At 44.3% G+C, this 144,179-nt stretch overlaps 4 protein-coding genes across 9 annotated transcripts; 3 read left to right on the forward strand and 1 right to left on the reverse strand.

Moving 5' to 3' along the window:
* Positions 1-3,524: 3,524 nt before the first annotated feature.
* Positions 3,525-30,845, forward strand: TGM4 (transglutaminase 4). The gene is made up of 14 exons (XM_083577999.1): positions 3,525-4,273; positions 9,323-9,502; positions 10,273-10,379; positions 11,695-11,824; positions 14,343-14,461; positions 17,022-17,129; positions 18,449-18,623; positions 20,088-20,226; positions 20,546-20,649; positions 21,919-22,170; positions 23,392-23,694; positions 25,875-26,044; positions 27,479-27,615; positions 30,012-30,845. Exons 1-14 carry the CDS (start codon positions 4,258-4,260, stop codon positions 30,151-30,153), a joined length of 2,082 nt encoding a protein of 693 aa, XP_083434125.1. The 5' UTR covers positions 3,525-4,257; the 3' UTR covers positions 30,154-30,845.
* Positions 30,846-35,309: 4,464 nt separating this feature from the next.
* Positions 35,310-86,919, reverse strand: ZDHHC3 (zDHHC palmitoyltransferase 3). 6 transcript variants are annotated; one of them, XM_083578233.1, is made up of 8 exons: positions 86,643-86,844; positions 68,843-68,986; positions 61,414-61,743; positions 58,458-58,582; positions 57,024-57,120; positions 54,621-54,702; positions 46,918-47,048; positions 35,310-36,618 (listed from the first exon to the last, which is right to left on the reverse strand). In XM_083578233.1, exons 3-8 carry the CDS (start codon positions 61,717-61,719, stop codon positions 36,379-36,381), a joined length of 981 nt encoding a protein of 326 aa, XP_083434359.1. In that variant the 5' UTR covers positions 61,720-61,743; positions 68,843-68,986; positions 86,643-86,844; the 3' UTR covers positions 35,310-36,378. The 6 variants fall into 6 exon arrangements, with proteins under 6 accessions (XP_083434359.1, XP_083434358.1, XP_083434360.1 ...); XM_083578236.1 differs by lacking the exon at positions 35,310-36,618 and adding an exon at positions 37,409-39,065 and having other exon boundaries at positions 86,643-86,841; XM_083578232.1 differs by lacking the exon at positions 68,843-68,986 and having other exon boundaries at positions 86,643-86,843.
* A 1,926-nt stretch (positions 86,920-88,845) lies between these two features.
* On the forward strand, positions 88,846-108,922 carry EXOSC7 (exosome component 7). The gene is made up of 8 exons (XM_083578266.1): positions 88,846-89,064; positions 91,342-91,443; positions 92,689-92,783; positions 97,811-97,976; positions 98,280-98,350; positions 104,852-104,972; positions 106,691-106,846; positions 108,692-108,922. Exons 1-8 carry the CDS (start codon positions 89,008-89,010, stop codon positions 108,794-108,796), a joined length of 873 nt encoding a protein of 290 aa, XP_083434392.1. The 5' UTR covers positions 88,846-89,007; the 3' UTR covers positions 108,797-108,922.
* A 13,187-nt stretch (positions 108,923-122,109) lies between these two features.
* On the forward strand, positions 122,110-132,174 carry CLEC3B (C-type lectin domain family 3 member B). Its single transcript, XM_083578343.1, has 3 exons — positions 122,110-122,321; positions 127,130-127,228; positions 131,102-132,174. Exons 1-3 carry the CDS (start codon positions 122,225-122,227, stop codon positions 131,500-131,502), a joined length of 597 nt encoding a protein of 198 aa, XP_083434469.1. The 5' UTR covers positions 122,110-122,224; the 3' UTR covers positions 131,503-132,174.
* Positions 132,175-144,179: the final 12,005 nt, after the last annotated feature.

Below are 144,179 nucleotides of genomic sequence, written 5' to 3' on the forward strand. Positions count from 1 at the left end.
CGCAGAAGGGGTTCACCCGACTGGGGACAAGGTACGGGCCATTTGTGATGCCCCAGCACCCAAGAACAAGACTGAACTTCAGGCCTTCTTGGGACTATTGAACTTTTACCATTCCTTCCTTCCCCACAAGGCGGCGGTAGCGGAGCCCCTACACAGACTCCTGGACAAGCGGGCCCCTTGGGTGTGGGGCCAGCGCCAGGAGGCCGCATTCCAGGCAGTCAAGGACTTGCTGGTCTCAAACTCGGTCTTGGCACACTTCGACGAGAGGCTGCCAGTGGTGCTAGCATGCGACGCCTCGCCCTATGGCATTGGCGCTGTCCTGGGACACCAACTCCCGGATGGAAGAGAGGTACCGGTGGCATACTTTTCCCAGACACTCAACGCAACCGAGCGGAACTACTCGCAAATCGACAAGGAGGGTCTGGCAGTCGTGAAGGGAGTAAAAAAATTCCATGATTTCTTGTACGGGCGGCCCTTCACCGTGGTGACTGACCACAAGCCGTTGCTTGGCTTGTTTGCCCCCGAAAAGCAGACCCCCCAAGTGCTGTCTCCTCGCGTCCTCAGGTGGTCAATTTTCCTTGCCAGCTACCAGTATGCACTGATTCACCGCCCTGGGAAGGCGATGGGCCATGCAGATGCCCTCAGCAGGTTACCACTACCGGAAACAGGCCCTGACCCAGCACCTGCACAAGAGGTTATGAGCCTGGAGCTGCTTCCTGACCGCCCCATTCAGGCACAAGAAGTTGCACACCATTCCAAGAAAGATAGGGTCATCTCCCGGGTCCTGGACTGGGTGTGGAGGGGATGGCCCAGCAGCAGCCCCGGGCCAGAATTCGCCGGTTACACAACCCGCAGACATGAACTGTCGGCCCACAAGGGGTGCCTGTTATGGGGAAGCAGGGTCGTTGTTCCCCAGCCCCTCCGCAAAAGGGTCCTCACAGCCCTACACGAGACACACCCAGGGGTAGTAAGAATGAAGGCCCTTGCCAGGAGTTATGTGTGGTGGCCGGGGATCGACGGAGAGATAGAGGCCTGGGTCAAACACTGCCAGGCCTGCCAAGAATCCCGCCCAGATCCCCCAAGGGCCCCAGTCCAGTCCTGGGAGTCCGCCCGAGCACCATGGTCACGCCTGCATGTGGACTTCGCTGGCCCCTTTCAGGGGAAAACATTCTTCATAGTGGTGGACTCCTACACCAAATGGCTGGAAGTCGCACTGGTACCGTCCACTTCTACGTCCGCAGCCATCCGGGTACTACGCAGGCTGTTTGCAACCCACGGGCTCCCTGACACTCTCGTCTCAGACAACGGGACTGCATTTACGTCAGGAGAATTCCAAACCTTCACAGCGCAGAACGCCATCCGCCACATCCGTTCGGCGCCATTCCACCCTGCCACCAATGGCCAAGCAGAACGCATGGTGCGGACCACCAAGGACACCCTTCGCCGCATGACGCAAGGGGATTGGGAGTACCGCCTTGCCACATTCCTTCTAGCACAGCACAGCACCCCCAGCTCAACGACTGGCCGGAGCCCCGCTGAACTACTAATGGGTCGGCGCCTTGCAATCAGATTGGACCGCCTTCACCCCGATAGAGCTCAGGATGAGCTAGTGGTGGGGAAAGGCAGGAACCCCCGGACCTTCGAGGCCCAGGACCCAGTGTACGCAAAGAATTTTGGGGCAGGCCCTGCATGGGTACCCGCCACAGTCACCAGGGTCACTGGCCCCGTGTCGTACGAGGTGCTAACAGATGGGGGGCAATGCTGGCGCCGCCACTGTGACCAGATACGGCGACGATTCCCAGGAGAAAACCAGGAGGAAGAGGACAGGTCAGGGAACAGTGGGGCAGTGAGGCCCATAGAGCAGCAGGGGCAAGCAGGAGAGGCAGAATCAGTAAATACAGAGGGGACCCGTGAGGCCGAAAGGACACCGGAACCAGAACCACGACAGAGCGAGCCGGTTGCGCCAGACCAAACAGCCCTATCACAGCCAGCATCCTTGGAACACGAGCCAGAACCTGAACCCCGGACTAGGGAACACCCCAGGCCGCAACGCACACGTAGGCCGCCGGCGTACCTCAAGGACTATGAATGCGACCTCCCGGGCAGGACTGGAACTTAGAGGGGAGGGGTGTTATGTACTGAGTTGAATAGGATCCAAACTGCAGCAGTCTGATTGGTCCTAGAACAATAGGATTCAAAAGGCAGCAGTCTGATTGGTCCTAGAACAATAGGATTCAGAATGCAGCAGTCTGATTGGTCCTAGAACAATGCAGCAGTATGATTGGTTGGCAGGAACCACCCAATCATGCTCCAGATAGAAGTGAATCCACAACCTGGTTGGCTTACAGTAGAATTCCGGAATTAGCCAATCATGTGCAGCCCATTGTGTAAATAATGTATATAAAGCAGATACTTTGAGGGGACTTTCATTCATTCCTCCTCACCACTATGAGCTGAATAAAGAGCCTGAAATCACTTTGCGACTCTGAGTATATTTCACAAATGTTGTGCTTCCATGGAGACTAATGGTTACATCTGTTTGATTTTGTTCTCAGGGGCAAATGGGGGCCACATACCAGTGGTGGGTGAGCCCCAAAGACCAAAGCACACAAATGAGACAATAACTTGGCCATGCCAGAAGAGTTTGCAGCGTTTCCTCACTGAGCTAAGAAAGGGGCTGCCTGTTTTCAGCACACAGCGGAGAAACTAGCTGCTGCTGCTGCTGCTGCTTCCTCTTCTTCTTCTTCTCTGGCGATCACTCGTAGCCGAGTAAGATTGTCTTCCATAAACACAGTTTTCACAGTGAGTCCGTAAGTGACTGCGGGGGCCAATTCTGGATCCACACGGCCTTCCACAGTGGGGACATTGGTTTCTGGGCGGGAGTTGATCACAGTGAGTGTTTGCCAAGCGTGCCTTCCTCTTAGCACGTTTCTCCCTTTCATCTTGAGTTTGAGTGTCTTCAAAGCCCACGACACCTCTGGTAAAGGCTGCTCTCCAACTGGAGCGCTCAAAGAGTGAGACACGACTAAACAACAACAGGGTTCGAAATTCGCCAAGTACATTTTGAATCTTGCTTTCAGCCACTTGCGACCAAGTGAAGATCGCCAGGCGCTGGGATTGTGCCCGACGTCTCCACCATCTGGAGGCGCATGCCTGGACATCCTTGGATCTTGACTGCTTCCACACACTAGCAACACATCCTTTCGAATTCTATCTGTGATACTTTATCTACACAATCAGAATGAATTTCAGGAACCCAAAAGTCGTATTGAAAAATACAACTTTCAAACCATCTGGCCCAAACATGGCAACTAGGCATTTCATTTCGGCAACTGTAACCCTGGTTTAAGGAGCCATTTGGAGCCTAGATGATATATCTGAGCTTCTAACACTGCTATAAACCTCCATAACTCTCTTCCAAAGAAAACCACATAAAACTCAGGTAATCACTGCAGCCCTTGTGTTTCTTACCGGTCTGAGAAGTGGGTCAAGCTTAACAACACCATGATTTTACCACCCCAATGTATTTTGCTTGGGTTGAGCAGGAAATTTGAACTACTCAGGGAAGAAGAAATTAATTTTTATTCCCACCACCTCCTGGTTTTAAAGTATCTATGTGTGGGGCATTTGTCTGTTTGGCTGTAAGTCACTTTGGGTTGCCCTGGGCAAGACAAAGCAACTAACAAAAAGGAATAAAATATTCTATATTTGAAAATGCCAACCTTAAATAAATATCTGTGCAGGTTTCCTCTGCTTTCAGCCTCAACTGGCTACAGATGAGGATGATAGAGTTTTAGCAAGTCCTTGATTCTGACGCCACTAAAATCCATGACCAGAGCAGTTGATTAAACCAATAACTCAACCAAACCTTTGACTTAATGGGAGAAACGACGTTCTCTTAAGGAGTAAAGCTCTTCTGATGGCCATTTTGATACAGTCCATTTTATCCAAATTGGGAATGAAAAGACAAGGCATGTGAGTGACGTTCACTTGATTTCAGATAAGCCACCTGTCACAGCCTTAATTGGCACATGTCTTTTCGGCTACTTAGGATAGTTTTGTGCTGGTTGCAAACTTTGAAAGTTGTTCTTGCACTTCAGTTTCCTCTTTCCTAGCCCCACCTCCTTGCAATGTGCATTCTAACACCTCAAAGAACCTGATAAATAGGAGGCAGCTTCCTTCAGCCTAGTCAGAAAAACGTGGGACCGGCCGCTCCTGCCTGTGCAAATCTTATAGAAGCAGAGCCCAGGAGAAACCATGAGCAAAGCAGCTGGTAAGTACATAAAGGATGTTTAGTTCTCCTCGAATTGATTTCTTCCTCTTTACTTCTAGCCCTGGGTAACACAACCTGCAATGAAATGATTTTATGAGTTTACTGCTGAGGATTTATGGGCACATCAGCTCCTGAGATTTAGAGCCAACAGCTATAATTGTTTAATAAATATTGGAATGCTGCTCTTTGATCTTCAGATAACATGGGTATAATGCCCTTTAAGTTTGTGTCCCTGTGCTATATACTCTAAAAGAACTAACAGACCGGTTAAAAAGCCTGTGCAGTTCATGCAGTGCTTCCCCCCCCCTAAAAAAAAATGTTTAAGGGTACTCTCCTTTTCCTACTCATGTTGAAATACTGCCCCTCAATGAGGCCAAACTTAGATTCACAAAATGTTTAGGGGTATGTGTACCCCCACATTCCCCCAGAAAAAAGCACTGGGTTCATGTATATTAAAGGTAAAGGGACCCCTGACCATTAGGTCCAGTTGTGACCGACTCTGGGGTTGCGGCGCTCATCTCACTTTATTGGCCGAGGGAGCTGGTGTACAGCTTCCGGGTCATGTGGCCAGCATGACGAAGCCACTTCTGGCGAACCAGAGCAGCGCACGGAAACGCCGTTTACCTTCCCGCCAGAGCGGTACCTATTTACCTACTTGCACTTTGACGTGCTTTTGAACTGCTAGGTGGGCAGGAGCAGGGACCGAGCTCACCCCGTTGCAGGGATTCGAACCGCTGACCTTCTGATCAGCAAGTCCTAGGCTCTGTGGTTTAACCCACAACACCACCCGTGTCCCTTCATGTATATTACTATGTAGTAAAGGTCTTATTTTCTTTTTTTAAAAAAATATTTTTATTAGCCATTTCAACATAACAAATTATCAAAACATATCATATACATTATTTTCCACTCCCCCCTTCAAACCCTTCCTCCCCCCAAAAGACTTCCCTCAGCGCCTCTCTCTGATTTCTCAGCACATATTATTCTCTGCATGTTATGAAATTATACATATCCTTACATTATCTATCTGCCATGTTATCAACCAATAAATTTGTGTATGCTTATTCAAAACCTGCCAAGGAATCCAATTCATTTTGTTGTCTTTTTAGATAATTTGTAGAAAGCTCCCATTCTTCCTTAAAGTCACAGTTGTCCTTGTCCCACAATTTGTATGTCAATTTAGCCAGCTCTGTCAATTTTTCTGGCCACTGTTCTTTCGTTGGGATTTCCTTGTTCTTCCATCCTTGTGCTATCAAGGAAACAGGGTAAAGGTCCTATTTTCTTATCAGCATTACTAATAGTTTTTTAATGGTTTTATGAGCATGCATGCCAAGTAAAAAGCAAAAAAGCGAACAGGAATCATTTAATTAAAAGCACAAAAAGCACAGTTGCTCTTTGAAACTGCAATAGTGCTTTCCTGTACATACTTTCAACTACTGTTGTGTTTTATTGCAAAAATAAAATCAGGGGTTTTTGGAGGGGGGAATTAGGGGGGAAACGCAGAAAACACTATAATTGTCACAATGACATTGCGTAGATTTTCTGTAAAAGGTTTAGGAGCCGGTTGTGGCAATTCCAGAGAAAAGGGCTAGAGTAGAAGTAACCTGTCTTTCACATATGCACGTCAAAAGATGAAGAGAGGCTCAAAAGCACACCTGAAATCTGCCCATGGAGAATGCAGGCTAAGTGTCCATTGACGTAGAAAACAATTCCCCGGTGTTGACAGTGTACGCAGTTTTTGAGGAGCGCATCATGCATGACTAGCCATAGAGAATAAATTCCTCTTGTACACATTTTCCCCACGCCAAATTATTACCCCTTGTTTCCTGTTCTTGTTTGCTTAACAGAGAAGAAAGCCTTTACTAATTCCCTTTTTATTTCCTTTAAAAGGAACTTCTCCACTTTGTAATGAGCAAACAATTGCGGTAGGCATTTGATTAGAGGATATTTCTGGGGCACCTTTATTATTTCCTGCTTTCCTTCAGCTGTGGTGATATTACCGTATTGGCCTGAATATAAGCCTTAGTTTTCTTTTCTTTTTCAAAAATGTCAACCGTGAAACGTTAAAGTGCAACTTAAATTCACAACCTTACAAAAATGGGCTTTTACGATATCGCTGCTGAAACAGACCTAGGGTAAAACGGAAGGGTGTGAGTGCCTGCAGAATTTTAAGGGAGTGGCTTATATTCGGGTATTGTCTTTTTTCTCCCCCCCCCCTTGAATTTTAAAGGTACAGCTTATATTTGGGTGTGGCTTATATTCGGGCCAGTACGGTATAAAGGTGATATCAGACATAAGCTAATCAACTTCCTTCTATATATAAAGAAAAGAGAGAGGGGGCACCAAATTGGCAGCCCAATCTTTGCCACATTTGCTACACTGGCATAAGTGGAAATAGTATCTCTTCCAGCAGAGACAACCGAAATCTGGGGTGTTCTGGGTCAATTTTTTCTCCAACGGTGTGAAGAAGAGAGGAGGATTCTCGGTAGAAAATGGCAGAGGATGAACTCTTTCAGAACAGGAGCCAAAGTGGTTCTTTACAGATGTTGTTGGACTACAACTCCCATCATCCCTGACAATTGGCCTTGCTGGTTGTGGCTGATGGAATTAATAATAATAATAATAATAATAATAATAATAATAATAATAAATTTATTATGCATACCCCGCCCATCTGGCTGGGTTTCCCCAGCCACTCTGGGCGGCTTCCAATAGACTATTCAAATACAATAATCTATTAAACATTAAAAGCTTCCCTAAACAGGCTGCCTTCAGATGTTTTCTAAAAGTCTGGTAGTTGTTTTTCTCTTTGACATCTGGTGGGAGGGTGTTCCACAGAACGGGCGCCATTACCGAGAAGGCCCTTTGCCTGGTTCCCTGTAACCTCGCTTCTCACAGCGAGGGAACCGCCAGAAGGCCCTCGGCGCTGGATCTCAGTGTCCGGGCTGAACAGTGGGGGTGGAGACGCTCCTTCAGGTATACTGGGCTGAGGCCATTTAGGGCTTTAAGGTCAGTGCTAACACTTTGAATTGTGCTCAGAAACGTACTGGGAGCCGATGTAGGTCTTTCAGGACCAGAGTTATGTGGTCTCGGCGGCCGCTCCCAGGCACCAGTCTAGCTGCCACATTCTGGATTAGTTGTAGTTTTCGAGTCACCTTCAAAGGTAGCCCCACGTGGAGCACATTGCAGTAGTCCAAGCAGGAGATAACTAGAGCATGCAACACTCTGGTGAGACAATCTGTGTATCAGATGGAGCTGATGGAAGTTGTAGTCTAACTCTTATCTGGCAGGTGTCTTTTGCCTATCCGTGAAATAGGCTAGAGCTACCTGTTGCTCAGGGACACAGATGGTGCTGTGGGTTAAACTACAGAGCCTAGGACTTGCCGATCAGAAGGTCAGCAGTTCGAATCCCCACGATGGGGTGCATCAAAGTGCAAGTAGATAAATAGGTACCGCTCCGGCAGGAAGGTAAACAGTGTTTCCGTGCGCTGCTCTGGTTCACCAGAAGCGGCTTAGTTATGCTGGCCACATGACTCGGAAGCTGTCTGCAGACAAATGTCGGCTCCCTCATCCTATAGAGCGAGATGAGCACCGCAACCCCAGAGTTGGTCATGACTGGACCTAATGGTCAGGGGTCCCTTTACCTTTACCTGTTGCTCATTTGCTGAGATGTGTGGGCCCATCCATTTTCTTTCAAATGGCCAAGAACATTGTATTGCTAAGAGCTCCTGGACTAAAATTGTCTACCAAAAACTTCACTCTTGTGGTTTATCACCACAACAGCTACTCACGCTGGGTTTTAGTAAAGTAAGCAATTTAATTAGACAGCGCCTATATGATATCGAGTGACAGAACAATCTGCCCACAATAAGGGAACTTTGCCCGTGGTATGATTTTTTTCCACCTAGTCATCTTGACTCTCTGGTACCCTATTCCGGGGCAATTAGAATAAGTTCCATTATTTGACTATTGATCCAAACCCCCAAAATGTATTTTATATAATTGACTTGTTACCTTTATCTTCTGTATACCACATTTTGTTTGTTTTATTGCTATGGCTGGTGGCTGATGCAAATGAAGATTCATTCATTCATTGCATTGCATTGCATTGCTAAAACCTACTCCTGTTGGTTTCTGCTGCTAAAGACAGCGAGTCAGTCTCTGCCCATAAAAATAGAAAGCATGCTTAAACTTTCTGCTTGTGTTACTAAATGTCATCGTAAGCGGAATGAAAGATTTATATTCTGTCTTGCATTGAGTGACACAAGCAAATCATACGTTCTGTCCGTCGATCCACTATGTTAAAGTAGAACATTGCCTTTAAACTTCAGAAACCACCAAGCTGAATGAGACGCCAGCCTCCCCTAATACGCAGGCAAACATGAAAACCATTGCCCTAAATGGCCTCGGCCCAGTATACCCGAAGGAGCGTCTCCACCCATCGTTCAGGCTGAGGTCCACCTCTGAGGGCCTTCTGGCGGTACCCTCACTGAGAGAAGTGAGGTTACAGGGAACCAGGCAGAGGGCCTTCTCGGTAGTGGCACCCGCCCTGTGGAACGCCCTCCCATCAGATGTCAAGGAGATAAACAACTATCCGACTTTTAGAAGACACCTGAAGGCAGCCCTGCACAGGGAATTTTTAATGTCTGGTGTTTTATGATATTTTAAATATTTTGTTGGAAGCCGCCCAGAGTGGCTGGGGTGACCCAGCCAGAGTAGCAGGGTATAAATTATTATTATTATTATTATTATTATTATTATTATTATTATTATTATATTGCTGTTAAGTTGTGGGTGAGCATATCAGACGACACAGCGATTCTTCAAACAGCTCTTGTTTATTCACAGGTCAGGACAGAACTGAACTGAAGGGTTCAGTCAGCCTGCTTATATAGAGCTCCAGTACAACGTAACTGTAACAACTTTCTAAAACTATCCAATCTCTGAACGTCACTTTCGATCCCTTATTTGCATAACTATCTACAGTATCCCCCTGCTGGCCCAGGGTGAGAACTTCAGTACATAACAATTCTTTGCCATCCTTTCCAGGTGATCCGCTGAAGGTTACTGGAATCGATTTCCTCCGAGAGCAGAATACCCGCCTCCATCACACCGGCGACTACAACAACGGCAGCCTGATTGTGAGACGTGGGCAGCCTTTTGAGTTGAAGCTGACTTTAAGCAGGGAGCTGAACAACAATGACAAAGTCACACTGCAGCTCACAATTGGTAAGCGAGCAAAACATGGCTTGATTCCTCCCAGGTTGTCTAGGAATACAGCAGAGTAATTCAGACATTTGTCCTTCAGAGATGCCACAATCTGCTATCAGGGTCAGGCAGACACGGTGGGCAAGTTCAATAAAATTTGAAAGTATTTGTTTGGTTTTCTGAATGGCTTCCAATGCGGATATTTTTATATGTGTTGAGAAAAGAAATGGAACTCAAGCGGGGAACCAGAGCTGGAGATCCATGTTGTCGTTTATTATTCCACTGATTTCCCAGGTAATCTCTTCCAGGTAGACTACCATAGAATCATAGATTGGAAGGGATCCCAAGGGTCTTCTAGTCCAATGCGGGAATCTCTTCCAGGAACTGATCACATTGAGATTTGCTTGGCTTTAGCAATGTAACAACATCAAAATCTTTGAAGCCACGCTACTTCTTGAGTACAGAAAGAACAACACACGCTGCTAAGCTTTTAATTTTTCTAAGGATTAGAAACAGGAACGCTTTGTTTAATTGAGGGTTTTGTGATTCTACATCAGATGCCAAATTGTGTGGTAAAGAGATTGTGAATACAATGTACTGCTTACCTCCTGGGACTGTTGCATTAGAGGAAACACGCAAGCCACTTAGCAAAATTATTTTGCATCCTTCTCTGCGCAGTAGAAAATGCTTCAGAGATGGAGCCTGAAAACAAAGGCTATTGTCATATTCGCTGCTGACACTTTTGGGGGGAATTTATTGATGTTGTTCTTTGTGAATTTGTCTCCTTCCAGGTGAAAAACCAATGCAGTCCAATGGGACTCTTCTATCCATGAATGCAAGATCAGGACAGACAGATCAATCCTGGAATGCCAAGATTTGTCAAACAAATGGGAAGGAGGTACATATGTTTGGGATAGCCTAGACTGAAATGGCTATTTACATTTTATGGCCACCACACAGAAAGTGGTTTAAATTGCTCTTCAGGGTGAGCACGCCGGGCACTCCTGTCTTCCACTGCCTCCCGCAGCTTGGTCAAACTCATGTTGGTAGCTTCAAGAACACTGTCCAACCATCTCGTCCTCTGTCGTCCCCTTCTCCTTGTGCCCTCCATCTTTCCCAACATCAGGGTCTTTTCCAGGGAGTCTTCTCTTCTCATGAGGTGGCCAAAGTATTGAAGCCTCAGCTTCAGGATCTGTCCTTCCAGTGAGCACTCAGGCTGCTAAAACAGCTGGTCCAATTGATTGTGGGAAGTAATAGTTCTTTGCTCTTCCTCCCCGAAGGAGCTGTTCAAAGCAGCTTACAAATATAAATGCAACCATAAAAAACAGCTAATGTTAACCCGTTTACTGTTGCTATTCTAAATTACTGTAAACCACTTCATTTCTTAACTGTTACCACAGGGGTGGTGTTGCATATACTCAGTTGTTGTTTTTCTTAGAAAACGTTCAGGGGTACTCTCATTTTGACTCAATAAAATCACCATTTTATAGTTCAAATCGGGGAAAATAAATACAATAGATGGACAAAATTGCAAAGAACATGCGTTACCTCATATTACACAGCTGACAGCTCACAGTAACTTCTCCCGATTCTCTGCTTGCTGTTGGTGTCCATCGCCAGATGTCATCCTTTCAAAAATAGTCATCTTCCTACTCATATCGAAATACTGCCCCTCAGAGAGGCCAAACTTTCATCAGTAAAACACCACACATCCACATCCCACACTGCTTCACACATTAAACGCTCGCTTCTGTCTGAGACTCAGGAAACAAGAAATGACAAGAAATGAGGCCGCCATCAGGGGTAGCAACAGAACTGACAGTTCACTGTGGTAGAGAAGAATCTAGTCACAAAATGTTTAGGGGTACATGTACCCCTGTGTCCTTCCAGAAAAAATGTACTGCATATTCTGTAGTAGACTTCTTATCAGTCTCTTTAACCAGAATATTTTTGTAAACCGCTTTGAGGTGTTTTTGTTTTTTGTTTTTTTGTTTTACAATCAATTGGTGCGTTAATTTTATGAAATAAATAAATTGGGCAGATGGTTTTAATGTTAGTTTTGCTTGTTCCATGTTTTCTGGAAGCTGGTTGTTTAATAACTAAGACACTAGACCATCTGGACTAGGGTGTGTTCGCATTTAAATGGAATAATGGGGATACCTAATTATCATGTGTACTATTATAGCCCTATGATGTTCTTGTGTTTTTCTTAGTGCCGCATAGTTGTAACCAGTCCAGCAGATGCAATTATTGGAAAGTATCTTCTAAATGTGATCACGGGACCTAGTGTTTATACTCCTGATAAAAAATGTGTCTACGTTTTGTTCAATCCCTGGTGCGAAGGTAATTAATGTGACCTAATGAGATTTAATTCATATTGCTATAATATAAGGTTAACTTTAAAAAATGTTTCTCTTGTTTAGCTCTTTTCCTCATAAATGCAATGAAAGCTGGTTTTGCAGTGATGCTATGAGGTGTATGATATTTTTTAATGAGGTCATCAGGTTATGAAACTTCCTTCTGTTGCTGCTCATAGTATAATTATTGCAACCCGGTTTAAACGTAAGCAGGGGTACATTTCAACACACTGAAAAATTGCCCATAAAACCCTGCCTGTGGGACATTTAAAACACATGATGTCTCTCATGGAATCTTGGGAGTTGTAGTTTTCCCCTCACAGAGCCACCATTCCTAAAACCATTAAGAAAGTACATTTCCCAGCATCCATCTGCTTTGAATGCTGTGGAGACAAGAGTTTTATTTGGCGTTCTCTTGGGATGAGTGGATAACAACCGCTCTGTTCCAATAATTTGTTTGAAAATATTGTGCTTGTGAATGAACAGAGCCAGTAGTAGGGGGCGGGTATAAATGGCATAGTTGCTACTGGGGATCCGATCTGTTTTATTGGCTGTCTGCTTTGCAGCCAAATGTACCTCAGGTTAAACTGCCACAAAAGGGTCATGCTTTCAGCATGCACAACAGTTGGCAGAATTAGTTCTGAAAAGCAGCAATATTTTCCCCTTTCTGGTGTGCATGCTCCCATTCATCCACTCTCAAACTCAGTGCTGTTTTTCTAGAAAAAGAGGTGCCATAATTCACCATGAACGCCTCCCTTGTTATAATGGCAATGGCGCCCACCTGAGAGGGTCCGGAACTGAGTTCCGGAGAGTTCCGGCTGGGGGGAAAAAGCCCTGGTGAAACTAAGGCTCAGCCCTTACCCAGATGGGAGCTGTTTCTGGAGAAAAGCAATGTCCTTTGTGTGCACACAGGAGTGAGTTAGGCAGCCTCTCCCCAAGTCATGGATGGAGTGAATCCAGCAGAGGCAGATTCTTTTTCCCTTTTCTTTTTTGGTAAATATTTTTATTGAAAGTTTTCAACGTGAGGTACAATAAAAGCCAAACAAATCTTTTAAAAAGGGAAAAGATACAGAAAAGCCAAAACAAGAGAAAGAAAGATAAAAAACCAAAAAATAAAGAGGCAAGGGATAAAAGAGAGAGAGAGAGAGAGAAAGGAAGGAAGGAAGGAAGGAAGGAAGGAAGGAAGGAAGGAAGGAAGGAAGGAAGGAACTACAGTGGATGCTCAGGTTGCAAAAGTGATCCATGTGGGATGCATGTCCGCAACCCACAGTGTCCGCAACCCACAGCGGCAGGTGTGCTCACACGCAGGTTGCGATTCAGCGCATCTGCGCATGCACAAAGTGCAATTTGGTCTTCTGTGCATGCGCGACCACCGAAACCCGGAAGTAACCCGTTCCGGTACTTCCGGGTTTCGGTGCTCCGCAACCCAAAAAAACCTGAAGCGTCTGTAACCCAAGGTATGACTGTAACTAACTAACTAACTAACTAACTAACTAACAACTAACTAACTAACTAACTAACTAACTAACTAACTAACAACTAACTCTCTATCACAATATAATTTATCCATATACAGAAAAGTAGACCTTTCCCAGCTCTCACCTGGGAACTTTTGTTTCTTCCTCCAGCCTCCCACCCTGGGAGATCCCTTTTTCTCTGTCTCCCACACCGAGCCCCTCATCATTCCTCCTGTCATTTCTCTGTGTATGTCTTCATCAGTCCAATACAGAGGACTTCTAAAAGTTAAAAATAGAACCAGCTAAGTTAAGTGCAAAAAAAGAGGGGAAAGTAAAGAAAAAAGAGTCAGATTCTATATCTGATTCAAGAAGAGATTTATTCACTGAGCCTCTTGGGCTTGCCGATCAGAAGGTCAGCGGTTCAGATCCCCGCGACGGGGTGAGCTCCCGTTGCTCTATCCCAGCTCCTGCCAACCTAGCAGTTCGAAAGCACGCCAGTGCAAGTAGATGAATAGGTACTGCTGCGATGGGAAAGTAAATGGCGTTTCCGTGTGCTCTGGTTTCCGTCATGGTGTCCCGTTGCGCCAGAAGCAGTTTAGTCACACTGGCCACATGACCTGGAAAGCTGTCTGTGGACAAACGCCGGCTCCCTTGGCCTGAAAGCAAGATGAGAGCTGCAACCCCAGAGTCGCCTTTGCCTGGACTTAACTGTCCAGGGGTCCTTTATCTTTGTTATTCAATGCTTTTCTTCTAGAAAAACGTGTTGGTACTTCATACTGTTGAGTATCCCCCCAAAAAAGCACTGAACATACTTTATAATGAGAAAAAGAAATATATATAGCGGGCCATTTTGTTAATGTGGATGGGATCCATAGCTGGGACTGGAAAGCCAGAACGCAAATTGATAGTTTTGAGCCCATCAGTGTTCTTATCTGTCTATCCATCCGTTTCTTACTATCTGAAAGCCGCAAGTATGTCGTTTGCCCAGTTTCTCCCCAGTTAGACTTCCTGAAAATTTTTTTTAACACACACACATATTTTCTTTAGCGGATTCTGTCTTCATGCCTGGTGAAGCTGAAAGAGCCGAGTACGTGCTCAATGACACCGGCTATCTCTACGTTGGATCAACAAAAATGATACGTGGAAGACCATGGAATTTTGGGCAGGTAAAGACTTGCATGTTTCTCTTTCTGTCTGGATGGAAGCAGGTTGCAATTTCTGTGTGAGGTTCCAGCAACCACAAACAGCAGCCTTGGAATCCTGTTTAGGCTTGGGGTTGTTTGTTTTTTGAGATGGGAGGAGAGGAATTTCAGGAGTGGGGGCATGGGGAGGGGGGAAAGGACATCTTCACTTGTTGCAGTTGTGTTATGTACTGAAGTTCTCACCCTGGGCCAGCAGGGGGATACTGTAGATAGTTTTCACTCAGGTCCACATATGCAAATAAGGGATTGAAAGTGATGTTCAGTGATTGGATAGTTACAGAAAGTGTTACAGTTGCGTTGTAGTGGAGCTCTATATAAGCAGGCTGGCTGAACCCTTCAGTTCTGTTCTGTTCTGGCCTGTGAATAAACAAGAGCTGTTTGAAGAATCGCTGTGTCGTCTGATATGTTCACCCACAACTTAACAAGTTGCCCAATGATTCCTCAAATAAAATATAATATCTAAATTACAACAGTCGCGAGCAGAGGATCCTGGCGCCAGCAACAAACCGCTATGTAACAGCGCATGTACGGCGTTGCACGCGTGCACCATGATAACGCTGCACATGCGCTGTACATAGCGGTTTGCTGCCGGCGCCGCTCGAGCGCCGTACGAACAGCGGTGGGATCCCTCTGTTGCCACTACAGCTGCATGTAGAGGAACCTCCATTCGCGGCTGTAGCGGCGACGGAGGGATTCCGGCACCGTCCATACGGCGCTGGAGCAGCAGCGCTGGCAAACCGCTATGTGCAGCACATGTGCGGCGTCGCTACATATGCTGCATGCGTCGTACGTAGCAATGCCGCACATGCGCCCTATGTAGCGACGCCCCACCCCGGGTGTCACGACGCCTTCGTTTGCCCCTGTTTTTAGGGTAGCCCCACGTTACTTCCAGGCACTCAAAAACCTAAGTCCTCTATTAGAGAAGCCTGCAGCAACAAAACAGCATTTTGGAGTGCTCTTGCTCAGTGTTGCAGACACTGAGGAGCCATGCCTCACTTCAGGATATTTCATTCCAACCCCACCAACCCATTTTCTGTTTTTCCTCCCAACATTTGATCAGCATCCCCTGACCCCCTGCACAACTTAAAATTTTGTACGCAGCCCAGGGAAATTACGCCTCAGCATTGTTGATAGAACAGCAACTATCATCATCATCATCATCATCATCATCATCATTATTACAGTGGTACCTCAGGTTAAGAACTTAATTCGTTCAGGAGGTCCGTTCTTAACCTGAAACTGTTCTTAACCTGAGGTACCACTTTAGCTAATGGGGCCTCCCACTGCCGCCGCATTGCAATTTCTTTTCTCATTCTGAGGTAAAGTTCTTAACCTGAGGTACTATTTCTGGGTTAGCGGAGTCTGTAACCTGAAGCATCTGTAACCTGAGGTACCACTGTATTATTATTATTATTATTATTATTATTATTATTATTATTATTATATTATGCCCTGCCAATGGGGATAATAGAGGATGTGTTGAGGGTAAACAATAGGCTTTGGCCTCTGACACTCACCAGTGTCTGCTTTTGTACCACATCTACACAATACCGTGTCAGTTGGATGGGGGACCACATGTTGAGATTCCTGAATTGCAGGGGGTTGGACTAGATGACCCTTAGGATCCCTTTGCAACTCTGCAACTCTGAAAACTTGCATTTAAACAGATTGTATTCCTACCAGTAGAGGGCAGTAGCATATTGACATACACCCAACAATTCTCAGCAGGCTTTTCGAAAGCCTTTAGAGACGGAATTTGTGTGATGCACTGCTGTATTTTGTGCATGGAAAGAAAAGACCCCTTTCTACATTCAGAGTTGTTGTGTGTCTCAAATGCTTTATGTAGGCATCTGTTGGCATCCATCTGCCTTAAGAGACAATGGAGGAGTACACCTTTGTGTAGGGCTGCCGTATGTCTGGGTTTTCCCAGGAATCTGGCTGCAAAATGCTGTCCGGGCAGATTTTCGGTGAATCTGCAAAATGCCCGGGCAATTATTATTTTTTAATGCTTAAAAAATCCAAGAAGAGCCCTCGGCCCCCAATGGCAACCTACTTTTGGGGGGTGAAGTCAAACCATTGGAGAGTTATAGCACCTGGTGTGGCTATAGAGACCGATACGGGAGAGACATGTTTCGTTGCAGCTGGGGCAGATGAAAGCATCTGGTTTAACAGCTACAGATGCAACATGGCATTTCTTCTCTCTGTACTCCTCCCAGCAGTCATTTCACCTGTGGTCACTGCTGTGGATGCATGACATGTCTGTCTCCAGACACTGCTGTTCTCTGTCAAGGCCGCCGATTAAATATCGTTCGGCAATGATTTAAGAGACAGTCCCATTTTTCCTTCTGCGTGTCAACACCGCACATTTCGCAAGCATTGAATTCATTTGAAGTTTGCATATGACGTATTGACATCTCAGCAGCAGTTTTATGCTGTGTTAATTGAAGGAAAGGGTGTTTGTTAGTTTGTTTTTCCTGCGGTGCGCAGCTTAAATGTAAGACTTTGCTTTCTGTCTCAAAAACAGTTTGAGGAAGATGTTCTGGACTGTTGCATGTACCTTCTGGACAAAAGCCAGCTCAAACCAAAGGCGAAGAAAGATCCTGTGATCATCTCCAGGGCCATGTCAGCATTGGTAAGTCCTGAAATGTATCTTTTAACTCAAGATTGGATTCTTTGGGGTTAGGACAAGAAATCTTACCCAGTAGCTTCAGATCATGCCCTGTACACCTGTCGTGGCCATAGCATAATACAGCGATAGGGAGTGTGTGGCAGTGGCATAGCGTGGGGGGTGCAGGGGGGGCCGGCCGCACCGGGCGCAACATCTGGGGGTTAGGGTTGGGGGCGCAAATCCACGGGCTAGGGGGCGCAAATCCACAGGTTAGGGGGCGCAAATTACTTGCCTTGCCCCGGGTGCTGACAACCCACGCTACGCCACTGGTGTGTGGCCTTCCAGAGCCATAGCTCAGTGGTAGAAATTTAATTAATTAATAATAATAAATGTATATGTCGCCCATCTGACTGGTTTGCCCCAGCCACTCTGCACGGCTTGCTTTCCCCCTCTTTTTTCTTTATTGGAAATATTTGTTATTGGTTTTCACAAGAACAAATTTAAAATAATAAAAAGAAAAAAACTCTTAACATATCCATATATGAGATTCTCTGAATCTCGTGACTTCCCCCATCCCCCTGCATGGGTCCTTAAAATATTTTTTTAAAGCTAAATATCATTACGTTCTCCACAGTTTTCATCTCTCTAAATTATCCATGTCTTTCGTTTCTTTGCAAGTCATTTTTAAAGTCCAGCTAATGTTTTTATTTGTTTACAATGGTCTCCTAAGTAAGTTATGAATTTTCCCAGTTCTTTTTTAAAGTCGTTATCTTCTTGATTCCTGAGTCTCCCAGTCAGTTTTGCCATTTCAGCATAGTCCAGCAGTTTGGCTTGCCATTCTTCCCTAGCTGGGACTGCTGGTTCTTTCCATCTTTGGACTAGTAGTATCCTTGCAGCTGTTGTCACATATATAAACAGTTTTTTCTGGTCTTTTGAAATGTCAGAACATGTAATTCCTAGTAGAAAAGCTTCTGGTTTTTTGACAAATGTTATTTTAAACATTTTCCCCCCAATTCATTGTATATCACTTCCACTGCGCGGCTTCCAGCAAATTAAAACACAACATCAAACGTTAAAAACTTCAGATGTCTTCTAAAAGTCAGATAGTTTATTTCCTTGGCATCTGATGGGAGGGCGTTCCACAAGGCGGGTGCCATCACCAAGAAGGCCCTCTACCTGGTTCCCTGTAACCTCACTTCTCGCAGGGAGGGAACCGCCAGAAGACCCTCGGAGCTGGACCTCAGTGTCCGGGCTGAACGATGGGGGTGGAGACGCTCCTTCAGGTAAACAAAGCCATTTAGGGGTTTTGCTGTATGGTTCTGCTATCTTTGTTTGTTTTTTAGGTTAACTCCGAGGATGATCGTGGAGTGGTGTTTGCAAGCTGGTCAGGGAAATATACTGGTGGTACAGCACCTCTAGCCTGGACAGGAAGTGTCCCTATTTTGCAGCAGTATTACAGAACGAAAAAAAGTGTCTTGTATGGTCAGTGCTGGGTTTTCTCTGGAGTGCTTACCACAGGTGAGGCATGCATCTTGGAGGGAATTCAATAACAAAATCCTCCATCTTTGCGAGCAGCCTGCTTTTGATGGATAGAATACAATAAGCTGGGAAATAAGAGTGGGGCTGTTTCCCTCAAACCAAGCTTGCAGGCTCCCCACTAATATCTTGGGGTGTCGCACTAGGTCAGGGGTCGACCACCTTTTGGACCCCAGTGGGCACATTTCAAATTTTGAGGAAGTGCTATGGGCGCCATTCACAAAATGGCTGCCATGTTGTGCCACAAAATGGCTGCTGTGAGGGGAACTGCATGTAGTGTACCATTACTACTGTTCCATTACCCCAAGGACTATCTCATGCTTTCTGTGAGGAGTCAGCTATGTCCCACTGGTCCTGATTGCAGAGGTCAAAGGGGATCATTGCCTTGTACCAGGAAAAGTATACAAGGTAGCCACATTGCTATCTCTCTTGCACACAGACTCACTTGCTGCACATGCGCAGGTCAGAGACACGCAAGCGTCTCTGCTTCTCACTCAAATACACACACATCTCTCCCTGTCCTTCCCTTCATGGTGGTGCCTGCTGCCAGCTCTACCTGCTGCCAGCTCCACAGACCCGGTGGGCAACAAGCAAGGAAATAAGATGGGCCACTAAACAAGCAGGGAAGCCACTCTTGCCAAATCCCTCCCCAGTGCCCAATAGCAGCAAGGAAGACCTTTGTGGGTGCCATGGTGTCTGCAGACATCAGGTTGGAGATTCCCCAACTAGATGGACATTTGGTCTGATCCTACAGGGCTTTCCTTATATTTTTAAGTTTGAAGATTTTCTAAAACTGTTGTACAACTGCACCATTGAGGTCATGGCGCCATTTGCCCTCCTATTCCAGCCCGACCTGATATCTCCTTCTGGGAACAGAGCTCATTCTTATCCCTTGGAATATTCCCCCTGATTAAATTCTGAACTCTTGATACCGCATAGAGAAATGTTCCCTGAAACCAAGATGAGGGATTCTTTGGAATGCAGATAGAGAGAATTGATAAGAATAATGATCTGTTGTGACCTTGACAGAAGCGTACAATAGATGAGCTTTCTTGTGTTTTGGCTCATCTTCCTCTTTTTTTCTCTCTTTTTTTACTCCCCCCTTTTTTCTTTTTCTTTTTTCTCATCTTTCTTCTTCTTTTCTTTTTCTTTTTTCTTTCCCATAATGGCTTATGTTTTATGCCATGTACCTTGATATTTTTTGTAGTTTTTTAGCTTTTTTCATTATTATTATTATTGAGGAATTTTCCTCTGTAATTTTGGATGTCTATATTTATATGTATTTGTTTAAAGGAAAAAAAACATATTTAATAAAATGTATTTGTTTAAAGGAAAAAAAACGTATTTAATTAAAAAAAATTTAAAAAATCTGAACTCTAATGGGTGTTGAGTGTGGCTGAAGGGAGCCAACTGAATCTGGAGCCGACATCCTTCTCTGTATTTCAGTTATGCGCAGCCTGGGGATTCCAGCCAGGAGCGTGACCAATTTTGCTTCAGCTCACGACACAGAGGAAAATCTTAAAGTTGACATTTACTTGAATGAAAACGGAGGAAAAATGGAGAATCTAACAACAGACTCAATTTGGTAATCATCGCTACAGATTACTAACTCTTTTTGAAATTCCCACTCGTAGGGAAAAAATAGTTGCAAGGCGGAAGTTGAGAGCCTAACCCTTATAGCATTTAATATGATCCTCTCCACCCAATCCTTGGTCTAGTTTCATATATTGAGATGCCTAGAAATTCATCACCTAGCATTCTCTGCAGATTACACTGAGTTGTTAAATCGATGGCCAGTTACTATTTATGCCTTCCTATACCGTCTAATTCTAATGTCTGTTTGATCATGGAAGTACAGCTGATGATAATTTTTGATTTTAATTCTGAAACCTGACTGAATACAGGAACTTCCACGTATGGAACGATGTCTGGATGAAAAGGCCGGACTTACCAAAGGGCTTTGATGGCTGGCAGGCGATTGATGCCACCCCTCAGGAAAAGAGCCAAGGTAAGACTTGGCTGAAATTTGCAGGCATGGATGTCTTTTGTGCAGATGAAGCCTGCCAAATTTCAGACAGACAGGTGCTGTGTGTGTGGTGTGCATGCGCATGCAAGGGAACTCTTCAAAGTTTGGAAGTAAAGAGATTTGTTCAGTGTTTTTATTTGAAAATACCACGTATGATAGTATATCCTGGTTGAAAATTAAAGCTGTCAGTCCCCAGACCAAACCCCCTTCTTGCCCATCTTCGCCTTCTGGTATTTTCATTATACGGAGAGCTTGGGATATGTAACAATTTTAAAGAAACAGTCTTGAGTTCTCTGGACTGCTGCAGTTTCAAGGCAGCCCTGAAGTTTAGCTAGCAGATTTAGTGAGTTGCAGATGCCTTGAAGTGCATTTGATTCATCTTGGAATAAGCCCTGGTCTCTTGTGACAGAGCATTCCACCAAGTTGGGGCCAGTGCTGAAAAGGCCCTGGCCCTAATTGAAAGCAATCTGACCTCCTTGAGGCTCGGGACCTCCAAAGTGTTGTTATTTATGGACTTTAAGGTCCTCCGCGGGGCATACCAGGAGAGGCGGTCCCATAGGTACGAGGGTCCTAGGCCGCATAGGGCTTTAAAGGTCAAAACCAGCACCTTAAACCTGACCCTGTACTCCACCGGCAGCCAGTGCAGTTGGTAAAGCACTGGATGAATGTGATCCCATGGCAAGGACCCCGTGAGGAGCCTCGCCGCTGCATTCTGCACCCACTGGAATTTCTGGGACAGCTTCAAGGGCAGCCCCGCGTAGAGCGAATTACAGTAGTCAAGCCTGGAGGTGACCATCGCATTGATCACTGAATTTCTCCAAAGTCACCCAGTTTGTCTCAGAATTTGGGATTTCTCAGAATTGAATTCACAACCCAATACACCATATGATTCCATGCATGAAGTTTTGTTTAGTCACGTGAATTATGAAAATGTGGTACAGTGGTGTGTCCCAACAACATATTCTAATATCCACCTTTTCTACCATGCTGAGACCCAGCTCAGTATAATCTTAGAACAGACAACTTCTATGGACTTCCTGACATGATCCAAGTATTTTCATAGATGCAAAACTGCAGGTGACAAAGACCTGCAAATGACAGTGAAGGTTAATTGAAAACATAGCACACCAGGAGCTGCAATTTTAGATTAGTTATTGCTATTATTTAGCTGTCATTGAATTCTGGGAATTCTGGGTGAACATACAAATAGTAAAACAGCTGATGTAGGTTGTGTATGTGTGTTTTTTACAGGGATTTACCAGTGTGGCCCTACTCCAGTAAATGCAATCAGAAAGGGAGAAGTCTACCTTCCCTATGACTCCAAGTTTGTGTTTGCTGAAGTGAATGCAGACAGAGTCTTTTGGCTTGTAAAGAATGTGGATGGCAAGGAAACATACACCAAACTGCGTGAAGAAACCAAAGTAATAGGGAAGAGTATCAGCACCAAAGCTGTTGGGAAGGACACTCGTGAAGACATCACAGGCCAATACAAATTTCCTGAAGGTGACCAAAACACAAAGTATTTTCTGTCAGGGGAGTAAATGATTATTTTCCACACAGACTAGTAATTTCAGATGGAGGCTTCTTGGGTAATAATAATAATAATAATAATTTATACCCTGCCCATCCGGCTGGGTTTCCCCAGCCACTCTGGGCGGCTCCCAACAGAATATTAAAAACACGATAAAACATCAAACATCAATAACTTCCCAATACAGGGCTGCCTTCAGATGTCTTCTAAAAGTCAGATAGTTGTTTATTTCCTTGACATCTGATGGGAGGGCGTTCCACAGGGAGGGTGCCACTACTGAGAAGGCCCTCTGCCTGATTCCCTGTAACCTCGCTTCTCGCAATGAGGGAACCACTAGAAGGCCCTCGGAGCTGGACCTCAGTGTCCGGGCTGAACAATGGGGGTGGAGATGCTCCTTCAGGTATACTGGGCCGAGGCCGTTTAGGTCTTTAAAGGTGAGCCACCGGCACTTTGAATTGTGCTCGGAAACATACTGGGAGCCAATGTAGGTCTTTCAGGACTGGAGTAATGTGGTCTCGGCAGCCGCTCCCAGTCACCAGTCTAGCTGCCGCATTCTGGATTAATTGCAGTTTCCGGGTCACCTTCAAAGGTAGCCCCACGTAGAGCGCATTGCAGTAGTCCAAGCAGGAGATAACCAGAGCATGCACCACTCTGGCGAGACTGTTTGCGGGCAGGTAGGGTCTCAGCCTGCGTACCAGATGGAGCTAGTAGACAGCTGCCCTGGACGCAGAATTGACCTGCGCCACCATGGACAGTTGAGTCCAAAATAACTCCCAGGCTGGGCACCTGGTCCTTCAGGAGTACAGTTACCCCATTCAGGACTAAGGAGTCCTCCATACCTGCCAGCCCATGTTCCCCCAAAACAGTACTTCTGTCTTGTCAGGATATATCTCTCAGCCATGCTTGTCAGGTAACTAATTTGGGTTTGCCATCCTCTACACTTCACAGAAACTTGGCTAACAGGTAGTGTTTGAAGTGCCCTTAGTCAGAAATTATACACACTCATAAAATATTTTGGATAGAGATTCAGACGGCATGTCTTCATCTTGAGGGAGTGAGCATGGCCTGCCATGCTCTTTATATTTGACCAAAACAAAGGGTATTTTTGCTCTGGCCATGCCATGCAGCTGACAATGAAAAATGTTTCCAATGACGCCAGGGTCAATTGTTTCCCCGCTTTCCTGTTTTTGCAGAGAGTCCCGAGGAAAGGAAAGCTGTGGAGACGGCTTGCTCCTATCTGCAGTCTAACAATCTGGGAATCTGTGAAGTGACACCTGCCCCCGAACCCCTCAAGGCTAACTTGAAACTTGGAATGGAAGGAGAAAAAGAATTGTGGCCGGGGCAGCCGATTGAGTTGAATCTTATTATAACCAACGAGTCTGCAGGTGCCTGGACAGTCAATGTTGCAGCATCGTGCCAGTTAGAATCATATACTGGGAAAGTCGAGGCCAGCCTTGCCACCATCAAACAGACTATCCAAACAAAAGACAAGGCAGGTGTGTATACCTGAAAACGGCTGTTCTAAACCACATGCTTTTTGATGCCATGACCGCTGCCCACTTCTCTACAGGAGAGCCTCTCCCTGCTAAAAACACAGCTGTTTTGAGCAATGTACAGAGCTCCTTTTGCAGAGTTAGAACATTGAGAACTGCCTTATGCCAAGTCAGACCATTGGTATATCTATCTCAAAAGGGATGCAGGTGGCGCTGTGGTCTAAACCACTGAGCCTCTTGGGCTTGCCGATCAAAAGGTTGGCAGTTTGAATCCCCACGACGGAGTGAGCTCCTGTTGCTCTGTCCCAGCTCCTGCCAACCTAGCAGTTCGAAAGCACACCAGTGCAAGTAGATAAATAGGTACCGCTGTGGCGGTAAAGTAAACGGCGTTTTCGTATGCTCTGGTTTCCATCACGGCGTTCTGTTGTACCAGAAGCCATTTAGTCACGCTGGCCACATGACCCGGAAAGCTGTCTGTGGACAAACGCTGGCTCCCTCAGCCTGAAAGTGAGATGAGCGCCACAACCCCAGAGTCACCTTTGGCTAGACTTAACCGTCCAGGCGTCCTTTACCTTTTATATTTAGCTCAGTAATTTCTACACCAGGGGTCAGGAAACTTTTTCAGCAGGGGGCCAGTCCACTGTTCCTCAGACCTGTGGGGGGCCGGACTATATTTTTTTTGGGGGGGGGGAATGAATGAATTCCTATGCCCCACAAATAACCCAGAGATGCATTTTAAATAAAAGGACACATTCTAAAGGACACATGTAAAAACACGCTGATTCCCGGACTGTTGGCGGGCCAGATTTAGAAGGTGATCGGGCCGGATCCAGGCCCCGGGCCTTAGTTTGCCTACCCATCGTCTACACTGACTTGCAGTGGTCCTGCAGGGTTACTGGCAGGGTTCTGTAGATGCCAGAGAATAAGCCTGGGACCTTCTACAGGCAAGGCTCTACCACTGTAGTGATATCCCTTCTCTCTCCAGGTCTTTCACTCTCTCACTGGTTTATTTGTAGTGTTTTCCAGTTGGAAGCGGGAGGCACTGAGGAATAGGGTTGCCACCTTTCGGCAAAATAAGGGACAGGTTGGGGTGTGTCGGGGATTGGGAAGCTAAAGATTACCGTATTTTTCACTCTATAGGACGCACTTTTTCCCCTCCAAAAATGAAGAGGAAATGTGTGTGTGTCCTATGGAGCGAATGCAGGCTCCTTGGCTTCAGCGAAAGCTACGCGAAGCCTCCAAAGCGCAGAGGGAGAGTTCCCCCCGCGCTCCATGGCTTCGCGTTGCTTTCTCTGAAGCCTGGAGAGCAAGAGGGATCGGTGCGCACTGACCCTCTCGCTCTCCAGGCTTCAGGGATAGCCGCCTGAAGCCTTCGGAGCGCAGCGGGAACTCGCACTGCGCTCCGAAGGCTTCGGGTTCCTTTTGCTGAAGCCGGGAGAGCAAGACTCTCCCGGCTTCAGCAGAGAGGAAGAGCTGCACAGCGCCCCTTCAACGAAGCGGGAGGAGAAATGGAAGGGGCTCTGTTTCTCCTGCCGCTTCGCTGAAGGGGCGCTGAGCAGAGACGGGGAGATATTTTTTTTCTTGTTTCCCCTCTCTAAAACAAGGTGCGTCCTATGGTCGGGTGTGTCCTATAGAGCGAAAAATACAGTACTTTACCTGGTAAATAAATGACTTCAAAGCGACCCATTACAATCATCAAACGGAAGCTATCAGTACCTGCAAACAATCCAGCAACAATACTGAAAGGCAATTCTCCCCACCTGCTGAATTTCTGCCTGCCAGGAGGAGGATAAATGTAGAAACCCAGTCAAAACAAAAAAGAAAAGAAGGTGGGGACAGATAGCAACAAATTCTTAGCTTTGAAGGGGCTGAGGCTGCTGCTCCAGGAAACATTTCTTCTTAGAGCCATTGGTAAGAGTTTGGCCCAACTCAGAAGAGCCTGCTGGCAAGCCTGGAGCATCAATCAGCCAGCTTTGGAGGGTGGGCTCAACACAAAGGAGGAAACTCTAATGCTGATTTTATTTTTTCACAACTCTGAAAATGGGTTTGACCCTTCTGGTCCCTTCCATCTCTAAAAATGCTATAACTGTGTCTTGATAACACCATCCCATATGCAAGGTCCGCGGGCTTCCTCCTTCTGCATTGTTTCTCTTCCTAGCTCTCTCTTCTTTCTGTTGGTGCAGTTAATTCCATCCCTCTGAAAATAGCAGCTGATGCTTACCTGAAAGCACTGATGTCAATAGAGGATGAACTTCTGGTCAATGTCAACATTATTGCTGAGGTTCAAGAAACGAACGAGAAGCTCACGGAAGAGCTGTCTTTAACCTTCAAGTACCCACCTCTGAAAGTGGAGGTAAGAAGTTAAAATAATATTAGCTCGGGGCAGGGTGGTCAGTTTAATGTAAAACCCGAGAGCAGATGAGCTGGAAAGAGAAATAAATAAAATAAATAGGGGCTCCACTGAATTATATATATTAGTTAGCAGCGTAAACACTGCTGCCTTAGGGCTCCACTTACCTCATCTGTTCAGATGGGGCAGGAATTGGGCTCAGAGGAAGTGTGTTGTGGCCCCAAGACCCATAATAATTCCAAGTTTTACTTTTGGAGTGACGGTGGCTCAGTGCACCCAGTCAGTCTAGGTCCCAGAACTGGCCACTAGGAACTGACTTCTGCTAGGTTATAGTTCTCTCCAAACCAGTGGAACTCCCTTTCATAGCAGACCTTGCATCTACACATTGTCAGAACAAGGAAATCACACACTTAAAGTACTTACCCAGCCATCTAGGAGGGTGACTGGAGGGGAAAGAGAGGCAAGTGTTATAAGAAAAACTGCTCCCTTTCCCTTATGGGGTATTCCGGAGCCTGTATAGAGTCCTTAAGTGGCTTTCCTATTGGTAGGAGAAAACAGAGGCCAACCAGAGTATATTGAGAAGCAAAGCGGCTAGTAAGCCTCTTTTTTATTAAAGGAACTGTTGCAACAGGGTCCCCACTCACCACACGCAGGAGGGAGAACCCCAAACAATGGTGCGCAAGCCCTTATATAGACTTTTGAAATTGCCCACCCTGTAGCCCAAGACCACCACCCCAAAACATCATACATACATCACAGAAGGAGGCGGTCTACAGCAGAAAGACATCACAGGAGGTGGTCTACAGCAGAAATCCTGCCTGCCAGGATACCTGATAATGGTCACTGATTGTATTACCTGGCCAGTCTGGCCATGATTTTGTGATGGTTAATACTTTAGTTCCTGAATCCAGGTCACAGGCTCACCCTATTCATACACAAATGCACTCTTAAGATGGGATTTGCAAGCAAAAAGACAAATGGGAAAGCTTTCCCTATTTGCCTCCCTTACTGCAGAGGAATATTTGAGGTCATTGAGAGAGTCAAAATGGCTTCAGGATTGTTCTCCCATACTATTTCAGACACACATATTTAAATAATAATAATAATAATAATAATAATAATAATAATAATAATAAATTATTTATATCCTGCCCTCCGCAGCCGAAGCCGGGCTCAGAGCAGCTAACAACAGTAAAATGATACAACATTCTAAAATCATTTCATTCTAAAATCAGTTCAAATCAACTCCCCACGATGACCAACCCTAACCCAGCTCCCTCTTCCCGCAGTGTTGTGCCGGCAGCAGCTGTTTGTGGATGGTGAACATTCACAATCCTAACCTTCCTATTGTTTTTATATGAACATGGATTGCATGCACTTGACATTTCCTTTCGTCATCTAGAATCCGTTCTTCAGCGGCCCTTCTTTCTTTTGCAGATGGCAGACACTGCAAAGATCAACCAGGATTTTACCTGTGCGTTTATTTTCAAGAACACATTGTGCATTCCCTTGGAAAACTGCAAACTGCACGTGGAAGGCCTTGGCATCTTTACGATGGAAACGTTTGATCAGGGGTAAGGTGCATGCAGCTAAAAGGGGGCTACATGCTGTGCACTGTTTTGCTGGCACTGTCTCTCTGACCTCCTCCCCTGGACCTTAAAGGAGAAGTTCAGTCTAGAACTTCAAATTGTAAGAGTTCTCCCCCCCCCTTCTATTGCAGTAATCACTCACAGGATTACTCAAATTCATGGAGGACAAGGCTATCAAGATGATGATGCCTATGTTCTGTCTCCATCAGAGACAGTATGCCTCTCGGTACCAATTTCTGGGAATTGCAGAAGGGGAGGATGCTGTCGTCCTCAGGTCCTGCTTGCATCTTCCCACAGGCATCCGGATGGTCCCTGTGAGAACAGGAGGTTGGACCATTAAGAGCCAAAGAACCGCCATGTTGGATTTGTCTAGCATCACCTCTCCAAGACTAGCCAGACTGTTGGTTATTTGTTTGAGCCGCATACAGCCATTAAAAAGGGATGCAGGTGGCACTGTGGTCTAAACCAGGGATGTCCAACTCCCAATAGACTGCAATCTACTCACAGTATTAAAAAAACTGGCAGTGATCTACCAGAGTTGTTGAGGTGGTTCAGCTTTTTTTGGAAAGGCAAAGCTGTTGATCTTGTTTTGGAAAGGCAAAGTTGTTGAGCTTCTTTTAGGAAGCCAGAATTGTGGAGGTTTTTTTGGGAAGCCATAACTGCTGAGCTTTTTTGGGAAAGCCGAATTGTTGAGTATTTTTTGGGGGGGGAGGGGAACACTGAGGGGCAGAGATCTACCAGGAACACCCCGCAATCTGCCAGTAGATCACGATCTACCTGTTGGACATGCCTGGTCTAAACCACTGAGCCTCTTGGGCTTGCCGATCAGGTCAGCAGTTCAAATCCACAGAACAGGGTGAGCTCCCATTGCTCTGTCCCAGCTCCTGTCAACCTAGCAGTTAGGTACTGCTGTGGTGCGAAGGTAAACGGCGTTTCCGTGTGCTCTGGTTTCCATCACTGTGTTCCGTTGCACCAGAAGTGGTTTAGTCATGCTGGCCACATAACACGGAAAGCTGTCTGTGGACAAACGCCGGCTCCCACGGCCTGAAGCAAGATGAGCGCTACAACCCCATAGTCGCCTTTGCCTGGACTTAACCATCCTGGGGTCCTTTACCTTTTATGAACCAGATGGACCATTAAGAACTTAAGAAGTGCCATGTTGGACTTGTCTAGCATCATTTCTCCAAGACTAGTCCGACTGTTGGTTATTTGTTTATTGAGTTGTGTACAGCCCTTCAGTATGAATATTCCTGAGGCAGTTGGCAAATAACATAATTCTAAAAATCTATAAAACACCACAAACAGATAAAATGGCAAGTAAGGTAAAGGGACCCCTGACCATTAGGTCCAGCCGTGACCGACTCTGGGGTTGCGGCGCTCATCTCGCTTTATTGGCCGAGCGAGCCGGCGTACAGCTTCCGGGTCATGTGGCCAGCATGACTAAGCCACTTTTGGCGAACCAGAGCAGCGTGCGGAAATGCCATTTACCTTCCCGCCGGAGCGGTACATATTTATCTACTTGCACTTGGACGTGCTTTTGAACTGCTAGGTTGGCAGGAGCAGGACCGAGAAACGGGAGCTCACCCCGTCGCAGGGATTCGAACCGCCGACCTTCTGATTGGCAAGTCCTAGGCTCTGTGGTTTAACCCACAGCGCCACCTGCGTCCCAAAATGGCAAGTAAAAAGCAGCAAAGGTTTATTTAAAAGAAGCTTTTAAATAAAAAGGCCTTTGCCTAGCGCGCGCACACACACACACACACACACACACACACAGGCGTATTAGTCTCCCGAAGGAGTTTCCCAGCTGCAGCTCCTCACCCAAGAAGGTGGTCTTCCCCAATTAAAGCTGCCCCATCTCTAAAAGTGAGGGCACCCAGAGATGGGCCTCCAAAGGAGACTGCAGGAAGGGTGATATAGGAGTTGGCATTCTTTAAGGTGCCCGTTCCCAAGCCCTGTATAACTTTAAAGTAAATGATGGACCTGACGCAGAGAGACATCTCTGCAACATCTCTCATTCATCGTCTCCTGGACTGGAAGATACCCAGTTTGACAGATCCAAATATCTCACACAATTCACGCGCACCATGTTGTGGTTGCCACGTAGCTCGCAAACATGACATGGAGCCCTCAATCAGTTTTCCCCACCTCATTACCACCCAAGCCCAGTGTTGCCTTGTAAAGTACGGCAATTCATGAAGCCACTTCCAGGCATTTTCTTCTTCATTCCTCTCCTGATTCGAGGAGAGCACCAAAACGGCAATCCTACTTCTGTAGGAGCTCCTTCGCGTGGGCTTTTGATTGTGGATACACTCCCCCAAGGAATCTAGCACACAAAGAGCTATGATATGTGACTTTGTCATTTTATTTTTTATCCTTTGTAGGGACATAGCGCCGGGTGGCATCTTTAAATCAAAAATTGTGTGCGCACCAAGGAGGGCCGGGCTGAAGAAGATTGTGGCCAAACTGAACTCCACCCAGCTGAAAGGAATAACTGCGGAAAAGATTATTTCAATCACAGAGTAGCTGTCATTCCAAAACGGTGTCAGTGGCGGTGTGTGCAATGAAAGAGCCTTGTTGACGCTGCCTGAAGTCTTGATTATGTGCCCAAAGATAGGAGAGTGAGAGACATAAATGCGATATTAAGGGACTTTAAAGTGGCTTAAGCTGTTTTGATTCTAGCTAATGGGAATTTAATAGAGATTATTCAAATCTGTTCTTGCATGTGTGGCGATTTAGCAGCTTATGGTAACTAAAAGCATGATCTGTGAACTCTGGAGTGGGTTAGAGCTGCCTCTGTTTTCCTTTTGCCTGCACTTTTGAGCTTTGTGTAACATCAGCATCCTTTTTACTTCTTACTTCTTTTGGTGTATGTGGCTACTTCTGCCATTTTCTTACTTCACATCGTTTGTAGGCCCAACTGCAGTACATTACGAACGTGAAAGCAAACTAGTGCGGCTATAAACTGAGCCCCAAAATACAGAGGGGGAAGAAAGATCATCACAACCACCAGCAAGTAAAGACAAAACAGCAGGTGTGAGATGAAAATATTGATTCTTTAATAAGTACTGTTACACAGTCGAAGTCAGAAAACGAGGTACAAAGAGCAAAAAATAGAACACGTGAGACGTGAGATTTGTAAATGTACACACTCTTTAGTTGCATAGAATAGGCTAGTGCACAGTCTGCTTGTGAAAATAAAAGAATATTTTCTTGCATGCTGGCTCCCAGCCCATCATTTATTTAAAGCCTTTGAAACGAAGTCACCTTTAGCTTCCAGAACAGATGCATTTCTTATTTAAGACGTACTTCTGCTTTCAAGCAAACACTGGGGTCATTGGTTGCACAATATTGCAGCACATGATGAGTTTAATGCACAAGAGCACTTTCAATGCAGCCGAGGTGCCACTTGTGCAAATACTTAAGATACTTCGCTTAAGGCAGGATATTCTGCTGGCTTCAACTGAGCTATTCACAGTAGGTGGAAATACACCTAGAAATGTAAACACTGGATCTCAGATCAAGAAGCTTATTTGGTGTGAAGTACCTTCTTGGGCTCACGCCTAAAAGTCTCTCCGATAAATGAACAGAACAGTGTCCAAATTCATTTGGGTTCGGAAAGGGGGAAGGCAAGATTAGAAGCTTTGGTCAATTAACCTTGGTATTCTGTAAAACAGTAAAGCTTTATAAAATGGCCTGGGGACCTGAGTAAGGCACTTTTATTCAGTGTAAGGGAGATAGCTCCTGCTAAAATATTGAATCCCAAATTGCATTTATTCCTCAATTTTTCCTGTTTTTAATTTTTAAAAATAAGGATGGAAGGGGAAGAATTGAAATCCATCGCTAGAGGGTATGTGACCATAGTAGCCAACTCCCATGGGCCGAGGTCCCTTCAACCCCCACCCCCAATAAAATATTTGAGGGGCTGAGTCCCTCCACAGTTGCTGGGCATTGCCATTCAAATGGTGTGCATGCCGTGAGTCTTGTGATGTGCAGGGTGGGGCTTACCTGGGGCCCCCAATACAGTCATACCTTGGAAGTCAAACAGAACCTGTTCCACAAGCCCGTTCGACTTCCAAAACCAATGCACAGCTTCTGATTGGCTGCAGGAAGCTCCTGCAGCCAATCGGAAGTCCTGTCGGATGTTCGGCTTCCAAAAATAGTCCGCAAACTGGAACAGTCACTTCCGGGTTTGCGGCGTTCGGGAGCCAAAATGTCCGAATACCAAGGCATTCGAAAACCAAGGTTACGACTGTATTTTATCCAAGTTGGCACCCCTGTGCCAACAGGACAGGGAGGGAAAGCAGAATCCCTCCGTCAAAAACTAATAAATGTCACAAGACCTCAGTGGCTTGGATTTTACCTTCTATTCAGAGAACAAAACCCAGCTCCCTTCACAGAAATGGGCTCTCTTGCTTTCCCCTTCAATCCCCTGGCAACCACGGGAAGGAGAAATTGTGTGCAGTTCCACTCATGGAGCCCCCGCTTTGGAGCCCAAGCCACTGGGAGTCTGCCTCTTGCTTCGTTTACCTTACGCAGGCAGCGTCAAAGCAGAAATCTGCCAATCGTTAGACAGTTCTCACTTTAGGCCCTTAGCACTGCAATAGTAGTGTCAGAGCTACCCTAGGTCCCAGCTCACAAAGGACCAACGCTGCTTCGTTGTTAAGTATAAAAGTCTTTATTGAAGTTCAGATTCACTTCCAGAGCCGCAGCGCGCAGCCCCACGTCTAAAGTGTCAGACCACTGATGCTCCGTCTGAGTCTCCTCCCCCTTGACACCAATTTAAGATTCTAGCCTTGCTCCACCTTCTCCGCTGCTCCTTCCTCCTCTGGGTCCGCCTGCCCGCCGGGGTCCCGCCCTTTCTAGCCTCTTCTCCCGCTGATTCCCCTGAGCCTTCTCCCTCCCTCCGGCGGGCTTTAGGAGCTGGTTCCCCATCCGGGTCTCCTGCTGTTCCGCACGCCTGCACATTTGAACTTGGCGCGCGCGCCCAGCCAGCAGCTTTCCTCCTGACCGTTCCACTGCTGCTGTCACTGCTTCCCCCTTCGGGGGGGCTAGCTGCAACTGACCTCCCCTCCGTTGGAGGCGTGGTCAGCCCTGACTCCCTCTCTGGAGGAGACGCTGCCCCTGACACATGTGACTCCTCCCTCCCACTACGCTCTGGTGGGGAAACTGGTCCCGATCCTCCACTGCTGCTTTGGGGTTCCCCTCTGGCTCCTTGTTTCTGGTGCGTCCCCCCTGGGACCCCCCTTGCCCTGACCATCGGCGCCCCCTTCTGGGAATCTTCTGATTCGCTGGAGAAGCTCATGGAATCTCTCGGGCCACTGTCATACTCCCCTACGCTGCCCTCGGATTCTTCCCCTTCGCTCTCCCAATCCTCTCTCCCCAGTGCTCCTGCTCCTGATTCCCTGACAAGTAGCTATTACGATTTAACACTAGTACTTTGGAATGCAAAAAAAGAAGAAAACCACCCCAATCTTGCCAGCAAAGGCACGACATAGGTCCATTTCGAAAAGGCATGTTTTCCCACACGAATGGCGAACTAAAGAATTTGAGCAATTAGCATTTCCTGAACTGTTCATGGGCAGGAATTCATATTAAAGGCCACAACATTAACTCTATTTTCCTATTTATTCTCCACGCTCAGGACTATTTATTAGGGCAATAAAATTAGATTTTTTGTTAGGCATTTTGCTAATAGGTGCTCTACTGATATCAGTGGAGAGGCTCCTTACAGAAAAATATGGATTACTGAACGGATTGCGATGGTCCCTCTAAGACAACCGGCAAATATGAGCTAGGATCACTGTTGAGTAGCAAGTTGCTATGTTCCCATATTTATTTGACACTTTAGCCGTCAAACATGGGCAGGTACGAATACATAGCCTGTCCACAGTGTCAATGAATTCCTTGTCTTATTCCAATTCAAGAGACTTGTTTTTTTAATGCAACTCCCAGACACAAAGCCAGAAGGTGAGTTGAAAATTTTGCCATGTAGCAGGAGAGGTTGCCAAGAATCATCATTGCAGATCTATCCATTCTATTTGGCCGTTGCTTTTATGCTTATTAAATCCTGCCAGAAAAGAATTCCACACACTTAATAGGCACATAACAATCACGACTGTCTGTGTTTCTTTTCTTTATTGAGTCCTCAGGTTTGAATTAGGGACTCACATATTATGTATTGTGGAATTCTAAATATTTTGACAGCTGCCATTTTGATATATATATATTTATCAATTTCCATTTATAAAACTACAGTGCATCTCTTCCTCCAATTATATAGCTCCATTATCCCTTCTAAAATGATATACTGCTTTAGAATCAAGCAGGTATTTAACTGAAGGCTGGCAAGTTGTAACTTGGACAGTGTGCGGAGGGAGTGAAGGTATAACTGCTCCTATATTTTCCTTCCCCTTTGTTTGCCTAACTCTCTCAACTGCAACGGAGAAAGAGCCATAGCTCAGCGGCAGAACACATGCCTGGCATGCAGGTTCAATCCCCGGCCCGGCTAGTTTAAAAAGGACCAGGTGATAAGCAAGACCTCTGCCTGAAATCTTGGGAGAGTCCTTGCCAGTCAGATTTGACAATATGTGCTAAATGGACCAGTGGTTTGACAGCATCACAGACCCCTGCTCATGTCCTGTAAGGGGTGGGGGGAAGAGTACTGGCAAAAAGGACCGGGGAGGAATGAGCATGAGTTTAAAAAGGTACGCATACATACGCTCCCAGTTACGAGATAGCCCTAGCTTAACTTCATTCCCCCTAGTCCCAAAATGGTGGGAATCTCTGAGAGCTTTTCAGTTCCCTTTTTGACACCTGAAAATTAGCTTCCCGTTTTAAAATTAGCTATATTTCGATTATATTTTGTTATCTATAAAGCTTTAAGTCCTAATACATTGCTACCTTGATTCTCAAACTTAATCCGTTCAACTCCTGAAACCAAGGCGCGGCTTCCGATTGGCTGCACTCAATCGAAAGCTGCGTCGGATGTTTGGCTTCTGAAAAATGTTCGCAAACCCGAACACTTACCTCCAGGTTTGCGGCATTCAGCAGCCAATTTGTTCAGGAGCCAAGCCGTTCGAGAACCAAGGTACCACTGTAATAGGCTAGGATCCAAAGAGCTACTCCAGGATAGATTGTTTTTTTCTTTAAATGTCACACAGCTCCTTTGATCAGGACGTTCTCCTCCTCATAAGCTGCTTTAGAAACTCCCTTCAGTTTCAAAAAAGTGTTTTGCTATGCCCTAATAGGCAGTGGGAGCTGACACTTAAAAGCAACACAAAACCCCAAAGCACAGAGAAAAGAACACAGGTTGTTGTTGTTTTAGATCCTAGCTATACTGAGCTCATCCATCATAGAGCTCTCCCTGTTCCCTCTGTTTTTACAAAAAGACAACAGATAAGGTGCTAAATGGGCTCTCCCAACTGATAAGCAACATAAAACGCAAAAATCCCCTTGGTAAATTATTATTTTTTATAGCACCTGGTATTAAAAGGGAAGATCGAAGAAGCCATTGGTCTCTTTCTTTGCTTCCAGAAACATTCTTGTTCTTAGAAACATTGCATTACATGTATCTTCTCTTACATGGGGGTCCAGATTCAATAACACTGCAGCACTGGTTGTTCCCAAACCACTCACTAGGCCCCATAGCCGCAAAGTAACCCTTCTCCGTTTACTAAAAACAGAGAAGCTCAGTATCCTCAACACTGAAAGTTAACCCTTTTGAGATACACGAGAATATTCACTCAAGGCTCTGCCATTCAAAGCGATCAGCCAAGTTGCTATGATAAACCAGCCTCACGAACACACTGTACAAAAAGATGTGACTGGCCTTCAAGCTTCTACACCAGGCCAGAACCACAATTGCAACAGTTCTCTTTCTCTCTGTGCTGCAAATTACTCTTTGAAATAAATGTAGATCAATGGGGCATCTGTAAGTACAGTGGACCCTCCGGATACGAGGGTCTCTCCGTACCCCGAAAAGTCCACATCTAGAGGTGCCGCTTCTGTGCATGCGGTGAAACCTGGAAGTATACACTTCCGGTTTTGCTGCGCTCGCAACCCGAAAGTTACGTTACCCGAAGGTAACGTAACCCAAGGGTCCACTGTAAATGGTCTAATGCCAGATTCCAAACCACAAAAGCCCAACACCCAAAATGTAGTTTTTACATACTACGTATCTACAGCTTAGCTGTATTAATGCTGGGTTTTTTTATGTGTGTGGGTAGGCTGTTACACCTAATCTTTATAGTTATTTTGCCACAAAAAATGTGGCAAAACCCAACCGTTTATAGCACATTAATACTTCCTGAGGAATCCACTTACATATGTTCAATGGTGTGAGCAGGAACAATGTGGTTTCATTGGTCTCCAAGAGTCCAATACTGGGCTTGGATTTTTGTCCTTGAATCCATTTTCTTGGCCGGTCTTTCATGAGAGCTCACCACCAGATCTGATGGGTAAGTAAGAGTTAAGCTAAGTTTTCGTTATTGCATATTTTTAGGTATGGTCAACTTTGGACAACCCATTAATGTTGTTGTTTTGTTTTTTGAGTTACGGAAGATTGGTTAAAATCCTCATCGCCATCAGTAGGTCACCATCGCGGGAATATAGCTGTACCGCTTCTTGTCAGGTGAGGTCCTTGGCTAAAGGAACAGGGAAGCCTCGTTGCTTTCATGCGTCACAATCTCTTAAAAAGCTACGGCTCAAGTGCTCGAGCTATAGAAGCATACGGAGATCTGCAAGGACACCTTATTCGTCTAGCACACCCACAACAACCTCTTGAGGAGAAAGCTGCTCGAAAGCTTCCTGGACCGCCATCTCAGATGGAGCCACTGTTGCTGTGCCGGCTGGAGGAGCCTTCTTGCAACTCAGGTCTGAAAAAGGATTGAACCACCTGGGTGAAAGATCACCCCCGAAAGCCAGTTTCATCCCTTCCCAGCCGCTGACTTTTTCCCACGTCGGCTCCTGTTTTTTAAGCCGCTCTATGCCCTGCAGAAGACAAAAGTTTGGGGTTTATTCATCACCGGCAGTTAAAAACCACAGAACTTGGGAAACTGCTAACTAATCACCTGCTAATAACAGCATAAATAGAATTTTCTAGTTAGGGCTGTGAAGATTCCTGAAGATTTTTTCCCCCTTACAGTGACCAGGCATAAATAAAAAGGGAAGGAGCAGCTGAAAGGAGCTTGATAAATAAACTATTGTGAGATATTTATCTCTACTGAGAGAAAAACAGTGTATTATACACTAACAGGGCATGACACCCCAAAATAATTTTTGTAAGATTTTTTTTTTCTTGAATGTTGCCAAGGGCCGCCAAAAAAGGCCTCAGGTCCAATGCAGGAAGGAACTATCTTATGAAAGAAAAAATACCCCCTCCTTCTTTCCTAACCGTTAAAAAGCATGCAATTGCTAAAGGCATCTTTCATCCGAATAAATTGCTCTACTTCAAGCACACAGTGAGATCGGCTTATCCACTTTGTGCATTCCTATAGCAACAGAGACACTTCTACACCCAACTGTTGAGCAGCCAAACAGATTTTGTTACAGAAATATCTGCTTACTCATTGAGCCAAGTCGGTGGAAACTAATTTAAATGAGTAGTCGGTGTACGATTGATTTCAAACATTTTTTTAAAAAAAGACATGATTTAAACCCAAATTCTGGTACTCAACTTTCTTCCTCCTTGCACCTCCTTGGGTGCAAGTGGTTATTCAAAGATGTTTAACAACAACAGCAGCAGCAGCAGCAACAACAACAACATAAAAAGGCACAGGAACAGTGTTCAGAAAAGGTTTATTGCATTTGTTTCCCATATGGAAGCATTGACAGAATTGAAAAGATGCAGCATTTACATAGGTTTGAAACGAGACAGATCTTAGCCTCCTTCACTGATTCCCACCCCGGCTTTGATTCAGTCAAAAGAATTAATTCAGGAGCATAGCTTATTTGCAGTTCTACCATCTTATAGTGCTGGGTTTTGTTTTGTTTTTTTGCAATTACTATGATGGCTCTAATCAGTAGTTTTTTGGATCCAAAATATACAATAAAATCCCTGTCGAGATACCAAAAAAATAATAATTCTACAGACTCAAGTCGTTTCGGGTGTAATCTAGTTAATTCTACTCGCTTCTGTTTTATACAGAATGCCCTCGACTCAAGTCCCCGTTTCCCAGATCTTACTGCATACAGAGTTTGCCGTCCACAAAGCTGTGACAGAAGGCATGCATGATCCTTTAACACTTGACATCTCCCCAATGTAAAATATATAATATGTATAAATATAAAGGAGAACAGACATTTACAGAGATATAAAAAAGGTGGCAATATTTCTTTTAAAAAAAGACAACGCATCTACGGAAACATTCTGTGCTTAGGTTCTCATTTGGACCGGCAAGCCTACATACATATGAACACTGTTGAATAAGCATCCCTCCTTTTATTTTCCAAAACAAAGACAGACATCATCTTGCTATTCTATACATTGAAATAAAGATTTCTCCCTCCTCCAACTGTAAGGCATCAAAACCCACACACGCCGACAAAAACCTTCCGCCGTTTAACCCAGGAACAAGGGAGAGGATGGAACCAAACAGCGTAAAAAAAAATGAAAAAAGGGGGGAGGAGATGGAATCCTTTCTGTAGCTTTCCAAAGTACGGTAATGTCGGCAATACGTTTGAGACATTAAAAGCTAGGCAATTTTGTTATTAACGGACCCTTTGACAGGCTCGGGCTTTTGTTCTTCCATCTTTCGGTTCTTAGCGAGGCTTAAAAGCTCAGGGTGGGGGTGGAAGGGAATATCGCAACACGAAGAGACCCCCATAGTTCACCGAAAGCGTCAGCTGCCATCCCAAAGTCCATAATTTGTTACGCAACGAGATGGCACTGTTGGCACGGACTGTCACTCGGGTGCCAGTCAGAGTGTGTAAAGACTGGAGGTGGGCGCCAAGAAAAGAGACACCCTCCCTTTTTCCATTAGTTATGTCATACAGAAAGCAGACAGGAAACCAAAACAGACCCATCAAGTTAACAGGTTAAAAAAGAAAAGAAAAAAAGCTTTAGCCACCAGAGACAAAGAATGACTGAAAAGTTCTCTTTTTTTAGTTGTTTTTAGACTACAGGGCGCTTTTTTTTTTGTCTTTTCTCTGCCATCGTCAGCCATTTAATAGGCGTTTTTTTTTTCTTTAAAAAAATCCGTTTGAAACATTCATGTAGAATAACAGTAGTGCTGTAAATGTGGTTTTTGTGTTTTAGTGGAAATGCTGTTCATGGATTCTTAGACCACATACTGATAGGGGTCTGCTTTTCCTTGATCGGGAGTGGCAAATGGGCTAAGCCAAACTATAGAGAACGGGTGGCCAAATACTGCTTTCATGTTCATCCATTTTGTTTTTTTAGCCCATCTTCTCTCTTCTTTTTTCAACTGTTCTATTCCCTGAAAACAGAAACATGACATTTTCAGTCAGGAACTTAACTCGGTAGTTCTGGTTTCGGGGAAAAAGGCTCCCTCTCGGCTACCCTTTTATCAAATGGCTGTAGCAGGAAAATAACCAATTCCCTGAACACTCCCCACTTTGTGAGTTTGCAAAAGGATAGGAAAAGAAAGAAACCCAAACCAGCAGCAAATTTATGAACAAAGAGGAAGTCATATAACGTGTTATGAAAGTTTTAGGAACTCTCCAAATAAAAGCATTGGATACGGGAGTCAAAAGGCTTTGTGCAAATGGTTAATCCCTCCATCAACTTCCAAGTTCTCCACAAGGAAGTTCAAGAAATGCCCACTGAATCTTCTGACTAGCAAGCTACAGGCTGTGTCAGCAGGGAAAAAGAGTTGCAGGACAAAGACGGTGCATATATCAAAGTGAAAAAAGGTACCCCATTAGTTTAGGAATGGTTAGGGGGAGAGCAAACTGAGACGCTTCCGATAACACGCCACTTGTTTGCTGACCACTTGCGTGTTAGCGTTTGCAATCACGACTCCAAATCTGAAATAACACCAGCACGAAGTGTAGAGTTGAACATTGGGAAATGAATCGGTTTTCCAAAATACAGCGCTACCTTGGTTCTCAAACGCTTTGGTACTCAAACAACTTGGAACCCAAGCACTGCAAACCCGGAAGTAAGTGCTCTAGTTTGTGAACTTTTTTGGGAAGCCAAACGTGCTCTGTTTTGAGTGTTATGCTTCTGATTTGAGTGCCACGCTTCCAATTTGAGTGCCACGCTGAGGTCTGTTTTTGCTATTTATTTTGTGTTTTTGTGGCTTTTTTCATTTTTTCAGTTCAGCTACTGATTGATGGATTGTGTGACTGCGGTACGTTGTTTATTGCTTTCATTTTATGGACCAATGGTCTTGTTAGATAGTAAAATTCATGTTAAATTGCTGTTTTAGGGGTTGTTTCAAAAAGTCTGGAACGGATTAATCCATTTTGCATTACTTTCTATGGGAAAGCACGCCTTGGTTTTGGAACGCTTTGGTTTTGGAACGGACTTCCGGAACGGATTATGTTTGAGAACCAAGGTATCATTGTATGCCGTGTCAAAGATTTGAGGCCTGTTTTTCACACTGACATTTAGAAAGGTAGGAAGGACAGAGTGCAATGAAATGAGAAACTCTAGGGAAAATCAAGTCACAGAGCCAAAGGAAGCCGGGGGCGGGGGGCGGGGAGGCACTCACAATACCAGGCCAAACACAGATGAACTACAGTTGTCACATTTCTCAAAATGGGGACCTGGAAATATATTGAAATCTTGGGTACAGCCAGAAGGGATCATGTGATAACAGGTGTTAATTAAGCAGAAAACCTGTCATGGTGGTTAAGTGTACACACTATGGCAAAGAAAATATTCCTATATTTCTAAATATTTCTACGCGCGCACACACACAAAATGACCGTGCCTAAAAATAGCCATGCAAGCTAAGGAGAGATAAGGTGATCCTTGATTTAAATGCTCAGCAGTGAATGGCTCTCATCTGAGCAATGAGCAATTTCAAGCCACTTGAAGAGAAACTAAAACAGTATCAAATTCATCATAGACACACCAGAATTGCCTAGAAAGTCCCCCCCCCCAGTCAAATGCATTTCCAGAAGCAGCCATTCCTCAAAAAAGGGGGGTGGGGGTGGAGATAAGTTAAAAAGGAAGTTGGAGGGGAGAGTCGGGAAGCCCAAAAATTGCTTTATAGCCACTATAAAAAATGATCCAACAGAACATAAAACTCCAATTTAGGCAGGCATCAACAGATGGGTGCTTCCGGAACGCTTCAAAAACTTATTTGCTCAGGCTTTTCCAGGTCATTAATGCCTGAACCCTGTAGTTTATATTCATATTTTACTGAAAGGTTTTTATAGATGTTTTATGATTTGCGGGAGAGATTAGTACTTGCTGGGGTCTTTTTGTGGGGTCTTTCCTGGAGTCAAAGGCAGTACAGAAAATTATAGGTAAAGTAAAGGTAAAGGTACCCCTGCCCGTACGGGCCAGTCGTGTCCGACTCTAGGGTTGTGCACCCATCTCACTTAAGAGGCCAGGGGCCAGCGCTGTCCGGAGACACTTCCGGGTCACGTGGCCAGCGTGACGAAGCTGCCTCTGGCGAGCCAGCACCAGCGCAGCACACAGAAACGCCGTTTACCTTCCCGCCAGTAAGCGGTCCCTATTTATCTACTTGCACCCGGGGGTGCTTTCGAACTGCTAGGTGGGCAGGAGCTGGGACCGAACGACGGGAGCTCACCCCGCCGCGGGGATTCGAACCACCGACCTTTCGATCGGCAAGTCCTAGGCACTGTGGTTTTACCCACAGCGCCACCCGCGTCCCTACAGAAAATTATACTAATCAATAAATACATCAGAATTGGTATGAATACGAAAAGAGCTGCAAATGTGTTTCTTTAATAAAACAGAAATCTTGCTAAACTGAAGGAAATGGGCGGGTGGGGAGAAACAGCTCTGGCAAAATGCGGAAATCGCTAAGGCATAGAGAGAAGAGATGTGAGGAGCAAATTGCTGGAGGCACAGACGCAGCTAAATATTTCTTTAAGAAACATCATAGGCGAGGAGTCAGGGAGATGGCAGGACCTCTGGATAATATATAAAAGGGTCATCTGAAGGAGGACCTGGCGACAGCAGAGAGGTGGATTATTTTCATCTGCTTACACCGCAGAAGATGTCAGAGATGCCAACATCTGACACATCCGAGAACTCAAACCGAGAAAGGCAACGTGTTTCAACTAACGATTGCTGGCTCTGGGTGACATTCATATGCAAATGTAAAATTGCTCATCTAAATATTCTACTTACAAAATCAACCTCATCACCAACAAATATAACACTTTTTTTTTAAAGGGAGAGATTCGGAGGCAATTTGGGGTAACGACAGACTCATCAGCCTAATTTCTGAGCCAGGTAAGATAAAATTATGAAGCATATCGAAGAATAAGCTTCGCTGAGAATGAAGTAGCACGGCTTCTGGAAAGACAACTTCTGCCTTAACAATATTTTGAGAATCCTTTGAGTCTCAACAGGTGTGTGAGCCAGTAGATACTGAATGCATTCAGTTGTAACAGCAAAACATGATTTACTGTTATGAACAGCTATAACCTTGGGCCTGCACACACCCTCCTCTTCTTTGGCATTCAAACAGACGAGGGATTCAGAAACTTCTGCCTAGTAAACTGTGGTTTACGCAAAGCAGGATTAGACCACAGTTTGAAATCCTGGCTTTGCCTTGATGCTTGTGAAGGTAAAGTACTGTTTGCTATCTTGCCCGGAAGCATAACTTGAGCTTTTAACGAAGTTTGGAAGGATGGTGGAATCTAAAGCAGAATGGAGAAGTTCTGGAGCATCTCTCCAAACTGGATGATGAGCAACAAAAGGGCAAAACAATATTCAAGCACCGTATTTTTCGCTCTATAAGACGCACCAGACCACAAGACTCACCTAGTTTTTGGAGGAGGAAAACAAGAAAAAAAATATTCTGAATCTCAGAAGCCAGAACAGCAAGAGGGATCGCTGCGCAGTGAAAGCAGCAATCCCTCTTGCTGTTCTGGCTTCTGGGATAGCCGCGCAGCCTGCATTCGCTCCGTAAGACGCACACACATTCCCATTACTTTTTAGGAGGGAAAAAGTGAGTCTTATAGAGCAAAAAATACGGTAAGTGCAAAGTGATGCTTGGGGCAAAAAGTCTAACTTCATATTTACATTGGTGGGATCTGAATTTACATGCAACTACCCAGAAAAGAGATTTTGTAGTTCTGGAGGACTGTGCATAGAAAACAACAGCTTAGCATGTAGTAAAATACAGTTGTACCTTGGTTCTTGAATGGAATCCGTTTCGGAAATCTGTTTGACTTCCGAAAATGTTCGAAAACCAAGGCGTGGCTTCTGATTGGCTGCGGGAGCTTCCTGCACGCAATCGGAAGCCGCGTCGGACGTTTGGCTTCCAAAAAAAGTTCGCAAACCGGAACACCCAATTCCAGTTAGCGGCATTCGGGAGCCAAAACGTTTGAGTCACAAGGTGTTCAAAAACCAAGGTATGACTGTGTATGTGTGTGTGTGTGTGTGTGTGTTGACAGCAATTTGTCAAGATTTACGTTAAGCCATTCTAAAGCTGACCACATATATGAGCATCTATATTCAAAATGCAAGTTGTAACTTTTCTAGATGCAATTGGCTTAGGGGCTGAGAACCTTATGGACTGCCTTCTGCATGAACCTTTCCATGTTTGAAGATCTCTCTCCAATGTGCTTCTCTGTGTCATTCCCTCTACACACACACACACACACACACACACACACACACACACAAGGCAAGGCCTTCTCTGCTATGGCATCATGGTTTTGGAATGCCAATCTAACGTCTCTTTGGCACCAGTGAACAACTTTGCTCAAGTCATTTAATACCTTTTAGAACTGTGAAGCTCTTAGCCTTCTGCTTGCTGCCGTCAGTAAGTAATTTGCCATTTTTATACAGAATCATTTTGTTGTGTTTTAACTCCTGCCCGCTGCTGCTGGACTTTTGCATGCTGTTCTGTTATCAAGCTTCTGGCACCTACTGAAGACTTTTATATTCCAGCAGACATTTTAACTGAAGTTTAATTTTGCAGTTTTAACGGATTTTTACCTTTTTTTACTGTATCCTTGTAAACCACTTAGAGCCAATGGTAGTCAAGTGGTATATAAATAGTCTGAATAAATAAGAGCATCCAATTAAAACTTCGTAGCGACAACAAATGTGACATTGGAAGCAGTGACTACCATATTTTGGGCTGCATAAGACGCACCTAGTTTTTAGAGGAGGAAAACAAGAAAAAAAATATTCTGAACAAAACAGTGGATGTATGATTTTTGTGGTTCATGCTGTGGCCACAGACATGTGATTTGACGATGAGTTTGGGGTAGCCCAATGCAAAAATCCTGAGGATCCATGTGGATCCGTGCTTTGTAACCACGTTTTAAGTGGGGAGGGAAGGAAAAGCACTCAAGGGACAAGGAGCACGCGTGGGGTGTGTGGAGAAGGCGCTTTTCAGCGAGCTGAGCGGGGAGGAGGGAGGGAAAGAGCACAATTGCTTTAAAGGAGCCAACCGGACAGGAGCCGCTTACACCCGTGTAAGCGGCTCTTCTCCCGCTTTGCTGCTTCAAAGCGAGCCACGGAGGAGGGAAGGAAGGGGAACCACGGATCCTCTGCTCACGACTGCAGTAGGATCCCCCCGCCATCCGTAGGCATTCGCTCCATCAGACGCATAGACATTTTCCCTTACTTTTTAGGAGGAAAAAAGTGCGTCTTATGGAGCGAAAAATACGGTAGGTAAATAACCTGTACAGTTGTACCTTGGAAGTTGAACAGAATCCATTCCGGAAGTCCGTTCGACTTCCAAAACGTTTGGAAACCAAAGCGTGGCTTCTGATTGGCTGCAGGAGGCTCCTGCAGCCAATCAGAAGCCATGGGAGCCCCATCGGACATTCAGCTTCCAAAAATAGTTCACAAACCGGAACAGTCACTTTTGGGTTTGTGGCGTTCGAGAGCCAAAACGTTCAAGAACCAAGCTGTCCGAAAACCAAGGTTTGACTGTATAGAACAGTTTCTTCTTCGGAGGTAATTCATTTTTAACCCTTTCTGTTTTGGCATTCCATTTACTTTCAGCTCCCAAGAAAACACGGGTAAGAGCAATGTGGTTAATCTGAAAGCGGGCATAGAATTCTTGAAAGGTTTATGCTTAAGCAAATCCCTGTGCAGCCTGGGGCTGCGGTCGTAAGCATGTTTACTAGGGAGCAAGCCCCACATAACAAAGTGTGAAATATGCACCTCAGTAAGGCTGCTTAGGACTGCACAACATGGCACTTAAGTTTAGGCAGCTGAACTTAGACATGTTCACCTGGTAGGATGTGGGTGTGGCGGGGAGATTAAGTAGTGGCACTAAAGGGGCTGAGTCCTTGGATGCACTTTCAGGTATATATGACCTCATTGGTTCAAAGCCGTTTACTCCAGGAACGAAGTATTTCCTTCCCACACATAGCAATGGATAGTTAAATATTTGTTCATCATCTATAGGAAATGCCCTTTGCAGAAGTTGCTTTTTTAAAGATACTACTAAGTTGCCAAGCACACCTGCATGACAACCTTTTTATATAAGGTAAAGGACCCCTGGACGGTTAAGTCCAGTCAAAAGCGACTACGGGGTTGCAGCGCTCATCTCGCTTTCAGGCCGAGGGAGCCGGCGTTTGTCCACAGACAGCTTTCCAGGTCATGTGGCCAGCAGGACTAAACCGCTACTGGCGTAACGGGACACCGTGGCAGAAACCAGAGTGCACGAAACACCGTTTACCTTCCCGCCGCAGCGGTACCTATTTATCTACTTGCACTGGCATGCTTTGGGATTGCTAGGTTGGCAGGAGCTGGGACAGAGCAACGGGAGCTCACCCCGTTGTGTGGGTTCAAACTGCTGACCTTCCGATCGGCAAGCCCAAGAGGCTCAGTGGTTAGACCACAGCGCCACCTGTGTTGATAATGGATATCAACAAAGGAAACAAACAGGCCTTTCCCTCTGATTTATGAGGGAAACAACCAGAGGACAAAAATGACTGTGTTGGGTCAGAGTGGCATCTATTTACAGCTGTCAATTCACTCAAAAAAGAACATCCTACTATCTAGGGAGGAGCCAAGGAAGAGGGGCAAATAACCACGCGCAAACCCCCCCCCCCCGGCAGCTGTGTCAGAACACAGACACATCCGTCTTGCGACACAGAAGTTGTGAAAGGATGCCGAGTCTACAGGTTTCCTTCAGGTGTGTCAAGCTACAACATAATAGTTCCTCACAATTCTCCTTTGAAAGGGGCAGAAGGCAGAGACCCAAGACATCCACTTTAATGAAACACTATGGTCCAACGCAGATGGCACTGTGGGTTAAACCACAGAGCCTAAGACATGCCAATCAGAAGGTCGGCGGTTCGAATCCCCATGACAGGGTGAGCTCTCATAGCTTGGTCCCTGCTCCTGCCAACCCAGCCGTTCAAAAGCACATCAAAGTGCAAGTAGATAAATAGGTACCGCTCCGGCAGGAAGGTAAACGGCATTTCCATGCACTGCTCTGGTTCGCCAGAAGCGGCTTAGTCATGCTGGCCACATGACCTGGAAGCTGTATGCCGGCTCCCTCAGCCAATAAAGCAAGATGAGCACCGCAACCCCAGAGTTGGCCACGACTGGACCTAATGGTCAGGGGTCCCTTTACCTTTACCTTATGGTCCAACTAAATATAGTCTTAACAATTTGCATGTTTCCCACCTAATTGGATGGTGAAGATTGTTATTTTAGGATACAGCTCCTCTACAGGCTGCTTGTGAATAAAAACGGCTTTCTACCATGTATCTCATATTGTCTTTTCATGTCAAGGTGTGAACAATAATAAGAGACAATAGGTTGTATCCAACAAAGTTCTGCTTAGTGTAGACCCACTGGTATAGTTAAGTCATGTATATTAATGTCAATGAGTTTACTCTGAGTAGAACTGACTTTTGCTACAACCCAGTGAAAACTGGGAACTTGGAATTACAGAAGCCGTTAAGATACCAGACTGTTGTGTGAGATTCTAGTCTATTTGGTGGAGTGAAAGAAAACTGCAAGGCGATTCCGATTACCATTCATAAAATACTTTTACACCTGCCTGCCTGCCTGCCTGGGGAACAAGCTCATGAAAGTGAGAAAAGCATTTTTCTTAAAAGCGGCATTCATCCAGTAGAATAAAGCAAATTCACGCGCTGTACGGAATTGGGGATGGGAGCAAGAGATCAGGACGCACTCACCGTTTCATCAGTGCAGATGGAGTGTACCTGCGTTCCAAACATTACAGACGTGAAGATTAGAAAGAGGAGAGCCTCAAAACACAAGAGGATAAGAAGGATCACAGTCGTCGGTGGAGAGAAAGAACTGCACTCTGCAAAGACAAAGTGTGATACGGTATTCCAGGCAAAAGCAGGAGCCAATGGATGTTGTTATACTACAGGCAACTCTCCCTGTTTAGGCGCATCCGAATGACAGTGCTGGACCCGTAAGTAGCCTTTATGACATCATAAAGATGTCATGAAAAGGGACAGAACAGGCCAGGGCAGATTTAGGTGCATGGGGGTCTGCAACGGAATCCTCGTGCGAAATGGGAATTATCTGTACAATTGTACCTTGGTTTTCAAATTTAATCCGTTCTGGGAGTCCGTTCAACTCCCGGAACAGTTCGAAAACCAAGGTGCAGATTCTGATTGGCTGCAAAACTGTGCTGCAGCCAATTGGAAGCCGCACCCAACATTCGGCTTTTGAAAATTGGAACAATCACTTCCGGTTTTCTATCGTTCGGGAGCTAAAACGTTCGAGTTCAAAGGTGTTCGGCTTCCGAGGTTCCACTGAACTCAGAGTGACTTACAAGTAAGAAATAATGCAATACAAATAATAATAATAATAATAATAATAATAATAATAATAATAATTTATTATTTATACCCCGCCCATCTGGCTGAGTTTCCCCAGCCACTCTGGGCGGCTCCAGCCAACAGACTAGAGAAATATATTTTTAAACCCATCATAAAAGCCTGCAAAAAAATAGTTAAGAACAGAATTGAGTCTTAAAAGCCTGTGCAAATAATAGTTTTAGGAATAATCAAAGTCATTGGCATTTTAGTCAAGTGTAGAATTGGAAATTCAGCTTTGTCAAAACCTCAGCTTTCAGTTTCTTAAAAATAAATGCTTCTGGCTCTTTTTTTCTGATTGTTTGAATGCACAAAGCATGGTGAAATCTCAGTTGCAAAAGTTTTTTCTGTTTTTTGGGGGTAGGGGGATATGAGCAGAAAGCTGGCAGCCAGAGACATCGTTTCAGCATGTAGCTCTTTGCAGGAGCTTAAGCAAAACAAATATAGAGCGCACAATTTATACACTTCCTAGAAGGTTCTTGTATAAATTGTATAGAATTTGGGTTGCACTTAAGCTTTAAGCATTGTGCACTGGTTTTCAAATGTTTTTCGGAAGCCGAACATCCAATGTGGCTGTTGGCTATTGTTTCCAGGGTGCCTACACCAATCAGAAGCTGCGCCTTGGTTTTCGAACATTTCAGAAGTAAAACAGACTTCCAGAACGGATTAAGTTTGGTGTTTTATTTTTGCTATTTATTTTGCATTTTTCGGTTCATTTGTTTTTGTGACTGTGTGGAACCCAGTTCAGCTACGGAGTGATAGATTGTGTGACTGCGGAAATGGATAAAAGCCCCCCATCCAAACAATGACTATTGTCAGTTCAGGTAAGAAAAAAATTAATTTTAATTTTTATAATCTACAGTACTGTCTTATTTATTTTATAGTACAGTTCATTGATTGTTACTGTCATTTTATGGATCAATGGTCTAATTAGATAGTAAAATTCATGTTAAACTGCTGTTTTAGTGGTTGTTTTTTAAACTCTGGAACGGATTAATCTGTTTTGCATTACTTTCTATGGGAAAGCACGCCTTGGTTTTGGAACACTTTGGTTTTGGAACGCACTTCCTGAACAGATTAAGTTTGAGAACCAAGGTATCACTGTATCTCTCCAGAGCTTTTACCTAGCCCTGAGCTCTTGTGCATTCTGACAGCTGGAGATGACTAATATACATGGTTGTCTTTAATACATTCATCATCATCTATGTAACCCACCCTGCAACCTTAGGGTGAAGGGCAGGAAATTAATCTCAAAAATAAACAAAATCCAAAGTGTAACAGATGCTCTGCTTTAAATTTATTTTTATGTAGACGAGAGGGAGAAAATTAATATAAAACAAGTAAGTCACAGTATATAGATTAAACTGTTTAGAGGAATTTTTCAGAGCCTTAGAAAATAGGCTCCTTCTCACTCAGCCTAGCTAGCTTCATACAAGGAGAAATTATTTCTTATTGTGGGGGTTCACTGAAACATGAAATACTCTATATTTCTTTTACACATGCCTGTGAGGGCTGCACCATGCAGATGGTCTCCAATGGGACAGTTTTACCCAAATTTGAGTAGGATGGGAAACAGCTTTTTAAAAATGTGTCACTTCAGAGCCTTGGCTTAAGAGCAAAACGAAGGATGCTGAACACGAACTGTTAATAGTCCCTGACCTCTGAGAGTCCAGCGAACTTATACGGGACCTAAAAGGGCTGATTCATGCACAAAACCACAGTAGGAAGAGACCATTCTGCATGTCTGGATCATAGCTGTCAACTTACAGATTTGAAAATAAGGGACCAGCAGCCTCGAAAATAAGGGACCAGCAGCCAAAATAAGGGATACTGGCTTAGCTTATGCAGAAATCCGGCACTGATGGAGCCATGCTGCTTTTGCTGCCACTGACTGTGTTTTGCAGGGGGTTGGACTAGATGATCTTAAGGGTCTCCAACTCCGACCAAAGAAGAGGGGCAGACAAAACTGATGAACGACGTCGAGATGGCAAAGCTTACAGGCAGAATTAGAAACCAGGAAGAGGACCTCTTTAATAAAGAAGGGGGAAAGATTATAATTTAGTTGAAAAGCTATTGTAAAGAGTTACATACATTGGTAGGATTGACAGAAAACTTGTAGTAAAAATTTGAACTGTGGATGGACAAATGATTTATAAAAATAGAGTTATGAAAGGGATGCAGAGGGGGAAATCACTACATTAAGATGCTGCACTGGTTGGAGGGGATGCTAGGCAGCACGTCGGGGCTGCCGTCGTCCTGGCGCAAGGAGTTCCATCGGCCCTTCCCCGCCCAAGGGGGGGGGGAGGGAGAGAGACTCTCGCCCACGCCACCCGCGAGCCCGGCATGAGGCGGTTGCGGCGCCGCCGAAGCGCCGCCCTTCTGCGTCCCTCCCCATCCCCTCCTCTTCCTCCTCCCTCAGGCCGCCTCCTCAGCCGCTGGCACCTCCGGCTTCCCCTGGCAGTGCAGCGGAAGTCTCGCAAGAGAGGGGCTGCCCGCCCGCCCGCCGCCACCTGTCTCCTCACAACACGCCCCTGAGGGGGAAAAGGGAGAGACAGAGACGCGGCAGCTCGTGCACGCGCTCTCTCGTGTGGTGGAGGACACTGAGCCGCTGCTTCCCTCCCGAGCCGGGCGAGCATGAAACCCGGGAAATTTAAGGGACATCATCAATAAGGGACAGCAGGGGGACACGGCGCTGGGATAAGGGAGTTTCCCGCCAAATAAGGGACGGTTGACAGCTATGGTCTGGATACCATCCTGATTTGGGTGGACATAGCAACGCTATCCTTTGGACTGGACTGCCCAGTGAAGGCGATACTAATACCACCGACAGAACAAGAGCAAGTATTGGGCGCAGTTGGAGGAAAATCAGTGTAACTACATCATGGCTCTGCAACTATTAAGCTGGAACATTAATGGACTTAACTCCCCTTGAAAGAGGAAAAGGGTCTTTCATTTATTAAAAAAGGAACAACTGGACTTGATCTGCCTACAGGAAACACATGTGATAAGGCTACATAGGAAAGTATTGATTAATAAAAGATTGGGCCAAGAGTTTATCTCATCGGATAAAGTTAAAAAAAGAGGAGTAGTAATCTACGCAAAGGAGAGCCTATCACCGAAATTCATATTTAAAGATGATCAAGGAAGATTTGTGGCAATTGAAATTCAAACACAAGGAGAGAAGTTTTTGATAGTAGGCGTTTATGCACCAAATGAGGGAAAATCAGACTTTTAAAAAAAGTTGCATGAGACTTTGATGGACTATTTGGATTATAATATGATCATGATGGGGGATATGAATGGAGTGGTATCTACAAATATGGACAAGGCACAGAGACAGGTAGTTACTAAGGATGGTAGACTACCAAAAACATTTTTCGAGATGACTGACAACTTGGATTTAGTTGACATTTGGAGAACAAAGAATCCCTTGGGTAGAGAGGGAACTTTTTTCTCTGAAGCCAAAATGACATGGACAAGAATTGACCAAATTTGGGTAACTAGAGGACTGGCTCCAAAGACAAGAAAAGTAGAAATTTGCCCTAAGACTTGCTCTGACCATAATGCTGTGAAGATGGAGATGAAATTAACACCAACTGGTTCCTTCAGATGGAGAATGAATGACACCTTGTTTAGGGATGAGGAAGTGACCAAGAAGGCCCAAAAAACCTTGAGAGACTATTTCGAGATAAATATGAATACCATGGTTGAAAAAAGAGTAATCTGGGACGCAAGTAAAGCGGTTATGAGAGGGTTTCTGATCCAACAGAATGCAATAAAGAAGAGAACTCAAAATGAGAAAAAAGATAAAATTTTGGAGAAAATAAAGGAAGGTGAGAAGAAACTGAGAGCGAAACTGAAGTCGCAAGAGATTTTGAGAGAAATAAAGTTATATCAAGTACAGTATATGAAAATGATGAACCAGGAAATAGAATGGAAAATTAAACAGATGAGACAAAAGACATTTGAGTCAGCCAACAAATGTGGGAAATTACTGGCCTGACAAATGAAAAAAAGACAAAAACTTAACACCATTATAAATTTGGAAGTTGAAGGAAAGAATATACAGAATCCAGTGGAGATTAGAAATTGTTTCCAGAGGTATTTCAAACAACTATATACACAAGGGCCACAGAAAGAAATTGACATTGACCGATTTTTGAAAATAAATGGACTACAAAAAATCTCTCAAGAAAACAAGCTAATGTTGAATTACAAAATAACTGAACAGGAGGTAGAGGGTGCCATTCAAAATATGCAATTGGGTAAATCTCCAGGGCCGGATGGCTTAACTTCAAGATACTATAGATCCTTAAAAAATTGGATAATACAACCACTAAAGGAAGTTTGTAATGAAATTTTGGAAGGGAAAAAAGCACCAGAGTCGTGGAAGGAAGCTTATATTACACTTATACCGAAAAGTGAGTCTGAGAAGACGCAGCTTAAGAACTACCGCCCCATATCTCTACTTAATGTGGATTACAAAATTTTTGCAGATATTTTGGCTAAAAGATTAAAAAAAGTACTAATGGAAGAGATACATAAAGATCAAGCAGGCTTTCTCCCGGGTAGACACTTGTCTGATAACACGAGAAATATAATTAATATCCTAGAAAAATTACAAGTGAACATCAATACTAAGGCAGTTTTGATATTTGTGGACGCGGAGAAAGCTTTTGACAACATTTCCTGGAGTTTTATGAAAAAGAATCTACAAGGAACAAAAGGCCAAACTAATTGTTAATAATGTGGTGACGGAGGAATTTAAGATAGAGAAAGGGACACGACAAGGTTGCCCAATTTCCCCATTGCTTTTTATATCGGTCCTGGAGGTTCTTTTAAATATGATTAGAAGGGACCAACTGGTTAAGGGTATACAGGTCGGAGCTAAACAGTACAAATTGAAAGCATTTGCAGATGATCTAGTATTGACATTACAGGAGCCAGAATCTAGTACTAAAAGAGTACTGGAATTGATTCAAGAATTTGGTCAGGTTGCAGGATTTAAGTTGAATAAGTTAAAGACCAAGGTTCTAGAGAAAAATCTAACAGTGATTGAGAGAGAGAGGTTTCAGAAGGAGACAGGTCTAACATTGGTTAAGAAAGTGAAATACCTGGGGGTTAATATGACAGCCAAGAATGTGAATTTATTTAAAGACAACTATGAAAAGTGTTGGATGGAAGTCAAAAAAGATTTAGAAATATGGTCAAATTTGAAGCTTTCATTGCTAGGCCGCATTGCTGTGATAAAAATGAATGTATTGCCAAGAATGTTGTTTTTGTTTCAAACACTGCAAATTTTGGACAAAATGGACTGTTTCAAGAAGTGGCAGAGAGATATTTCTAGATTTGTCTGGCAGGGCAAGAAGCCTAGAATAAAATTCAAAATACTAACTGATGCAAAAGAAAGAGGTGGATTTGCCCTGCTGGATCTTAAACTTTACTATGAATCAGCAGCATTTTGCTGGTTGAAAGAATGGCTGCTTCTTGAGAACACAGACATTTTGGACTTAGAAGGTTTCAATAATGTATTTGGGTGGCATGCATATTTGTGGTATGATAAGGTGAAGCACATAAAGCATTTAAAAACCATATTGTCAGGAAAGCATTGTTCAATGTCTGGACAAGATACAAAGACTTACTTGAAAATAAAACCCCAAGGTGGTTATCACCGATGGAAGCGAAGGCCCAGAAAAAGCTCAATATGGAGGCCAAATGGCCGAAATATTGGGAGATTTTGGAACAAGAAGGAGACAAATTGAAATTGCAGAGCTTTGAGAAACTAAAAGACAAAGTGCGAGATTGGCTTCATTATTTTCAAATAAGGGAGGCTTACAATTTGGACAAGAAAATTGGCTTCCAGGTGGAAAAATCAAAATTGGAAACAGAACTGTTAGACCCCAAAACTAAGATGTTATCAAGGATGTATAACTTGCTGTTGAAATGGAATACTCAGGATGAAACGGTGAAATCTGCTATGATAAAATGGGCACAAGATGTCGGACATAACATTATGTTGGCTGACTGGGAACAGTTATGGACCACAGGTATGAAATTTACGGCATGTAATGCCTTAAGAGAGAATATTATGAAAATGATATACAGGTGGTACATGACACCAGTCAAGCTTGCAAAAATCTATCATTTGCCCGATAATAAATGTTGGAAATGTAAAGAAAATGAAGGTACATTCTTTCACCTTTGGTGGACGTGCCCAAGGATTAAGGCTTTCTGGGAGATGATCTACAATGAAATGAAAAAGGTATTTAAATATACCTTCCTGAAGAAACCAGAGGCCTTTCTCGTGGGCATGGTCGGCCAATTGGTGCCAAAGAAGGATAGAACTCTCTTTATGTATGCAACAACAGCAGCAAGAATACTCATCGCAAAGTATTGGAAGACACAAGATTTACCCACCCGGGAAGAATGGCAGATGAAGCTGATGGACTATATGGAACTGGCGGAAATGACTGGCAGAATCCGAGACCAGGGAGAAGAGTCGGTAGAAGAAGATTGGAAGAAATTTAAAGATTATCTACAGAAATATTGTAAAATTAAGGAATGTTAGAAGGATGTTGGAATGAAGTTATGTGGTTTTAGCAGTAATGCTACAAAGGGGTATGTAAAAATGGATTGCTAACAGTGAGAATGTAAAGTTACAATATATTAAGATAAACTATTAAGATAAAGGAAAAAATCGTAAGGATTTGCTGAAACAACTATTGAACTAGAATACAAAAAAGGGAGGTGTGAGGAGGTCAGGGAAACAAGCAAATGAAAGATAAGACATGGAAGGATTGACTTGTTTTTAATTGGTTTTATTTCTTTGTATTTTGTATTTTTTTTAATTCTTTTTTGTTTTGTTATTTTTTTCATTTTTGTGATTTGTTTGAAACTCTAATAAATATTATTTTAAACATGGATACCATCCTGATTTGGCAAAACCTGCACAAAGCAACTTTGTGGATCGGGGGCACGAAGCAATTCGCTAGCTCGAAAAGAATCGGATCCAGTTCACGAGAAAGCATGGCATTTGTCAATATACTCACTTGTCCAGTCTTCTTCGAAGCAATACAGGAAGTGAAATCCAACCATGATCAGGGCATGCAGGGAAATAAGTGCTATATACATCTGAAACACAATAGGATTTTGAACTATGAAGACACACAGACTTCAAGGCGCATTTTTGAATGCCCCAAATTTGTTTGCCGGTTTCAAGCTGAAGCCGAAATCAAAGACATGGCATTCAGGACAGAAAAATATATTCAAGCTCACATGCTTATAGAGATCGCCTTATCCTCAACCTCATCTCCTAAATTACTTCAGCCAAAGAATTAATAGGCCTAGCTATATCAAGTGGAAAAATACCTTGAGTAAACTGACTGAACAAGAGGTCTATTCTTCTCTAACAATACTGAATTATGAGATAACGGAAAGGGTAAGAGGGGATCTATTCTTCCATGCAATGATAGCAGGGTGTTTTTCCCCCAAAGCCAGGTCAAACCCTTTTGAAATATGATGGTTTATCAAGCAAAATAATCTATAGAAGATAGACTTGATTTAAATCATTATTACTTTTTACAGAAAGTGTCATTCTTGCTGGTATAATCTTAATATTTACAACCAGATGAAGGTTTCATTTTTGGAATAATATTTTTTCAGAGTAGTTTTTACGGTTTATTTCCTTGACATCTCATGGAAGGGCGTTCCACAGGGTGGGCGCCACCACTGAAAAGGCCCTCTGCCTAGTTCCCTGTAACCTCACTTCTCGCAGGGAAGGAACCGTCAGAAGGCCCTCAGAGCTGGACCTCAGTGTCTGGGCTGAACAATGGGGATGGAGACGCTCCTTCAGGTATACTGGGCTGAGGCCATTTAGGGCTTTAAAGGTCAACACCAACACTTATTGTGCTTGGAAATGCACTGGGAGCCAATGTAGGTCTTTCAGGACCAGTGTTATATGGTCTCGGCGGCCACTCCCAGCCACCAGTCTAGCTGCCACATTCTGGGTTAGTTGTAGTTTCTGGGTCACCTTCAAAGGTAGCCCCACGTAGAGTGGATTGTAAAGAAGAGCAGGCCAAAATCAGGGTTCGATATTAGCAGGGTACCAGGAGTATTTTGCGCCTAAAGATTCTCCATTTGCAAGCACCTCAAAAAGTCGGGGTGCCATTTTTTGCACCTGGCTGACACTCAAGGATTACTGAAATGTATGTGATTTGAAGCCTTGAAGTACGCGTTAAGATTAGACAATACAGTGGTACCTCAGGTTACATACGCTTCAGGTTACAGACTCCGCTAACCCAGAAATAGTGCTTCAGGTTAAGAACTTTGCTTCAGGATGAGAACAGAAATCGTGCTCCGTGGTGCTTCAGGTTAAGAACAGTTTCAGGTTAAGAACGGACCTCCGGAACGAATTAAGTACTTAACCCGAGGTACCACTGTATGTTAAGGAGTTTAACAATAAAGAGTAAAGTGTTTTGAAAACTCAAGTACGGTACCAATATTTTTATTGTAAACACCAAATTAAACGTGTGTCAAATTTTCTGCTAAAAATGTGGTATTAACAATGTGTCACTTATGTGAATTGAATATTAGTTCATGCTCATCAAAAAAATAAATAAAAAGTGTTGCCCACACACACCCCGGTGGCAACTAGACATTTTTGGGCACCCACAACCCAGGTCCCAAAAGCCATTTTGCTCCTAGCTTTTCCATCCCGGGTTCTAACATTGGCCAAAATTCCTCCACAACGATGTGAGAGACTGATAAAGACATACAGAAAACCATTACTTCAAATTATTGCTGCTAAATGTGGTTCTACAAGCTATTTAATCATAAGGTGTACTTAAGTTTTTTAATTCAGGTAGGTGGCCGTGTTGGTCTGACGCAGTTGAAATAAATAAACAAAAACTTAATAAAATTAAAAAATTAAAAAATTGTCCAGTAGCACCTTAGAGACTGGCTAAGTTTGTTCTGGGTATAAGCTTTCGTGTGCATGCACACTTCTTCAAATACACAAACAAACATGCACACTTCTGAAGATACAGAACAAACATTCCTGCTAAGGAATGGATAATTGTTATTATTATGTCCTGATATGTAAAATCACAGAATTCAAAGAGGGTATACCTTCTTTTTCACGTGTGTGTGTGTGTGTGTGTGTGTGTACACATATATATGTACATAAATATACATCTATCTATGTGTGTTGCCCACCACTGTGAAATCTGATCCAATCCAAGATGGGATGCTTTAAATAGGTAATAATGGATACCTTTGCCAGCTTGCTTTTATCCTTTTAAACTACTTTGCCCTGGACATTTTGCAGTGCTAACAATCCATTACTTTCCCACAAGAATTGCAGTGTAATTATACTGATAACCACAGAAGTCCCACTTGACATTTCAAGGCCCCTTTATGAATTCCAGGAAAAATCCACACAATGAACTACTTACTGTAAACAGTACAAAGTACTTCTGGTTGTTCTCTCCCACACAATTGTTAACCCATGGGCAGTGGTGATCCATTTTCCGTATACACCTCTTGCAAACACTAAAAGAGAAATGCACACCGTAAATCGAATGCACACGGAAAATCCTTGTGGACTTGTAAAAGGGTAAATGAGTATTGGGAAATGATCCATAATGAAGGAAGAAAAAAATGTTTAAAAGTACTTTCCCCAAAAAAACCAGAGTCCTTTCTGTCGGGGATAATTCAGACTGAAATTCCCAGGTGTCAAAAATGGTTATTTATGTATGCTACTACTGTGGCCCGTGTTTTGTTAGCCCAAAAATAGAAAACGAGCTAACTAAAGAATGGCAAATTAAGCTGACAGAATATGCACAACTCGCAGACTTAACATATAGAATAACATACGTTTAAAGAAGATCGGAAAACGTTTACTGAATATATGGGAAATAATTGTGTACTGCTGAAAACGATGGCAGCATTAAGATAAATTCAACAGTGTAAACAAGTTTTGATGCATGCAATAATGGAATACTGAATGGTATAGTTTTTGTAAAATATGCAGGGATTTATGATGTGTAAAATGAACCATGGAAAGAGAAGAAGGGAAGTCACTGATATCTTAAGGATGTAAAAATGAGTGCTTTACAGTGGTACCTCAGGTTACATATGCTTCAGGTTACATACGCTTCAGGTTACAGACTCCGCTAACCCAGAAATAGTGCTTCAGGTTAAGAACCTTGCTTCAGGATGAGAACAGAAATCGGGCTCCGGCGGCACAGCAGCAGCAGGATGCCCCATTAGCTAAAGTGGTGCTTCAGGTTAAGAACAGTTTCAGGTTAAGTACGGACCTCCGGAATGAATTAAGTACTTAACCCGAGGTACCACTGTAAATTGTAAAACTTAATAAAATTATACAGTCGTACCTTGGTTTTCAAACAGCTTAGTTCTCAAACGTTTGGCTCCCGAATGTCGCAAACCCAGAAGTCACTGTTCTGGTTTGTGAACTATTTTCGGAAGCCGGATGTCCGAGGGGGCTTCCACGGCTTCTGATTGGCTGCAGGAGCTTCCTGCAGCCAATCAGAAGCCGTGCTTTGGCTTGTGAACATTTTGGAAGTCAAACTGACTTCCAGAACGGATTCCGTTCGACTTCCAAGGTACGACTGTATATAAATCAAAGTGGAATTCCATCCGCTTCAAAGACCCATGTTTTCTCCCGATACCAGATCGTAATAGAACTATTTCCACTTGGCCAAAAGCTTGAGGTCACAAGAGCCGAAATGCTGCCAAGGTGCAAATGAAACATGGAAATGTGTTTGCATCACAATAATGGTATAACCCGCCCTAAATTGGATTACTGCAGATGTAATGCATCAAGCCATCATCATAAGTAAACCATAAACGAAAGAATGTGCCCGTACCTGCAGTGATGTGCTCTGTCGGGTTTGATGCTACAGCATTTTGGACACTTGTAAACTACTTGCCCCGGCTTCAGCTGCAAACTTTCTATGAACTCTTTTGTGGCGTTACCTTTTGGCACTGCACCCTGCAAACGAAAATATAAGGGTTTCGGAGTGCTTTCAGTCACTATCAGAGGGAAAAAACTCAATAGGCCCCATCACAGAACTGCTGAATATACAGGGTAAGTTAAACTTCGCTCTCCTAGGTACATTAACAGAGGTTTGTTGAAATAATATTCAACACCAGTGCAAACATTTTGAGAAGCTAAAAAACACGGGCCCTTCACTCTCCCCTCCAGGGTTGGCATAGCCAGCCTAGAACTCTTCCATTAACTATAGTTTCCCATTACAGTGGTACCTTGGTTCTCAAACGCCTTGGTACTCAAACAACTTGGAACCCATACACTGCAAACCCGAAAGTACCATATTTTTCGCACCATAAGACGCACCGGACAATAGGACGCACCTTGTTTTAGAGGGGGGAGAACAAGAAAAAAAAATTCTCGCCCTCTCTGCCCAGCACCCCTTCAGCGAAGCGGCAGGCGGCGCTGCACAGAGAGGGGGAGAATTTCCCCCCTCTTGTTTTCCCCCTCTAAAACAAGGTGCCGTTTAAGGTGCGTTCAGACGCCTTCAGGCGGCTACCTTGGAAGCCTGGAGAGCGAGAGGGGTCGGTGCGCACGGACCCCTCTCACTCTCCAGGGTTCAGGTTCCTTTTGACCTGCTCTTTGGGGCTGGCGGGGGGAAGCCCACCACCAGCCCCAAAGAGCAGGTCGGGGAGCAGCGGAAAGGCACGCGACTAGAGAGGCTGCTGCCATAGCCGCATGTCACCTCTCCGGCCGGGAGAGGGTCTCGGGGGGCTTCCTTAGCACCGTGCGCACTCTCCCGGCTGGAGAGGTGGCACGCGGCTATAGAGGCTCCTGCCATAGCTGCGTGTCACCTCTCCAGCCGGGAGAGGGTCGCTGGGGGCTTCTCTAGCCCCGCGCACGCTCTCCCAGATGGAGAGATGGCGCGCGGCTAAAGAGGCTGCTGCAATAGCTGCGTGTCACCTTTCTAGCTGGGAGAGGGTAAGCGGGGCTTCTTTAGCCCCAAGCGCGCTCTCCTGGCTGGAGAGGTGGCGCGCGGCTATAGAGGCTCCTGCCATAGCCCCGCGTCACCTCTCCAGCCAGCAGAGGGTCGCGGGGCTATGCTGTCTTCGCTCCATAGGACGCACACACATTCCCCCTTCATTTTTGAAGGGGAAAAAGTGCGTCCTATGGTGCGAAAAATACGGTAAGTTTTCCAGTTTGTGAACATTTTTCGGAAGCCGAACGTGCTCCGTTTTGAGTGTTACGCTTCCAATCTGAGTGCCACGCTTCCGATTTGGGTGTTACACTGAGGTCTGTCTGTTTTTGCTATTTATTTTGCGTTTTTGTTTTTGCAGCTCTTTTTTGTTTTGTTTTTGTGACTGTGTGGAACCCAGTTCAGCTACTGATTGACGGATTGTGTGACTGTGGTACGTTGTTTATTGCTTTCATTTTATGGATCCATGGTCTCATTAGATAGTCAAATTCCTGTTAAATTCATGTTTTAGGGGTTGTTTTTAAAAATCTGGAACGGATTAATCAATTTTGCATTACTTTCTATGGGAAAGTGCGCCTTGGTTTTGGAATGTTTTGCTTTTGGAACGGACTTCAGGAAGGAATTAAGTTTGAGAACCAAGGTACCACTGTATGTCCAAACTGGGTAACTCTGGTTAACGACTTCAGAGCAAGGCAGGAAACTAAGACAATTTCAAACCATGGCTTCTTATTCTGACTTATTCTGAAGCCATGAATCACAGTTTCCCTGTTCAAGTGTAATGGGAAGCTGTCGTTAATGGAAGTCCTGTTCATTTGAAATGTGAAACAATACAGGGTTAGAGGGAAGACCATGGATTTGTATGCGTCTTTCGACGTCGGCTAGAACTCCAAATAAAAGTTTAGGAAAATGAAAACAGACCCACCCATTTTGCTAGACTGGGAGATTCCCATTGATGTCATCTATTACAAATTTGCAAGCTGAATAGATAACATTTGGGCAATAATCCAGATAAGAACATAAGTCAAGACTTACACGCAAAGGGGAAAGCTGCTTTCTCATCGAAATTTCAATCTCGCAGCCCTCTAAAGAGCTGAAAGCTTGAAAAAGTACTTTAGACAGGACCACAGTTAAAATACACTTGGATAAAACTTGGGTGTCCTTCAATAGCCACTAGCCAGTGCTAACACGAAACGCTTTTATTCAGAATAGATTTTAGTCGTGGTGGAATTTTCCCAAAGAAACAGGAATGCAAGATAGGCTTTCCCCAGCTTTTCATGCCACGACATGTCAGCAACATTGCACATACTACTGAGAGAGCAAAGGACAGATTTCTTCTCCATCCTCCTTCATATCTTATTCAAATGATGCCTTATTGCCCCTCCATAGCTTCTCTTAATCATGACTCCAGTATTATGATCTGCCCCACCCCCACAAAAATGCATATAAAGGGACAATGCTTCAAATAAATCAAGTTCTTCCCCCTCATGGGGACAGGTTGATAGAAACCCAGACACTGTATCAATACAGTGGAACCTTGGTTCTCGAATTTAATCCGTTCGACTCCCGAAACCGTTCAAAAACCAAGGCGCGGCTTCCAATCGGCTGCAGAAGCTTCCTGCACTCAAGCGGAAGCCGCGTCGGATGTTCAGCTTCCGAGAAACGTTCAAAAACCAGAACACTTACTTCCGGGTTTTCGGTGTTGATTTGTTCGTCAACTAAGCCGTTCGAGAACCAACGTTCCACCGTATCGTGTTTGCGTGTGTTCAACAGGTTCTAGAATATTTAGCCCCTAAATCACCCTCAAAAGAACAAGAGAACTAGCCAGCAGCTGGTTAATATATTCCAAGAGGAAACTTACTGGATCTGTTACCATAGCTCTCATGTGCGAAGCCAGAGCCAGGAACGCCAATGTGTTGAAAATGATGGCGTTGATCACGCTGTAAATATAGTCTCTGGAGGGAAGCAGCATCACGAGGATGACCACAAAGTCGGCATAGAAGACCAGGAACCAAGTGACGACCGCACAGGCAATACCACAGCCATCCCGGATAAACCACATTGTTCCCGAGGAACCGCGGCTGGGAGGTGGAACGCACTGGTCTGGTTGAAGGTATTCCGGTTTCCTCTCAATATCTCTGCATCGGTGGATTGGAGTAATCATCATAGGCTATAATGTCCATTCTTGGATCTGGAAAAAAAGATTTAAAATAAATAACGGTCCTTTGTCTAATGAACTTCGTCAAAGGGGATCGCCTCTAGGTCATGCAGTTCTCGTGAGGGAACTCTATTAAAGGGAGATTCATTGGGGGGCTCGTTTAAAAAAACAAAAAGGTGGTGTGGTGATTTATTGAATTTATTTAATATACCACCCTATAACCGGGGGTCTTAGGGTGGCTCACAGAATAAAATCAAGGTATAAAACCACAAAATACCTAATAAAAATAAAAACAACAACCCAATGTTATGTACATAACACTTCACAACCAAACACGATTTGGTATGATGCATTAACATTAAAATTAATATGAATAAATTTGGGTTTTTATATATAGCCCATTTTGGACTGATTCTTTTTTTAAGTTTAAAATATCACTATTGCATAGGGATATAAAGGAAAATTGTTAATGAAACTTGAGTTCGTCTAGGAAAGCTACAAGCACCTACTATTCTACCACACATGCTAGAAGGACTTGTAATTTCCAAACCACAAATGGCTCATTTTCATCGTAGAGGCTGATGGCGACAAGTTTTATTTTACAGTATAGATACAATTAAGATGAATTCTCAGGCTGTTTGGATACACAAGTGGAATCCATATAGAAATGTTCCATGTTGTGTTACACACAGAGACACAAAACTATATCCACATACACAATCAGTTCCTGAGAACGTTCTAAAAATTCAAATGAGGAATTCTATTCCTTAATATGGGTTATATGTAATTAATGACAATCTCATTGCAAAACCGTGAGTTGATTATTCTAATTATCACTGTTCAGACTGAGCAAACACATAAATGGAAATTGCTCAAGGTCCACAAATTAAAAACTCGTTGAACAGAGCATGGGCTACATTATGCACAAGTAAGTATTCTGCATTTACTACCATTTAGAGAAGGCCGGGAGGGGATGGTTACCAAGAGAATATTTATTTTTAGCTGGAATAGGTTGGGTTTTTGTGTTTTGTTTTTAATCAATTTCCAACAAAATATGACTAGGACACTCCTGAAAACAAATCTAGTGCATGAGGAAGAAAGTTGCTGAATTACTGAAATACCTATTTCTGCATTATTTTGGCATCTTAACTATGACAAAAGAAATTACATTCTGTGAAGAGACTCTTCTGTGCTACAGCTTCACACTAGTTTTCAATGCATTAATCATATTCAAGACTTAAATTGTGAAAAGCCCTAGAAATCCAGTAACCTCCCTTCTACCCACCACTTTAAATATTCAATGGATTTTTTAAAAACCTGTAATTTCCAATTGCCAATGGGGAAAACATTTAAATACAGCAATTCTTTCTTCTTTGGCAATCACTCGTAGCTGAGGAAGATTGTCTTCCATAAAAATGGTTTTAACAATGAGTCTGCAAGTGACTATGGAGGCCAATTCTGGATCCACATGTCCTTCCACAGTGAAGACTTAGGTTTCTGGGCGGGAATTGATCATGGTGAGGGTTTGCCAAGCATGCCTTCCTCTTAGCGCGTTTCTCCCTTGCACCCTGAATTCAAGTGTCTTCAAAGCCCACGACGCCTTTGGTAAAAGCTGTTCTCCAATTGGAGCGCTCGCAGGCAAGTGTTTCCCAATTGTTGGCGTTTATACTACATTTTTAAAAATTTGCCTTGAGACAGTCTTTAAACCTCTTTTGTTGACCACCAGCATTATGCTTTCCATTTTAAACTTCGGAATAGAGTAGTTGCTTTGGAAGGCGATCATCAGGCATCCGCACACAACATGACCAGTCCAACAAAGCTGATGTTGAAGAATCATTGCTTCGACACTGGTGATCTTTGCTTCTTTACGAGATTCCCGACAGCTTCGCTCACAAGGGTCATAGGAACGTGCAAGCCCACTCACTATAACCAGGTGATGATCCAGCGAGTGAGACTCAGCAATTAAACAAGTTTATCACTGACTTATGTATGGAAGCGAGAGCTGGACCATAAAGAGGGCTGATTGCCGAAGAATTGATGCTTTTGAATTATGGTGCTGGAGGAGACTCTTGAGAGTTCCATGGCCTGCAAGAGGATCAGTTCTTAAGGAAATCAGCCCTGAGTGCTCACTGGAACGAAAGATCCTGAAGCTGAGGCTCCGATACTTTGGCCACCTCATGAGAAGAGAAGACTCCCTGGAAAAGACCCTGATGTTGGGAAAGATGGAGGGCACAAGGAGAAGGGGACGACAGAGGATGAGGTGGTTGGACAGTGTTCTCGAAGCTACCAGCATGAGTTTGACCAAACTGCGGGAGGCAGTGGAAGACAGGAGTGCCTGGCGTGCTCTGGTCCATGGGGTCACGAAGAGTCGGACACAACTAAACAACAACAACAAATCACTGACTTCCATTCGGAATCTGGGATACAGATGGTATTGTTGCTAACGGCTTTACAGACTTGCATTGCCCCCCCTCCCCACTCCCAATACTCAGCAAATGCCCGAATGCTGAAAATTAAAGATCAAAACACTCCACCTTTGCAGCTTTGCAACCCCCCGCAGATGGCAATGCTTCGTCTGCAGTGATAACCACAGCGATGGCAGCTTCCTATTCTTGAAGCCAACCAGAACTACATTTGCCTCCATCCCAGAGTGGATAAAAATGAATGACTTTTTTATTATAATAAAAAAATTAAAAATCGGATTATTTTTTATTCAAATCAGGTTTTTAAAAATAAAGTGCTTTTGGAGGAAAAATCTTTCTAAAGATTTTCTATTTAAATTACATTATTCATGAAGATTATTTGGGGCAGTTTTTCTAACAAGAAGATATTATCACAGATGCTTGTTTTTGCAGTTCTCAAAAGTGTGAATTTGTGTCTGCAGAGATAACATGCCTTTTCTTCACAGGAAAAATGTTATAAAGTAAACATACAGAGTGGAGGAAAAACCTTAATCCCATTGTTCCTTTGCAAGTTTATATACACAGAATCTATTTTAGTTAAATAAATTGTTTAAATTGTCATTAAGGAAATGATTCTTTTTCTCCTTCCCATAAAGTACAGCAGAAAAGTTGCCCAAATATAAACAGTTAACTTAATAAACCTCGCAATAATTTCATAATTATCGGTCTATGTATTTCTAATAGTACAACCAAATCAGTATTTTTTGATATAACTGCAAAACCTACTCTGAAAATTTATTATTCCAAAAAATGAAACCTTCATCTGGCTGTAAATATTAATATTATACAAGCAAGACTGAGCCTTTCTGTAAAAAAATGATTTAAATCAAGTCTTACCGACTAGTGATTTAAATAAATCTGATTTAAATCAAATCCATCCTGCTCCATCCTCTCAGCAATAGCCACCAAGCCTCCGGGAATCGAGGAGGACTCCCTGGTCCTGAATGGGGTAACTGTGTCCCTGAAGGACCAGGTGCCCAGCCTGGGAGTCATTTTGGACTCACAGCTGTCCATGGAGGCACAGGTCAAATCTGTGCCCAGGGCAGCTGTTTACCAGCTCCATCTGGTATGTAGGCTGAGACCCTACCTGCCTGCGGACTGCCTCGCCAGAGTGGTGCATGATCTGGATATCTCCCGCTTGAACTATTGTAATGCGCTCTACGTGGGGCTACCTTTGAAGGTGACTCGGAAACTGCAATTAATCCAGAATGCAGCAGCTAGACTGGTGACTGAGAGTGGCCACTGAGACCAGTCCTGAAAGATCTTCATTGGCTCCCAGTACGTTTCCGAGCACAATTCAAAGTGTTGGTGCTGACCTTGAAAGCCCTAAATGGCCTCGGTCCAGTATACCTGAAGGAGCATCATGTCCAGCGCTGAGGGCCTTCTGGCAGTTCCCTCACTGCAAGAAGCAAGGTTACAGGGAACCAGGCAGAGGGCCTTCTTGGTAGTGGCATCTGCCCTGTAGAATGCCCTCCCAGCAGATGTCAAGGCAATAAACAACTATTTTACTTTTAAAAGACAACTGAAGGCGGCCCTGTTTAGGGAAGTTTTTAATGTCTGATGCTGCATTGTTTTTAATATTTGGTTGGAAGCCGCCCAGAGTGGCTGGGGAAACCCAGCCAGATGGGCGGGGCATAAATTATAAATTATTATTATTATTATTATTATTATTACTACTACTACTACTACTACTACTACTACTAATACTACTCTAAATTAGCCTTCCCCAACCTTGGCTCCTCTGGGTGTTGCTTGACCAAAACACCCATAACCCCCTACCACTGACCATGTTGGCTGTGAGTTGCACTTCAAGAACATATGGGAAAGCGAAGGTTGGGGAAAGGCGTCTCCAGTCTCTTGTCTGGAGACTCCAAAGTTATAAACCTAACAATCAGGAAATCATCTGCAAAGCCAATGAAGGGAGCTGGGGTTCTTTCCCCAAAACCTGTTTGACCAGATTCAACACTGGGGAAAAATGCCGTAGGTGTCAGTAAGCGAAGTGCCTTCAAACCACTGTTTCAAACTCTTGCCTGATTTTAACCTTACAGCGCCGTAGTTGTCCTCCAATTCAGTTATGGATTATCAACCATCTCACATTATGGTCTCAAAATACAAGGGTGACCTTCTGGGAGCACCAATTCTTATAGCAAGAAGTGAGAAGCACTTTGTGGTTTGAGCAAATCACTAGAACTCATTCCTGTTCCTCCACCTATAATAATACTGCAGTATTAGTTATGTAACACCTTACACAGAGCTGTTGTAAGAATGAGTAACATCAAGATAATGCAGTTTGAAGGGCAGAGCCACCTATAATCAAATAATACAGTCATGAAGAGCAAAGACTTATTTAAGCGGAAGAGAAAAGAAAATCAGCAGAGGTCTTGGCAGAAGAACGAACAGTCTCCATTGAAAGCAGTGCCTGTCTCTAGGCAGCAAACATTTTAATGACTTTTCAAAAGCTACCGGATTTTTCGCTCTACAAGATGCACCAGACCACAAGACGCACCTAGTTTTTGGTGGAGGAAAACAAGAAAAAAAATATTCTGAATCCCAGATGCCAGAACAGCAAGAGGGATGGCTGCGCAGCAAAAGCAGTGATCCCTCTTGCTGTTCTGGCTTCTGGGACAGCTGCACAGCCTGCATTCGCTCCATAAGACGCACACACATTTCCCCTTACTTTTTAGGAAGGAAAAAGTGAGTCTTATAGAGCAAAAAATACAGTAAATGGACACGAAAGTCAGGGTACTTATTGACCGCAGCCGAAAGTGCCTTAAAAGTGACTGAAATTATTGGGATAATAACCGTCCCTTTCCATCCGACAAATCATTATGACGCACCTACAACATCCCCGACTGAAAAAGTTGACAGTGAAATCTCCATGCCTAATTTTCTCACGAGGAAACAGTGACGATCGAGACAGAATTCCAGGCCTTGCTGACAAATTACAAACCAACAAATCAACAGTACCAGATGATATTCTCGCAAGAGTTCTTAAAAGAACTCAAATGTGAAATTGCTCATTTTCTAACAAAAATATGTAATTCGCCCCTAAAGACTGGCAAGGACCAAAAACCAATGGCGGACACCAACTTTTAGAAGTGGATCCCAGGAAATTACAGGCATTAGCTTGATGTTAGTTCCAGGAAAACTGGTGGAAAGCATTATTAAAGATATAATCAGCAAGCATATAGAAAACGTCTTGCAGGAGAAGAAACATTATGGCTTACACAGAGTTAGGTCTTGTCCTTTCAGAGTACAATGGTACCTCTGGTTGCGAACGGGATCCGTTTCGGAGGTCCGGCCGTATCCCGAAGTTTTCGCAAGCGGAGGACCGCTTCTGCGCAAGCACCAGCGGCGAAACACTTCTGGGTTTGCCGCTTTCGTAACCCAAAGTTTACGTTACCAGAGGGTAACGTAACCCGAGGTTGCACTGTACTTTGAGAGCATCAATAAGCACATCAATAGGGGTGATGCAGTAACTGGTTAAAGAATTGGAAGTCTCAAGAGTAGGGGAAAAAATGGCAGTTCTCTCAAAGGAGGGGTGTGAGAATTGGGGTTCCCAAGGGTCTGTATTGGGGCTGGTGCTTTTTAAACTTCTTTTTAAATGATTGGCATTTGGGGGTCAGGAAAGGGATGTTCTGGGTGGTTTAATCCAAAAAGGATCTCTCCAAACTGGATGAATGGGCGTTAAAATCAGAAATGCAGTTCAATGTAAGAGAGTGCAAAGTGATGTTCGCTAGGGCAAATAACACGACTTCACCTAGATGCTTCCGGCATATGAAGTTGCCAGGGAAAGTATCTTGGAGTCGTGGCAGATTGCTTGATGAAGATGTCGACCAAGTGAATGGCAGCCGTGAAAAGATTCCAAGTTAGGGATCATTAGATTGAAAGTAAAACTGCCAATATTCACGGTGTGACTGCGCTGTGAATATTGTGTTCAGCTCCAGTTGCCGCATCTCAAAATGGCGGTTGTAAAAGCTGGAAAGTTTCAGAAAAGGGTCGCCCAAACGTCACCTGACATTCAGAAGACGTCTTAAGGCAGCCCTGCTCAGGGAAGTTTTTAAGATGCAACGCTGTATTGTTTTTAACACTCGATTGGGAGCTGCCCAGAGTGGCTGGGGAAACTCAGCCAGATGGGTGGGGTATGTATGTATGTATGTATGTATGTATGTATGTATGTATGTATAAATAAATAAATAAATAAATAAATAAATAATTTATACCCCGCCCATCTGGCTGGGCTGCCCCAGCCACTCTGGGCGGCTTCCAACAAAATATTAAAATACCGTAATACATCAAACATTTGTAGCACTTACATCCTGCTTGTGGAATACTGGGATTCCTGTATATTTTTCACCGTATCTCCTCGCAAACATGAAGGTTAGGCGTTAGGAATTCAAATACAACCACCAGGTTAAAAAAAACAACCACCTGTGTGGAATGCCAGAAGAAAGACAAACATTCCTAGTCAACGTATAAACCTTGCTTTTTCAATTACACTAAGTAAAAGCAAATTAATTCAAGGCTCAGTAGGTAATGGCTGCAAGTCTGGAACCTACTCTCATGTCTTAAAAAAAACAAAACATTTTAATATCGCTAAAAGCCACTACCAATTAACCACAAACATCCAGCCTCCAAAATATAGTACAAAACCGAATGCAAAGGGTTACCTAGCAACCAGGATACAGGGCCAACTAGGGCCTTTGGCTGTGGGATGGGGAGAAGGGGGCATCAAACTTGTAGGCCTGATAAGGATAATATCACCAAGGAGCCTTTGATCCTCCGCATCTTGGCTGGGGAAAAGCTGGCCATTCCTGAGAAGATATAAAAATGATCTAAATGTTCTCCAAGGTTTTTGCTTTCCTGCAACTGTTAGCCTTCAATAGCCCCTTTGTTGACATAACATAGGTGCCCACACACAGATGCCCAAATAGTTGGCCGGCTTGGAACTGAAGCCAATTTGCTTTTAAATAGTCAGTTTTGCCAGTAGCATGCATGCTTAAACTTTCTGAGACTGACTGCATGCTTTCAGGAATCCAGAATCTCTGCATTGCCAAATTTGGTGATTCAGCCAAGAGTAACAAGTTCACAAATAGCAACAGGTGCTTGCAAAGGGTATTAGTTAACATAGCAAATATATCAATAAACTCTCCTTTAATATCCAACAGAGGGTAATATCTCTCTCTCTTTTGTTTTATTTATTTAGGGTTTTTGCTATTTTGGGTGCTGCCTTCGTTTCTATTGTAGTCACTTCCTTTTCCCAGAAAGCCAGGTATAGGAAAATCACAGAACCCGTCGTCTGATAAGCAGTGCCACAGAATAAGTCTTCAGTTGGCTATACTGTTAAGAGATTTTTTTAAAAGATTAACTGCAGTGGGAAAGGAGGTGATTTTAGTTGGGATCGTGGCTGGGAAGGGACCTGGTGTGCTACAGGGCCAATGAAAATTGGGAAATCGACACATCTAGGTTTTAAAAAATTTAAACCTCCTGATGTGGCTACTAACCATGCAGCTAATGTAACAAGTAACTTGACCCCTACTTAATTCCATCTTCAAGAATGAACGCACAAAAGCACCTTATATTAAACTACTGCTCTACCACCCAACCCAATATTGTCTACTCTTAGTTAGTGGCAGCTCTCCAAGGTATCATTAAAGCTATGGTTTTCCCAGTAGTGATGCATGGAAGTGAGAGCTGGACCATAAAGAAGGCCGATCGCAGAAGAATGGATGCTTTTGAATTATGGTGCTGGAGGAGACTCTTGAGAGTCCCATGGACTGCAAGAAGATCAAACACATCCATTCTGAAGGAAATCAGCCCTGAGTGCTCAATGGAAGGACAGATCCTGAAGCTGAGGCTCCAATATTTTGGCCACCTCATGAGAAGAGAAGACTCCCTGGAAAAGACCCTGATGTTGGGAAGATGGAGGGCACAAGGAGAAGGGGACGACAGAGGACGAAACTGCGGGAGGCAGTGGAAGACAGGAGTGCCTGGCGTGCTCCGGTCCATGGGGTCACGAAGAGTCGGACACGACTAAACAACTAAACAACAACAACTCCAAGGTATCAGGGCCAATCCCATTGCCAGCTCAAGCCCTGAAGATGCAGACGTCTCCTCCTCTTTGATTTTCCATATTCCCAAAGATGCTCACCTACTTTCCCAATCACTGCTTTGTAGCTTGAGCCCTCCCCAAGCAGTCTAGATATTTATAGCTTAATTAACAGTGTCCTGTTTCTTCGCTTCATTTTAGAACAGACTCAGTGGGTAAACGTCAGCTTGTCTATAGGAAAATCTGTTTTATTTTTCTGCTGCGAAAACACACAGGGTGGCCCATGCAAATAATAATAATAATAATAATAATAATAATAATAATAATAATAATTCCTTCCATCTGCTTTTTAAGAACGGCTAGTTGAAATTTGCTTTTACTGACTCCAAGATCAATGTTGTGTTAAGAGACATAAGCTCCCCATTTTCATGTACACTGTTTTCCCCCTCTGTGCTAGTTAGCCTTTTATTTTATTTTTAAATGGCTTTTTATACGTTCAGTATTTAAATTTTTTATGTACAATATAAAATAATAATCTGCTTGGAATTAAGAACTGCCTCATATGGCACAGAAAAAGATGGGATTCCTATACCTCCACTACGAAATGATCGTGTCTTTTCTGTAAAATTTAAAGAACATTTTGTCTGAAAATAAATTTACTCAAGAGGCCTCGAGCAAACACGACTCCCACGTACAAGATTGTTCAGATCCTTTTAAAAAACTCAAAACAAATTGCAGAAAATCTATCGCATAAATACAGGGACTAATTTTTGCTGTAAAATGCGTAGCAGCCCAGAACAGGGTGCTTGGTATAAACTGTGCTCACTTATATGGTACAGTGGTACCTTGGTTCTCAAAATTAATCCCTTGCGGAAATCCGTTCCAAAAGCAAAGCGTTCCAAAACCAAGGCACGCTTTCCCATAGAAACTAATGCAAAACGGATTAATCCGTTCCAGTCTTTTAAAAACAACCCCTAAAGCATGAATTTAACGTGAATTTTGCTATCTAATGAGACCATGGATCCATAAAATGAAAGCAATAAACAATGTACTGCAGTCACACAATCCATCCATCAGTAGCTGAACTGGGTTCCACACATTCACAAAAACAAAACGAAAAGAGCCGCAAAAACAAAAAAAGCAAAATAAATTGCAAGAACACACAGACCCCAGCGTAACACTCAAAATGGAAGTGTAACACTCAAAACGGAACATGTTCAGCTTCTGAAAAAAGTTTGGAAACCGGAAGACTTACTTCTGGGTTTGCAGTGTTTGGGTTCCAAGTTGTTTGAGTACCAAGGCGTTTGAGAACCAAGGTACCACCGTACTTGAATTCATACTGGATGCAATATGTAGCCTTGACCTGGGATCAGATGCTGAGTCCTCGGAGCACAAGCCAGACATCAAACATGTCAAAAACACGTCTTGCGTGCTGAGGATCCACTTGATGGGTCATCCGGGTCAATGCGTAAGATGCCTGCTTGTGAGTAAGCAATCCCTGGTATGCCTTAACTGCCAGGAGCTGTGACTTAGGCAGTAAGAATATACAGTCGTACCTTGGATCCCGAATGCCTTGGAACTCATACATTTTGTCTCCCAAATGCCGCAAACCCAGAAGTGAGTGTTCCGGTTTTCAAACCTTCTTTTGGAAGCCAAACATCCAACGCAGCTTCCGCGGCTCCTGATTGGCTGCAGGAGCTTCCTGCAGCCAATCAGAAGCCACACTTTGGTTTCCGAACGTTTTGAAAGTCGAACCGACTTCCGGAACGGATTCCGTTCGACTTCCAAGGTACGACTGTATAAAGCAGGGTTTATTATGCCTGGGCCAGATCAGTCCCATGGAGATCCCACCATGGGCCGGATTGCACGTGCATGTTTTTCGGCGTCTGCGTTTGCGCAGGTGTGATTTTCAGTGTCTGTGCATGCACAGATGCAATTTTCGGCACTGCAGAAGCAAATCCCCATGCTGCGCTACGCCGGTTTAGCGCTGTGCCCGAGCGGGAAACTCGGTTCAGGGGCGGCTCATGGGCCAGTCAAATGATCTCCACGAACCGCTTCTGGCCCATGGGCCTTAGGTTCCAGACCCCTGGTATAACGCCTCCCTCTTCAACAAAAACCAACAAATGAATAGAACCTACCCACGTGACACTGACACAAAACCTTGCGCATACGCTATGTAGAAGAATGAAAGTTTACTTCTCCACCTCTCTTCTCCCCCAACTTTATACTGCCTATAACATTGGTGACTCACATCGAACATGAATGATCTGTAGAAAGAACTCTATGAACTTCTTTAACAAAAAACAAATTTTAAAAAATAAAGACTCCCTCTTGAACTTTCCGGTTGCTAGAAACAACGTAAGTCTTTCGCTCCTTGGTGAAATATTAGATTGTTTCCCGATCACGTTCTGTTTTTAAAAAAATATTTTTTATTCGTTTTCAGTTACAATAGTGCAATAAAAGCCTCATTACAACAACGCCAAATTATACTACCATTAATAATGCCAATCACTCAAAAACCAAATTATACAATTTAGGTGGTAGAATTGATGGTTTGGCGATTTACTCTATTTCTGCGTTCCAAAATCTTATAAATTTCCATTACACTTCCAGTCAGAATCACAAACCCTTATACCGCAGCTGCAATTTTAACGACTTCCATTCGCATTAACACCTTAAATAATTTATAGTCCTAGAGGTGAAGTATTCAAACTCTCTCTTTGTTGTTCTTGTGTGTGGCAATTATTCTGTCCTTGATGTTTCTCCCTGTCCTTGTAAAATATTCTGTCTATCTTTGGTCAGATGTTGCTGTTCTCCATAATGCCTTGGGCCCTCCTTCCGATAATATCTGGGAACTAAAGTAATCCTCTGTGCTTGTCCTTGGATTTGTTGCTCCTACAGTATTTTTCGCTCTATAGGACGCACCGGCCCATAGGACGCACCTAGTTTTCAGGGGGGGAAATCAAGGAAAAAATATGACCCCTGTGCGCTACTCCAAGACCTTCTCCAGCCTGTGCGCTACTTCAAGACCTTCTCCCTGCTTTTGCGGGAGGTGGCGGAATTCCCCCACCTCCCGCGCGCGACTCCTGCGGGCTTTTCAACCAGGAGGGAGAAGGGACTGAAATGGCCAGTCGGTCCCTTGTCCCTCCTCGGGGAAAAGCCCCCAAGAGCTGTGCGCTCTTTAAAGGCTGTGCGGCTCTTGCGGGCTTTTCTGCGAGGTGGGGGAATTCGCCCACCTCATAGAAAAGCCCGCAGAAGCCGCGCAGCCTTTAAAGAGCGCACGGCTTCTGGGTGCTTTTGCGGGAGGTGGGGGAATTCCCCCATCTCCCGCTAAAGCCCATAGGAGGGAGAAGGGACTGACTCGGCCAGTCAGTCCCTTCTCCCTCATTGGGGAAAAGCCCCCAAGAGCGGTGCGCTCTTTAAAGGCTCTGCGGCTCTTGCGGGCTTTTCTATGAGGTGGGGGAATTCCCCCACCTCATAGAAAAGCCCGCAGAAGCCATGCACCCTTTAAAGAGCGTGCGGCTCTTGCAGGCTTTTCGACCCAGCTTGTAGGGCTGGAGATGGGGGGAAGTGTCACTTTCCCCTACCGCCAGCCTCAAAGCCGGGTCGGAGAGTAGCGGGAAGGCATCGCGCACCTTCCCGCTGCCCCCCATCCTCTGGGGCGGGCGATGGGGGGAAGCGCTGCTTTCCCCACCGCCAGCCTCAAAGAGCAGACTCTCCTGGCTTCCGCGAAAGCAACGCGAAGCCTCCGGAGCGCAGGCTTCGGAGGCTTCGCGTTGCTATCGCTGAAGCCAAGGAGCCTGCATTCCCCCCATAGGACGCACACACATTTCCCCTTCATTTTTGGAGGGGAAAAAGTGCGTCCTATAGGGCGAAAAATACGGTATATTGCATACTGAATCCCACTCTCCTGGGCAAGTGTTTTGGTAAAAAGCTTTATCCTCTAGGACTCTAGGTCCTGAGGGCGCCGTCGGAGCATAACCTTGCGAATAAGCCCAAATAAAACCTTGCGAATAAGCCAAAAGAAGATAACTAGCCTGCAAACAATTTCTCTAGCCTACCAAGGGATTAGCAGCCTGTGTTTCTATGCTGAATATGGAGAAAGGGAACCTATCTTCCTCCTCTAAAGTCAACATGAAAAAGTCTTCTACCAAGTGGATTAGTGGCGAAGCAACAGAGCAATATTCTGCAAATCTGCTCCATTTCTGGGCCGGCTGCAGAGGAAAGGGCTTTACGTCTAACATGGCTAATACAGATTTCATCTCTCTTTTGCCAACCTGCTTGTCTTCGTGGGATTTCCAGGTGCCTACGGCTGGCAGGTGAACGATGAGGCTGCCAGGATACTCCCTTCACCTCCAAATTGTGCAAAACGGAATGGGAAACCACCATAAAATGAGATGCAAGTGTAGCAGCAGCTCATTACTTGTTGGTACAACTAATTATTCCAACCACTTAAGAGAGAGAGAGAGAGAGAGAGCCCAGCAGAGCAAACATCCCCATAAATATACCTCATGTTGAGGCAGGTGCCTTCATTTACATTTAAGAAACGCCCCAAACTCTGTGATCTACCAAGAGTTTGTGAAACGTGTCAATAGCTCAAATGCAACCCTACCGTATCTGAACATCTAGTCTAGCATCAAGTTTCTCACAGCGGCCAGTCAGAGAATAGACAACTTTCCTTTGTATTCAAGCTCCAACAACTAGTACAGTGGTACCTTGGTTCTCAGACTTAATCCGTTCCGGAAGTCCATTCCAAAACCAAAGCGTTCCAAAACCAAGGCCCACTTTCCCATAGAAAGTAATGCAAAATGGATCAATCCATTCCTGACTTTTAAAAACAACCCCTAAAACAGCAATTTAATATGAATTTTACTATCTGACGAGGCCATGGATCCATAAAATGAAATCAACAATCAATGTACTGTACTATAAAATAAATAAGAGTGTTGTAGATGATAAAAATTAAAATTCATTTTTTTTCTTACCTGCACTGAAGAGTAATTGTTTGGATGGGGGGCTTTTATCCGTTTCCACAGTCACACAATCAATCAATCAAACAATAGCTGAATTGGGTTCCACACAGACACAAAAACAAATGAAGCAAAAAAGCCTCAAAAACGCAAAATAAATAGCAAAAAAAAGCAGCGCCAAACTCAATCGGTTCTGAAAGTCCATTTGACTTCCGAAATGTTCGAAAACCAAGGCGCAGCTTATGACTGGCGCAGGAGCCCCGGGAACAATAGCCGACAGCTGCATCGAACGTTCAGCTTCCAAAAAACGTTCAAAAACTTCCGGGTTTTCAGCGTTTGGGAACCAAGCCATTTGAGTACCAAGGTACCACTGTATTCAGAAACATGTTCCATTTATGGCTAATAGCCGCTGGTCTTATTGGCTGGTCTTATTGGCAAAAAATCCCTGACTGGGATATGTGATCTCCAGAGGAGGAGCGTGCAGCCACTTTACTCTTCCTCAATCCTTTTTGTCCCTGTTCAGCACCCAGCTAAGCCAAGGTTTGGTTTAGCATGGCTTCAAAACTCAGGCTCAAGCTTCTCCAACCCAACTGCAAGCTGCAGCCAAAGACAAACCTTCGGTTGGTGATTTAAATCATGCAATAAAATGACTGCGATTTCGCTCAGTCCACACTCTGCTCTATGCCATATTCATGGAATCGCTCATTTTATCTGAGCTTTTATAATACCGGTTTCTTCCAAATGTCCTGAGGATATTCAATCTTCCTGACTTCAACTTGCTTTAAACGAATCCTCTGATATATTTTTTCTACAAATGACTCCTTTAGAAATTCAATGTTACCCTGTCGGACTTTCTAGGCAAGCTTCCACTTCCATTGTAGTTGAATTTGACAGTGTGGCCCCTGTTTCCAAACAGAGTGACATTGGTTGCATCTTGCACTAGATTCTAGCATCACTCGGTATTAAATCCTGGACTGGCTCCAGGGCATACAGCAGATCGTATACATATTTACTCCCTTTGTTCAATTGGAATTACTTCCTGTTAAGTATGCAGAAGCTAGCAGAGTTTCCCAAACTTGGGTCTCCAGCTGTTGTTGGACTACAACTCCCATCATCCAGGAACAGTGGTCAAGGATGATGGGAACTATAGTCAAAAAAACTGCTGGAGAACTAAGTTTCGGCAACCCTGGAGCATTCTATTTTGTCCCCTTGACTTGAATTATTTTTTAAGCGAAGGGAGTAGATTAAGTCAGACTACTATAGAATTCAGAAAACTGGTCTCAGACATTCAAATAATCTATACAATCAACATGTGCGTAGTCTTGGAAGTAACATTAAACCACTCCAGTATATTTACAAAAGGCAAATCAAAAGTATTTAAAAAGTAATGAGAGTCTAAGACACCACCTATAATAAACAAAATCAATAGTCATAATTTATGTCTGTAAAAGTTCTTCTATAATCATGCATTTGATGCAACACTTGTTGCCTGAGAAAACTCACACAAGCAAGATGCTACAGTTTATTTTTTTCTATTTCCCCACATGAATACTGCTGTGCTATCTGAACAGATCTGATTATCTTCATAAATCAGACAGACTAGAGCCAACATTTGTGCATACAGTGGTACCTCGGGTTACATACGCTTCAGGTTACATACGCTTCAGGTTACAGACTCCACTAACCCAGAAATAGTGCTTCAGCTTAAGAACTTTGCTTCAGGATGAGAACAGAAATCGTGCTCCGACGGCGCGGCGGCAGCAGGAGGCCCCATTAGCTAAAGTGGTGCTTCAGGTTAAGAACAGTTTCAGGTTAAGTATGGACCTCTGGAACGAATTAAGTACTTAACCCGAGGTAAAGGTAAAGGTACCCCTGCCCGTACGGGCCAGTCGTATCCGACTCTGGGGTTGCGTGCTCATCTCGCTCTAGAGGCCGTGAGCCGGCGCCGTCCGAAGACACTTCCAGGTCACGTGGCCAGCGTGACAAAGCTGCTCTGGTGAGCCAGCACCAGCGCAGCACACGGAAACGCCGTTTACCTTCCCGCTATAAAGCGGTCCCTATTTATCTACTTGCACTTAAGAGTGCTTTCGAACTGCTAGGTGGGCAGGAGCTGGGACCGAACGACGGGAGCTCACCCCGCCACGGGGATTCGAACCGCCGACCATACGATTGGCAAGTCCTAGGCGCTGAGGTTTTACCCACAGCGCCACCCGCGTCCCTGTTAACCTGAGGTACCACTGTATAAATCTCCTCTCAAGCCAATACTCTATAGAGGCAGAATATAACTTCGTGATTGTTGTTAGGTAGCAACAAGCTTGGGGTAAAAAGTAAAAAATAAAACACGTATACAGTATTTCTGAAGGAAGCATGCAAACAGAAGCACCATATTTAAAAGTAACAACCCTTAAGAAGAAAAAAAGATTTTTAAATCTATGGACTTCAGAGTCAAGCGTTATTCTATTTAGCCTCCAAGTTTAATTGTCTAATCTACAGACTGGGGGCAGGAAATATGGCTATGATGTGACAAGCTGTAGAAAACTGATTTCCACTGCACAAGTACTACTTCTACTCATTTCCACAAATAAAACTTTGAAGGAAGTGGAGAGATTAACAGCATAAGGATGAGGACCAATTTTCTTTAAAAAACAAAACAAAACCCTGCCACCCAAATACATTGGTTTCTGCACTGTATAACATACAGCTTAATGCTAAGGTCTTCTGTACCACAACGATTCTGGTATTTCAGGCACATACAGACAGTTGTGCAGCTAGATGCATGAGTGCAGCATTTTTATAGGACAGGGTTTGAGTTGTATTACTTCAAAAGACTCAGTTACACACAACAACGCAAAAAGCATCAGAAAACAAGACTCATGATGCCTCTGAAATGCCTGTAAATGATTCAGTCATGTCCTAGAAGCACACAAAGCAGTAACAGAATAATCGCCAGCAGCAGCAAGTTGCAGAACGTACCCATTTTTTAAAAAGAGGTTTGGAAAGCTGTAGTTCTTGAGTAGGAGGGTAGAATTAAATATTAGCCCTTGGGATCACCAATGCAAACTGTTATCTCCTAGGTTAATAACCTACACCCTGTAGTTGGGGTTAAGTATTAAATGAAAGGTTTTGGAATTATGTATTTTTCACACAGAGTGGCAGGAAAACTGCCATGCGGGCAAGACTGCTATGTATTCCAGGTGTGCCGTTGGAGAATCAGTATACAGTGGTACCTCGGGTTACATATGCTTCAGGTTACATACGCTTCAGGTTATAGACTCCACTAACCACGAAATAGTGCTTCAGGTTAAGAACTTTGCTTCAGGATGAGAACAGAAATTGTGCTCTGGCGGCGCGGCAGCAGCAGGAGGCCCCATTAGCTAAAGTGGTGCTTCAGGTTAAGAACATCGGGTTAAGAACTTAATTCGTTCCGGAGGTCCGTTCTTAACCTGAAACTGTTCTTAACCTAAGGTTCCACTTTAGCTAATGGGGCCTCCCGCTGCACGATTTCTGTTCTCATCCTGAAGCAAAGTTCTTAACCCAAGGTAATATTTCTGAATTAGCAGAGTCTGTAACTTGAAGCGTCTGTAACCCGAGGTACCACTGTACAGTGGACGCTCAGGTTGTGAACGTGATCCATGTGGGATGCACGTTTGCAACCCGCAGCCACACATCTGTGCACACACAGGTTGCAATTTGGCACTTCTGCGCATGCGCAAAGCGCAATTTAGTGCTTCTGTGCATGCGTGACAGCCGAAACCCGGAAGTAACCCGTTCTGGTACTTCCAGGTTTCGGTGGGTGCGTAACCCAAAAAAACGCAACCTGAAACGGCTGTAACCCAAGGCATGACTGTATATGTAAACTCAACTGTCACGAAGAAGAAGAAGATTTATACATACATACATACATACATACATACATACATACATACCCCGCCTATCTGGCTGGGTTTCCCCAGCCACTCTGGGCGGCTCCCAACCGAATATTAAAAACACAATAAAACATCAAACATTAAAAGCTTCCCTAAGCAGGGCTGCCTTCAGATGTCTTCTAAAAGTCAGGTAGTCCTTTATTTCCTTGACATCTGATGGAAGGGCGTTCCACAGGGCGGGTGCCACTACCAAGAAGGCCCTCTGCCTGGTTCCCTGTAACCTCACATCTCGCAGGAAGGGAACCGCTAGAAGGCCCTCGGTGCTGGACCTCAGTGTCCGGGCTGAACAATGGCTGTGATGCTCCTTCAGCTATACAGGGCCAAAGTTGTTTAGGGCTTTAAAGGTCAGCACCAACACTTTGAACTGTGCTTGGAAATGTACTGGGAGCCAATATAGGTCTTTCAGGACCGGTGTTATATGGTCTCGGCGGCCACTCCCAGTCACCAGTCTGGCTGCCACATTCTGGATTAGTTGCAGTTTCAAAGGTAGCCCCACGTAGAGCACATTGCAGTAGTCCAAGCAGGAGATAACCAGAGATGCACCACTCTGGCGAGACAAAAACTAGATCAAAATGAGCAGTTTAAGAACACAGGAGTATGATCTATTCTCCCTGTGCTCCTGGATTTATCAGAAAGAGAAAACCCTCTTTTCTAAACTATTGCCATTGGAAACAGATGCAGCAGGGTATAACATCTAGCCACTGGTATATCTCTTAACCAGTCATAGCAAAACAAGGTAATAAAGCCTTCATTGTCCAGAGTTGCGGAGAAGACCAGAGATAAGTTATCTCCTGTAATTAAATCTCCTCTATTCACCGGCCATCTGAGGGTGCAGCAAGAATCACAAAGGTGCTCTCTATCCTGGCTCCTTGACTTCTCAACTCTTCTGCAGAATCTGCTAACCAGGGTTTGACACATCTGTGTGATTTAAGGCAATGTCCAAAATATTGATCAAGTGTTCTTACACCATGTCCACATACAGTCGTACCTTGGATCCCGAACGCCTTGCAAGTCAAATGTTTTGGCTCCCGAACGCCGCAAACTGTTCCGGTTTGCGAACATTCTTTGGAACCCAAACGTCTGAAAGGGCCTCCGATTGGTTGCAGGAGCTTTCCTCAGCCAATCAGAAGCCGCACTTTGCTTTCCGAACATTTTGGAAGTCGAACGGACTTCCGTAACAGATTCCGTTCGACTTCCAAGGTCCGGCTGTATGTAGATTTCCATTGGTACAAAATGCATTGTATTGCTGAATCTTCCTTTATCATCAATTGCCTTTTTATCTTTGTTCAACTGCACACCCCACTCCTTCCCTAGTTCTTTGCTAATCCTCCCCTAAAAATCATATATTGCTTTGTAGCTTTTACTGAATCTGCTTACTGATCAGTGTTAGAAACTCAGATATATAAGCTAATCCACCAAATGGCACCTTAAACCTAGGTTCCAGCTGCCACAATGGAATGTCTAGGCACTGCCATAATAATAATAATAATAATAGTAATAATAGTTTTCATTTCTATATTGCTTTATATTTTAAAGGGGAAAAACTTCAAAAGTGGTTTACAACACATTTAAACAACCCAGAATAAACCAAACTCAAGCTTCAAGGAAAATATTCAGATCCTTCTCTAAGTGACATTTTGCTTTCCCCGTGTTTATTCACCTACTTACCATATTTTCCGCTCTATGGGATGCACTTTTCCCCCTCCAAAAATGAAGGGGAAATGTGTGTGCGTCCTATGGGGTGAATCCAGGCTTCAGGAAGCTATCCGCAAGCCTTCGGAGCGCTGCTCTGGCGGCGCGGTGGCAGCAGGAGGCCCCATTAGCTAAAGTGGTGCTTCAAGTTAAGAACAGTTTCAGGTTAAGTACGGACCTCCAGAACGAATTAAGTACTTAACCCGAGGTACCACTATACTTCAGAAACCTACTGGTTTATGACTACACGAGGGATCACAAGCAACGTCCTGTTTCATCCGATTGCCGTAACTGGGCTGAAAAGGCCGTAAACACATTCCCGCAAGCAGAAATTGCTTTAACGGAGTGAAATTAAAGATAATGGGGATACAAAATACCGCCTAGCTACTTCTATGCAAACACAGTGTACAGCCAAATGAAAAGCAATTTACTCGTCGTACTCATCTCATTTAACGCTTACTCTAGCCTTAAGATACTAAAATCTATTAATTCATACGCTGTGGTTTCGCACAGTAACTATCCTGTGAAACTGCTCTGTGAAGCCATTGTACAGCCAAAGAACAAGTACCAAAGGAGCCTGAGGGTTTGTCAAGACAGCGGTCTTTCCCCTGGCCAACTCTGCGCCACAACACGAAAACTGGTGTATCTGTGTATTTGTGCAATACTATAGGGGTCATTTAGAACTTCGCCAGCATGCAATGCCTGGAACAAAATGAGCTCTCAATCTTATTTTCCACTGTTTTAAATCCCATACGTTTGTTCGTTCCATTTGCATCCTAGATCCTACCTCTCCTGCTGAGAATTCGAGGCAGCCTCACAACATCCCTGTGAAGTAGGACAGGCCAAGAGATCTAGTGAGCTTGGCCTCTCCAGTTGTGGCCTCTTCCGCTAACTACACAGCACATAAAACTTCCTTCAAATACGGTTATTGTGGCTTACAGATGTGAAGAGCACTGAGGGAAGTGATATGTTACCTTAGACAACATGTCTTGGGACATAAAATTTGCTTATAACAGGCAAATCAAGGGAAATTTATGGCTCGAAATATGTTAAATTCTGCATAGCTTCTCTTCTGTTCCCAAACATGCTTCAAATCTATCCATGATCAAGTTATGAAACCGTTTACTGATGGAGCTCCCAGAACCAGTTGACAGAAGGTTTTTTGGAACTACAGTGGTACCTCGCAAGACGAATGCCTCGTAAGACGAAAAACTCGCAAGACGAAAAACTCGCAAGACGAAAGAGTTTTTCGTTTTTAGAGTTGCTTCGCAAGACGAATTTCCCTATGGGCTTGCTTCGCAAGACGAAAACATCTTGCAAGTTTGTTTCCTTTTTCTTAAAACCGTTAATACCCAGGGTGCATTGCTTGAAGAGGTGCAGTTCCGTGCTTCGCAAGACGAAAAATTCGCAAGACGAAAAATTCGCAAGACAAAAAAACTCGCAGAACGAATTAATTTCATCTTGCGAGGCACCACTGTACTAGTTCAGCAGAATTTGCAAAGGCTTATGGTATCACAATTCAGGGCAGACATGCTTTTACTGTACTTTAATTTGCGTGTGATCAAGTTACACTGAGCCAGATTATGCAGATGCAATGCTTCTGCTATCCCTGTTTTGGATCACTTCTCTCTCTTTGCATTAACCAATTAACTTAAAACAGGAGTACACCTTAGAGGAGAATGACAAAAACAGAACGTGTGTATAAAATACTGTAGTTTCTTTAACAGCACAAACCTAGGCAGGCCTCCTGAAATGCAAATTCAAGTGCAATGAGAGTTGCTCCCAGGTTAAGAATGTGTTATCACAGGACTGCAACCTTAGATAAGATATAAGATTCATGTAAAAGAGCAAACAGATGATCAGAATAAAGTTATTTACTACCCTACACAAAGGCAAATCTTAAGTCCTGTAACTAAAGGCTACCCAAAGTCTAGCTAGCATGAACAGGCTGTAACAAAGAATAAAACAGCTTTGTACAAGTAAGAAAAGTTACAGATATACATTGCTAAACTTAATGGAAAAATAAGCATTTCACCACTTAAAATGTACTCCTATTGCAAATTTATGCAATTGCCTCCTTTTGAAAAACATTGCAGTAAACTAATTTACGTAGCTTAAAAATCACAAATTAATCCGAGAGATGAAACAATCTAAAATAAGTGCTTCCTGAAACTTTCTATTTGTTTTAACTCTTCAGGCCAAAGAAGGCCACCTTTTGTTGGAATACTGAAGAATGCTAGCAGAAAATAATTCAAGGCTGCACTACAGAGTCCATTTAACAAATAACTGTTGGTTACAGTGACAAACTCCTACATTCCTCTTAGAATTTAGGTTACTGATCAATTAACCATTTACAAATCAAGATCTGAATACTGACCCTAGCATTATAAAAGAAAAGCACTGCTCAGCACTGCAAACATTGCTTGAGTTATTGAAGCCTTCCAGCCATCTCAACCACCAATTTAACAACGAAGGAAAAAACCTACACAGGAGAAATCTTGTATCAGGTCCACACATTCATTTACTAGGCAAACCTTGAGGACACAAAAACCTCACCATCCAGAATATATTTAACAAAATTACCCTTCAAGCAACATGTTGCTGTCCGATTATCAGGAAAATATGCCGTGTTTAACTTTTATCTTCTGGAATTTACTGCAGCAGGAAAATCAGACCCGACCATTATAAGTATTTGCCCAGGTCCTCAAAAATAAGAGAGTAACTTCATGGGCTTAGTACATGAAGAGAAAGCTTCTTCTTTCCAGAGACTGAGTAATGTTGCAACACTCCTCTACGCAATAAGGGCGTGTCGAGATTGGAGCTCTTGTCTCATAGAAATGTCCTTTTTGTCCCACAGAATTTGTCACGTGTGTATGCACACATGCAATTCCTCTGCCAGTAAGTTCAGGCTTAGCTTTTTTCAGTTCCAGCATCACCGCAATACTTAATGTTGATCATTAAAGGTAAAGGTACCTCTGCCCGTACGGGCCAGTCGTGTCCGACTCTAGGGTTGTGCGCCCATCTCACTTAAGAGGCCGGGGGCCAGCGCTGTCCGGAGACACTTCCGGATCACGTGGCCAGCGTGACAAAGCTGCTCTGGTGAGCCAGCGCAGTGCACGGAAACGCCGTTTACCTTCCCGCTATAAAGCGGTACCTATTTATCTACTTGCACTTAGGGGTGCTTTCGAACTGCTAGGTGTGCAGGAGCTGGGACCGAAAGACGGGAGCTCACCCCGCCGCGGGGATTCGAACCGCCGACCATATGATCGGCAAGTCCTAGGCACTGAGGTTTTACCCACAGCGCCACCCGCGTCCCCAATGTTGATCATTACACTTCCCCATTTGAGAGCACGCCGAATTTAAAGGGCTAATAACATAGTTTATTATGTTTTCTTCCTTCCCTTTGAACAAGGATCTCAGGGTGGCACATATGAGTCCATCCCTTATCCCCACAGTTACCCTGCAAGACAGGCTGAGAGATAACCACCAGTCCAACATCACTCAAGAGAACTTCATAGATAGAAAGTCCAAACCAAAGAAGAGTGCATAACCAAGATGATGGACTAGGCCGAAATGGCAAAGATGACCGTGAGGATCAGGCACCAAGAGGACAAGAAATTCAGTCAAGAGCGGGAAAGGTTTACAGAATATCTTAAGGACCGCTGTGTATACCGTACTTAAAAACGTTAGGAGGATTGTTATAGCACTTGTAATATGACTGAAGGCAAAAAGGGAGATAATATGAATTGGAAAAATGTACTTAGATGCAAAAAAATTGGGGGAAATTGGAAACCAGGGGTGGGGATAGAAGTCAGAGATATAAGTAATCCCAGAAGTGTAGAAATTGAAAATTATGTGAACGTATAAGAATATTGTTTTAAAAATGAAAATAAAATATTAAAAAAATAGAACTTCATAGATATGCAGATATTTGACCCGAGTGTTAGAAAAGCAAGGAGCCAAATGGTTTCTGGGACCTGGGTTGTAGGTGCCAAAACTGAATGTCTAGTCGCCACCGAGGGCAGGAGAATTGGCAACACTTTTTATTTATTATTTTAATAAGCAGGAACTACTATGCAATTCACATAAGTGACACATTGTTAATACGACGTTTTTTCAGAAATTGTTAATACATGTTTAATTTGGTGTTTATAATAAAAATATTGGTACCATCCCTGAGTTTTCAAAACACTCTTTATTGTTAAACTCCTCAATATATTGTTTATCCTTAACTTGGAAGCTTCAAAGCACATACCGTACATTTCAGTAATTCTTGAGTGTCAGCCAAGCGCAAAAACGGCACCCAGACTTTTGGAGGTGCTGCAAATGGAGAATCTTTAGGTGCAAAATGTGCCTTGATAATTTCGAACCCTGTTTGACCCAAACTCTTTCCAAATTCCAGTGCTTCACCAACTAACACAACACAGATAGATGGTAGATTTGTATGGTAGTGTATAGTTCCACCAGGATCACCAAGCAGGTGAACGTGAACTTCTGCTAACAGAAATTAGCTAAGGAAACAGAGTAGTTCTGTATTTTTCCTAAGAATATAACTCTTGTGTTTTATTCCGTTTTTGTATGTGTTGGAAGCTGCCCAGACTGGCGGGGGCAACCCAGCCCAACGGGTGGGGTATAAATAATAAAATTATCCTTACTGGTATTATTATTGCAAGCAATGTAGCCCAGCAAACGCAGCCCAGCAGCCTGCGGTTCAAGTGTTTCATCCAACCCCTTTCCCCGTTAAACTTCATCCAAAACAAGTACAATCCAACCGGTTAGCTCAGGTGGTTTAAGAGCACAGGGCTGAGAACGCCAATGTCATGGGTTCGATCCCCTGTATGGGCCTCCTGCATTACAGGGGGTTGAGATAGATGACCCTCAGGTCCCTTCAGGGGAAACCCAGCCAGATGGGCAGGATATAAGTAATAAATTATTATTATCAGTGCTTTTTTTTCTTAAAAAATGTTTAGGGGTATACTCTCCTTTTCCTACTCATATTGAAATACTTCCCCTCAATGAGGCCAAACTTAGATTCACAAAATGTTCAGGGCCCCTGCTTTTTTCCTAAAAAATGTTTAGGGGTACTCTCATTTTGACTCAAGAAAATCACCATTTTATAGTTCAAATCGGGAAAAACAAATACAGCCAACGGACAAAAGTACAAAGATTCACAAAATGTTTAGGGGTATGCGTCCCCCTGAGCCCCCCAGAAAAAAAGAACTGGTGATAATGATTAACTTTACCATTCTACACATGGGGCTGGGGGGGGCATATTGATTCAAAAAGTTCTTATTAGGTAGATTCACATTAAAATCCTACGCCCTTTTAAAATGTGGGGGTTTTGGGGGGGTTATTGGGTTGTTGTTATTTTTATTATGTATTTTGTGGTTTTGTACAGCATATACTTGGCACAGTAGCCCCCAGGACTGCCTGCAAAGTACATACGCCGAGAGAGGCCTTGTATGGGGAGCATATCTCAATACGGGGAGCATATTTCCATTTTCAGGGTCGTGGGTTCGAGTCTCACATCGGCCAAAAGATCCCTGCCTTTGCAAGGGGTTGGGCTAGATGGCCCGCGAGGTCCCTTCGTGTGACACTCGACTCACCTTGCAGGAAGCGGCATCCCAGGACCTGCCCGCGGCTTCCTGAGCCACATTCACACGTGCACGCGCGACACGCGCACCCACACCTCGCGTGCATTTGCTTTGCTGCAGAGCAGCCCACGGTTGCCAACCGCCCCGGATCCTGCCAATACTTTCCCCCTCCCCACCCCGCCCCGGGAATCCCCCTCCCTCGCCCCCGGGGGCTCCAGACTCGCCTCCCTTCGACCTACCAGGGCTGGGGATGAAGCAACACGCCGCCGCCGCCGCCGCTCGCGCCTCCCGGGTCCACCTTCCAGCGCCCAGCCAGACGTTCCATCCGCCCCGCCAGCGGCGGAAGGCAGCTCGCGACGCCCCGGCAAGCGCGCGCCTCTACACCTTCCTCTCCCACCAACGCGCTACATTCACGCTCCCGGGGGCGGGCGGGGGAGGAGGAGAAGGAACCAGGAAGTGAGCAGCGCAGAGGCCACGCCCTCTCCCCATCCGCTTCCTCCTCTTGCCAGAGAGGCCACGCCCTCCCCATCCGATTCCCCCTCTTCCCTAGAGGCCACGCCCTCTCCCCATCCGACTCCTCCTCTTCCCTAGAGGCCACGCCCTCTCCCCACCCGCTTCCTCCTCTTGCCAGAGAGGCCACGCCCTCCCCCCGTCCGATTCCTCCTCTTGCCAGAGAGGCGGCTTCCCTTCGCTGCCCGGCGTTGTGCGTGGGTCAAACGTTCCGGGCTGCTCCGAGCGCCGCCCTTTTTTTAGTTCCCGCCCTTCGCCCGAAGATCACCACAGGGGAAAAAGACACAAAATACGGAATAAAAGCAAAAGCCAGCGAGAAACTCTCGCACAACCCAGGAACACATTGAAAAGGCCGCAAAATTTTAATATCCTGTTGGAAGCCGCCCAGAGTGGCTGGGGAGGCCCAGTCAGATGGGTGGGGTATAAGTATTTATTATTATTATTATTATTATTATTATTATTATTATTATCACTTAGCCCAAGTTCTAGTTACAAAGAAACGTTTTGTTGCTTCATTGTTATTTCTAAATTGGTATACCGCCCTTTGCCAGAAGAGCCCAGGGCGGTTCACCATAGAAAAATAACAATGTCAACACAAAATACATAATAAAAATATAAACCAATAATAATAGTAAAAGTAATAATCCAATAATAATAATGAACCAATCATCATCCAATAATAAACCTCACAAAACAAAAATAAACCAATCATCATCTAATAATTAACCACACAAAACAAAAATAAACCAATAATAATAATGAACCAATAATAAACCGTACAAATAACATTTAAAAAGGCCACAGAATGCTTAATCAGCTAAAAGGCCTGGGAGAAAAAGAGGCATTGATTATTATTTGTTAAACTGATCACCCAAGAATCCCAGGGCGGTTCAGCACAAGAAAATAATGACAATACAAAATGTTCTGGTTTTTGAACGCTTTTCAGAAGCCAAACGTCTGATGCAGCTGTCAGCTATTGTTTCGGGGCGCCTGCACCAATCGGAAGCCACACCTTGGTTTGTGAACATTTTGAAAGTCAAACAGATTTCCGGAATCTGGATTAAGTTCAAGAACCAAGGTACCACTGTTTTGGGCGATTTTGTTTTTGCTATTTATTTTGCATTTTTGAGGCTTTTTTGGTGACTGCGTGGAACCCAGTTCAGCTGTTGATTGATAGATTGTGTGACTGCGGAAATGGATAAAAGCCCCCCATCCAAACAAAGACTATCAACAGTGCAGGTAAAAAAAAAATTTTATTTTTTATCATATACAATACTGTCTTGTTTATTTTATAGTACAGTACATTGATTGTTAATTTCATTTCATTTTATGGATCAATGGTCTCATTAGATAGTAAAATTCATGTTAAATTGCTGTTTTAGAGGTTGTTTTTAAAATCTGGAATGGATTAATCTGTTTTGAATTCCTTTCTATGGGAAAGCATGCCTTGGTTTTGGAACGCTTTGGTATTGGAATGGACTACTGGAACGGATTAAGTCTGAGAACCAAGGTACCACTGTATTGCTGAGGGCAGGCTGAGGTTTCTTGCCTTTGCCCAGAATCCATTCCCTTGGCTGGCGTAGGATTTCTCGAGAACTGAGAACTGAGCATTAAACTCGCAGTGTTTCTCAAAAGTGGGTACCCAGCCATTGTTGGGACTACAACTCCCATCATCCTTAAGGAGCAGGACCAGCGCTGAGGGATGATGGGAATTGTAGTCCTACAACGGCCGAGGCGCTGTAGCCACTGTGAGGCATACACAGGCTCGCCTGCGCTTGCTCGGGAGTAAACACGAGCGAACTGACCGGTCACGAGCGTCCCCCCAAAAAAACCAACCGCTCACTTTTAAAAGAGATTATTCCGGGCATCCGCAACGCGCGTGCGCGTAAGCTCAGCCGCTCGGCGGGAAAGGCGCGAGGACGCCTGCGCCTGCGCGGTCAGGAAGCAGGTGTGGAGGGGGCGCGAAGGAGCGAGGGCGTCATCAGACAGCGCCGGAGAAGTGGGGAAGCAGGGAGTGGGCGCCCTTTCGCTGGTGGCGACGGCCGGGCGCGCGGCGTTCGGAGGGCGGAGCATGCGCGTGAGGGTGTCCTCGCCATGGCGTCGGTGGTGCTGAGCGAGGCGGAGAAAGTGTACGTCATGCACGGCGTCCAGGTAACAGGCGGGGCTGGAGGCCTGTCTGGGGCCGGTTACTTTATTATTATTATTATTATTATTATTATTATTATTAGCATTTATTTCCCACCTGTTTTCTCCATGGGACTCAAGGGAGATGGTTCTTCCCCCTCCTCATTCAATCCCCACAACGACCCTGTGAGGCTGGGCTGCCACCTGCCCTGTACAGGATTGTCCCCGTTACTAATTATTATTAATAATAATTATTTTATGTATTGCATTTATAGCCCACCTGTTTCTCCATGGGACTCAAGGGGGATGGTTCAATCCCCACAACAACCCTGTGAGGCTGGGCTGCCACCTGCCCTGTATAATAATAATAATAATAATTTATTATTTGTACCCCGCCCATCTGGCCGGGTTTCCCCAGCCACTCTGGGCGGCTTCCATAAAAACCAAAAATACACTAAAATATCACAGATTAAAAACTTCCCTGAACAGGGCTGCCTTAAGATGTCTTCTGAATGTCAGGTAGTTATTTATCGCTTTGACATCTGATGGGAGGGCGTTCCACAGGGCGGGCGCCACTACCGAGAAGGCCCTCTGCCTGGTTCCCTGTAGCTTTGCTTCTCGCAATGAGGGAACCGCCAGAAGGCCCTCGGCGCTGGACCTCAGCATCCGGGCAGAACGATGGGGGTGGAGACAGGATTGTCCCGTGTTTCAATGAAAAATGCTCCATCCTGATTAATATGGGGTGCAGTTTGTTCTGTTATTTCTGATCTTTTTCTCTCTCTCTCCAAATACACATGTCTCCAAGGGTGTGTGAAAGGTTATGTATTTAAGCTCTGGGTAGCAAAGCACAGACAGATTTACAAATCTGTGCATTTGTTTGTGACATATTCCAGAGGGGCCATCCTGTTAGGCTGCAAAAACAATTCAGCCACCTCATCCCGTCCTGTATTTTGCCAGAACAAAGATGGGAGCCCTACTACTGTCAGCTATGTTAGACTGAGGTTCAGTGACTGGCTCCAGGTCACCCAGTAAGCTTCCTGGCTAAATGGGGATTTGAACCATGGTCCTACTCTGACACCTCCCATCATAGCCAGTGATCAGGGATGATGGGAGGTGTAGTCCAACAACATCTGGAGGGCAGCAGGCTGTGCACCTCTGCTCTAACCACTGCACCACACTGCCTTTTGCTCCAGGAGGCTTTGTTTGGTCAGAATCAAGTATACACTTCCAAAGTTAATGCTAAATACATTGCTTTTGGGAAATGAGTGCCATGGCCATGAGAGGACTGTGAAAATCTCAGGCTTTTTAGACCTTTGGTACTATCAGAAACCAAAGTTGCGCATTGGTTGCCAGATGTGGATTTTTCTTCCAGCCAAGGTGGAAAATTGAAAAAAAATGTTTAAAAGTACCTTTCCAAAAAAAAAAAAAAAACAGAGTCCTTTTTTTTGGGGGGGGGGATAATTCAGAGGGAAATTCCCAGGTGTCAAAAAAGACTATTATTATTATTATTATTATTATTATTAATTTCATTTCATTTCTATACCGCCCTATACACAAAGGTCTCAGAGCGGTTCACATAACCTGAACCTGAGTCTGTAACCTGAAGTGTCTGTAACCTGAAGCGTCTGTAACCCGAGGTACCACTGTATAGGATATAGATCAAATCAGGCCTGATTAAAAAGGAACGTTTTTGCCTGGCGCCTAAAGGTGTATAGTGAAGGCGCCAGGCAAACTTCCCTGGGTAGTAGCATATTTACGTATGCTACTACTGCAGCCTGTGTTTTGTTAGCCCAAAAATGGAAAACGAGTGAGGTCCCAAGAAGAATGGCAACTTAAACTGATGGAATACGCGCAGCTTGCAGATTTAACTTATAGAATAAGAGAACAAGAACGTACATTCAAAGAAGTTTGGAAAATGTTTATTGAATATATGGGTGAAAATTGTGTTTATTTAAAAATGCTGGTAGCATTAAGATAAATTCAATAGTGTAAATAAGTTTCGAGGGCTGTAACAGTGGATTACTGAATGGTTTAGTTCATGTAAAACATGCAGGGATGTATGGTATGCAAAATGAACCATGGAAAGGGAAGAAGGGAAGTCATTGATTTAAGGTTGTTTAACATATTTTGAAATGTACATTAGAAAATTTAATAAAAATATGAGAGAGAGAGAGAGAGAGATGGCATTCACTTATAATCACAAGCTCGTGAATAATATGCATTCGTCTGCTTCTCTCATCAACATTTATTTGTGTGATCAATCAATGGCATTAGGTAACACATTGTGATAAATGACTGTTTCAGGAGGATCTTAGAGTGGATGGCCGTGGCTGTGAAGATTACAGATGTACGGAAGTGGAAACAGATGTAGTATCTAATACAAGTGGGTCTGCCAGAGTAAAACTTGTAAGTATGCCTTGCGGGGACTTCTATACATTGCTAATGATATTGTATTTTTCGTTGAAGCTCACTCTGCACAGTGCTAAAACATAGTTTGGGTCTGCCCTGCCCTAGCTAGAACAGTCTGGTGGCCCCTGAAAAAGTAACTCATTTATAGCTGCATACGTTTTTGTGGCACAGGAAATGTATTGTTCATTTATAGTGCAGGAGAGAGATGTGTCACATTAACATGTAGAACACAAATAGAAAGGAGAACCACATGCAAGACTAATAATTCTGTTGTAGTGGCCCATTACTCCCCAGTTCGTACTGAGTTGGCAAAATTGTGTTCTTAAACACCCAGTAGTATTTAAGGAATAGAAGGATGGCATACAGTATGGAAAATGAAAGGTTAGTATGAATGAGAAAAGGATGTTGGCTTAGGGCAGGCTTCCTCAACCTTGGCCGTCCAGATGTTTTTGGCCTACAACTCCCATGATCCCTAGCTAGCAGGACCAGTGATCAGGGATGCTGGGAATTGTAGTCTCAAAAATATCTGGAGTGCCAAGGTTGAGGAAGCCTGCCTTAGGGGCTGTTTGCTGTTGGAGAAAACGAGGAAAGAGTTGGCTGAATGCCCAACATAGAAGGAAGCTAAGGCGGTGGCAAGCTCAGTGAAAGGAAGACCCAAAATGTCTTCAAACCAAGCAACAGGAAACCTAAAAGCAAGGGTGAGTGGAGGAAGACAAAATAAGCATTGGTGTGAGAAGCAGGGATCAAAAGGGAGGGGGTGGAGGAGAGAGATTTGCAGGAAAGGGAACTGAAGAAGTAAATTGTCAGAAAAGCGATTGGATTATTATATTGAACAACCAGTACTTTTTTACAGGTTATTGCAGTACCTGCACCACTTTTTGTTGTTAAAAAGTGTGGCACTTACTTTAACAACTTCATGATGAGTGCCAGCACCTGTTTTTCTAGAAAAAAAGCACTGTGAACAAATATTCACAATCTTAATCTCACAGTCTACCAGACTCAATACTGTTTATTAGCAGTGTGTGTCTACAGTAGTCCGCATCAGATTGTGATATTAAGTTGGTTGGCCCTTTCGGTGCTTTGAAGGTGCTTCAAAGGTTTGCCATTGTGTTTTCAAGGCGTTTTGTTTTTTTAAGGAGAAATACTGGGTAGTACTGGCCGACACAGAAAATAAAGGGAGGTGTGCTGTTAAGATCATAAGACTTTGGAAACATCTGTAGCAGAGTGCTGTTATTTCAACAGGGGCACACAGACATCCTGGTTGGAGTCAAGGCAGAAATGGGATCACCGAAGCTGGATAGACCAAATGAAGGATACTTGGAATTCTTTGTTGATTGGTTAGTGCAAAATGGGCCACAGGGGGGTCTATTTAACTAAATACCAGCAACCTTAAAGTGATGCTAGTCGCAGGACTATATGCTCTGTGTTTGCTTTTTTATAAGGATTTCAGAATCCCAGATAACAAATCAATAATTTGACTGCCTTTTTGCCTTTTCCTTCCCCATCTTTTGCATTTGGCAGTTCGTTTCTTTACTTCCTTCTGCTCATGGCCAGTGTCCCACCCTTTCCCAAAATGGACACACAGAACCTTCTAGTCCTCACCAGATCTCTGTAGGCTATTCCTTTCTGCAAATTCCTTTTACCTGCTGCTGATGGTGGTACCTCATTAGTTTCCTTCACCGTGATGACCTTGACTTCTTCGCCAGAGTAGTGAACACTGCATTCAGTTCTCTGCTGCAATTTGCATTTCTCAAGGTGACATTGGTAGTTAGCAAGATACTGCCCAGAGATGTACATGCAGTCAAAAAAATTTAAATAAGCCCTGGGCAGAGGAGCCAATGAGATTCAGAGCAGCATTTCTTCTGAAGACATGCCAGATGCTATAGACCAAGACTGACAGGAGGCATGTTTTTTCTTTCTTTCTTTCTGCTATGCCAGATCTAGGCTGGCACAGTAGATGACTCCCATCTCAGGTCCCTTTCTGGAAGCTGGACCAGTGAATCAGTGGTTGGCCAAACCCTTACCCCATCCCAATAACACCACTTTGCAAAGCTAATAGTAATAATTATTATTATTCAGGTATACTGGGCCAAGGCCGTTTAGGGCTTGAAAGGTCAGCACCAACACTTTGAATTGTGCTCGGAAAAGTACTGGGAGCCGATGAGGTCTTTCAGGTCCAGTGTTATATGGTCTGGCAACCACTCCCAGTCAGCAGTCTAGCTGCCGCATTCTGGATTAGTTGTACTTTCCAGGTCACTTTCAAAGGTAGCCCCACGTAGAGCTCATTGCAATAGTCCAAGCGGGAGATAACTAGAGCATGCACCACTCTGGCGAGACAGTCTGCAGGCAGGTAGGGTCTCAGCCTGTATACCAGATGGAGGTGGTAGATAGCTGCCCTGGACACAGAATTGACCTGCACCTCCATGGACAGCTGTGAGTCCAAAATGACTCCCAGGCTGCACACCTGGTCCTTCGGGGGCACAGTTACCCCATTCAGGACTAGGGAGTCCCCCACACTCACCCACCCCCTGTCTCCCCAAAACAGTACTTCTGTCTTGTCAGGATTTAACCTCAATGTGTTAGCCGCCATCCATCCTCAACCGCCTCCAGACACTCACACAGGACATTCACTGCCTTCACTGACTATTGCCAGCAAGAGCACTATGTGCTGTAGTAGGAACATATGTGCTTTTAGATCTGCACATATAGCTACTGGTATACTGTTAGGGCTGCCATACGTCTGGGATTTCCGGGATATATCCGGGATTTGTCTGTTGGAAATAGCATCTGGGCGGAATTTACAAAAATTGATTAAAATGTCTGTATTTCCTTTAAATTGCTCAAAAACTTCATTTTATTTATTTTTTACTGTGCATGCTAAAAGCAACTGTAGAGCCTTCTCTGCCACAATTAGAAATGGTGGGGTTTCAATCTCTGGCACATTATTGGCCTGCCGCTAGGTGGTGCTAACTGAGCATTTTTGAACACCTGGAGCATTTTGACAATTCCTCCTCTCCATTTTAAAGGGTTGTCAAATCATTAACTCGCTTTGAATTGCTGTCCTGGTCCCTCCTGCACTTTCTGAGATAATGTAAGATAAAATTGAGGAGCAGAGTCTTCCACCAAAATTTTTAATGTGTATGTTGGTACACATTGTTGAGATAAGAAACGAGGTTGGCACTCTTGCTCGTGGTTGCATGCTTAAGAGTGACTTCAGGGATCTGTGCCAGGAGAGTGGGCAACCAGTTATGAAGAGCATGGCAAATACATACAAGGTTGATACTAACTTGATTTAGGTCTAATTAATATAATTTTCCTAAATCTTGGGGTACAGGGTGGGATGAAATCGTTTTCTGGATTTCTCAAACCTTCACACATAAAACCTTGACCAGGCACTCATATATAAGATAGATGCACATGCCCAATTTCTAATAGCTGGCTGACAGTGAGAATCCCTACCATTGGCAGAACCGCTGGCAGTGATGGCCAAACTTGGCCTTCCAGCTGTTTGGGGACTACAATTCCCAACATCCCTGACCACTGGTCCTGTTAGCTAGGGATGATGGGAGTTGTGGTCCCAAAACAGCTGGAGGGCCAGGTTTGGCCATCACTGCGCTACAGTATCCTGGAATGTTCATAGTTATTCCAACTGCTCATGATGTGGTTATTGATAAAGAATATGGATAAAGTGCAGCTTCTGTGGTGAAAGTGAAAGGGCAGCGTGAATGGGGGAACAGCTCCGCTTTCAATGAACTAGGTAGGGCTAGCCTCCCGCTCACACACTCAAACAAAACTCACTTCAGTCCACCAGAGGCAACCAACCATGCTAATGAAAACTAATGAATGAATGGAACCTACACATGTGACGCTGACACACAAACCTTGCACATGCACTTTGTAAAAGGTGGGGCATGGTCAAAAAAAAGTTGGGACCCACTGGTCTATAGCATTAGTGTCTCACGTTGAATAAAATTGACAATCTTTAATAAAAACATTTTTAAAAAAACTAAATGGGGCTAATAGGCTAGTCTAACCTATTTGTACCTGCCACTTGGCAATGACAACTGTTGAGGGAGACGCTTGACTACAGTCGTACCTTGGTTCTCAAACGGAATCCGTTCAGGAAGTCCGTTCGACTTCTGAAAACGTTCAGAAACCAAGGCACGGCTTCCGATTGGTTGCAGGAGCCCCCTGCACTCATTCGGAAGCCGTGCCAGACGTTCGGCTTCCAAAAAAAGTTTGCAAACTGGAACACTCACTTCTGGGTTTGCGCCATTCAGGAGGCAAAACGTTTGAGTCACAAGGCTCTCGAAAACTAAGATACAACTGTGTCTGGATTTTAATCATTGTGATTTGGAGAGGAAGGCTGATCCATCCTGCTCTCTTGCACCAAGCCTCTGCATCCTGCTTTTATACATATATAGAGCAGGATTCTGCCTATAACGTTTTTTGTTTTTTAAAAAACAAATTCTATTGTGGGTTTGGGGGGGCCAAATGTAAGTCTATAATGGGGATGCTTCTGTCTATTTAGCACAAGGTGATATGGACAGAAGCAGCAACAGACACAGAGTAGCGTATTACTGAGCTTTCTAATTGGAATGTTATCCTGCAATAAAGTTCTAAAACGCCGAAGTTCAAAGAGGCAACCTCAAGGTGTTGCTATGAGAACTGTGAATCTTTAATTAAACATAACTTCAAACTCGCCCTCAGTGCGCTAGAGATGACTGTGTGATTTGATATGCATATAAATTGGCTATTAAAACTTTGCCACAATTTAAAAATCAAGTGTGCTTGGAGGCTAAATTGCATAGTGCAGGTAAATTAGATAATTGTCGGAGTTGTTTTTTATATAAGCTGCTTCTCCCTAGGAAACCTTTAAGGATCCTTTGTAAGTATACTATTAAGAAATGTTCTATTTCTGACTAATTGCTTGTGGCCTGACTCAAAAAGAATCAATGTGAGATAAATGCTTTGCGAAGATCCTGCCTATTTTCTATGTTATGAAAAATAGTACCTGTACCTGCCATTCAGCTATATATGCCAGCATTTCTCAAACTTGGGTCTCCAGCTGTGAGATGATGGGAGTTGTAGTCTGACAACAGCTGGCGACCCAAGTTTGAGAAACACTTACACATGCTATAGAAAAGCAGACAATATAAATGCCTAAGGGCCCGCTTTAATGGGAGCACTGAGAGTTATATGCTGCCCTCCCAACAGTAGGGGCACTGTTGCTTACTATCAAAGCAGGACAGGGGTGAAGCAGGGGCTGCACAGCAAACAGGAGCAGTGGATTGGATCCACCAGTGTATCCACATAGTCCCAGCTTGCTTCTGCCCTGCCCCACATTGTATTGGCAGTGGCGGTGAATGCTGCTGTTAGGAGGTTGCCTCCATGTCCCTCCCACACCGGCTTCTCCTGCCCTTAAAGGTGTGCTGTGATCGGTGTTTCCACGTCGTAGCGATGTATGGAAGTGAGAGCTGGACCGTAAAGAAGGCTGATCACCAAAGAATTGATGCTTTTGAATTGATGCTTTTGAATTTGTATACTGCCCTTCATCTAAACTTCTCAGGGTGGTTTGCGGCATAAAAACACAAGATAAAAACACAAAATACATAACAAAAACAAGAACGAAACAATAGCCCAATAACTCTTCCTGACTTAGACTCAAATGGATGCCAAGCACTGGTGAGGGGCTGTTGACTTGTCTCCTTACAGAGAGGAGGAAAAGGAGCTGGTCCTTGCAACCGCTTCTACCTGTTGTGGACCTGAGAGCTTCTAAATCCAGGTAGGAGATGGGAGGAAATAGGATGAGCAGCACTGAAAGCTGCAGGCTTCTAGTACGCTGCACAGTGTAATGCTGATTCTTCTGCTGGAATAGCTTCTAATTAGGCTGATTTTTGCCTTGCATATTTGAAATTGTGTGTGCATTTTTTAAAAGATTAGAGCCCATCACAACTGACACTTGTTGAAGGCAATGAGACTTTTTCAGTAGAGAAATACCCAAGACAGGAGAGGCCAATTAAAAATATGCCAGTCTTCCTGTCAGTTTATCTGTTCTCTCCCCCTGTCATGTTTAACAGGCTATTTTGTAAGCCATGCAACTTTCTTTTCTTATTCTTAACCTGAAGAAAGCAATTGTTCTTAATTTCCATCAAACCACAGTAGTTAGACTGTAACAAAGAACTGGAGCTGAGATACCAAACTCTGTTGTTGCCTGTTTCAGGTAATCTATAGCTCTCTCTGTCCCCTTTATTATTTTGGTTTATTAAAATTTCCTAAGGAAAGGGCAGGATTTAATGTCCTGTGCTGAGCCGTAGATCCCTGAAAGGTGAAAACTGCTTTGATTTTTTTTTCTTCCTTTCAGCTCAGCCAATGCCACTCCCGAATTTGAGGGCCGTGGCGGAGAGGAGCTGGGCACTGAAATAGCAAATACCCTCTACAGAATTTTTAACAACGAGAGCAGCATTGACTTGAAGTTGCTTTGCATTGCTCCCCGAGAGCACTGCTGGGTGCTTTACGTCGATGTCCTGGTAAGTAAAACAAACTTCAGCTTAATCAAAACGACATATTCAGAGGATTCCTCGGGCCGTTGACTGGATGATTTCTGATGAGATTGTTTCTGTCTCAAAGTCAGGGCAGATAGTTTAAACGCCATCACAACCCTGAACCTCAATGTCAGCCTTTGCTCATTCAGGACTGTATCTTGATTTAAAAAGTCAAGATAAGAACAAGCCTATCTGCCACAACCAGATTATCACTAGTAGGTTCTAGGATTGATATAACTGAATGGGCTATTCATGTAAAACACACTTCTTCTTTTTTTAACATTTCAGTTACTGGAGTGTGGTGGAAACTTGTTTGATGCCATCTCTGTTGCAGTGAAGGCAGCACTGTTTAATACCAGGTAAGGCACACCTGCAGAGGTCTCTGTTGCAGCCAAAACAATGTGTTGTGGCGCCATAACAAGTTAACAAATTTATTATGGTATAAGCTTTTGCGGACTAGAGTCCACTTCATCAGACACGTCAAGTGTAATCCTCAGTTGTATTTATATATGCATGTTGTGTGTGTATGTGTTTGTGTAATCTAAGAACCTTTTAATGAGGGTGAAAGAGGAGAGCGCAAAATATGGTCTGAAGCTCAACATCAAAAAAACGAAGATCATGGCCACTGGTCCCATCACCTCCTGGCAAATAGAGGGGGAAGAAATGGAGGCAGTGAGAGATTTTACTTTCTTGGGCTCCATGATCACTGCAGATGGTGACAGCAGCCACGAAATTAAAAGACGCCTGCTTCTTGGGAGAAAAGCAATGACAAACCTAGACAGCATCTTAAAAAGCAGAGACATCACCTTGCCGACGAAGGTCCGTATAATTAAAGCTATGGTTTTCCCAGTTGTGATGTATGGAAGTGAGAGCTGGACCATAAAGAAGACCAAAGAATTGATTCTTTTGAATTAAGGTGCTGCAGGAGACTCTTGAGAGTCCCATGGACTGCAAGAAGATCAAACCTATCCATTCTGAAGGAAATCAGCCCTGAGTGCTCACTGGAAGGACAGATCCTGAAGCTGAGACTCCAATACTTTGGCCACCTCATGAGAAGAGAAGACTCCCTGGAAAAGACCCTGATGTTGGGAAAGATGGAGGCCACAAGGAGAAGGGGACGACAGAAGCGGAAATGGCTGGATAGTGTTCTCGAAACTACCAGCATGAGATAGACCAAACTGCGGGAGGCAATGGAAGACAGGAGTGCCTGGCGTGCTCTGGTCCATGGGGTCATGAAGAGTCAGACACGACTAAACGACTAAACAACAATCTGTGAGATTAGAAGGACATAAAATGCAAAAAGTACAGACAGTGTCGAATAAAGACAATCACAGATGCTGTTTCATTCACCATTACTAAGTAGGTGCTCTGTCACTTGTCACTGCTGTTGTTACAGGTCACTTTACTTATTTTGCATCCGTCCAGTTCAGTTCTAATGAAATCTCACTGTCTGTGATTTTTGCATGCCACTCATCTCTGAATTCACTACTTGCAGCAACCCCCCACTTCTTTGAAGTCCAAGAAAGCTTATGCCATAATTAAATGTGTTAATCTTTAGGACAGGCATAGGCAAACTCCAGCCCTCCAGATGTTTTGGAACTGCAATTCCCATCATCCCTAGCTAACAGGACCAGTGGTTGGGGATGATGGGAATTGTAGTCTCAAAACATCTGGAGGGCTGGAGTTTGCCTATGTCTGCTTTAAGATGTCACAAGCCATTTGGTGTACCAGCTGAAACTGGGTATAGACACTCCTATCCGTTGAGGCTACCTGGGACTCAATGGACTAAGATGGTTCCACGAGCACCTCAAACCTACGCACCTGCTCCTTCAATAAGAGTGCAGCCTCATTAAGGACAGGTAGTTTTTCCAACTCCTGGATGCGTCAATCGCCCACGCATAGCACTTCCGTCTTGTTTGGATTGTCTCTTGTTTGTTTTTAACTCATCCAACCCTTTACAACCTCCCAACGCTAGTTTTTTTGTCTGTTTCTTGGTTTTTTGAAAATAATTTTTATTTGATTTTAAAATAAAAATTTACAACAAAATCAATTACAAAGCCATATAAAGAGATTTCCCCGAATCTCAAGACTTCTCCCCATCCCCTCCAATTTCACCACTTGCAACTGCACATCCACATTTTTGTCCATCTAGTTTATCCGTAGTCTTTGTTACCTTACAAGTGAGATTAAAATCCTGCCAATGTTTCCATTTGCTTACAATGGTCTCTTAAATAAATTATAAATTTCCCCCCAAAGTTCTTGTCCTCTTGGTTTCTGAGCTTTCCAGTTAGTTTTGCCATTTCAGCATACTCCATCAACTTGGTTTGCCATTCTTCCCTGGTCGGGACTTTCTTCTTTCCACCTCTGGGCTAATAACATCCGTGAGGCCATTGTCGCATACATAAATAGTCTTTTCCGAGCCTTTGGAATCTAGGTACCTATAATTCCTAATAAAAAAGCATCTGGTTTTTTAAACAAACATTATTTTGAACATGTTTTTTCATTTCATTATATATCATCTCCCAAAATGTTTTTGGGACGCGGGTGCCGCTGTGGGTTAAACCACAGAGCCTAGGACTTGCCGATCAGAAGGTCGGCGGTTCGAATCCCCACGCCGGGATGAGCTCCCGTTGCTCGGTCCCAGCTCCTGCCAACCTAGCAGTTCGAAAGCGCGTCAAAGTGCAAGTAGATAAATAGGTACTGCTCCGGCGGGAAGGTAAATGGTTTTTCCGTGTACTGCTCTGGTTCGCCAGAAGCGGCTTAGTCATGCTGGCCACATGACCCGGAAGCTGTACGCTGGCTCCCTCAGCCAATAAAGCGAGATGAACGCCGCAATCCCAGAGTCGGTCACGACTGGACCTAATGGTCAGTCAGGGGTCCCTTTACCTTTTAAAAGGTTTTTATTACCTTGCACAACCACCATATACTCCCAGTGCTAGTTCAGGACTTGGTACCAGTGGAACCGAGAGACAGAACTGTGCGTCATTGCCATCCTGGTGACTTCATGTCCCAGAGACAGCTCTCAGCAGCTTTGTGTAGATGTTGAATAACATGCATGACCAAGTTGAACCCTGCAAGAGAGCTCCCACAGGGCTGAGCAAAAGTCACCCAACTTGAAACAGTCCCGAGCCAATATTGTGGTCTGGCTTCAGGGTAGATCTCCCCCAACGCCGCAACAGAGACCCTGTTCCCATCACACACCTTTGCACCACTTCTTGTTGGTCAGCTGGATAGGATACAACAGGTTCAACTTAGATGTGAAATGTGCTCTTGGTTGCGCAGACACATGGTTGTGGTAGATCCAGACAAGCAGGAAACATGCACATAACCAGAATTACATATAAACATGCATATAACCCCTGGTCTCCTCGCTGGCTCAAATAGGACTAATTCAGCCAGCTAGTCCTGGTGATCATCTAAGGTTTATTGGATGGATTTCCCCCCTAAATTGATTTTTGAATTCTGAATTTATTGTTATTCACATTTTATATTGTATTTTATGCTGCTTTTTGTTGCATCAATTAAGTGTTTTAAATTTGTTGTTAACCACCCTGAGCCCGGTTTTCTGAACCGGGAAGGGCGGGGTATAAATAAAAAATTATTATTATTACTAATTTCAGGTACGTTTGACTGAATAAATTTGAAGGGGCTGGGAGGGATAGCAGGGGTTGGAGTAGGGCTGGGCGATAGCTGGTTTTCAACATCACAGTATATCACCAGCTAAACAGTGTGATACAGTGGTGCCCCGCAAGACGAATGCCTCGCTAAACGAAAAACCCGCAAGACGAAAGGGTTTTCCGATTTTTTAGCGGCTTCGCAAGACGAATTTCCCTATGGGCTTGCTTCGCAAGACGAAAGCCCATAGGGAAATCTCCGGGGACAGCGGGGAAGCGCAGCGCGCCTTCTCCTCTGTTCCCGGACCTGTCTTGAAGGCTTGCGGTGGGAGGTCCGGGAACAGAGGAGAAGGCGCGCAGCGCTTCTCCTCTGTTCCCGGACCTGTCTTGAAGACTTGCGGTGGGAGGAAGGTTTTCCTCCCCACCGCCAACATTCAGAAGGCTGTTCTGAAGGCTGGCGGTGGGAAGAAAAGCCCTTCTCCCGCCGCCAGCCTTCAGAAGAGTTCCCCCAGGGCTGCCTAGGCTGCGGATAGCAGCCTGCTGCCCCACACGAGGGGCGCTCTTAAGGAGAGCGCCCCTCGCGTGGGGCAGACATTCGCAGCTTGGGGAGCCCTGCAGGACTTCCCCGCAGGGCTCTCCAAGCTGCGAATGTCTGCCCTGCGCGAGGGGCGCTCTGAAGCAGAGCGCCCCTCGCGCGGGGCAGCAGGCTGCTATCCGCAGCCTAGGCAGCCCTGGGGGAACTCTTCTGAAGGCTGGCGGCGGGAGAAGGGCTTTTCTTCCCACCGCCAGCCTTCAGAAGGCTGTTCTGAAGGCTGGCGGTGGGGAGAAAAGTCCTTCTCCCCCCCGCCAGCCTTCAGAAGAGGTCCGGGGACAGACTGTCCCCGGACCTGGTCTGAGGGCGGTCTCCATAGGAACGCATTAATTGATTTTCAATGCATTCCTATGGGAAACCGTGCTTCGCAAGACGAAAAACTCGCAAGAAGAAAAAACTTGCGGAACGAATTAATTTCGTCTTGCGAGGCACCACTGTATTGATATTGATATATCATGATGTCTTGAATAAGGATGGAACTGTGTAGAGGCGAACACTAGGCCTGGGTGATAGCTGGTTTTCAATATCGGGATTTATCACCAGCTAAACATCGTGACATACCAATATATCACGATGTCTGAAATAAGGATGGAGCTATGTAGAGGCATTGGCTGGCATCATGGTTTTTCCTGCATCCTGATTTTTTGCCGGCGCCTGCTCTTGAGATTCGCTGTCCCCTGCAGGAGGCAGGGGAGAATGGAACCATCAGAGATAACAGGGGCTGCAGGAATCAAGAGAAGCATTGGCTGGTGTAATGGTTATAGGGGTTGCTCGTGCGTAAGTTGCCGCCACTCCTGGCTAGGTTGCCTGGTTAAACCTTTTCTGTCTGGACAGCCCTTCACTTCGTGGCTGTTCAGTCGCTAGCAGAATCCGTCAGTGGACGTTTCTTGAACCTCTTCCAGCAAAGAAGTTCTTTGACGCCAAGTCTCCGCCTACTCTCCCTGCGCGGAAGTCTTCTGCGCAGGGTGGGTGTGGGCAGCGGAGGACCCGTGCTCTCCCCGCTGGTTTCCGGCGAGGAGTCCTGGAGCCCCCTCGCCGATTCCCCCATCTGCCCCCCTTTATCCCTGGTGTTACGCTGATTTCCTTCCCCAGCCGATGAGCTGCCTCTCTCCCTGCTGGGCCCTTCTCCAGCATCGCTTTGGAGCCTTGCCTCCGCCTCTAGCTCTGATGGCAGTTCCCTGACAGCTGGCTTCACGGTTTTTCCCATGTTGTGATTTGTGCATCACACACACACCATGATTCACGATATGTTGCCGGGTCAAAAAATTATGAAACCATTATCAATATATGGACTTCAAACTGGTTTTTGATGATATATCAATATATAAATAATTGCCCAGCCCAAGGAAGGGGGTAGGGGGGATTCTCCAGTGTTCCTCGCGGCTTAGGACCCTCGTACCTACGGGACCGCCTCTCTTGGTATGCCCCACGGAGAGCCTGAAGGTCCATAAATAGCAACACCCTAGAGGTCCCGGGCCCTAAGGAAGTTAGATTAGCCTCAGCCAGAGCCAGGGCCTTTTCAACACTGGCTCCGGCCTGGTGGAACGCTCTGCCTCATGAGACCAGGGCCCTGCAGGATCTGATTTCTTTCCGCAGGGACTGTAAGACAGAGTTGTTCCACCTGGCCTTTGGCTTGGAGCCAATTTGATTCCCTCCCCCTCTTTCTTTTTTCCTTTCTCCTCCTGTGATGAGGCTGCATTTTAATATTTTAATGTTTCAATATTTTAATGTTGTATTTTAATCTTGTTTTTAAGTTGTATTCATTCAACTTGTTTTTATTACTGCTTGTTAGCCGCCCTGAGCCCGGCCTTGGCTGGGGACGGGGTATAAATAAAAATTATTATTATTATCATCATCATCATCCTTCTTTAGTGTTTGTTTGTTTGTTTGTTTGTCTGTCTGTCTGTCTGATTTATATACTTCGTCATAAGATCTCAGGGCTGCTGTAACTCCATCAGCCTTCCTAACTTTGCCAAACAGCCTAGTTGAAAACATCTTGCCTTGTTTTTTGTTTCTCATTATATTATATAAAACCTACATAACACTTTGGCACAGCTGCTTTGAAAAGCAGTCCAAAACAGTTCTCGGCTGTTTATTTTAAATGACCTCAGCTTTAGAATGGAATGAACCGTATTATGCTGGGAATGTGCCTTTTCTTTTTTACAGATGGGAAGCTGCTCTAAATCATTTGCTGATACAACTTCCATTTTTTAAAAAGTTCAGATAAGGAAAAGAACACACACACCCTGCGATTTTGTGGGAAACCTCCCTATTCGGAAAATGAATTGGCTCTCTTCCTATTTTTATTGTTTAAACTGCTTACTGGCCGACGACAACGAAGATAATTGCCATTTCTGCACTAACTACAAGCACAATGCTATCCTTTTAAAATGATAAATATGGTGTGTTTTCCCCCCTCATGTTGCCAGGTTAAAAAATGGTACCTCTTAAAAAGATGCCTTAAAAAGATGTCCCTTCCGCAAACTAATGTTCTCTTAATCGTTTGTGGTGTTGGGCAAGTCTGGCGTATGAAAGCTAATAGGATCTATCTTTGGAAACTAATCTCAGCATATGAATAGGAATTAGAATGATTCCCTGTGGCAATATGTGCAGAAATGACATCTTAATTTGACATCACCTTCTGCTTTCTTTAGAATACCCAAAGTACGCGTTTTGGAGGATGAAGGTGGACGGGAAATTGAACTTTCTGATGATCCTTTTGACTGTATTCGACTTAATGTAGATAATGTACCTTGTATTCTCACACTGAGCAAAGTAAGTCACTGACAATTCTGAGCTTATCTCCTATGGGCTTGTTTTGATAGAAAAGTTCTAATACAGAAGGCGGACCTGCCATTTTTATTGTGGACACTGCCATGGAAACCATCAGATTATTTCACTATTTCTTTCTAGGTTCTTGAGTTTCCAGTATGGGAGAGATTAGGTATTTTGTTTGTGTGTAAGTGTGGTATTATTATTATTATTATTATTATTATTATTATTATTATTATACTTTCTCTGCTTAGAAATGGAACTCTGTCCATTAACACCTTTAACAACATGGTTGACTATTCTATAGCAGTGATTTGAGAAGCCATTTTGACACGTATGGAAAAAGGGTTTGCGGTTGAAAACGTTAGGTTTACAGAAAACAGTCGCTTTCGAGGGCTTCTCTTCATCTTGGCTTGGTCTTTTGGTGAATTAATTGTATTAGAATTCTGGATTAAAATGCTGTGGTTCTAGAATTCCTTCCCCGTGTCATTTCTCAGTATCGTTCTAGCTTTCCTCCCTCAGATTTGCAGAAAACCAGAAAATTGCACAAGCAAACCACATATAAAATTTGTAAACCAGATATATTGGGCAGCGATCTGAAAAGGCTGTGCTAGGCAGTGGTTTTTTTCAGGGGGTACTCAAGGCTACGCAGTACTGGCACTTCTTTTTGTTGTTGTTAAAAAGTGTTTCACTTACTTAACAACTTCATAGTGAGTACTGGCACCTATTTTCCTAGAAAAAAAAGCACTGGTGCAAATACATTTTCAGTTGCTTTCATTTCTTTTCCAGGATTCTAGTAAGGTTGTGTGAAGAACTTAGCCTTTTATATTTCTTTCTTTCTTTTTGCCCATTGGATTTGCACAAAAAACACACACAAGCAAATTTGCAATCACCTGCCTGTGTTTTCGCACACTTCTCGGGTGGGGATTTTTTTAAAAAACCCACAAAGGTGCATGTGCAGCTCTTTGCACACTTTGTACTTAATTGGTGTAATAGAATCAACAGATTATAAGGAAGGAATAAACACAAAAGGGAGTGCCTAGAGATATGAACAGGAAAGGCTAGAGTTGCTCTGCATATACAAATTCAATTACGTGAGGGTGTAGATTACTCTGGTCTAATTTGAATGAGGGGGGTGGGGAATGGATTAACAGCTAAATAATGCTGGCAAGCCCTATGTTTACTTGGAAGTAAGTCCCACTGTGTTCACCTGCCTTACTCTCAGAGAACTGTAAGTGGTGCCTCTGGTTACAGACGCTTCAGGTTACAGACTCCACTAACCCAGAAATAGTACCTCGGGTTAAGAATTTTGCTTCAGAATGAGAACAGAAATCGCATGGCGGCAGTGGGAGGCCCCATTAGCTAAAGTGGTACCTCAGGTTAAGAACAGTTTCAGGTTAAGAACGGACCTCCAGAACGAATTAAGTTCTTAACCCGAGGTACCACTGTATAGTCAAACCTCGGTTGTCGAACATAATCTGTTCCAGAAGTCTGTTCGACAACTGAGGGTCAAAGGGTGGTCGGCAAAGTAAATGGAGAGAAAAGTGGGGGGGGGGGCTCCCCGGAAGCTATTCAGCTTCCAAAAAACGTTCAACAACCGGAGCATTTACTTCCGGGTTTCCGGCGTTTGGGAGCTGAAACATTCCAAAACAGAGCCGTTTGGAAACCAAGGTTTGACTGTATAGATTGCATCTTACGTTTGTTTGCCATTGCTTTTTTAGATCGGCTATAGGCATGTAGTGGATGCCACACTTCAGGAGGAAGCATGTTCTCTGGCTAGCCTCCTTATTTCTGTGACCAGTCGAGGTGTCCTAACCTGTATGAAGAAAGTGGGAAGGGGGAGCCTTGATCCAGAAAGCATATTTGAGATGATGGAGGTAAGATGTGGTCAGGTTGTTGTAAATCATGCCGTAGTGGGATTTTTGAGCACATTAATAAGTACAGTGGTGGCTTGGTTCTCAAACTTAATCCCTTCCGGAAGTCCGTTCCAAAACCAAAGCGTTCCAAAACCAAAGCGCGCTTTCCCATAGAAAGTAATGCAAAATGGATTAATCCGTTCCAGACTTTTAAAAACAATCCCTAAAACAGCAATTTAGCATGAATTTTATTATCGTACGAGACCATGGATCCTTAAAGTGAAAGCAATAAACAATGTACTTCAGTCACACAATCAATCAATCAGTCAATCAGTAACTGAACTGGGTTCCACACAGTCACAAAAGCACAACAAAAAAGCCACAAAAATGCAAAATAAATAGCAAAAACAGACGGACTTCAGCGTAACACTCAAAATGGAAGTGTGGCACTCAAAATGGAAGCGTAACACTCAGAACAGAGCATATTCAACTTCCGAAAAAAAGTTCACAAACCGGAACACTTATTTCTGGGTTTGCAGTGTTCAAGTTCCAAGTTGTTCAAGTACCAAGGCGTTTGAGAACCAAGACACCACTATGCATCATAAAGGTTGAGCTATCAACCTATTTTGGTTTTAAAAATCTAACTTCTCCAAATATCTCAAAAGACAGCTGAAAGACAGTTTATATCAATCAAAAGCATTTAGTTATTACAGTTAACAAACAAAGATTCCTGTTTTAAAAATGACGTTTATATAGATATTTTTATATATTGTGTTGCATACTCATCTGAAATGGTGATCAGAGTCTTTTTCATAGGAAATGGAATGAATATTTTTGCTGGTGCAAGCAAGATGTAAAGGAAAATGCTGGAGAACATGTTTTTTAACAGTTTCATAACTCCTCCTTAGCATTCTTAAATGCACTAACATATTGACACTGAGTCTTGAATTCTATTATGTTTGCCAGCCTTGAGGCAGACAATAATTCCATACAGCCCACAAAATGACAGGTACAAGATAGCTTTGGGAAAGTCGATTGAATTACGATCCCGGTTGGGTGTATTTATAGTACACATTGTTTGTCTATAGTTTTAAAATCTATACCATACTTATTGTAGTCATGTCTTTGTTCTATGTTCCATTACTTTTATGTCTATATGGCTTACACTCCCTCCCTCTTGATATTCAAGAGATTCAAAAGGTTAAATTCTTTTATTTTCATTCCAAGACATACAGCATTGGCAAAGTTGCTGTACTTTGTTTTTACTCCATGACCTCTAGCAGTATTTTCTGCATCTTCCCTATAATCTTTGCAGGTATCAAGAAAGCTAAAATGCTGTTAGAGAGAACATTATTTGCTTCCAGTGGGAGGCTAGAGTATTTCATGCTAACCCTTCTGATTTACTACTGTTGTCAAGATCCGCAGGGGGAGGGAGATAATGTTAGCATCAGAACTTCTTCTGGTCCGAAAGACTAGACACTAAGGTCTAGGGGGAATGTGCAAGTCTATAACTCAAAACTCCACTGGGTTGTTAGCAAGTAGAACTTTTCATCAGCTAGACAGAGATCTCCAATTTTGGGGGGGGGGTCTGGGGACATATTTGGAAATCTGAGAAGTCCTGGGCACCACAAAATATCCACTTCACAGTAGAAAAAACTGGTGATGCTTGGATCCACCAAACCCCAAATCTCTACACCCGCCCACACCAAAACAAATAGAAAGTAGAGAAAAAGCAGAGAGGTAGGTATTAACTTTTAAAGAAAAACGTTTCCACAAAAGAAGGAAGCTTCTCTGGATTCTTTTTTTTTTTTTACAGTTAAATTCTCCTGCCACACATTGGTTTTTGTCTTTTCATTTGCATTTCAGACTGGAAAGAGGGTGGGCAAGTTGTTGCACACCTCTTTGCAATCTGCCTTGGATAAAGAAGAAAGTCTTGGACCAACACGGAAAAAAGTTGGATTCCTGGGATGAGCCTCATTGTTACATTGAACATCTGTCAAGGACTGGGTTGCTTGGTTTGTTAGTTAGTTGTTCAGATTTTATTTTATTTTTACAAAGTTGGCTATATATTTGTTAAACAAAGGCGGCTTCCTCTCACACACTTGTCATTTCAGCTCTTTTCTCACTGGGCGTTGGTGGCAAAATTAAAAGATTTGATCTACACTAGGGCTGAGTGATATGTCGCTATATCGTCCAAAACCAGTTTGAAGTCCACATTGCGATACCGGTTTCATAATTTTTGACCTGGCAATATATCGTGAATCGTGTGTGTGTGTGTGTGTGTGTGCTATGCAAAAATCACAATGTGGGGGGAAATGTGAAGCTAGCCAGTGCTTCTCTCACTTCCTGCAGCCCCTGTTAACTCTGCCAGCTCAACTCTCCTCTGCCTCATGCAGGGGGCAGCAAATCACAAAAGCAGGCACTGGAAAAATCACGATGCAGGAAGAACCATGAAGCCAGCCAGTGCCTCTGCTTCATCCTTATTTCGGATATTGTGATAAATTGGCATATTGCAATGATTATCTGGTGCTGGAAACTACATATTGCCCAGCCCTAATCTACGCCTTGATAGAAATGTAAAAGCAAGCGGTGGATTGTAAAATGGTTGCATAGCTGTCAACCTTCCCTTTTTTTGCGGAAAATTCCCTTATTCCAGCGCTGTTTCCCGTTGCTATCCCGGATTGTTAGATATCCCCTGGACTGTCCCCGGGACAGGTGAAGCTGCTGATCCCTTATTTTTGAGGCTGCTGATCCCTTATTTTCAAATCTGAAAGTTGACAGCTATGTGGTTGTATTCACTTACCCTAGGGGCGAGAGGAAACTTTCTCTATTTACAGGGCCAAATGCTGGCAGCGGGAAGGACCAGAAACAAAAGGGGGCAAAGCAATTAATGCTTCTTTATGCATTAATAATAATAATAATACTTTATTATTTTTACCCCACCCATCTGGCTGGGTTTACCCAGCCACTCTGGGCAGCTTCCAACAGAATATTAAAATACAATAATCTATTAAACATTAAAAGCTTCCCTAAACAGGGCTGCCTTCAGATGTCTTCTAAAAGTCTGGTAGTTGTTTTTCTCTTTGACATCTGATGGGAGGACGTTCCACAGGGCGGGTGCCACTACCGAGAAGGCCCTCTGCCTGGTTCCCTGTAACTTGGCTTCTCGCAGTGAGGGAACTGCCAGAAGGCCCTCGGCACTGGACTTCAGTGTCCGGGCAGAATGATGGGGGTGAAGACGCTCCTTCAGGTAGATGTCCTTTGCTATCTTCCACCCAGGGAAGTAAGCAGCAATGTCAGAATTCAAGGGCCCATTCTAGCCTGGCCAAAACACCTAGCAGGCCATTGAGTGTGTGACCTGGGGAGAGTCCTGTGGGCTAGATAAAAATTTGACCCCCAATCCTGAGGTTCTCCATCTTTGCCTTGCCCCATCCATCTTGGTTGGGGTGGGGAACCTTTTCAGCAGTGCTTCCCAAGCTCTTGACAACCAGGCTAAGCCTTTGATCTCAGCCCCATCTTTACCAGTCTCTCAGTTAACGTCATACCTGACCTCAGGCGTAGGGCAGGTTGGCATGGCTTGCCCAAATTGGGGAGAAGGTGAATGGGGGAGGTCTCTCAGGCTAGAATTTCCCCGCCTCTGATCGAGGGGCACTCAAGATGCCGAAACTGATTTTCTGCATGGTTCTTAGCTCACTGCACATGCTGAAGTCGGTGCTGTCGTGGTTATTGTGGCATAAGATGTACCAGGCTAGATATTGATGCAGGAAGATGGAAAAAGGAAGCAGTCTTGACCAAAGAAGATTGGCAAGCCAAGTTAATGGACTATGCTGAAATGGCGAAACGAACTGGAAAGCTCAGAAATCAAGATGATAAGAAATTTTAAAAAGAATGGGGGAAATTTGCAAAAGTATTGTAAACAGGTTAATACAGTGTCAGTATTTTAAGAACATTTGTAATTTTAGAATTCATATAGGAAATTTGAGGTAGAAAAAACAATTTGGAGTAGAAATGGCATGCAGTTGAAAAGAATTTAAAGAACGGGGGTAATGGGATTCGGAGAATCCCCTTTTATGGATTTGATGTTGCATATAATTTTCTTTGTGGTGGTTGTTTGTTTTTACTTTTTGTTATTTTTGTTGAAAATTTAATAAAGATATTATATAAAAAATAGATATTGATGCAGAGCAATGAAGACAACCAAAATGTTAGTGTCTGGACTCGTGCTCTGGCTTCCAAACAGGTGGCTGCATATCCCACAAGAAAAGTGCCTGAGCTTTTTCCAGAGAAGAATTGGAACATCTCGATCAGTACAGGAATGCCACAGGGCCTGAAGCTGGGCTTTTAAATAGCCTGAGAACTGGCAGGATGCTGTGCTCACTTGGAGTACAACAGCAACAAACAACTGCAGATGAAACTAGTTTACAGGTTCAACTTTCCATTTAAGGTTCTATTGAAAATGGAGCTCACGCTACTTAAATTCTTTAGCCCATTGCAAAGTATTCTCCTTTAGTAGTGCCTAATAAAACTTTCCCTACGATTTAGAGAAAATCATCGTTACATATGACCACAGCTTTGGAGAGTGGCCTACCATTGGCAGTGATGAAACAAAATCATTCAGAAATACAATCAATCAATCAATCTTTATTACAGTCCAGAGACCCAACAAATCATTACAAATCAATACACAATTCATACAGCCTACCTCCAGGTTAATCAAGCGTTTTGTTTAGAATATAAGGCTCATTTGTTCTTGCAACCACCGATAAAAACTTTGCCACTGCTAATGTTCTAGCATTTGTCCGGTCTTCCAATAAGAACCCGACATAGTGAGCCTCTGATTTTCCCGGGAAAGGTACCAGCAAGGGTAGTATCAGTTCAGCCCTGGCCTGCTCATATTTTGCACAATGCAACAAAATATGATTTATGGAATCGATGTCTTGAGCACACGAGCAAAGTCTGTCCTGGTAGGGAACTCCTCTCAACCTACCATCCAACACTGCAGAGGGAAAGACATTTAGTCTGGCTTTGGTGAAAAGCCTTCAGTAGTTAGGTACTGTCAGGGAACTGTCATCTGAGACGAAGGAGGTGAAAGGGCTCATGGAGGGTGAGAGAGACCACTCAGCGGAGGAGGGGACCAGCAGGGGGAGAAGTGGAGTTCCAAGGGAAAGTGAGTCGGAGGGAGAGCTCAGAGATACTTCTAGCGAGAACAGTGGGGGGGTTTCAGGACCTCCCCTAGGAACACCCACTCCTCGGCGGAAACTGTCACGCCGAGAGTCCAGAAGACGTGTTTCCGTTAAGGAGCTTTTATGCTGGAAGAAGTTCCGTAAACGCCCACTGTCCGATTCAACGAGCGATTGATGGAGCCATGCTTAAGGAGCTCCATCACAGACAGAGGTTTGGGAACTTAGCCAAACTCTGAGGGATCAGTATTTTACGCACAAGCAGCTCATCATCCCATCACAGCAATCGGACAGTCCCTGAAAGCAGCTTGTGCAGAGAGGCATCATGAGTGACCCAGCCGGAGCCGGAGGAGCAGGAGGAGCTGGAGGAGGTCCAACTCTGGAAGAAAGGTACAGAATGTTGGAACTCCAGCTAGCAATGCAAACGGCGAGGCTAGAAGAAAGGAGGGCGCAGGATGCAGAAAAGGCAAAAGGCGCTACACTAGCAAGAAAGATGCCAGGAATGGTGCAGAAGTTTGGGGGGGACCCCAGGAACTACCAAGCCTTTAGGACAGAGATGCAGTATGCTCTTGAACTGCAGTTTAATGACTTTCCCGATGAGGCGTCGCGAGTGGCGTTTGTGATTGGCCATCTCGAAGGAGGGGCGAGAGACTGGGTCAGGCCCCTGATGGCAGGGAATAGTGACATGCTGAAGGACGCGAGGAAGTTTTTTCGCGCCATGGATTTGATGTTTTCCAGCGAGATTGAACAGGGACTGGTACGCAGACAATTGATGGCTTGCAAACAGGGGAGCCGATCGGTTCGTGAGTACTGGACTGAGTTTACAATGTTGATACATAGATTGGGGTGGGACCTATCGGCGGAACCCATTCAAATGCTATTTGAAGAGGGGCTTTCTTCGGCGGTGAAAGACGAACTTTCCCGGGCGCCCAGGGCGGAGTCTATGGACCAGCTGACCAAATCAGCGCTGACCATTGGAGCGCGCCAGGAGGCAAGAGCCTTGGAGAAGCGGGAGGGGAAAGGAGAGCGTTGGAGGGATTTCCGCATTCCAGAGCCAAGTTTCCCGCCCGGAGAGCCGATGGAAGTTGGAACAGCGCGCGCGCGCGCAGTTTCAAATCCCAGTGAAGGGAGGAAGAAGGAGGGAAAGAGCGCCAAGAAATGTTACCTCTGCCAGCAGCCAGGTCACTTTGCCAGAGTCTGCCCGCAAAGAAAGGAATGGCAAGGGATGGCAGGGGCTGTTGGGGGAAAGGAGGAGGAAGTCCAGGAGCCAGTAAAAGCCAACGCCTGTCTGCCTCTGTCAGGGCACTGCAGACAGGCCAAGGAGCAGTAAAAGTGCCCACTCCGGAACCTCCAAGACCAGCCCTAGTAATAGAGGTGTTGCTAGAGCTGGCAAACGGATACCCACTAAAGACCAAGGCGCTGTTAGACTCAGGCAGCTCCTGTAATTTTATGAGCAAGGAGTTTGCAGCGGAACACCAGATACAGACACTCCCTTTAAGCAACCCCCTGCAAGTCACCACGATCGATGGGAGGGAGCTGTTGGGGGGAGAAGTTAGCCTACAGACCGTCCCAATGGTTATGAGGGTGGCAAGGCACACCGAAAGGATAGCGTTCAATGTAGCCACCCTGGGAGGGGCGCCAGTCATTTTGGGAATGAGCTGGCTAGCGTTGCATGACCCGCTAGTGGGCTGGCATCAGAGAGTGGTGTCCTTTGGGTCAGGACATTGCCTGGAACACTGCAAAGAGGGAAAGGTGCCAGAAGGGGCAAAAGCCTCCATAGCAGGGACGGAAGTGGCGAACAAAGGGGAGGTGCCCAAACAATACGCTGACCTGAGCAAGGTCTTCAGCGAAAGGGAAGCAGATAAACTACCACCGCATAGAGACTTTGACTGCCAGATTAACCTGGTCCCTGGGGCCCAGCTACCCGTGGGCAAGCTGTACGCCATGTCAGACAGGGAAATGCAGGAGTTGAGGGAGTTTATTGACAAAAACCTGAAGAGAGGTTTCATTAGAGAGTCCAGAGCGGTGGGGGGCAGTCCAGTGTTTTTTGTGGACAAAAAAAACACGGATAAACCGAGATTGGTCGTGGACTACCGGGCCCTGAATGCCGTGTCAGAACCAGTGACTTTCCCCATGCCCAGGATTGATGACATTTTGACCAGGGTGAGGAAGGGAAAGATATTCACGAAACTGGACTTGAGAGGAGCGTACAACCTGATACGAATAAAGAAGGGGGATGAATGGAAGACAACGATGTTCACCCCCCTAGGGGCTTTCGAATATCGCGTTATGCCATTCGGATTGCAATCAGGCTCCGCCTGTTTTCAATCGCTCATGAACCATGTACTGGGACCTTTGCTCTACAAGAATTGCGTGGCATTCCTCGATGACGTGCTGATATATTCGGAGAATGAGGAGCAGCATGTGAAGGATGTCAGGGAAGTGCTGAGCCAGCTGCAAGCAAACCAGTTGTGGGTGAAATTGGAGAAGTGTCAGTTCCACACCAAGGAGGTGGAATTCCTGGGGTACCGCTTATCAGACAAGGGATTAGCCATGGATCCAGGCAAGGTCCAGGCGGTGCTGGAATGGAAGACACCAAAAACCAAAAAAGATGTGCAAAGGTTCTTAGGGTTTGGGAACTTTTACCGTAAATTCATCAAGAACTTTGCCCACTTAACGGCTCCCATCACGGACTGTCTAAGCAGCAAGAAGAAATTCGTTTGGACGGCAGAGGCGGAGCACGCTTTTGAGGAATTGAAAAAGGCATTCGCTTCGGAAGAACAGCTCCTGCATGTGGATTTACAAAAACCCATGAGAGTGGAAACTGATGCCTCAGACCGGGCGGTGGGGGCAGTGCTGCTTCAGCCAGGGAGCAATAAGTCGGAATGGAGACCGTGTGCCTTCTTTTCGCGTAAGCTGAACAAATCCGAGAGGAACTACACGGTATATGACCGAGAACTACTCGCCATTCACGAAGCGTTCCGGAGATGGAGACACTTACTAATTGGCGCACAGCATAAGGTGCAAGTGTGTACGGACCACAAGAATTTGGAGTATTGGAGAACAGCACGAGTGCTCAACCAACGACAAGTGAGATGGGCCCAGGAGTTCTCCAAATTCCATTTTGAAATCTGCTACGTGCCAGGTCCAGAAAACATCAGAGCGGACGCTCTCTCTCGCAAACCTGAATATTTGGAGGGGGAGGGAGCGCCAGAAGAGAGACATATTATCCCAGAGGACCACTGGGTGTGTGGTGCGGCCTGGGTGGGGCAAAGAGAACTGGTAGAGGGGACGGTCAATGATGAGTACGCCCAGGATAAGCTCAGAGGTTTAAGGAGAGAGGGAGAAGACCCCGGAGGTTTTGAAGAAAGAAACGGGGCATTGTATTACAAAGGGGCACTATATATACCCGAAGGGGAATTGAGGGGGAGAGTACTCAAACAGTTGCACGACAATCCCACAGCGGGGCATTTTGGGCAACACAAGACCATGTGGTTGGTGACCAGGGAGTTTTGGTGGCCCAAGGTGAGGGAGGATGTACGGGAGTATGTGAGAAGGTGTGACCAATGCCAGAGAGCCAAAGGAGAAAGGCGGGCACCAGCGGGTTTATTAGAACCGTTACCCACACCAGAAAGACCGTGGGAGGCGGTGTCGATAGATTTTATGACTGATCTGCCCAAATCCCAGGGGAAAACCGCCATACTAGTCGTAGTAGACCAGTTAACTAAGATGGGTCACTTTGTAGCTTGCTCACATGCAGTCACGGCGGAAGAGACAGCGAAATTGTTTGTAGAACATATTTTTAGGCTGCATGGAGCCCCCTTGAGGCTGGTGTCCGACAGAGGGAAACAGTTCACGTCCAGATTCTGGAGGAAGCTTATGAGCTTGTTGCACGTAGAGGTCAACTTTTCGACTGCCAGGCACCCTGAGACCAATGGGCAGGCGGAGAGGGCAAACGGTATCCTTCAACAATACCTGAGGTGCTATGTCAATGACAGAGAAAACGATTGGGTCGAAAAGTTGGCACTAGCGGAATTTGCTTACAATAATGCAGAGAATGTGTCCACCGGGATGAGCCCATTTTTGGCTAATTATGGGTGCCACCCCAGGGCGTTTCCAGGGGAAGGAGGAGAGAGATGGAGTGTTCCGGCCGCTGAACTTTTTGTAGAAGAAATGGAAGCGATCCATTGTCAACTCCAACACCACTTAGAAAGGGCCAAAGAAGAATATAAGAGGCAGGCAGACAAGAGCAGAAGGGAAGGTGAAACAATTAGGGTGGGGAGTCGGGTCTGGCTATCAACCCAAGGGTTGCCGTACAAGGGGGGTTGCAAGAAATTGAGACCCAAAAGATTGGGACCATTTGAGGTCATCCAACAGATCAACCCAGTGGCTTTCAGACTCCGGTTACCGAACCACATGAAACTGCACCCAGTATTCCACAGGTCATTACTGTCACCATACCGGGGGGAAGGTGAAGGGGTATCCACACGGGGGCCAGCCATAGAAGAAAGGGAAAGCCGCAACTATGTGGCGGAAATCATCGACTCCAGGTGGAAGGGGAATCAGGTGGAGTATTTGGTCGCGTGGGAAGGGGAACCAGAGTCAGAAAACACCTGGGTGAAGGCAGAGGAGGTCCATGACGAGGTCTTGATCGAAACGTTCCACCAAAGGTTCCCCAGGAAACCTCAGCCAGTAGCGAGGTTCCGAAGGGAGTACTTTGGCACCACCGACGATGAGGAGGAACTGGAGGGATTCAGGGAATCGGAGTTGGAAGGAGGTACCGACTCCGAGGAGGAGGAGTACTTGGAAACCGGGAACAGCAAAAGGTGGAGGGAAGTGTTCGAAACTTCGGAAGATGAGGGAGGTTCCTTCAGGGGTTTTGCTCCCTCGCCTCCCGCAGAGGAGGGGAGGGAAGGGGGTGAAGGGGGCCCTGGAGGGGAGGTGGATGTCAGGGAACTGTCATCTGAGACGAAGGAGGTGAAAGGGCTCATGGAGGGTGAGAGAGACCACTCAGCGGAGGAGGGGACCAGCAGGGGGAGAAGTGGAGTTCCAAGGGAAAGTGAGTCGGAGGGAGAGCTCAGAGATACTTCTAGCGAGAACAGTGGGGGGGTTTCAGGACCTCCCCTAGGAACACCCACTCCTCGGCGGAAACTGTCACGCCGAGAGTCCAGAAGACGTGTTTCTGTTAAGGAGCTTTTATGCTGGAAGAAGTTCCGTAAACGCCCACTGTCCGATTCAACGAGCGATTGATGGAGCCATGCTTAAGGAGCTCCATCACAGACAGAGGTTTGGGAACTTAGCCAAACTCTGAGGGATCAGTATTTTACGCACAAGCAGCTCATCATCCCATCACAGGTACTGTCAGGTTTTCAAACTTGACAGAAATACAATAAGTACGGGGTTAAAATACATTCCTGTTTGACACCCCTTTTTGTGGTTATCTTCATGTGACAGTTGTCCCCGCTGACCGCAGTGGACTTGAATAGTTGTTTGAGTGTACAAGTCACGAATAAGAAAACTTTGGTCTGTGGGTGTCTATCCTAGTTTAATCCCACCGTATCTTTCTTAAAACAGAATGGAAAGCCTCTTTCAAGTCAATAAACATTGTAAACAGTTCCCCACTTCTTAGATTAATACATTTATCTGCCGATTGGACCGACACAATATAATGATCCAGTGTGGATTTGTTAAACGGCAAAAGCCAGTTTGCTACTGTCCCAAAAGAACTGATAAATGACAAAGGACTGACGACGCATGGGAGAGGGGACTCACTAGCCCAGGAAAAGACATCAGAATGATTTGTGCTCCGGTTTAAAGAACTGCACTCAAAGCTAAATGGCTCAGAGGTGAACTGTCTGTTCCATACTGCCAGGAGAGGTGTGCCCACTTTGTTGGCAAGATTCTGTGCTTGGCACAGAAATACATGGAAGACGTTGCTCCAGACAGGCAACAGCCTGCACACCCAACCGGAATTCCTGTCTGATTCTTGAACAGGCTTTTGCCATGGCAGCTGTTGCCATTGCGGCTGGTGGAAATTTCCATGTGTTGCTGCGCACTTATCGCCACGTTTTCATTGTCATGTGTCCAGTGGAGCAATAAAAGGAAACATCTGTGGAGCAAAGAGTGTTTGTCCCAGAAACATTAAATTGCTTTTGCTCTAAAAGCCTTGTGGAATAAACCAAGGATTTCAGCAGCTCCTCGGAGCTTAAGAGAGTATAAGAAATAGCCTATCTGGTGGTTGTAAAATATTTTTGTGTCAGCTGTAGAAGCATTCTTCCCAAAACAGTGGGAGATGAAATGCAGATCAACACCACACACAAAAAAAACTTGTTCAAGAGCAGCAGTTGGTTGTTTATTCTTTCAAAATCTTTGCTCTTGTTCATTTTTGCACATTTTTCAAGGTAGTTAGTTAGTGTGTCCCAAATCACATATTCCAAGCTCTTTCAGTTCATTTTCTCCCCATTAGGAGGGTAACATGAACCAATCCTTAGAATTTTCCTCCTATGGGGCCATCATAACTCCCAGCTGGAATATGAACCTTTGAAATACATATCACAATTCAAGGCTGGTTTACACAAACAGCAGTGCCACCAGATCCCTGCATATTCATGAGAGGCAGGAGACAAGTTGTACCTAATTAAATATAACTCAGTTAGCATTTCAGGTCGCCAAGAGATTAATATTCAGATTTGGGCAATCTTTTATAACCAGGTAAGTGCTTGCTTCTTGTTCACATGTTACTTCCTACGGATAAATGCAGGTAAGCATAAATTTAAAGCTGTCAGTTTGATATCATCCCTGTATACTGTATATAAACCAGCTATTGAGTATGGATGGAATCTCCATTTTAAGAGATAAGATTTAAACTTAATAATGCAGCCCTTAAGAATTGCAATTCCAAATCAACCAAAGTTATCATGTTTCTTTGTTGCAGACGTGGAATCTGGCTGTGTCCAAAATGGGAATTGAAAAGACCCGTCTCGTAACTTGCTTCTATTTCCTTTCTGCGGTATCTTTTCCTTTCTTCCAACAGTTATCCTTTAGTGCTCATCTACTGAACCACTTTGCAATACCTGCTTGTTTCCTAGAACTGCAATGGAACCTCGGTTTTTGAATGCAATCCGTTCTGGAAGACCATTCGACTTACGAAACGTTCAAAAACTGAGGATCAATGGGCGGCCAGCAAAATCCATTGAAAAAATGGAGAAACATGCCTCGGAAGCTGTTCAATTACTTGCGAGTTTTTGGCATTCGGGTTCCGAATTGTTCAGCTTCTGAGACGCTCGAAAACCGAGGTTCCACTGTATTCCCAGAATTGTTAGTGATGTCACTGTTTGTTTTTCCTTCCAACTGGGCGTTATATCTGTCTTGTTCCATGACCTGAAATGTCCAGTCATTCATCATCTCTCCATTCCATTTTCCACATGGAGATCTGTGTCCATTCACTGTAGTGTTAGGGACAACTCTGTGCTTTCTTACCTGCTGGCTGCATCTGCAGAGCTTCCTGGGATACTGAAGTGTGAGCCGCTCAGACTCGGGACCTGCTAAAAAGAATGCCACTAAATACGAGAAATAAGTAAAATAACCAAGCAAGTATTAGAAATCACCCCAGAATTGACCTTACTAAACATCTTCCAAGACAATAATGCCCACTTACACCACAAAGAACTCATAACCCATCTACTTTCAGCAGCCAGAAACATCATAACCAGACACCAGAGAGACCTGTCAGGAGTAAGCATGGACCATTGGTACTAAATAGTATGGGAAACAGCCTTCTAGAAAAATTAACCAATAAACTGAAACTGACACGGGGACAAATAGAAGAAGACACCTTCACCCCGGTATGGCTCCCCTTTATCACATACACAGCCCAACAAGACAACGACAAAAATCCACCAACAGCATACAAATCAGCATGGCTAACCTGATCCAAAACACCCACCCACCCCACTCACACATGAAAACAAAGATCACCACAGCCAATCACAAACAAACAACCACACCCTAGGCCAACCCTAACCTCTCTCACCACCAAAGGAACACAAGCAAACAGTAAAGAACCTGCACAAGCAACACTGACACCAAACCCTACATATAGTAAGTAAAATAGAAACATCGCCACCCAACCCCACCCTTTCTTCCCACCCCCTTCACCCCTTTCCCCCTTTTCTTCCTAATGTCTCAACAAATGAAACTGATTTGTAAAAATGTTACATGGGGGGGGGGGGGGAAATACGAGAGAGAGACATTGCACACTTGTAAATCAAAATCTTTAATAATAATAATAATAATAATAATAATAATAATGCCATTAAGTGGCCATTGGAGTGCATTGGTTCCTATAAATTGCTGTAGGGATACATTGGCCATTAAAATGCATTGTGACAAATGTAACTGGTTGCTTATAGAATTGTAGAACTGGAAGGGACCCAACGATCATCTAGTCCAGTCCCCGGCGATGCAGGAATCTCAACTACAGCATCCATGACAGATGACCATCCAACCTCTGCTTAAAAACTTCCAAGGAAGGAGAGTCCGTAACCTCCCAAGGAAGACCGCTGCACTGTCGAACAACTCTTTAGGGGCTGCCTTTAGGGGCCATCTCTAAATTGCCAAACAGGAAAATCTTGCTCCAAGTAGGTTCAGTTCCTAGGTGAGGGCTTTGATCACTAGCTGTGTTCCCCTGTCTTTAACTACTCTGTGACAGGTAGAGTAGTGTGCCTCAAAACGATGCCCGCCAGTTTATCTCCATGCTGTTACACCTTTTTCAAAGGGTGGCGCTGTGGTCTAAACCACCGAGCCTCTTGGGTTTGCCGATCAGAAGGTTGGCGGTTCGAATCCTTCAACGGGGTGAGCTCCCGTTGCCCTGTCCCAGCTCTTGCCAACCTAGCAGTTTGAAAGCATGCCAGTGCAAATAGATAAATAGGTACCGCTGTGGCGGGAAGGTAAACAGCATTTCCGTGCACTCTGGTTTCCGTCATGGTGTTCTGTTGTACCAGAAGCAGTTTAGTCATGCTGGCCACATGACCCGGAAAGCTGTCTGTGGACAAACGCCGGCTCCCTTGGCCTGAAAGCGAGATGAGCGCCGCAACCCCATAGTCCCTTTGACTGGACTTAACCGTCCAGGGGTCCTTTACCTTTTTTTCACCTTACACCTTTTGAATTTCCAATTCAACTATTAGTAGGCTTACCAGCTTACCAGAAAAAAAACATGGCTTAGCTTCCTCTTGTGCCTTTCCCAACAGATTACAGAAATCAGCAGGTGAAACTTTGTACCACGTGAAGCTGAACACTGCTAATGTGTCTCCAAATTTCTGTATAGCGCAGGTAATATTAAAAGCACCTAAGAATGTAAGAAGAGTTTGCTAGATTGGGCCAATGGTCCATCTAGTCCAGCACTTTTCACAGTTGCCAAAAAGCCAGCAAGCAAGACTTGAGCCCTCTCCCCTAATACAGTGGTACCTCGGGTTACATACACTTCAAGTTACATACGCTTCAGGTTACAGACTCCGCTAACCCAGAAATAGTGCTTCAGGTTAAGAACTTTGCTTCAGGATGAGAACAGAAATCATGCTCCGGCGGCGCAGCAGCAGCAGGAGGCCCCATTAGCTAAAGTGGTGCATCAGGTTAAGAACAGTTTCAGGTTAAGTACGGACTTCTGGAACAAATTAAGTACTTAACCCGAGGTACGACTGCATCTAGAAACACTCTGGAGGCAGGGCATAGCCATCATGACTAGTAGCCACTGATAGCTTTGCCCTCCATGAATTTGTCCAATCCTCTTTGAAAAATCATCCAAGTTGGTGACTGAAAACCAACAGCATGGCAGACTGAAAAGTTGGCAACCTTGGCTGCTAGGCACAGACTTGTTCAGGAAAAAAGTTGGCTGTGCACTTTCGGAGCCCGAAAAAATCCATTGGAAATGAACATTTTCATTCTTGTTTCATCTGCAAGTTTGTACAAGACCTTTAAAAAACCCCATCCCATTCTACTCCCCTCTGTGTTTATGGGAGGGTCCGAAAGCTCTTAGGATACTGGATCTCTCCCAACAATCTGTAAAAATAAGCTCCAGTCACTGCGTTGCTTACCGAATAATCTGGAACTTATTTCTTGGCCAGACATTTTTGGTTAAAGCCCATGTTAAGAAGCTCGACTCAGGGCAGCTCAAATTCACTTCAGCTCCTCCACTGCCTTTGAGAACAGCAGCCGGGCGACGATGGAGCTCCGAGGTGTTTGCCTTCTGGTGTGCCTCTTTTCTGTGGTACAATTGACAACTCAGCAGAACATCAGACCCAAGAAGAAGCCAGAGAAAGGTAAGAGAACCAGAAGGAATTTCCCAATAGCTCCACAGATGATAGAGATAGATAGATAGATAGATAGATAGATAGATAGATAGATGATAGATAGACAGACAGATGACAGATAGATAGACAGATGATAGATAGATGATAGATAGATAGATAGATAGATAGATAGATAGATGATAGACAGATGACAGATATAGATAGATAGATAGATGATAGATAGATAGACAGACAGACAGATGGTAGATAGTTAGACAGATGATAGATGATAGATAGATAGATAGATGATGATAGATAGATAGATAGATAGATAGATAGATAGATAGATGATAGATAGATAGATGATAGATAGATAGATGATAGATTAGATAGATAGATAGACAGACGGATAGGTAGATGATAGATAGATGATAGATAGATAGATAGATAGATAGATAGATAGATAGATAGATAGATAGATGATAGATATAGATAGACACACACACACACACACACACACACACACAAACAAGCATTCAACGGTGTTTCTCCCACTGAGTTTGTATAGTTTAGCAAAAGCTGCATGTGTAAATGGGTGTCATCTGTGCCCTGCTGTCTACTTCATCCTTTCCTGTGTTGAAATGACTCTCCAAACAGGGTTTATGAAAAGGTCAAGAAACAGTAACACTTATTATCACCCCTTTTCCCTTATCCACGCTATCTAGCCCAGCAGTTTCCAATTAGCTAAGTACTGCAGACCCCCTGTTTTTCTTTTTACTATAATTTTTACTAAATATTTCTAATTCACATTTCAAAATACTCATTTAAACCACCTTAAATCAATGACTTCCCTTCTTCTCTTTCCATGGTTCATTTTGCATACATGTTTTACATGAACTAAACCATTCGGTAATCCACTGTTACATCCATCAAAACTTATCTACTCTGTTGAATTTATCTTAATGCTATCAGCGTTTCACCCATATATTCAGTAAACATTTCCAATCTTCTTTGAACGTATGTTCTTCTTCTTCTCTTATTCCATATGTTAAATCTGCGTATTCCATCAGTTTAAGTTGCCATTCTTTTTAGTTGGGAGTTCGCTCGATTTTTATTTTGGGGCTAACAGAACGCGGGCTGCAGTTGTGGCATAAATAAATAACCTTTTTTTGACAGACCCCCCTGTTTTTCAAAAGCCAAGCCATGGGCGCCCTACTTTTGAAAATTTCAATATATCTATGGTACTTTTTGTTATGTGAATGGGTTATGCAGACCCCCTGGGGTCCTCGGGACCACTAGTTGGGAACCACTGAAAATAATAATAATAATAATATTTGTACCCTGCCCATCTAACTGAGTTGCCCCAGCCACTCTGGGCTGATTCCAGGTATGACTGTATATGACAGTCATCTAAATTGGGTTTTGCAGTATTGCATGGCAGACTGGAAGAGATCAAGGCAGATTTTTTTCAAGGCAGAGCCTTCAGATCACAACCAGTTGTGTTTAAATAAGTTCATGCACAATATGTGCAAGTCGCATTGCTAACTAGAGGGGCATGTGACCTGCTTTGCAGAGAGTAGTCGTCTATTTTGAAAAGCTGTCTGGTCCAAGTCCAGGTTCAAAATGAAGAACCACAAGAAAGAAGAGCAAGGATCATGTCGCATTCATAGAATAGTAGAATGGTAGAATCAGAAGGGGTACCCTGAGGGTCATCTAGTCCAACCCCCTGCAATGCAGGAATCTCAGCACCTGGTCTCCCATCCAATTTGAAACCAGACCAGATCCTGCTTAGCTTTGCAAATGCGCTAGCAGTTTTATTGCTGCACCTAAGGCTGGTAGCTAAAACAGTTGCACACATACTGAGGACAAGCAGAGTGTGATTTAAAACAGAGATAATATTGTGATGAATGACGGCTAGGCTACGGCACCGCAATGTAGACATTTATTATTATTATTATTATTATTATTATTATTATTATTATTATATTTATACCTCGTCCATCTGGCTGGGTTTCCCCAGCCACTCTGGATGCCACCCAACAGAAATAATAATAATAATAATAATAATAATAATAATAATAATAATAATAATGTAACCACATTTAGATATTTGGGCTTCTTTTGATTTTATATTTCAGGGTCTGTGGAACATCCTGCCACAATAACATTTCTCCACATGCTCTTATGTCGCATGGATTAACTATTCAGATGTTGTTCACACATGCACAAGCCACCTCAGGCAACCTTTTTTTTAGAGCCAAAAGGTAGTGTAGAAATAATTTTTAAAGGATGAGGCCAACTTGGAAAGTTCTGTTGGAATCCTGGAATCCAAGACCCAAGTTTGGGGCAAGTACTTTTGGGTGAGAAAAATAACTGCAGAAATTTAACACTGCAATACATGCAGCAAAGGAAGGCATGGAAATATAGGCTGTAAAACCTGCATTTCCAGTGAACGTTCTTTCCAAAGTATCCCACTTCCCTAGCACACAGATAGACCTCACATTTTGTAAGTCATAAAATGCTTTACTTACAAGACTCTTCAAAGCTCAGATTCATGTGTTTTTCTATACAGCAGTCAGAAAAGACGCACAGGCAATAAAATGTTGTTTGGTTACAAAACAGCAGAAGTTCCTAAACTATAGGTATACAAAAACGCTAGTTTCATATTCCGTTCTTGCCTGAAACAAGAGAGGCCATGCCATGAGGTTAAAGAGAGGCCATGCCATGCGGTTAAAGCCATGCGGCTGAGCTGAAGCAACCAGCTCAGACCTCCTCACATACCGAATCCACATGTAAACTGAGTACAACAAAAGGTTTGGTTGCCCATTTCCTTCTGAGGTCAGAGGAAGTGACCTAGGCTAAGCCTGGCAGGTCAGCTTACTCTATGGCATTAACCCCTTCATGTGTTAATTAGAATCAATCATGCTGGTTATATGGGGCTGGTTACCCTACAAGTTCCTGACCACTGTTTTACACAGGCCTTATTTATTTGTAATGGTCAGTTGTCTTGCAGAAACCATGATGTAGAACACAGTGGTACCTCAGTTTTCAAACGCCTCCATAGTCGAACATTTCGAAACTCGGAACGCCGAAAACTTGGAAGCAAGTGCCTCAGTTTTCGAATCCGACTCGGAAGTCGAACAGGAAACATGGTTTCCATTTTGAATTTTCCGTATTGAGGCTTCTGCTTTCAGTTTTTGAATGTTTCGGAACTTGAACAGACTTCCAGAATGGATTACGTTCAAAAACCAAGGTACCACTGTACTTAATTGAACAAAACATACCCGCTGCCTTGTGGGACATCTTCAGGAAAAGAAAAGGCGAAAGAGTAAACCCAACACAAATCTGGAGTGGAGTCCCTAAGACAGTTGGATGGCATCTTCTATGCCTCCCTTGGACAACTCCTGCAGCCAAGCTGGTGCCAAACGTATCACTCTGCTTTCCTTTGGTCCACATCAGTGAGACCAAGAGGTCTGATTATCTGGACAGCCCAGGATCTCCAAACACACTGCCCAGGTTTGTGCCCCAGGAAGGTCACTTCAGTGCTGATAAGGCAGTAGAAACTACGCAGTAGGCAGCAGTTACAAATTTCTGGTCTCTGCCTCCAAAGCAGGTGCTGTAACTCTCCAGCAGTTTGATTTCAGCCCTGGAGGCACAGTCAAATGCCAACAACAAAACATAATGTAGCATTAGGTAAAGGTACCCTGAACATTAGGTCCAGTCATGGCCGACTCTGGGGTTGCGGCGCTCATCTCGCTTTATTGGCTGAGGGAGCCGGCATACAGCTTCCAGGTCATGTGGCCAGCAGGACTAAGCCGCTTCTGGCGAAACCAGAGCAGCGCACGGAAATGCCGTTTACCTTCCCGCTGGAGTGATACCTATTTATCTACTTGCACTTTGACGTGCTTTTGAACTGCTAGGTGGGCAGGAGCTGGGACCGAACAACAGGAGCTCACCCCATCGCGGGGATTCGAAACACCAACCTTTTGATCGGCAAGCCCTAGGCTCTGTGGTTTAGACCGCAGCGCCACCCGTGTCCCTTAATGTAGCATTATTGAAGGTAAAAAAGGGTAAAGGCCCCCTGGATGGTTAAGTCCAGTCAAAGGTGACACTGGGGTTGCGGCGCTAATCTCACTTTCAGGCCAAGGGAGCCCATGTTTGTCCGCAGACAGCTTTCCGGGTCAAGTGGCCAGCATGACTAAATTGCTTCTGGTGCAACGGAACATTGTGACGGAAGCCAGAGCGCACAGAAACGCCGTTTACCTTCCTGCCACAGCAGTACCTATTTATCTACTTGCACTGGCGTGCTTTCAAACTGCTAGGTTGGCAGGAGCTGTGACAGAGTAACACGAGCTCACCCCCTCACGGGGACTTGAACCACCAACCTTCTGATCCACAAGCCCAAGAGGCTCAGTGGTTTAGACCACAGCGCTGCCTGCATAATTCAAACAGGACATATTAAGATGAGGGCATTGTGCTACAAATATAAAACATATTGATATAAAAGAGGCAAAGCATATAAAGTAGTTGGAAAGGAAAGAAAGAGTAGGGAATGTTGAAAAGTTGCTAGGAATACCAGTTTCTAACCAACTTCCATGGAAGTGATACGCAGCAAAGGTGGGACATTTTACTGCATGGACCTGTTACGAATTGCTGATTCCATCTATTGCGAACTCTCTCTATAACAAACACTGCATAATACGCTGCTTTCTTCTTTGTTCATTGTGCTCTTTGTTATATTGCCAATGAGGGAGGAAGTTCTGGTTCCATTCATAAATGTGATTGCATTCATTCTGTATAGGCAGACATGATCATCAATCTCTTCGTTTGCTCTGCAGATGTTGTGAGCCTCAAAATGTTTGAAGACCTGAAGGAGCAGTTAGAGAATATCTCCCAGGAGGTGGCTCTGCTAAAGGAAAAGCAAGCACTTCAAACAGGTACAAAACCCAATGGCCATAATTTTTCATATGCCACAAAATGGCCTCACTTTGTGAAATAAGGCTATTTATGACATAACATTAAGCCGTGATGTGTTAGCTAAAATGTGGTTTATTTGTATTTCCAGTACCTTAACATTAACTGTTCAGTAACCATAGGTTGTTTGGGATCAGTAAATCTGGATTTTAAACTACGATACGAATCACCATAGTTTGCACTAACTAGTTTCCCATAAAGCTCAGATGTACTGATTTGTTCTGTTGCTGCATTCTCACACCCTGCCTGGTTGCAGAGATGGAAAGGGAGAGTGGTTAGTAAACAAAATCACTCCCGCATTTTAAAAGACTCTGTCTGTCCACTTCCCTAATGTCAGCCTCTGCGGGTCAGGCATCCAAGCTCCGAAACCAGCCTGCAAGCGCAGAAAAAGCACAAGAGCTTTTGTAGACAAATGCTTAATGTTGTTATCCTCGCTCTAGGAGTGAAGTGAACAGCATTGTTCAAAGCGACATATGCAAACAGCTGAAGGCAATTTTGTAGCTTGCATTGCATTTCCTCTCAATCAGTGCTCTAAACATGTGTGATATGCTGTGTCCTCCATTCTTTGTTGACCAGGGAGCAGGCTCAGATGATGCGCCATCTGGTACGCAGGTTGAGACCCTACCTGCCTGCGGACTGTCTTGCCAGAGTGGTGCATGCTCTAGTTATCTCCCGCTTGGACTACTGCAATGCGCTCTATGTGGGGCTACCTTTGAAGGTGACCCGGAAACTACAACTAATCCAGAATGTGGCAGCTAGACTGGTGACTGAGAGTGGCCACTGAGACCATATAACACTGGTCCTGAAAGACCTTCATTGGCTCCCAGTAAGTTTCTGAGCACAATTCAAAGTCTTGGTGCTGACCTTTAAAGCCCTAAAAGGCCTCAGCCCAGTATACCTGAGGGAGTGTCACCACCTCCATCGTTCAGCTCTGAGGTCCAGCTCTGAGGGCCTTCTGGCAGTTCCCTCACTGCGAGAAGTGAAGCTACAGAGAACCAGACAGAGGGCCTTCTTGGTAGTGGCACCCGTCCTGTGGAACGGCCTCCCTCCAGATGTCAAGGAAATAAACAACTATCTGACTTTCAGAAGACATCTGAAGGCAGCCCTGTTTAGTGAAGTTTTTAATGTTTGAAGTTTTATTCTGTTTTTAATATCCTGTTGGAAGCCGCCTAGAGTGGCTGGGGAGGCCCGGCCAGATGGGCGGGGTATAAGTAATAAATTATTATTATTATTATTATTATTATTATTATTATTATTAATCTCTCCCTTTGTACTGCAGCAGGGGTCACTAACATCATATGGCACATGCTGAGGACTGCACCTTGTCAGATAGACCATGGCCGGTCCCTAAATCCCTCTGGCTCCGCCACATTCATGTTAATTCCTGTTCCTCTCCCTGCTGAGTGACTGAGGAATGAGAGGACCAAGGAGGCGCAACCTTTGAGGCACCTCATCTTCTCCCTCTGCCTGGTTGTGTGGTTTAGGTCCAAAGGAATAGGACAGTAGCAGCAGTGTGGAGGAGAAGGACCCATTCAGAAAAGGTGGCCAGCTGAAGGACTCTTCTCCAAGGCCTCCCCAAAACTTGGAGAGCTAACCAGCACTGACTACCATTCACAAGGACAGATGTGATTCCAAGACTCTCATCCAGGGGCAGATCTATTTTGAAACTAATGAGTCGTAAGCCCCTAATTCTAGAGGGGTCCCAGACATTGCTTAAAATTTTAAGGTCTAGTAGACCCAATTTGAGTCGCATGACTCAAAATGATTACTTTTTCATTGTCAACTGTTAAGTTGTGGGTGAACATATCAGACGACAGAGCGATTCTTCAAACAGCTCTTGTTTATTCACAGGCCAGAACAGAACTGAACTAAAGGGTTCAGTCAGCCTGCTTATATAGAGCTCCAGTACAACGTAACTGTAACAATTTTCTAAAACTATCCAATCACTGAATGTCACTTTCGATCCCTTATTTGCATAACTATCTACAGTATCCCCCTGCTGGCCCAGGGTGAGAACTTCAGTACATAACATCAACAATCCCAAAGTTTGAGAGTCAGTAGCACAGATGTCATAAAGGTTTAGTGATCTGTTGTGGAACAATCCCGTTGAAGAAGATGACAGCAGTTGCCCGGACCTCATCGCTGGTTGCGAAGAGGCCCGCATAACAGTTCAAGCTTCAGGGCTCCACCCCCCAAAAAATGTAGGTCCGCCACTGCTCTCAGCATCCTTTTTTAAGTCTAATGAAGTGTTTCTCAAATTTGGTTGTTTTTGGACTACAACCGCCATCATCCCTAGCTAGCAAGACTGGGATGATGGGAATTATAGTTCAAAAACAGCTGGAGACCCAAGTTTGAGAAACCCTGCTCAAATTGAAAGGGTAAGAAATGCTTTCCTTGCAGATACATCGAGCAGAGCTAGTACAGTGGTACCTTGGTTTGCGAACTCAATCCATTCTGGAAGTCCGTCCGACTTCCGAAACGTTTGCAAGCCAAGGTGTGGCTTCTGGTTGAGAGAGAGAGAGAGATAAAACTTTATTCGCATTAGCCAATGGCCATAGCAACATTAAAACATTACAGTATACGCAGAAGAGGAAATTTGATATAAAAGCACAATTTAAAGTCCTGAATCAGCAGTCAGTTAGTGGCCCTTGCCCCTGCTATGAACCTAGCAACCTTTGCTGTTATCTGCTCATTTTGATGTGATAGAAGAAAAGACATTGTGGCAGTGGTTGAGCGCCCTGGGATGGTTAGTATGAGTGGGGTGATGATCTCATTCCTCAGGTCTTTGTAGAGAGTACAGGACAGGAGGACGTGTGCCGCTGTTTCAGTGCTGCCATCTCCACAGGGGCAAAGACGTTTCTCAGGCGGGATCTTTTGGAATCGACCCTCAAGTACCGCAGATGGCCAAACATCCAGTCTTGCAAGTGTAAAAGCACGTCTGTATTTTGGGATAATAACTTTGTGCAGATATGGGGCCAGAGAATCAAAATGGAGAGGTGGAAACTGAACATACCAAGGGCAGAATTTCCTTATAGTGGCCAGGTTATTCTGATGCTCAATATCTCTTAGACGTTGACCAAGTAGATTGTTTGCTTTAGTGGGGCCCATAGTGAGTAGGTGTTGCGGGGATAGGCCACAAGAGTGAAGTTTTTGATAGACGGTTTTAAGCCAGGCACTTTTATGGGAGTCTTGAAGTACAGTACTAGGGATAGTAAACCGGGGGGATTTGACGGCTTCTGGTTAGCTGATTGGCCCTGGAAACAACGGCAAAAGCCAAAACAGACTTCCGGCTTCCAAAAAACATTTGCAAACTGGAACACTTACTTCCGGGTTTGGGAGCTGATTTGTTTGGGAGCTAAGCCATTCAGGGGGGGACGCAGGTGGCGCTGTGGGTTAAACCACTGAGCCTAAGGTTTGCCGATCAGAAGGTCGGCAGTTCAAATCCCCACGACGGGGTGAGCTCCCATTGTTCGGTCCCTGCTCCTGCCAACCCAGCAGTTCGAAAGCACGTCAAAGTGCAAGTAGATAAATAGGTACCACTCTGGGGGGAAGGTAAACGGAGTTTCCGTGCGCTGCTCTGGTTCGCCAGAAGTGGCTTAGTCATGCTGGCCACATGACCCGGAAGCTGTACGCCGTCTCCCTCAGCCAGTAAAGCGAGATGAGCGCCGCAACCCCAGAGTCAGTCACGACGGGACTTAACTGTCAGGGGTCCCTTTACCTTTACCTAAGCCATTCAGGAACCAAGGTACCACTGCATTGCACTCCAAAGCACATGATTCCTTTTCTGACTCCACTGTCTCCCCGCACCACCTCCTCCCCTTTTTGTCTCTCGCTAGTTTGTCTGAAAGGCACCAAGGTCAACCTGAAGTGTTTCCTGGCTTTCCCCAACGCCAAGACCTATCACGAAGCCAGCGAAGACTGCATCTCTCAGGGCGGCACCCTCAGCACCCCTCAGACGGGAGACGAAAACGACGCTCTGTACGACTACATGAGAAAGAGCATCGGGGCCCAGTCGGAAATCTGGCTCGGCATCAACGACATGGCCGCCGAAGGGAGATGGGTGGACATGACAAGTACCAGCATCGGCTTCAAGAACTGGGAAACGGAAATCACTACTCAGCCTGATGGTGGGAAACTGGAAAATTGTGCCACGTTGTCGGGGGTCGCCACTGGCAAGTGGTTTGACAAAAGGTGCAGAGATAAGTTGCCATATGTGTGCCAGTTTATGATAGTTTAATGGTGGGACTCCCGCTGTGGACGAGGAGGTCAAGGTGTTCCACTTGACCCCAGGAACAGAGCTGCACAAAAATATGCAGCTCATACATACCCTCATATACTCTTGGCAGATAAACACACGGCTTGGCAGAACGAGTTACATCTGTGCTGCATTTTAATCGGCTAAAAACTACATTCCGCTCAGTAGCAGCTGCGTTTTTCTCACTGAGGCATGAGTTATAGATATCTATATTTTTACATCCAAAGCCTAATAGGATGACTTCATTAGTCGAGTGGCGTTTCAACTTTGCCAAAATAATACGATCCTTAAGACTCATTAGTTGTTCGTTGCATGTACTCTTCCTGCCGACCCTTCTTCCTTCCTGCTGATTGCACCAAATTAAACCAGCTTTTGCAGAATTGTCCTTATTATCATCTTTGGGGGGAGGCCAAACCGAAAGTGCTTTAGCACAGCTGCCTTTCATTAAACGTGACAACTCCTTATGGCCAAATTAACCCAAATAAATCCATCGCACACCTTTTGGTCCACTGAAATAAGAGTTCGGTAGAGTTGTCTCAGCCTAAGTTATAATACTGGACAATGCTGGTGTAAAGAGGAAGGGGTGGGAAGGTGCTATCGAGAGCTTTCACTCTGTTGTGCAGAAAAATAAAGATAATTTTTTATTTAAAAAAAGGACATCTTGCATATGTTGATGGGGCAAAATGTGTTCTCTCTCTCTCTCTCTCTCAGCTACAGTAACTTCCTTCTGGGCACAATTGGCTGAAAATATAAGGAAGGAATTTCAAAAGGTATTAGTAGTACAGTGGTACCTTGGGTTAAGTACTTAATTCGTTCCGGAGGTCCGTTCTTAACCTGAAACTGTTCTTAACCTGAAGCACCACTTTAGCTAAAGGGGCCTCACACTGCTGCTGCATCGCCCGAGCACAATTTCTGTTCTCATCCTGAAGCAAAGTTCTTAACTCGAGGTACTATTTCTGGGTTAGCAGAGTCTTTAACCTGAAGCGTATGTAACCCGAGGTACCACTGTAGTAGTATATTTGTACCCTGCCCATCTAGCTGGGTTGCCCCAGCCACTCTGGGTGGCTTCCAACACATATAAAAACATAATAAAGCATTAATCATTAAAAACTTCCCTCCCTCCGAAGCCCTCTCCCGTCTCTGCCTCCCAAAGGCTTGCGTGGCAGTTTGTTGCAGCAACCCTGGCTAAAAGCTCCCCAGGCGAATGGTGCCTCTGGGGCTGGGCAAAGGGGGTTTCCCAGGCCCCTGTGGGGCAGTGTGAGGAGGCACCTCTCTTTGGGGAGGGTGGGGGAGTGGGCAGTTCCGAGACCAGGGGACCCCCAAGGAGAGGGGAGAGGAGGCTGAGGGAACACTCTACAAGGGAGGGTGTTCGAAAAAGGGCGTGAGACTGCCAGCTCTGCAGGCAAGGGGTGACATAACTGGGCTCCTGAGCCCTAAAGGGGTGCTGCAGGAAGAATGTACAGTGGTACCTGTACCAGTGTGGTGTAGTGGTTAAGAGCGGTAGACTCGTAATCTGGTGAACCGGGTTTGCGTCTCCGCTCCTCCACATGCAGCTGCTGGGTGACCTTGGGCTACTCACACTTCTCTGAAGTTTCTCAGCCCCACTCACCTCACAGAGTGTTTGTTGTGGGGGAGGAAGGGAAAGGAGAATGTTAGCCGCTTTGAGACTCCTTCGGGTAGTGATAAAGCGGGATGTCAAATCCAAACACCACTTCTTCTTCTCCTTCTCCCTCTCCTCCTCCTCCTCCTCCTCCTCCTCCTCCTTCTTCTTCTGAACTTAATTCTCAATTCTGTTCTTAACCTGAAACTTAATTCCGTTCTTAACCTGAACGAATTAAGTTCTTAACCCGATGTTCTTAACCTGAGGTACCACTTTAGCTAATGGGGCCTCCCATCGCGCCCCCAGAGCGCGATTTCTGTTCTCATCCTGAAGCAAAGTTCTTAACCCAAGGTACTATTTCTTGGTTAGCGGAGTCTGTAACCTGAAGCGTATGTAACCTGAAGCATCTGTAACCCGAGGTACCACTGTAGCGGGTCATGGACCCGAAAAGGTTGAAAACCCTAATTTAAACCCACTAAGCTTGCTTTCACATTTAGGTAACAACCTTTTTCCATTTTACTTTCTCACAGCATCCTAGACACTATTCACATATTTTGACAGAGTTCTGAGGGCACCCATCACAAAATGGCTGCTATGAAAATGAGAGCGATGCCTCCAGCAAGCTTAGGTTTGTGCTTGATAAGTCAGCTGTGCCCGGCTGGTCCTGATTGTGGCACAGTGTATCAGCTGCAGCTGTCTTAAAGCAACAGGAGAAGATAGCCAAGTATCCACACCAATTCATTTCACAGAAAACACTTTGAGAAGGTACCTGCACAGTTCACCCCATAATTTTATTTCTAGAGACTTTTTTCAAAAAAATGAAAGCTAAGTCTGAGGCACCTGTTCAAGGGCACCACTGAAAGCACTCACAGATGCCATGGTGCCTCTGGGCACCAGACTGGCAACCCCTGAATTAAATACCGTATTTTTCACTCTATAAGACGCACCAGACCACAAGATGCACCTAGTTTTTGGAGGAGGAAAACAATAAAAAAATTATTCTGAATCTCAGAAGCCAGAACAGCAAGAGGGATCGCTGCACAGTGAAAGCAGCAATCCCTCTTGCTGTTCTGGCTTCTGGGATAGCTGCACAGCCTGCATTCGCTCCATAAGACACACACACATTTCCCCTTACTTTTTAGGAGGGAAAAAGTGAGTCTTATAGAGCAAAAAATACAGTAATTTTCCATTGGTTCCAGCTGGATGTCAGTGTAACTTAGATTGGGGTCACCGGTAAGGAGGAAGAAAGAGAGTCTAGGTCACGAATTTACAAAACGTGCATGCAGAAAAATATATGCACAAATGTGGTCAAATTTGCTTAATTTTCTTTTACATATTGGGTTTTCACAAAATCCAGACCTATTTCAGCAAATTGGGGGTTTTAAAAAAATGTATGAGCTGTCTGTATACATCACAGAATCTGTTGTGTCAAAAGTCATTGATTTATAAATCGCTGTTCATGAATCTGTCGCTGAAAATTTGTGCTTACATATGTCAGTTATGTAACTTGGCAAAGGCCCTCTCTCTAGTAACTTGTACCATAGCGATGACGACAACTCTGGGAGCAAATTAAAGCACATTTAGATTTCTGCAAGAAAAATATTTGGTGACAAAGTATATGAGCCCCATCTGAACAACCACCAAAGCACTTTCCACCCAGTGAACTGTGGAAAACATTCCACTTCACTTCAATACACCCTAAAAATATGGGCTGTAAAATATTGTTTTACCATCAACCTCTTTGACTCCAAAAACTCAAGGCTGGCCTGGATTTCAAATAAACATACTTGAAGATTTGCTATTTTCATAACTCCCCCCCCCCCCCATTTTATTAATGGGCTGAGTTCTGAAATTTAAAAGTACATGGAAAAACCTGAGAGCATTTGTGCTTGTATTAAACTACTTGGAGGTCTGTGATGGGGAGCATCTCATTAGCAGCAACTATGCTTCAGTAATCTGTCATAATATTTTCCCAGCAACTTACTCTTGTGAACACCCTTTCCTGTTTTGCATTTCTCTCCAATGAAGGAGAGTCCATCCATCACCTTCCAAGGTAGTCTGATCAACAGCTCTTACTGTCAGAAAGTCCCTTCTAGTGCTTAGTTAGAATCTCCTGGTAATTTGAAACACTGGTTTGGGTCCTAACCTCTGGAGCATGGGTAGGCAAACTAAGGCCTGGGGGCCAGATCTGGCCCAATCGCCTTCTCAATCCGGCCCACAGATGGTCTGGGAATCAGTGTGTTTTTACATGAGTAGAATGTGTGCTTTTATTTAAAATGCATCTCTGGATTATTTGTGGGGCATAGGAATTCGCTCATTCCCCCCCCAAAAAAATATAGTCCGGCCCCCCACAAGGTCTGAGGGACAGTGGACCGGCCCCCTGCTGAAAAAAGTTTGCTGACCCCTGCCTGGAGCAGCAGAAAACAAGCTTGCTCCATCTTCCACGACAGCCTTTCAGATATGTGATGGGTGCAAAAAGAGTGCATTCGTTATAGGATTACAGGGACACGGGTGGCGCTGTGGGTTAAACCACAGAGCCTAGGACTTGCCAATCAGAAGGTCGACGGTTCGAATCCCTGCGACGGGGTGAGCTCCTGTTGCTCTGTCCCAGCTCCTGCCAACCTAGCAGTTCGAAAGCACGTCAAGTGCAAGTAGATCAATAGGTACCGCTCCAGCAGGAAGGTAAACGGCGTTTCCATGTGCTGCTCTGGTTCGCCAGAAGCGACTTAGTCATGCTGGCCACATGACCTGGAAGCTGTACGCCGGCTCCCTCGGCCAATAAAGTGAGATGAGCACCGCAACCCCAGAGTCGGCCACCACTGGACCTAATGGTCAGGGGTCCCTTTACCTTTACCTTTATAGGATTACAGTGGTACCTCGGTTCTCAGATGTAATCCATTCCGGAAGACCGTTCGAGTTCCAAAACGTTCAAAAACCAATGCACAAAGGGCTGGCTGCAAATGCCATTGAGAAAAGTGAAAAATAGGCAGCGGAAGCCGTTTGACTTCCGAGGCGCATTCGAAAACGGAAGTATTTAACAATCAAGATCCTTTATTAGGCATAGCAAACCACACATTATCAAACAGACACCGTATACAAATTGTGCAACATACGAGCTCAACATAACAAGGTTTGTCCCGGTCAGATCTTTAACTCCAGAGAAAATCAATTTGCATAAATAATACAGGAAGCATTTACTTCAGGGTTTTCGGCGTTCGCATCCTGAAACGTTTGTCAACGGAGATATTCGAGAACCAAGGTACCACTGTACACATTATTCAGCTTTATTAATTATTCTGTTGTGCTCCTCCGACATTGTCATTTCATTGCCATCTGGAAGGGCACCCTTGTGCTATAGTATGACAAAAGTGGGACAAAAAAACCCCCAGAACATTTATGGTAGAAGTTGTTACAGGATTTCAGCAGGGACCTGCATCGACTGGAAACAAAGCAGTCGGTCCTTCCCAAAACGTTAACAGGTGCAAACAATACTGAAAGCAAGACTGCGTACAAGCCCACTAATACTATTATCAGCGCAAATAATCAGGAACGCACCATAAAAAGAACATCTGGAGCGGCCCCTCAGAAGCTTCTGTCTCCATTTCCAAAAGCAACACAGGCAAAGAAAAGACATAACAACAGAGGGATAGTGCTGGTCCTTTGTGAGTGATGTCTGAGCCCAGTCCGGAATTCTGTGGTATTTGCTTTGATGTCTTGAATCCTGGCTTTATTTAAAATTGTGAAGGCGGCAATTATCAGAAACAAATGAATCCCATCTGCTCAGCACCGGCTCTGGTAACCATCCTAAAGCAGCTCCTAGGTCAATGTTAATGAGGTTACAGGGAACCAGGCAGAGGGCCGTCTCGGTGGTGGCACCCGCCTTGTGCAACACCCTCCCTTCAGATGTCAAGGAAAAAAACAACTACCTGACTGTTAGAAGACATCTGAAGGCAGCCCTGTTTAGGGAAGTTTTTAAGCATTGGTGTTTTTATTCTGATTTTAATGTTCTGTTGAAAGCCGCCCAGAGTGGCTGGGGAAACCCAGCCAGATGGGCGGGGTAGAAATTTGATTTGCCACCTCCATTAGAAGTGTAGCTGGTGGTTCGATGGGATGGGGCTTACTCAGTTGTGATGCTCAGACTGTGAACCAGGACGGCCCATTAAATTTTTTTTAGTCTTGAGGTAAATGACAAAATGCCTTCCACGGAGTTGTCAGGAATCTTACCAACACTGCTGTTGGGATATTTTCCTCCTGAACACCAGTTGACAGCAAGTTAATATATAAATTTTTTATTAGTTTTTTAACATATCATTTTCAACAGTAATTAAACATACTTTTACAACTTATTCAATTTTTTTTTTTACTTCCATCAATCCTGTCTGAAAATTTCCCAATCTAATCTCTTAGTATGCATTTCTTATCTTCCCTATTGCATTTCAAACTCATAACCAATATCTCTATCGTTTTCTACTTTGTAACACTTCACATATTTCTCCTTACAAAACTTCTTGTAGTCCTACTAGCGTAATTTGTTGATTACAGTTTCTCTTCAAGTAATTCATATACTTCTTCCAATCTTCTGTAAATCTCTGGTCCCACAGGTTTCGAATCCTTCCTGTCATTTTGTCCAATTCTGCATAGTCCATTAATTTCGTCTGCCATTCTTCTTTCGTCAGAATTTCTTCATGTTTCCATTTCTGGGCTAACAATACTCTTGCCGCAGTTGTTGCGACAGCAAGTTAACTTAGCGGACCCAAGACAGACCATGCAACACATCCAGTTCTGCCTTCCAGCACTTCTACCGCCACCCCACAGAACCTGCCACCTGAGGCAGCAGCCTCATTCTGCCTAATGGTAGGGTTGGCCCTGGCTGTTAAATTCCCTCCTTCCTTACTCCCTGGTTAAGTGGGTACAGGATTGGTACAGGATTGGAGCCTCAGCTATTTTGTTGCTTGCCACTTTTGTGGTGCTATTTGGGTGGGAAAGCAGCCAATAAATCTAAGTCTAAGCAAATCAAATAATTAGATCCAGCTTCTCTGTACACACTGAAGGCCACCAAGAAAGGAACGCTTTCCTCAGCATGTGGTTCAATTTGCAGCAAGCCAGTTGCTGCCAAGACCATTCTCAAATCAAAGCCACACACATTATTTGAAGCACATTTAAAAGATTTCTTACAGAATGCATGTTTCCAATTAGGTTTTATGATGTTCAAAGAAAGTGAAGCACCGCCTGCACTCCAGAACGATGAAGTGGGAATATTAAACGGATAAATTTCTTTTAATCAGCTAACGAGGCCTCATTTGACCCAATTAAGGTAGCATTAAAGTCTCACTTCAGGTGACATTTTGAGATTGTTCAATGAAAACAACCCCTGTTGTTAAGCAATTTAAGCACATGCTTCTCTACTTAAAATACCTGATAGGAATAACATATTTCAGACTTTAAATCAGGGATAGAGAGCCCTCCAGATGGTGCTCTCAGAATCTCTGGCTATTGGTTATGCTGGCTGTGCAGTTGTAAATTGGAGTCAAACCACATCCGTCAATTCTTCATCCCTGTTTTAAAGCCTTATCAAGCCTTGGGCCCTTATACATTGTTAAGTTGTGGGTGAACATATCAGACGACAGAGCGATTCTTCAAACAGCTCTTGTTTATTCACAGGCCAGAACAGAACTGAACTGAAGGGCTCAGCCAGCCTGCTTATATAGAGCTCCAGTACAACGTAACTGTAACAACTTTCTGTAACTATCCAATCACTGAACACCACTTTCGATCCCTTATTTGCATATGTGGACCTGAGTAAAAACTATCTACAGTATCCCCCTGCTGGCCCAGGGTGAGAACTTCAGTACATAACATACATAAAGGACTGTGTCAGATGCTAACTAAGGTTTTGCTATTACAGTGGTACCTTGGTACTCAAAACGCCTTGGTACTCAAAAGCCTTGTCAAATGCCAAAAACCCAGAAGTAAGTGTTCCGGTTTTTTAACGTTTTTCGGAAGCCAAATGTCCAATGCGGCTGTTGGCTACTGTTTCCGGGGCGCCTGCACTAATCAGAAGCTGCGCTTTGGTTTTCGAACATTTCAGAAGTCAAATGGACTTCTGGAACAGATTAAGCTGAGTGCTTTTGTTTTTGCTATTTGTTTTGCTTTTTTGTTTGTGTGGCTTTTTCGGTTCATTTGTTTGTGCGACTGTGTGGAACCCAGTTCAGCTACTGATTGTGTGACTGCAGAAATGGATAAAAGCCCCCCATCCAAACAATGACTATCAACAGTGCAGGTAAGAAAAAAAGTTAATTTCAATTTTTATCATCAACAATACTGTCTTAATTATTTTATAGTGCAGTACATTGATTATTGCTTTCATTTTATGGTTCAATAGTCCTGTTAAACAGTAAATTCATGTTAAATTGCTGTTTTAGACAAAACAATTTTTTTTTAAATTTTTTTTGTTTTAAACAATTTTTTTTGTTTTGACTATGGCAGACCAACACGGCTACCTATCGGTAACTGCTGTTTTAGAGATTGCTTTTAAAAGTCTGGAACGGATTAATCTGTTTTGCATTACTTTCTATGGAAAGCCCATCTTGGTTTTGGAACGCTTTGGTTTTGGAACAGACTTCCAGAACGGATTAAGTTTGAGAACCAAGGTACCACTGTACCTTGTGAGTAAAATTCTGCTTGCAGCATGATTCCACCAGTGTTTACTTGCTGCAGCGCCAGTAGTGCTTCAGTTAGGCCCTACAATCTATAAACAAGGGATAATAGTAATAATAATAATAATAATAATAATAATAATAATAATAATAATAATACTTGTACCTGACTGGGTTGCCCCAGCCACTCTGGGAGGCTTTCAGCAAAATAAAAGCATAATAAAACATCAAACATTAAAAACTTCCCGATACAGGGCTGCCTTCAGATGTCTTCTAAAAGTCAGATAGTTGTTTATTTCCTTGACAATGTAGCTTTGAAGGAACAGGAAGCATTACAGAATATATTGGCAGGGTTGTGGGTTGTTTTTAAAAAAGCAAGAGTTCTAGTTACATTCATTTAAATAACATTTGAATTCCATTTTTCATTCATCCTGTTGTACAGTTAAGTCCTTTATGGTATATTTCATATCAAGTAAACCTGTGGGGCTGGCTCTACCATTAGGGTAGACATAGGCAGTACTCTCAGGCGGCAGATTTTGGGTGTCATGCAGTGGCGTAGCGTGGGGGGTGCAGGGGGGGCTGGCCGCACCGGGCGCAACATCTGGGGGTTAGGGTTAGGGGGCGCAAATCCACGGGTTAGGGGGCGCAAATCCACAGGTTAGGGGGTGCAAATTACTTGCCTTGCCCCGGGTGCTGACAACCCACGCTACGCCACTGGTGTCATGAAAAGGGAGCAAATTGACATTATATTTGTCATCGTTGCGTTTTATCAAATGCTGCGAGTTGTGCCTAATAAACAATACATTACTGTATAAAGTTTCAAGCTCCATCCACAGATTCCACATCTGGTTATTTTTATGTTTTGTTAAAATATTTAACGCACAGCTCATCTTCTGTTTTGTAAAAGGGTGGAGTTCTTTGGCCTAGATTTACTTTATGCACACCCAACTGTTTAAGCAGAAGAATGACTGCAAATTAATTCCTCTACAGCTGCGTTCTCTTAGGCTTCAGGATTTGGTACAGTGTTTGCAGCAGATTTGGTGAAGTTTGAATCAGAATAAGAAAGGGGTGGGCATTAAAAACAGTTTGTCCTTCCAGTGCTGTGCCCAGAGACAGGGACACTCTCCAATTTGGAGAGTCTGTGGGTGCATAGGAGCCAAATTGGGAAGATCACACCATTCTCCACGGACGCTTATTACAAATAGCCTTGGGTTATGACTAATATTTGAGCAAACAGCTAAAGAGGTGACTTAAGTGACTCTTGTCTTGGCAGGAATATCTCATTCTACAACTTGTAGGCAGTTTTTAAATGTCAGGTTTTAGGAAACATTCCAGATATAACATCATTGCTTATAAACATGTTAAAGCAATACATGGCGTGTGGTGGGTTATGTGGATGTTTTGCGGCGACTGCTCACCGAAACAGGACTGACAAAAAAGCTTTCTACAATTGCATGCGTTGGGGTAATCCATTTAAAGTTCTGGGATCTTGCCAAAGGATGAGAGAGCTGCATCACCTTTTGTCAAGTTTGTTCATCTTTAAGAGTGCTATAAGGCTCTGATACGCCCCCTCTCCAAATGTACTTTTTATGGCTCATTCGTGATTCTTTGTGCTCATTTGTGCCATAAGCACAGCCCCACATAATCCTGCTTTCAATACTACTTAGGCCTGCAAAAGATTTAGGGTGATCCATTTGTGTGCCCAGACAGAGACCCTCTGACCCCAGGCGACATTCCGGGTGGAATAATGACTCATGACAACGTGTTACAGAATTAAAATTGGCCACAACTTTATTCAACTTTCAGATGAAAGAAGAACTTGGCTTAGGCATTGGGTGTTTATCCCTCCCAGTCCCCGGACAGGGATCTGGGGCACATCAGGGTTAACTAATCTGTCTGGGGATTGGCTCTGGAAAACGTATGTTTAAGCAGAGAGCCCACCTCCCATTTCACCGCAACACAGCGGAGTGCACTGACAACCTTTCAGCGTCTGGCCAGTGACTCCCCTCAACACAACCCCTTTAACGGGGAACCCTGGGATCACTGCCGTGGGGGGGGCATGTGTCACTGTTTCACGCCCCCCCCAAATTTGGGGAAGATTTGTTGTTTAGTCATTTAGTCGTGTCCGACTCTTCTTCTTCTTCTTCTTCTTCTTATTATTATTATTACTGTGGTACCTCGGGTTACATACGCTTCAGGTTACATACGCTTCAGGTTACAGACTCCGCTAACCCAGAAATATTACCTCGGGTTAAGAACTTTGCTTCAGGATGAGAACAGAAATCACGCAGCGGTGGCATGGCAGCAGCAGGAGGCCCCATTAGCTAAAGTGGTACCTCAGGTTAAGAACAGTTTCAGGTTAAGAACGGACCTCCAGAACGAATTAAGTTCTTAACCCAAGGTACCGCTGTATTATTAAACAAAGGGAGGTTAGGGCGGGTGAAGTTCTGGAGCCAACTGAGAGCTCCCGGATAGGCTCCACCACCTTTTATGCTTAAAGAGCAGATCCTACCCTTACCTTGACTGCTCCCCGGCTCCTCCTATCCAGTCGCAATTGGTTATTTGAACTGAGGTTTGGTGGGAACCTCAAGGTTCATGACTTGGGGAGGCAGTCCAGGAGCACTCTGCCGGGAGTCACATAGGATCGGGGGTGCTGCACGTGGGCACGCAAAGGGCACCCTCCATTTGATGTGGAGAGCGGTCATTCCAATCAGTGCATATTCTGTAACTTCCTGCTGAAATCCCATTGCTTTTCATACCACAATGTCCAAGAGCGAGTGGGTTGCTCCACTTTTCTTGCACTACAGCCCCTCTGGGGAGCAATAATGTGCCAACATTCGGGGAGCATTGCAGAACAATTAATAAAACAGATTCCATCCCCCACTAACGCACTATTATTGTGTCCAGAACATGACTCAGAATACACCACCCACAACAGAACACCAATCTGGAGGAGCACACAAATTGAATGCGGATCACCTTTGTTATTAACCAAGCTAGTTTGAGCCAAGCCGCTAGGCTAAAAGAAAAAGTTAACTGAAACAAGAAAGGCAATTCCTGAATTAAAATATACAAAGAAGGTCACAGAAGCAGCAAACTGTGTTTAGTAAGATGCAGTTATCCCTGAACATAAAATCTATAGAAAGACATGGATATTGTTCTTGCTTCTGATGTAAGCACGGTGCCAGGAATTATTTTACATTCATGTATTCAAAGTTAAAGGGTGGGTTGTGATGATCGCTGAAAGTCGACTGTTAAGTCTGCTGCTGGTAGCTGGGTAGAAATTAGCCGAAATCTGTCAGTGGTTTAAAAAATTGATTATGGTAGCTTGCTTCTAGCATAACATGCAATAGATGCTGCAAGGTAAATACAGCAAAAGCAAATTGGCCCAAGAATGATCCACGATCATATGTGGTGGACCTGTAAGGTAATAAAAGCAGAGATGATATATAATGAAATGAAAAAAAAGTTTAAAATAACTTTTGTTAAGAAACAAGAAGCTTTTCTATTAGGAATTACAGGTACTGACATACCAAAGGAGCAGAAAATACTCTTTATGTATGGAACAACAGCGGCCTGGATGTTATAAGTCTCTACCAGAGAAGAATGGCAAACATGCAGAGTTGGCAAAGCTGACTTGAAAACTCAGAAACCAAGAGGATAAAAACTTTACAAAAGAATGGGAAAAATTTATAAGTTACCTAGGAGACCACTGTAAGCAGATGGTAACAAGAGCAGGATTTTGACTCACTTGTAGTATAAAAAATATTATGGATAATATGGTTCAATATAAAAATTGGAGTACATATGAATATGCTGTTGTAGATTCTAAAAATGAGACCCCATGGAGGAAATGGGGGGAAGTCTCGAGATTCAGAGAATCTCTTTACATAGGTATGTTTTTACTAATTTGTGTTTATTTGTACTTTGTAAAACCAATTAAATTTTAAAAAAAATTATCCACGATGACTACAAATAGGTTTTTGTGCATAAACCTGCCCTACTGATAACATAAAAACTAGAAGGCAGCTCTGGTGTTATTGGAATGCATAGAAGTTCCTTAAACACTCAAATAGGCTGCCTAACAAATGCTCAGTGCTCTCATCTGTGGGCAAAAGATTCCTGTGCTATGTACTGAAGTTCTCACCCTGGGCCAGCAAGGGGATACTGTAGATAGTTTTCACTCAGGTCCACATATGCAAATAAGGGATTGAAAGTGATGTTCAGTGATTGGATAGTTACAGAAAGTGGTTACTGTTGGATTGTAGTGGGCTGGCTGAACCTTCAGTTCAGTTCTGTTCTGGCCTGTGAATAAACAAAAGCTGTTTGAAGAATCGCTGTGTCGTCTGATATGTTCACCCACAACTTAACATCCTGCATTACAGGGGGTTGGACTAGATGAC

This window comes from Podarcis filfolensis (genome assembly GCF_964270895.1).
Source record: "Podarcis filfolensis genome assembly, chromosome: 12".
Classification (NCBI taxonomy): Eukaryota; Metazoa; Chordata; class Lepidosauria; order Squamata; family Lacertidae; genus Podarcis; species Podarcis filfolensis.

Coding starts and splice junctions, on each gene's coding strand:
- TGM4 (XM_083577999.1), top strand. Junction 14,462..17,021: donor GACCATGGAATTTTGGGCAG/GTAAAGACTTGC, acceptor TCTCAAAAACAG/TTTGAGGAAGATGTTCTGGA. Junction 27,616..30,011: donor ATGGAAACGTTTGATCAGGG/GTAAGGTGCATG, acceptor TATCCTTTGTAG/GGACATAGCGCCGGGTGGCA.
- ZDHHC3 (XM_083578233.1), bottom strand. CDS start 61,719: ATGATGATTACTCCAATCCACCGATGCAGAGATATTGAGAGGAAACCG. Junction 57,121..58,457: donor GACAGAGCACATCACTGCAG/GTACGGGCACAT, acceptor TTTCTCTTTTAG/TGTTTGCAAGAGGTGTATAC. Junction 47,049..54,620: donor CTTCGAAGAAGACTGGACAA/GTGAGTATATTG, acceptor TTGTCTTTGCAG/AGTGCAGTTCTTTCTCTCCA.
- EXOSC7 (XM_083578266.1), top strand. CDS start 89,008: ATGGCGTCGGTGGTGCTGAGCGAGGCGGAGAAAGTGTACGTCATGCAC. Junction 89,065..91,341: donor ACGTCATGCACGGCGTCCAG/GTAACAGGCGGG, acceptor TGACTGTTTCAG/GAGGATCTTAGAGTGGATGG. Junction 98,351..104,851: donor GCAGCACTGTTTAATACCAG/GTAAGGCACACC, acceptor TGCTTTCTTTAG/AATACCCAAAGTACGCGTTT.
- CLEC3B (XM_083578343.1), top strand. CDS start 122,225: ATGGAGCTCCGAGGTGTTTGCCTTCTGGTGTGCCTCTTTTCTGTGGTA. Junction 122,322..127,129: donor CAAGAAGAAGCCAGAGAAAG/GTAAGAGAACCA, acceptor TTTGCTCTGCAG/ATGTTGTGAGCCTCAAAATG. Junction 127,229..131,101: donor AAAGCAAGCACTTCAAACAG/GTACAAAACCCA, acceptor GTCTCTCGCTAG/TTTGTCTGAAAGGCACCAAG.